The 110735-nt window shown below is 37.6% G+C and overlaps 8 protein-coding genes across 10 annotated transcripts; 4 read left to right on the forward strand and 4 right to left on the reverse strand.

The window, feature by feature from the left end:
• The first annotated feature begins 27615 nt into the window (after window positions 1–27615).
• Window positions 27616–28347, forward strand: LOC103428112 (agamous-like MADS-box protein AGL62). The gene has a single exon (XM_008366210.4). It carries the CDS (start codon window positions 27616–27618, stop codon window positions 28297–28299), a length of 684 nt encoding a protein of 227 aa, XP_008364432.2. The 3' UTR covers window positions 28300–28347.
• Window positions 28348–31637: 3290 nt separating this feature from the next.
• On the forward strand, window positions 31638–32351 carry LOC114827289 (agamous-like MADS-box protein AGL62). The gene has a single exon (XM_029108935.1). It carries the CDS (start codon window positions 31638–31640, stop codon window positions 32349–32351), a length of 714 nt encoding a protein of 237 aa, XP_028964768.1.
• Window positions 32352–50172: 17821 nt separating this feature from the next.
• LOC114827610 (uncharacterized) lies at window positions 50173–53200 on the reverse strand. Of its 3 annotated transcripts, none has more exons than XM_029109706.2 (2): window positions 52943–53200; window positions 50173–52204 (listed from the first exon to the last, which is right to left on the reverse strand). In XM_029109706.2, the coding sequence occupies exon 2, from the start codon at window positions 52160–52162 to the stop codon at window positions 50483–50485; it is 1680 nt and encodes a 559-aa protein (XP_028965539.1). In that variant the 5' UTR covers window positions 52163–52204; window positions 52943–53200; the 3' UTR covers window positions 50173–50482. The 3 variants fall into 3 exon arrangements, with proteins under 3 accessions (XP_028965539.1, XP_070662167.1, XP_028965540.1); XM_070806066.1 differs by having other exon boundaries at window positions 50173–52238; window positions 52943–53106; XM_029109707.2 differs by having other exon boundaries at window positions 50173–52242; window positions 52943–53106.
• Window positions 53201–65450: 12250 nt separating this feature from the next.
• On the forward strand, window positions 65451–66912 carry LOC114827611 (probable xyloglucan endotransglucosylase/hydrolase protein 10). Its single transcript, XM_029109708.2, has 4 exons — window positions 65451–65762; window positions 65845–65945; window positions 66067–66260; window positions 66377–66912. The coding sequence occupies exons 1-4, from the start codon at window positions 65573–65575 to the stop codon at window positions 66777–66779; spliced, it is 888 nt and encodes a 295-aa protein (XP_028965541.1). The 5' UTR covers window positions 65451–65572; the 3' UTR covers window positions 66780–66912.
• An 855-nt stretch (window positions 66913–67767) lies between these two features.
• Window positions 67768–70284, forward strand: LOC103427657 (uncharacterized). Its single transcript, XM_008365725.4, has 5 exons — window positions 67768–68081; window positions 68170–68262; window positions 69330–69400; window positions 69501–69563; window positions 69710–70284. The coding sequence occupies exons 1-5, from the start codon at window positions 68018–68020 to the stop codon at window positions 70079–70081; spliced, it is 663 nt and encodes a 220-aa protein (XP_008363947.2). The 5' UTR covers window positions 67768–68017; the 3' UTR covers window positions 70082–70284.
• Window positions 70285–71173: 889 nt separating this feature from the next.
• Window positions 71174–71802, reverse strand: LOC114827291 (pathogenesis-related leaf protein 6-like). The gene has a single exon (XM_029108937.2). It carries the CDS (start codon window positions 71789–71791, stop codon window positions 71303–71305), a length of 489 nt encoding a protein of 162 aa, XP_028964770.1. The 5' UTR covers window positions 71792–71802; the 3' UTR covers window positions 71174–71302.
• Window positions 71803–101746: 29944 nt separating this feature from the next.
• LOC103449039 (basic form of pathogenesis-related protein 1-like) lies at window positions 101747–102229 on the reverse strand. Its single transcript, XM_008388313.3, has one exon. The coding sequence runs from the start codon at window positions 102227–102229 to the stop codon at window positions 101747–101749; it is 483 nt and encodes a 160-aa protein (XP_008386535.2).
• Window positions 102230–104677: 2448 nt separating this feature from the next.
• LOC114827612 (basic form of pathogenesis-related protein 1-like) lies at window positions 104678–105160 on the reverse strand. The gene has a single exon (XM_029109709.2). The coding sequence runs from the start codon at window positions 105158–105160 to the stop codon at window positions 104678–104680; it is 483 nt and encodes a 160-aa protein (XP_028965542.1).
• Between the last annotated feature and the right edge of the window lie 5575 nt (window positions 105161–110735).

The raw sequence follows: 110735 nt of genomic DNA on the forward strand, positions 1-110735 counted from the left end.
AGAAATACGAATTTGTGTTAGGGCTAGGGTATGATGGGGTTGAAACCGCGGAGGCACAGATATCGCAACCTACCAGCAAAGCAATCAAACTCAAACAAAAGGCCTGGAAAGCAACACGAAAAGATCCCAGAAATTGCTTCCCGCTAATATGCTGTCCGCTTTAGCTTTCTTACCAACGAATGGCAAAGTAGTACTGTTCTGCCTTGAATTCGTTCCCCGTTATGGATTTTGAGGAGAATGAGCCACGGGATGGCCACGACTACCATAAAAACTTCATCAACATAGAAAATTCTTGGGAAGTTGTATATTGCAATGTCAAATTGTTCACCTTAAAAACTATTAAGTACTTGTTTAGTACTGAGATGCTTTTATAAAAGGTGGGTATAAAAAAAAGTTGAGCTCAAAAATGTGTTTGGTAAACATTTAAAAACAACTTATTTTCACAGTTTTCGATGAAAAAGCTGAAAACGTGAAGCAAAAAAAATGAGCTTATTCTCACAGCACAGCATAAGCAGTTTTTTTTCAAAGCACAGTAATACCAAACCAACCCTAAGCCTACGTGGTAGGCATGCCGAGTCACTAAGAGCTAACTACGTTCTTATTGTGGTTAATGCATGCGTGCCAACTCACTGCTGTGGTGAATTGGGCGAGTGAGATGAATGTGGTGGTGATGTTGAATCAAGCTGCTGACTTCTAGACCGAGCAATTACCGTCGAGGAAGAAACACCCTCGGTTTAGGGTTCTACTAACCTGAAGACAAGGTTGCTACCTCGCTGCGAAGTTCAATAAATGATTCAGCTTTTGTTTTGCCGAACAAGGGGTAACCTGAGAATACCTCACTTCGCCGAAGGTGATGAGATGACCTCTTGAGACGAAATAGTAGATAATTCCTCATCTATCGAGACTTGGGTAGATAACCAACAAGGATATGAGAGTGCTGTTTAACAAAACTGAAAGTCTCTTAAGCAAGGTAGGTTTTATGGTCCAATGTTGTTTAACCAAATTGAAGGTGTAGCCGGTTGTGGCACATTGATGTTTAACCAAACCGAATATCTGCCAATGGGAAGTGTTAGTGATCAGTTAGTGTTTTTCTCAGGGTGTGAGATAATTTTGCGTAGAGCGTTAATTTGTGTGTTGAGTTGAAGATCCTTTTCTTGTTACACTATGCCTTGCATTTATAAGGACTAAATCCTTGAAGTCTTATGTCTGTTTGAACTGACGCACCTTTATTAAAGGACTTATTTGCCAATTTTATCATGATAAAGCTGACACACATGCCCATCACCTTGAGATACCATTCTTCCATCAAATACCATTTTTCTTTTCAAATTATATATACTAAAACTCAATTGAGGCAGACACTATTCATTAATAGTGAAAGGGCGGAAATGCCCTTGGTTTCTTCTATTCTTGTTGTGTTGTTTCCTATTTGTCTACAGTGAAATGTCGAGTATGCCCATGCTGGCCAGGTGTTTGCGAGTGCCCGAATTGCCTTTGCGTTCTTTTTGGTTTATGTTTGTTTTTTCTCATTGCTACAATGAAAAGGTCAGAATTGTCCATGCCATGTGTCGATCATCGTGGATTGCTCCTTTGGGGGTGTGTTTTTTCACTTTTCTTTCTATTTCTTATTTCTATAAGTCATTGTCTTTCACTCTCAAGCTTTGCTTTTTGTTCGTTCAAAAAAATTTGCTTCGGTTTATGGTGAATTTGTGTTTTGTCGTTCTCAACTGTTGTCTTCTACAGTTCGTAACTTTTTCCTTCCTCGGAGAACCTTGCATTTTGTGAGATTTTTCTTCTTTAAATTTTTATATTGGTTTTGAAAAAAAAAATTATTCTGTTGTATTTACAAATATTTAAGCTTGGTTCAACTAGATTTTAGGGTTTTAAACTGTTGAGAGAGTCAGAAATGTGGAAAGAGAGGTCTGGGTGTGTGATTTGTTGAAGCAGAGGTTGGAGAAATGGAGAAATGGGATATAAAGAGTGTGGTTACAGACGAACGTTTTAGACAGAAAGTTTGGTTCTTGGTGTTTAAAGGGTTTTCCTTTTAGCAATCTCATTCTTTTAATCAATTATGGTTTTAAATAAACTGTTATATGTCTATAGTTTTGAGAGTGTAGTTGTTTTCATAAAAGACCATTGACACTGATTAATAAATCAATTTTCTATTTATGGTTAAACTTTTGTATAATGTTATTGTGTGTGTGAAACCTTGTCCCTAATTTGTTGTATTTTCATATTGTTGGACATATGAAATTACCATTTTGCCCTTGAGTTGACTTTCGTTGACCGTCTCTTCGAAACACGCATTTCTAATTTTATTAATTTATTCTTATCGTACTCATAGAAATGAACGCGTAGGCGCGAACAGATTCGTATTATGCGTTGTTAAATTGCGAACCAAGGGGACCCACATGGGATTCTTGTCCCCTTATCTCTTTCCTTGTCTGGATTACCCCCCATTTTTCAGATTTTCTTATCTCTTTCTCTCCCCTCATTTTCTCTCATTCCCTTTTAACTTTCCCCGAGCTCTCTCTTCTCTGCAAACTCTCACTCTTCTTTCCGAGCTTCACAACAACAACCACAGCCCTCACCAATAGGCCATGGTGACCTCGAAACCTTAAGAAAACACCTTGGAACCCCAATAGTGATGAGGTCACTGTTCATGATCTCCCCCGACGAGTTTCGACGATTTTTGAGATTTTTCCGATGTTGGTAAGATCCTTGAAACCTTCGAGGTGTTTTTTAAGGTTAGATCGAGGATTGTTGTAAGTTGTTTAAGATTGTTGGACGCAGAAATAGCTCGAAGTGAGCTTTCCCCAGACTTCGACAAGAACTCGTGCATTCCAGGCTGTTTTTTGGCCAACTCTGGCCATGACACACCTCGAAATTGTTACGAACTTCTTCCTCTCATCCTAAGATTCATTTCTATAGCTTGTATGTTGAAAATGGTGAAGAAATGAGCTTGAACGGAGCTTTAGAAAGTTTGCCCAGTTTCCGACCAACTTACGGCCTGAAACCGGGTTGACTCGACTTGCTACCCTTAAACCGGATCCAAACCCATCTATGTAACCCGGCTTAACGCAGAACCTTTGCCCCATTAATCTAAGCCCAAACCCAAACCCAGATCCGACCCGACCCAATTGATTCCCAGATTCCAGTCAGCGCGTGGGTCTGGGCGTTGGCGCTTGCTATAACCAGCGCGTGAAGCACACGCGCTTCTGCTGGAGGTACTGTGCTCCACTATTGTCCACGGCTATGCCGACGACTTTTCAGGCTAACTTTCCAGTGACCCAACTCGGAGCCTGGCAGCCCGTGCGGAGGCGTGTGGGCTTCTGGGTCGCCGCCCCATGGCGACGCATGGAGGTACCCGAGGTTCCCCTTTAGGTTTTGCAACGTCCTGAATCCATTTATGACGTCCGTTTTCCCAAATTCAATCGTTTTAGTATAGTTTTATTAATTGGTCCCTTTATGTGCTTAAGTGCGTTTGTTAGTGGTGTTTCTGTCCACTGTAGTTCGCACGGCTCTTCGACGACAGAGTATCTATGAGTAGACCCATTCCAAAATGCATGATTTTATTATTAGAAATGCATACATGAAAAACATGATTTTATGACTATGTTTTATGAAACGTTTATGGGTAAATTGAATTTACGCTTTATGAGATATCATACTATATTGAATTTATGTTTTCTGAGATATTTATGAACATGGATTTATGATATGATGTTTTAGCTATTGAGCTCCGATGAGATATATTTTGGAAATATTATGTTCATGATTTTCTGTGCTTACTTAGTGGTCATTCATACCATGTGCCTACAGGCGAATGATATTTATAAATGGCTTCGGCCGGGCGATGTAGTGCCTTATAGTGGAAGAGATTTATATATGGCTTTGGCCGGGTGATGTAGTGCCTTTGGGTGGAAGATATTTATATTTGTCTTCAGCCGGGTGATGTAGTGCCTTCGGGTGAAATATATTTATATATGGCTTCGGTCAAGAGATGTAGTGCTTACCGGCGATTGTGATACCATTACTAAGCACACTATATGATATATGTTTTACGACAGTTTTATGGCATGCTAGGGTTTTCGGAAAACCTATTACTTATTATGCTATATGAGTTTTCATAAATTGGGGGTTAGTACATTGATGAATAACTGTTTTAGTATTACTTATATATACACTTGGTCCACTCATGTTTTGTTTTGTGCCCCCTCAGGACCTAAGAACTAGGCATACGATTCGAGCTACAAGGCATTCCCATATCAGTGAACTTATGTCTTCCTCTCCGCGTTGGACATCTCTTGTAGCAGCACCTTCTATTATAACTTTTGCTTGTATTCTGAATTAGTAGTATGCTCTGAACATGTCATGCATTATCACTATTATTTTGTTGGCAGTTGATTATTATTATATTATTTTGTAGGGTTTGTATTTGAATATTACATTGCGTAGTTACGTGAGAAATTTTTATGCATGTTTCACATGTTCTCGGCATATGTATTCATGAAATGGCTTACGTCACCCTCAGGTGTCGGCCAGCAAGTGTCCATCCTGTAGTCCTTCGGACACCGAGATCGGGGCATGTCAGATTAGTATAAGAGCATACTTAGGACTTCATTCTTCCACTTGGTAATCATAATCTTTCCTGTAGCTACAATCTTTTGTTCTTCTAAATCTTATTTGCCTCTTATCAAAATTATGGATCCTACTAGTAGGAATGTGCCTTGTTGGCCTTGTTCTGGATTGATGGGTGGAATCTAGCAGTTAACCTCAGCTCTACGACATGCTTTCCCTAGGAATAGTGGGCAAAGTTGTACTTACATAGAGATTGCTTGGAGTCATGGTGTTACTGACCTTAATGTAGTTGGAGCATGTGAGAAGGCAGATGATTCGCTAGAGAAGATGGAGGACACTCTGGAGGGTATGAATTGCCCAGCGGCTGAGTGAGCGAAGACCGCTGGTTACTTTCTCCAGGGTAATGCAAGATTTTGGTGGAAGTTAGTGAATGACTCTCGCCCACGTAACTCTATGATGACTTAGGTTGGGTTCATGAGACTTTTTAGCAAACACTTTTTAAGCCCCGAGTATAAGGTGAGGAAGAGACAGGAATTCCTAAATTTTCACCAGGGAAACTTGACTATTACAGAGTTTGATAACACATTTCGACGGTTGGCGAGACACCATTTCTCGGTCTATGGGAACCCTTAGGAGATGTTGGTATAGCTGGAGATTGCTCTAAACGATGATATATGCGAGCTTTTGGCATCACAGACTTATGCATCTTACAAGGAGATGATTAAGGCGTCTTTGAGAGTCGAGCAGTTGCGATGGAACAGACTTAATTCGGACCAGCACTGAAACCAGAACCAGCCTCGGAATCAGAATCAGTGGGGTCATGGCTTCTTATCCCGGGGTATGAGGGAGTCTTCCAATTCTTCTTCTTCCTTCGGCCCTAGACACTCTCAGTCGTTCAAACAATGTGGTCAAGGTTCAGGATCTTCCAGTGAGGGCTCAGGCAATGAGATAATAAAGCAGTCTTTTATCCATTTTAATCTAGCAGTCGCGGATTGTGTGCGTTGTGGTAGGCGTCATCGGGGTGAATGCATTGCAAATGCTGGCCCATGTTTCAAATGTGGTGGCACATGACTTTTCTGAGCGCCCATCAGAGAATTATGCTTCTGGTTCAGGTTACGGTGAGGGTAATAATCTGAGTACTCAAAGTTATGGTGGGAGTAGTAATCCGAGTACTCAGGTTTTAGCTCAGAGACAACCATAGTATTCTGGTGCAGCTTCAGGCAGTCATGCTCAGGGGAACCGAGCAGGCAGCAATAGCTAGGGTGCTAGGACTTATGGAGCCTATGACGAGGGTTCTGGATGTCAGTCCCATAGACGTATCAATGCCATGACTCAGTGGGAGACAGAGCAGAATCCCAGAGTTATCACTGGTACATTACTTGTTTTTGGTAATTGAGCTCATGTTCTGATTGATCCGGGTGCGATTTATTCATTCATATCTCCATAATTTGCACGGGTTGTGAACCCGGAACCTACATCACTCGGATTTGATATGTTCATACAATTGCCGCTGGAGATTTATTTTGTGCATAGTGGGAGTTTAGGGGTTGCCTGGTTATAGTTGAAGGGGAACTCATAGAGGCCAATTTGATTCCCTTCAAACTTGTGGAATTCGATATCATTATGGGAATGGATTGGCTATCTAAGCACAATGCTTATTTCGAATGTAGAAAGAAAATGGTGACATTTGATCGGCCTGGACGACTAGTGATCACGTTTCAGGGTGAGCGATGGATCTTTCAAAATAATATTATTTTCGCCATCCGGATGACGAAGTTATTACAGAAGGGTTGTGTGGGATTCTTAGCTCACGTGGTTATGCAGGGTGAACCTTCTCTGTATGCTGGAGATGTGCCAGTGGTGAATGAATTCACCGATGTATTTCCTGAGGATTTTCCGGGGTTATCATATACAAGGAAAGTTGAATTCACCATTGACTTTCTTCCAGGTACCAACTCTATTTCCCTGGCACCATACGGAATGGCACCAGTTAAGTTGAGGGAGTTGAAGATTCAACTTTAGGAGCTCATGGATAACGGCTATATCCAACCCAACATGTCTCCCTAGGGCACTCATGTACTATTTGTGAGAAAGAAGGATGGGTCGATAAGACTCTGCATCTACTACAGGTAACTTAATCGAGTGACAGTGAAGAACCGTTATCCCTTGCCTCAGATTGATGACTTGTTTGATTAACTGAAGGGTGCTCAGGTATTCTTTAAGATCGATCTTCGTTTAGGTTACCATCAACTGCTGATCTGGGACGAAGATGTACCGAAGACTACTTTTCGCACTAGGTATATACACTATGAATTCCATGTCATGCCTTTTGGGTTAATGAATGCATCTGTAGCTTTCATGGATTTGATGAATAGAGTTTTCAGACAGTATCTTGATCGATTTATGATTGTATTTATTGATGACATCTTGATCTACTCCAAGCGTAATGCTGAGCACATGAAACATTTGAGATTGGTGTCGGAGAGGTTGAGGAAGCATCAACTGTATGCGAGGTTTACTAAGTGTTAGTTTTGGTTGGACCATATTAGTTTCCTCGGGCATGTGGTTTTTGCTGAGGGAATTTATGTGGACCTTTAGAAGATTTATGCAGTGTTTATGTGGGAATAACCGAGGAATGTTTCTGAAGTAAGGAGTTTTTTAGGGCTGGTTGGTTATTACTGACGTTTTGTGCAGGACTTCTCGATGATCACCTTGCCTCTTACTAAATTGACCTGGAAAAGGGTCAAATTCGATTGGGATGAAAATTGTGAATGAAGTTTTCAGGAGCTTAAACATTGTCTTACTCATGCCCCCGTATTTGCTATTTCAGACAGTGGCGGGGAGTTTGAAATCTATAGTGATGCATCATTGTCGAGATTGGGTTGTGTTCTGGTGCAGCATGGGAAAGTCATCGCCTATGCTTCTAGACAACTCAAAATCCATGAAAGAAATTACCCCATTCATGATCTGGAGCTTAGAGCATTAGTTTTTGCTTTGAAGATCTGGCGACATTACTTATATGACGAGAAGTGTCGCATCTTTACAGATGAAGAGTTTGAAGTATGTTTTCACCCAAAAGGAGTTAATTTTAAGGCAGAGGAGGTGGTCACGCAAATGTTGTAGCGGACGTACTTAGCTGGAAATCCTATGGATAACTTGCCTCCATTCGAGCTATCTATGTTCCGCTATTGTTTTCTTATCGAAAAACCGGTATTGCAGTGACACTAGATTCATATGGATCATTGTTGGCGCACTTTCAGGTTAGGCCTGTTTTGGTGGATCTGGTTCGGGAAGCTCAGGAGCACGACCGACAGTGTATAAATCTGAAGGAACATGTGCAAAATGGTTCGAGGCAAGATTTGAGGATCTGGAGAGATGGAGCCTTGATGATGGGAAATAGGTTGTTTGTGCCCAAGGACAATGAAGTTGTGAAAAAAGGAAATTCTTGATGAAGCCCATATTTCGGCATATGCTATGCACCCGGGAAGTACAAAATTGTATCACACTATTCGTCCATTCTATTACTGGTATGGGATGAAACAGGATGTGGCGGAGTATGTGAAGAGACGTATAATTTGCCAGCAAGTGAAAATGGACATATAGAAACCTGAAGGGCTAATGCAAAATCTCCCTATACTAGCTTGGAAGTGGGATGATATCACCATGGATTTTGTGTATGGTTTGCCGAGCATGTTGTCAAAGTTTGATGGCATATGGGTGATTGTGGATAGACTCACTACGACTGCTCGTTTCTTACCGGTTCGACAGACTTACACATCGGAGAAGTTAGCACAGTTGTTCATTGATAATATTGTTAAGCTTCATGGTGTATCCGTCACCATTATTTCTGACAGAGATCTAAACTTCACCTCCAGATTTTGGAGAGCATTCCTTGACGACATGAATACTTAGCTGTTGTACATCATTGCTTATCACCTACAAACTGATGGTCAATCCGAGAGGACGATTTAGACTTTGGAGGACTGAAGGAAATATTTGTGAAAACTAGTTCATTTGAGCAACATCTATGCATGCAATTAACAATTAAAAGACGGAATCATGCTTGTATGCACTCAAAAACAAAACTTTACCCATGAAATTCAAGGTATAGTAGTTCTGGTGAGCCAAGACTCAACTCAAGAACAAAGTGAGTTGAGAAATATTATACCTTTGTTGATTCCTCTTTGCATAAGCATAGGCTAATCACCCAAGAGAGAGAGCCTTCATTCCTTACTTCTTAGCTCCATGGATTTCTTGGAGGAGGATGGATGAATGGATTTTCCAAGTTCCCAAGAAAGGGAACCTTTAAGTTTCCACACCAAGGAGGGACTTGAAGAAGAGGTGAGTGACCTTGGAGAACGATTTATACTAGTAAATCCCTCCAAGGGGGCCGGCCTCCTAAAGAGAAAAAGAGAGCTTTTGTTCTCTCCAATTTCCTCAAGAGAGAACCCTAATGACTTTTGGCTATAAAGTATATAGTCACTTCAATTAAGTGACAAAAGGAACAAAACCTGTCGTTCATAATATGGCCGGCCTTCTAAAGGCTTTGGGCTATTTGGGCCCTTTTAAGTCTTTAGTTATTAAGTAGTCATACAACTTAAGTTAATGGGCTTGAGGTCCAATAATTACTCAAAAGCTAAAACGAACTTATTTCGTTTGATTAACATATTAATTAATCGTAGCCATAAATAATTAAACCATTTAATTATCCTTACTCATCTCCGTTGTCTATTCAATCTCTACCTTACACGGTGTACGATCCATTAGGTTCCTTTTAGCGAGGCAATGAGCGATTAGAACTCTTCAAATCGATTGTGAATTGAAACAAACTTTCAATTCTCTCTTTAGTGATTATACACCTTTAGTGCTTCCACAAATCATGAGTGACACCTAGTAGTATGTCATGACTACCCAAGTAAATCAGAAGAGGTGGAGAACCTATTCAGTTTAGGATTACAATGCAATACGGTCTTTTTCTAATACAATACTCTTGACCACATTGTTTGGTTTGATAGTTTATTCATGTCTACCATCTAATGTGATTCTCTTACTTATATGATTACCTTGAACGTGATTTGGAATGACTTCCTAAATCTCATTCATACTTTGACCAGAGATTCTTAATCATATTATAAAGCATTATCCTTCAAACGGTTTGAAGGTTAGAGATCTCTTGTAGTGCATTCACTTGCCTCCATGGCTAAGTGGCTTAACCCCAACTATGCCGTGGATACCCTTTGACAGAGTGACTTTGATATAGTCAAAGATCAATGACCTAACCATAAGACAACTATGATGCCTCAGATCAAATGACTACTTTGCATTATCCCAACCATGAGTTCTCATGTGACATGAGTATGAGAACTCCTCGTTGATCGAGTTCAGTGGACTCATTCTCTATTAAGCACCTACATGTTTGTCTTGGTGTCAGCCACACCAATGACTCGAGACCAGTCACTCTCTCTAAAAGAAGACATAACACGTATTGATCTTAACTGACTGTCAATGCCTAATTGGCAATCCTATGATCAGGAACGTTTAGGGTATGTATACGAAAGAGAATTGTCTCATGAATCTAATTTCTTTAGATCACATTCTCCCAATTACATATTCCTTGGAATTATCGTTTAAGCGTATAACATTTATATGAGAATGCTTTAAACAATATTCTCATATAAATGCTTTAAACAATAATCTTTGCCCTTTATATTAAACTAGATTAGTTTAACATGTGAAATGTCCGTAAAGTATCATCATATGATTGGCTTTAGGGCATATTTCCAACAAGGACATGTTGAGGGTGTGTGTTCTCTAGTGAAAGGGTAGTTGGGATATCTATTTGCCTTTGATTGAGTTTGCCTACAATAACGGTTACCACTCCAGTATCGGCATGACACCGTTTGAGGTACTGTATAGGAAGGCGTGTCGGACACCATTGTGTTGGACTGAGGTCAGTGAGCGGGTGTTAGTGGGGCCAAAAATTGTTGACACCACTAATACTAACATCTAGTTGATAAAGAGAAAATTGAAGACGACACAAGATCAACAGAAAAGCATCACAGATTGACATTTCATGGATCGTGAGTATGAGATTGGTGATTTTGTCTTTCTGAAGTTATTGCCCTGGAAGATGTGGTTTGTTTTGGTAAGCGAGGGAAGTTGAGTCCTAGATATGTTGGCCCTTACAAAATCACAGAGAAGATTGGCGCGGTTGCTTATAGATTAGAGTTACCACCATAGCTGTTACAAATACACGACGTATTTCATGCTTCAATGCTTCAGAAGTATGTACCAAATCCCTCTCACGTTATTCAGCCGCAACCATTAGAATTGAGTTAGGACATGAATTATGTTGAAGAACCAGTGGCGATTATCGACTGACAGGATAAAACCCTGAGAACAAAGTCACCCCGTTGGTAAAGATGTTGTGGAGGAACCACGCAGTCAAGGAAGCGATGTGAGAAACAGAAGAACTGATGAAGAGTCAGTATCCGTACTTGTTTACTTGAGGTTGTAAATTTTGGGGATGAAATTCTTTTAAGGGGTAGATTGTGAAACCTCGTCCCTAATTTGTTGTATTTTCATATTGTCAAACTTATGAAATTACCATTTTTCCCTTGAGTTGACTTTCATTGACCGTTTCGTCGAAACGTGTATTTCTAATTTTATTAATTTATTCTTGTTATACTTATTGCCACGAACGTGTAAGCATGAACGGATTCAAAATTGGTTTTGCAACGAAGATTCTACGTTTGAAACGTCAAACGTTTTTGAATATTTTGTGTTTCGTATTATGCGTTCTTAAATTGCGAACCAAAGGGACCCACTTCGGATTTTGGTTCCTTTATCCTTTTCCCTATTTGGATTACCCCCCATTTTCAGTTTTTCTTATCTCTCTCCCTCTCCCCCTCACTTTCTCTCCTTCCCTTTTAACTCTCCCCGAGCTCTCTCTTATCTGCAAACTCTCACTCTCATCTCCGAGCTCCACAACAACAACCACATCCCTCACCAACAAGACGTGGTGACCTCAAAACCTCAGGCAAACACTGTGGAACCTCAACAGTGACGTGGTCACCATTCATTATCTCCCTCGACGAGCTCCGATGACTTTTGTAATTTTTCCAACTTTGATAAGATCCTTGAAACCCTCGGGGTGTGTTTTAAGGTTAAATTAAGGCTTGTTGTAAGTTGTTTAAGTTTGTTGGACGCAGAAATAGCTTAGAGTGAGCTTTCCCTAGATTTCGGTGAGAACCCGTGTATTCCAAGTGATTTTTCGGCTAATTCTGACCACGACACGTCTCGAAATTGGTATGAACTTCTTCCTCTCATCCTAAGCTTCATTTCCATAGATCGTATGTTGAAAATGGTGAAGAAATAAGCTCGAACAGAGCTTTAGAAGGTTTGCCCAGTTTTCTGCCGACCCACGTCCTGAAACCAGGTCAACTCGACCCGTTACCCTTAAACCAGATCCAAACCCATCTATGTAACCCGACCCAACCCAGAACCTTTGGCCGATTAATCCAAGCTCAAACCCAAACCTAGATCCGACCTAATCAGTTCCCAAATTCTAGTCAGCATGTTGGTCCGCGCATAGGCCTATGCATGGGTGCCTACTATGACCGGCGCGTGGAGCACACGTGCCTCTACCAGAGGTACTGTGCTCCACTGCCGTCCACGGTAGCGCCAACGACTTTTTTCGAGACCCAACTCGGCTTGTGCGGCACCGCGTGGGGGTACCCGAGGTTCCCCCTTAGGTTTTGCGACATCCTGAATCCGTTTATGATGTTTGTTTTCCCAAATTCAATCATTTTAATATACTTTTATTAATTAGTCCCTTTATGTGCTTAGATGCGTTTGTTAGTGGCGTTTCCGTCCACCCTAGTTCACAGGGCTCTTCAACGAAGGAGTATCTGTGAGTAGACCCTTTCCAAAATGCATTATTTTATTATTAGAAATGCATACATGAAAAGCATGATTTTATGACTGCGTTTTATAAAACATTTATGAGTAAATTGAATTTACGCTTTATGAGATATCATACTATATTGAATTTATGTTTTCTGAGATATTTATGAACATGGATTTATGATATGATATTTGAGCTATTAAGCTCCGATGAGATATATTTTGGAAATATTATGTTCATGATTTTCTGTGCTTAATTAGTGGTTATTCATACTATGTGCCTATGTGCGAATGATATTTATATATGGCTTTGGCCGGGCGATGTAGTGCCTATGGGCAGAAGAGATTTATATGGCTTCGACCAGGCGATGTAGTGCCTTCGGGCAAAAGATATTTATATATGACTTTGGTCGGGCGATGTAGCACCTTCGGACGGAAGATATTTATATATGGCTTTGGCTAGGAGAAGTAGTGCCTACGGGCGATTGTGATACCGTTACTAAGCACGCTATATGATATATGTTTTACAAAGGTTTTATGGCATGCTAGGGTTTTCAGAAAACCTATTACTTATTATGCTATATGAGTTTTCATAAAATGAGGGTTAGTACGTAGATGAACAACTGTTTTAGTATTACTTATATATAAATTTGGTCCACTTATGTTTTGTTTTGCACCCCCTCAGGACTTAGGAACAAGGCATATGATCCAAGCTACGAGGCATACGATCAAAGCTACGAGGCATTCCCATATCAGTGAGCTTGTGTCTTCCTCTCCGCGTTGGACATCTCTTGTAATAGCACCTTCTATTATACATTCCGCTTGTATTCTGAATTAGTAGTGTGCTTTGAACATGTCATGCATTATCACTATTACTTTGCTGGCAATTGATTATTATTATATTATTTTGTAGGGTTTGTATTTGAGTATTACATTGTGTAGTTACGTGCGAAATTTTTATGCATGTTTCACATGTTCTCGGCATATGCATTCATGAAATGACTTGTGTCACCCTCAGATGGCGGCCAACATGTGGCATTCCTGTTGTCCTTCGGACACAAGGATCGGGGCGTGTCAGTGTGAGATTATTGTTATCTTATCATTTGTTTAGGTTATGATTTTTAGGCTCATCATTTCTCTGTTCTAGCTATGAACATTTCCGGTATTGACTAAGGTATTAATCTCCTTGTCTCAAAATTTTGAAATCCTATTAGTTTTGCGAACTTTATATATTATTGGGCAATTTGGTTATGCTTTCGTTGTGTCTAGGAGACAAAGAGCACTGATTCAGTTGGTGATCAATTGCATTGAGGAGTTTTGATTTGTTGAGGGGTATACACAGTGTGTGGACAAAGATTGACCTCTGTGTTGGGCAAAAACAAGGGTGTGCTTGTTTGGGCGTTGTCTTTTTTGGAATTCCGTTGTTTTGATCAGTTATGGTCTTTCGATGTTTTGATTGTGTATTGCATTTGTTAATGCGTTACTTTCAATCAGAATTTTGCTTTTTTCCTTTTATGTTTGAGCAATCTTTGGTTTGTATGCTTGTTGGTAAAGTGAAAGAAAATGCAATAAGCTTTGTTTAGTTGATGGAAAAATCAAAGCAAAAATTTATGTTGTGAGGTGGTCATTTTGGGAGTATGGTTGTTTTCCTGTGAGAGTTTTTCTTTTGGGTCCAACTTTGGTCTCCCAAGGATGACAAGAGTTTGTATCTTTTTGAAAAAAAAGGTTTGGTTTTCTGTTATGCAACAAGATTCGCACTGATTAATAAATGGGTTTGGGTTTGATGTTTTTATGGTCCAATTTTTGTGTAATGTTATTTATTTGAGATTCTGTTCTGTCATAATTTGTTTTTCGTGTGACTTTTAGGTTTATTGTTTGCATCTCTTGGTGTTACTGAGCCTAACTCAGTGTTGATTTCTTGGTCTGAAAACTTGGATATCCATTTCTTTAATAAATTTTATATATTCTCGTACAATGTGATCACAAACATCTACAACCTATGTATTTCGTGTGGCATATTAAAGTTGTTGATGGAGACAGGATGCCTAACATTACTATTTAGCGTTGTTGTCAGCTTATTATTTGTTTTTGTTATAAGTTTAGATTAATTTTTTCTTATGTATTTAGTGAATTTATAAGAATGTTTTTAGTGAATTTATCTGCATTTTTCAAATGTTGGTCTTGAGGATTGTGATAACTCCATTGTGCAGATTTTGTTCGAATTCCCAAAATTTGTCAAACATATGACAAGTGCTTTTTGAATACATTTTTGAGTAAAAGAACGTCTAAGTGTGACAATTTCAGTGTTTAAAATTCATTGGAAATATGAAATAATAGTGTATAGTTTTTGATTAATGCGAAAAAATTGATACTTTTTTTTTAGCGATATATGCTTTTGGAGAAAATTGTAAAGTTTGATACTTTCCAATTTTAATCTATGTTTTCCGTTGTCTTAAGGTATAGATTCCCTCATCTAATTTCCTTTTTTTAGGAGCCGTTTGAAGGATTAAAATGTTGTCATTTGTGTAGATGATCATGGTTTAGCAAATTGATACCGAGATTGCACACTCCTCACTGCTTTGTAAGTTCGATTGACTCATCTTATAAGTAGTGCTTCATAATTGTAATATTCAAAACCAGATAGCTTATTCGATTATGGTTCGATCGATTATTATATATATTTTTTCAATTGTTATTCTTCATTTTTCCTTTGGTTACCGTCCGTGGTTTCCATTCAATATAATCCATACTCTCAGTTTGCTTTTCAAAATTCCTTTATTTTCCTTTTCCCAATGTTAATATTTTTCTCCATGATAAAAGTTTTAAGATCTATGATTTCATTTTTGTTGATGAAAGTAAATTAATAGCTATTAGTTTTTTATTTTATTTTATATATAAATTTAGATCCTACAAGTTCAAGGCATTGGTGATGAATTAAATTCAACATTACTCATTATTCCTTATTGTAGATAGTGTTGTCCAGGAGCAAGACGTAGCACCACACCACCGCGCGGGCAGTTTTGCTAGTAACATTTGCATTTCAAACACCATATGTCAGACTTTCTTGATAAAATAGGAGCACGTGCCCAAAAATAATCCAACTGGAACTTTATTTTCCCCCTGAATGTTAGCTATCCCAAACTCCAATCTCACCAACATTAATAATCCTCTTGTCTCATCCTCATCTCCCAGCTCATTTCAATATTTCTACAAGATAATTACTACGATAACTCAATAGTAGTATCTAGAAAGAACATTAAAATTCTTTTAACCAATTAGTTCATTCAACGGTCTCAATTGCACGGACTGATAATGTAATATTGGGTCCAAATACGAACATAATAATTATTCCCCGGTAATGTTGAGAGTTGTGTGTTGCGACAACTTAAACTATCTGAACATCCATATATACTCCACATTTGAGATTCATTTATTTGTATGAATCCGGTGACTATGGATGTCACAATCCATGCCCCAAATCCACAATCTTTTCATTTCGATGGTTATTTGAGGTGTAGCATTTCTATGAAAGCACCAAATTTGTCGAAGCTCGAAATCATGCTTGGGTGGGGAGACCTCGCCTTCAGTAGGCTATGGAAACATTTTCCTATGTTAAGAGATTTTCTTGAACAAGTTGGTAGCTGGACGATCTCTCCTTACACCTTTGCCAACAAGTTGAGGTACGTATTGTTGGATATAGTAGATGTTAAATTGCTATATGAATAAAGCAAAATTTAGAATATTAAATATAATCACGCACACAAATAAAGATGGGATTAGAAGAACCTCAAATTGAGCCGAGGCTCTGACTTTAAGACGATTTTCCCCACACTGGTGCTTGTTGTTTGCTATGGAGTCCGTCTTGTAGGATACAACGTCTCCCTCCTTGTGAAAGAAGCATTGCATTTCACAAGGCTCATTTGAGCCAAAGTAGGCTAGAGCCCTATCATATAACAGAAGAATGATAATCCTAAATTCTCTATTTTGCAAGGTTTTAGAAGATGCTAGTCGGACAACGGGTAGAGCCACAACGTCTAAGCATCTAATAGGGGCTAAGCAGAAGCCTAGGCGGTTTTTTAATTTTAGTTAAATTTATTATATAACATATAAATAAATATCTATTTATACTTAAAAAATACGTAATTATGCTAATTAGGACTTATTTTGGGGTTTAATTTCCTGATATCATTCTTCTTACCAAGGAGGAAAATATATAATGTACAAGAGTGATTTACTAGGAAAGAAACATCAAATAACCTAATTACAATCTGATTACAAGGACTCAAATAGGTAACTAAACTAATTACAAAAAGTCAACTCTCCAACACTCCCTCTTAAGTTGGTGCATAAATGTCGTTCATGCCTAACTTGACAAGAGAGTTGTAGAACGCTTGACTTGCAACAACCTTAGTTAAGATATTTGCCAATTGATCTTCTGACTTTATGAATGGGAATTGAATAATATTCCCATCCAACTTCTCCTTAATGAAGTGTTTGTCAACTTCCATGCGTTTTATGCGATCGTGTTGAATTGGGTTGTGTGAGATATCGATAGCTGCTTTATTATCACAAAATAAATCTGAGGATGAATTCAAAGGATATCCGAGTTCACCAAGTAACCTCCAAAGCCATAATAGTTCACATACTCTTTTTACCATACCCCTGTAATCCGCCTCTGCACTTGATAAAGCAACCACTTTCTGTTTCTTACTCTGCCAAGTCACTAAGTTTCCTCCCATAAATGTAAAGTAACCAGATGTGGACCGACGATCAGTAACGTTACCTGCCCAATCTGCATCAGTGTAACCCTCGCTTCAGCAATGATCATTCTTAGAAAACATGATGCCTCTACTTGGTGAGGACTGATGCGTAAAATAACTAAACACACAAATTAAACCCTCTTTTTATCAATTGTAGTAAAGTATGTAAGTAGGGATCGTTCTAGGCCGGGGATTAGGAGGGATTGCTAAATCACTTGGAAACTGACTTGAAAACGTGAAAACAAAGTTTAAAACACTAACTAGACTCAAAGAATGCAAAACTATACTTTAAAACACTAAAACAAACCAAAAGACTCAAAACAGCCCCTAAACACTCAAAACTACCTTAAAAACACAATCTGGGCAATTTTGGGACTCTCACACAAACTTGGACAAATTTTGGTTTTCTAATGAACTAAAACACTTAAAAACATAATCTAAGACAAGTTCTAATTAATATGACTCAAAGAAATAAGATGGGGTTGATTTTTGACGAAAATAATTAAATTAAGACAAGAACAAAGTAAACAAATTCTTAGACAAATTTGGGTGAATCAAAACACTCTAACACACAACCAAAACAGAAATTAAACACTTTGAAACAATAAAGTAAAAGGGGGATTTTGGTTTTAATGAATTTGAAAACAAAACAAACTTTGTAAAACAAAACAGATTGTAAGTGAATTTGAATGAAACTTATGGATGGAAGATTAGCTAGGAGGTTCTTCTCCACATATGTCACACTTGCATACAAAACGATTTCCAGTTGCTTTTCGATAAGCTATGAATACTCAACGCCCCAAATTAACCGTGAATTGCACTAATTAACCCTCAGTTTTTTCCACAAGTTATTAGGTTGGATGATTGCATACGACAACCCAAAACATTCCCTACAAGTTCCCTACATGAATTGCATAATAGAGATACAAGCAAGAATCATTAAGTTCTATGAAAAACATAAGCATTGACGAGGCACTCGTTACTATGATTTGCATGAAACTTATGCCAAGAGTTTACTTAACGTGATTGTGACTAGCAACCTTCACTACTTGTGAATATAAGTTTATAACGATTAGGTGAAACTCCCTTATATTCTAGCGTCAAATTCATGCATGAAAATTAAGCGTGCACTCTTAACCAACATACACAAATTAGTTTTTATATGAACGGATAAGTAAATTGAATTCACAACTTATGAATCACAACTGGATGTAATCAAATCATATTGCAAGTATGAACATAGTTTCGAATCACCCCCTAACTAAGAGGGGTTTAGTTCCTCATACTCACAAAGCAAAGATACATAAAATTAGACATTAAAATCAAAGGAAAGAAAACGCCTAAAATGCTCCAACTTGATAGCAAGTGCATCCAAGATTCCTCCTTTCCCTTGCTTGCGGCAGATTGGGTTATGGACAGATTTTGGGTAGTTTTATGATGTAGAATGGATGGGGAATGGTATGGAAGGGTTTAGGGTGAGTGTGGAGGAGTGTTTGATGGTTGGAGGGTGGTGGAGAACTAGGCAAAGAGGGTGGAAGAAGGTGGAGTGGCTGTTATGTTTTCTAGGCACTAGAATGGTGTTTTTGGGGTGTTTTGCTTCCTAGGGTGTGTATGGACGAATTTTTGTGATAAAATGATGAATATGGGGGATTGTCCTTTGGCCAAGGGGTGTAAACATGTATTTATAGGCCCCAAAAACCTTAGAAAATCAGGTTAGGTTAAGGATGAAATGCATGGCAATTTGTGTGGGTGGTGTGCAATGGTCCAAGGGTGAAAATGAAGTAATGATGCAAAGTGTGAAGGGTAAAATGGAGTGGTGTTGTAGCTAGGGAGCATGAATGATTGTGTACATTGCATAGAGATGGAAAGGGAGGTGAAATGTGTCAACAAATGGGTCAAAGGTGCAACAACATGTGTTGCACATGGCATTGGATTCCAAATGTGAATGATGGAGCATCAATTGGTGCATGTAATGGATGTAAATGTTGTCTAAAATCTAATGAGTGAAGGGAACAAGAGGTATCAAGCAATTGAGTGTAATAATTAAATGAATTGAAGCATGAAATTAGAAATTATGTAGGGGACAAGAGTGATCAAGCATGGCATGGAATCCAAAGGGAATTCTATGTGGTTTGCATGGCAAGGAATGCAAGTTGGGGTGACAGATTTTTGGGCTGTTTTCTTCATCTTTTGGACCATAATTCTTCATATTCTTGGCCTCTTTAGTTCTCAAATTCATTCATCCACTTGGCCCATGCATTTGCTATCCATTCCAAGCCCGAAACATGCTCCAAAGGCCTCCAAAATGCATCATCTTGCATACTTTGTACTTAGAGTCTGAAAACACACAAAAATAACTTTGAACAATAAAATAACTAAGGAAATACAACGTAAATGCACAAGAACAAGCTAACTAAGTCGCATAAATATGCTCCTATCAAGGACTTTAGGTATCGTAGGATGCGTTCAACCGCACCCATATGTGCTTCACTCGGAGAATGCATAAATTGACTAACAACACTTACTGCGTATGCAATATCAGGCCTGGTGTGAGATAAATAAATTAACCTTTCAACTAACCTTTGATAACGATCTCTGTTAGTGGGAACTTGATCAGGGTGCATGGCAAGATGGTGATTTTGGACTATAAGGGTGTTAGCCGGTTTACAATCAAGCATTCCGGTTTCAGCTAATAAGTCTAGAACATATTTCCTTTGAGATAGAACTATACCATGTTTAGATCGAGCTACTTCTATCCCCAAGAAATATTTCAAACCACCAAGATCTTTCATCTCGAACTCAATTGCTAGGTAATCTTTGAGCCTTGGAATTTCCTCTTTGTTGTCACCCGTAACAATCATATCGTCCACATAGATGATAAGTGCCGTCAATTTCCCTATTCGACGTTTCAAGAAAAGTGTATGATCGGAATTGCTCTGCCTGAACCCATATTTCCTCATAGCCGTTCGGAACCTACCAAACCATGCTCGAGGTGATTGTTTCAACCCATAAAATGCTTTATTCAACTTGCACACTACTCCAGGTTGTAAAATCGATGCATAACCAGGTGGAATATCCATATACACTTCTTTTTTAAGATTACCATGTAAGAAAGCAATTTTCACATCAAATTGCTGTAATGGTCAATCTAAGTTGGTTGCCAATGAAAGCAATACTCTTACCATATTAATCTTTGCTATCGGGGCCAATGTCTTTGTATAATCAACACCATACATCTGAGTGTATCCCTTGGCCACCAATCGTGTTTTGTATCATTCAACAGACCCATCAACTTTGTACTTGATGGTGTACACCCACTGACACCCAACTCTATTCTTTCTTCGGGGAAATGGAACTAAATCCCACGTTTGATTTTTCTGGAGTGTAGCCATTTCTTCCTTTATTGCCTTGGTCCATCAATCGTCGGATAGTGCCTCATTCAATGAACTTGGTGTGCTATCATTGGATATTTGTTGTACAAAAGCTTTACCGGGTTCTGATAACCTTTGTGACGACATATAATTGGCAATGGGGTATTTAGAGCCTTTCTTTGTGTCCGGTGAATATCGATTGGGTGGCTTTTCCCGGTTGTGCCTGAAAGGTAATTGATAATTTGGAACAACGATATCATCAACAGGGATAGTAGAGCTTACCTCAGGAATATTCTTAGGAGTATGGTCATCTGGTGGTACTATATTTGGAGACGAGAGGGAGTAGTATCAGTAGAAGTCTCAAAGTTGACAAGTGGCAACACTTGTGCCGTGGGCGAGAAAAGCATTGCTGTGCCTATCGTTGATTCTGTGGGCAGCACTACGGCTGTTGTTGGCTGGGCTGGCAGCGCAACCGTTATAGGCTCGGCTAGTGGCAACGAAAGATCAACAATATCACTCATGGTCTAATCCTTCTCGTTGTGCCGTGTCTCCCCCTGATGAGGAGGATTGGAAGAATCCGAAGGGTAATACATCTTAGACTCGGAAGTGACATCCATAGTAACATACATTCGACAGGAATGAGGGTGGTAACAACGGTACCCTTTCTGATGGAGTCCGTACCCCATAAAAATACAACGGAGAGCACACGGTTCAAGTTTTGTCCGTTGATTTTTATGAAGATGAACAAATGCAACACATCCAAAAACCCGAGGTGGAAGTACCAAAATCGACGGTAGATGCACGAAGGTAGCAAGGACTTGTAAGGGAGTAAGAAAATATAAAACTTTGGATGGCAGACGGTTGATAAGATAAGTGGCGGTCTGAAGAGCAACATCCCAAGAAGAGCGGGGAACAGACGCCACAATCAAGAGTGAGCGAGCCATTTCTAAGAGATGATGATTTTTGCACTCAGCCACCCTGTTCTGTTGAGGAGTCTGAGGACAGGTAGTTTCGTAAAGAATTCCGTGATTAGTTAAATAATGGGAAAAATCATTATTAACATATTCACCACCATTATCAGAACGCAAAATCCGTATTTTAGTAGAAAACTGTGTCTGAACCATGGCGTAGAAGGTCTTAAAAGCTGAAAAAACATCACGTTTATGCTTAAGAAGACATAACCATGTCATTCGTGTGCAATCATCTATGAACGTTACAAACCATCGAATACCAGATGAAGTAGTAATTGGAGATGGTCCTCAAACATTCGAATGAACAAGACCAAAAGGAATAACACTTTTATTAGAATTCAGTGGATAAGAAACACGATGACTCTTGGCGAGTAGCAAGTGTCACATTTAAAGTCTGAAACTGAACAACCAACAAATAAATCTGGAAACATATGATGCAAATAATTGAAAGATGGATGACCCAAACGGTGATGCCATAACCATATCTAACACTTATTGTGATCAACGACTCCTTGGGCGAGATTGACTTGTCTTGTACTGACATCATCCACAAAATAGAGATCCCCCCTCTTAGTACCACAACCAATTATCTCCTTCGTGAGAATAACCTGTATAAGAACATACTTTGGATACATTAGCACACAACAATTCAATTGTTCAGTAGCTTAGCCAGGAGACATCAATTTATGCTTTAGTGAAGGTACAAGTAATGTATGAGGCAAAGAGATAGTGGGCGTGAGGCGCACGGTGCCAGCGCCAGTTACCGATGAGGTGACTCCATTAGCATTAGTAATATTACGTCGAAGTGGAACAGTGTCACTAGCTAAATAAGTGGGATCATAAGTCATATGGTATGTGGCACCAGAGTCAATGATCCATCCGGATGGAGTATCATCACTATTCATATTAAAAACATAACCACAGTTACCTGAGGACTCCAGAGACATGTTGGAAGAACTCAAAACCGGAGGAGGATCATCTTGAGATGTCAAAGATAATTGGGACATGGAGGTGGCGAGATTGGCTTGCTTATCTCGTTCGTATTGTTTCTGAAGCTTCAATGGTTCCCACCAATTAGGATAGCCATGCAATTGGAAGCAATGATCACGGCCATGCTTCTCACTACCGCAGTAAGTACAACTACCAGCCAGGACAGGTGGTTTAGGATGAGGAGGATAAGGACCCATGGTGGGCCATGAGGCCGTCCTAGTAGCAAAGAGTGAGCCCTGTGCTGGGCTAGGGGCAGTAGCTTGGGGTTGCAGTCCTGGGCTCGGTGCAAGTGACTTATCAGGGGCGCGGGGACAAGGTGAAGCTACGGTTCGTGTGGCAGGCCAAGCCACCATGGTTGCCCTACTTGGCAACTGTCCTCCAGTATTCATCACAGCTTGGCGCATTCCTTCCTGGTGAACATAGGTAAAAGTTTGTTTGACAGAAGGAAGGGGCTCAATTCATAGAATATCACTACGAATTTTATCAAACATCTCATCCAATCCTGTAAGCAAAGTGTACACACGATCCGTTTGAACAATTTTATTAAAAACTTCAACATCAGTATTGCACTTCATCTGATTAGGTCAACAATAATCAATCTCCTACCACAAAGATTGAAGATCACTATAGTATGTCTCCATCGGTTGTCCATCTTGCCTCATGCAAGAGGCCTTGTAGGTAAGATCATAAACTTGAGATATATCGAAGCTGTCATAATACGTGCAAGCAACCGCGTCCCACACTTTATTTGCCATCGGTAGTCAAAGAAAGTACCTAATCAAATTGGGTTCCATAGAGTTGATGAGCCAACCCTTCACAATAGCGTTCTTCGTATGTCATTTGGTGAAGACCGGATCGTCGATAGGTGGTTAGGGATTACTCCTAAACAAGTAGCCCAACTTGTCTTTTCCAGCAACAAAAATCTCAACAATCTGAGTCCAAACTCCATAATTGGCACTGTTGAGTTTGATTCCAATCGAAGCAGTAGATGAATCATGATGGACAATCTGTGTAACAACTTGCGGTATAGGTAGGGTAGGATTCATGGTAGGGTCGGTTAGGGTAGTAGTGTTTAGTGTAGAAGTAGAATCAGTTAGGATGGGGTTGTTTCCACCATGGAGTGGGGGTAGGTTCTCCATGGGAGGGCCAAGTTTGCTTAAGGGAATGGGCAGAGTAGAAATCCTAGGATCTCTGCTCTGATACCATGCTAATTAGGACTTATTTTGGGGTTTCATTTCCTGATATCATTCTTCTTGCTAAGGAGGAAAATATATAACGTACAAGAGTGATTTACAAGGAAAGAAACATCAAATAACCTAATTACAATCTAATTACAAGGACTCAAATAGGTAACTAAACTAATTACAAAAAATCTCTCCAACAAATTGTATTGGGATATATAAATTACAAAATAGAATGACATATAAATTATAAAGTACTACAACATATTGAAAACATGGGAAACAAACATATAACGAATGTTCATTCAAGTATCCAATAAGTCATTTTTAATTTATTTAAAAAATAAAATGTAAAATGGAAGTTATGCGGGTGGTGACCTAGCGGATGCCTAAGCGGGTCTTGGCTAGCTAGGCATACTCCTAGACAGGACTAGGCGCACTTTCTTATTTTTAAATGCCTAAAGATTAATTGTGGCGGTGGTCAGCCGCCGGTGGTAGGCAAAGACTTTTAGAACACTGTTATTTTGTAGTATGCAGTGGGGAAAATTCGAACAAATGAATGCAGGGGAGTCTGGCTTATTTATAGATGTTGTCGAGCCTCTTTCCAAAGCGAGTGTCTCATTCTGAAAAGTCAACAATGGAGGAGACACTTCCATGTACCAATACGCGAGAAAAACATGTACAATACGCGAGAAAATTGTAAGACAGACTCATATGGAGGGGATACTAATATTATTTGATTTTGAATGTGGGGAGGAACGTCTTCAGTAGCAAATTCAGCCTTGTCGATCGATCGGCCTGTCTAGGACTCTTATTGTGTTTTTAATTTTTTGTTTCAATTTCAAAATAGTTTTGTGTTTAATTAGTATTTAGAAATGTTCTACAATAATTGAGGTTTAGGGATTTTATGTTTTCCATTTAAGCAAACTAATAAACTTTGGGAGTTTTTCATCTTGTGTTCTAAGGCCATATCTAATGCAAGACTTATGGTAGTCTTAAATCACTCTCGAAACCTTTGCTGCAGGTTTGGTTCAGCGGAGTTTAGGACATGGTTCAGCGGAGTTTAGGACATAATTTGGGGTTGAGAACCCTAAACCCTGTTAAAACCGAGACCTTGAAGTTAGAGTTAAAGGCCTTGAATCCCTCTTGAACATGCTAGAGGCGTCCAAGTAGTCAAAATTTTAGAACTGCAAAAACAGCGTTATTAGAAGTTCAAAAAAAAAAAATCCAAAATTTTGCTACTTCCCTACGTTTTCAGTTACTTCTTTCTATTTCTTCTCGATCTACTCTCCCAACAATAACTTACTAGCATACACAACTCATTGTGAGACTAAAATTGACCTATAAATAACATGTAAGTCATGACTATAATAATTTATAGTTGACATAATTCAAGACAAATGTGGCACGAACGTAAGAAAAATATATGAAAGCCAGTAGGCGAAGGTTTTCAAGGTGAAAGCCATGCGTCCTTCACATTCTCCGAGACAACAGAGGTGCCTGGAAACAAAAAAGCCGGCCTGCACCCACCATTTCTCCTTAGCCATCTCACTCTCCTTATTAAGGTATGAAAGGCCACATCTAACACATTTTACAAAACTGGAATACGAATGAGATCCACAATGTCTTCACCGTGTGGCCGATGTTAGTACATGCATGACTTGACATTTTCCTATTTTTCTCTTCCTCCTTTGATTTAAGCAATTTAACTCTCGGGTTGACCTCCTGGATCCAGCCGCAACCGGTCTAACAACAGTACTGAAATCATCTCGAGTTACTATATCCCTAGACCTAACCCTTCGACTTCGAGCAAGTGCGTTATGTCCAACCAGGCGTATCACTAATGTGAAAGGGAATCCTTGAAATATGACTTACCTTTGATCGAAGATGTTAAAGATCAATGTTTTGGGATTAATAAAGTTCAATTCAAGTTTAGGTTGTATATAATAAGCTTCAATTTATGACCATGTCCTCAAATTGCAAGTAATTACCTAGTCATTCAGTTCTGAACTTTCGTGCTATCTTAATACTGAAGATTCATTACCTAAATCATAACCCCATTTTATGAAAAGCAAGAAGCTTCTAACTAAGCGGTTTAATACATTTTTTACCCCTTAAGTCCCGTGTTCAATTCTTCCTTTTTGAAATATCCTTTATATGAAAAGCCATTGCCATGGCAAAAGATCTTGAAGCATGGTGCCGATTTAGTACAAATCTATAAATATCCAAACTGATGCACTTTTCTATGTAAATACGTGAACTTGCCTTTTCTAATAATAGCAAGATTCAAATGACGATCTCTTCAAAAACCTTAATCTTCATGCATAAATTTGGATACCATAACTGTATGTATCGGTTAAACATAATTTACTCCCTACAGTAATTATATGTTTACATGTATCGGTTATATACAAAAATATACTTGAATATATATTCAGGATACCACTTATTTTGGGAAATGAATTATATAGAACTAGCTTTTACCATCGTTTTCTTGTTTTTCGTCCTTTTCCCGATGCCCATATAATTCATTAACTTCTAATTCAGAAAACCTGGGAACGTGATATATAGAAGCATACTGACATGCATAATTGATCTAGAAACTGGCTATCGATATATCTGGAGGAACCAGGATTTTATAATAATGGGATCTTGATTTCGACAAAGAAAAAAAAATCATTGATTGCACCATTTCGTCGAACTTTAGGGGGGTACTTATCAAAATCTACCAACATTGGCCGAAAGTTTGTGATGACATCTATCTATATCTGTTGTGTTCTCTAGCATCTGCATCTTTCAAGTTGTGTTCAGGCTAGCAGATTGTCAAAATTTGCCTTCCATGACTTTTTGAGTGAAGCATTACGTCGAGCATGAGGTGCGCACCATTGGGTTGGACACAAGAAAAAGGAGGAAGACACGGGAAAGAAACAAGAAAATTGGAGAAGGAAGAAACATCAATAGGTTGTAATTTAACGTTGTTTACTCTCTTCTTAATTGGGAGTAAAGATAAATTTACCAACAAGTATACATGGGATGGGATTAGGAAGTTGTTGGGGCCATGACATTGAGCCAGCTTTTGAGGTCAATAGCTGCTCATCATGACCCGAAGCATGCAATTTACAGTTTCATTTTCCAGATTTTGTTGGTGCCCTAGCATTATTACTGATACTACATGTTTGGAAATTCCAAGTAATCCAGCCAATAACATTCTCAGCACAATTAAAAGCAAAAGGGATAAGGATTGGTGGGTTCTTAGATTGTCAATATGTATCGCAAAGTTAAAAATAAGTTCATATTTCATCCATGAATCAGATATTTGATAGTTTAGCATAATAAAACACACTCTGGCGAATTCTTATCACCTTTCTCATGTGCATGCACGTATCCAAGAGCGGTTAAAAATCATGAAGTCTAAACCATGTATGCCAAGAGGAAAAGATTCTAAATTGTCCCAAACTAGTATATTAGTAACTACATTCAAAGGTGTAAAATATGGACAGCAAGGGATAATTTGGGACATCTCTAACCATAAAAATTTCCATGTAATGCAATTAGATGACTACCTTATTAGACCAAATGCAATTTTAAATGACATAAGGTTACAGATGAGGTCCACTAAATTGGAAATTGACAGTACACATATGACACATATTGTGGTTCACTAAGAAAAATCCAGAAACATGATTTTTTACCCAAAAATTAGAGTGAATTTCTATCTAGAAAGGCCAATATATACCCCCTCCTCCCCTCCTTAAATCACACAAAATACAATACCATTTCTTTCACTCTCTCCACTCCTTTGATCTGGTGATTAGGTTCTAATCATCATCAGAGATTTTTTGTTTAGGGTTTAGCCATGGCGAGGAAGAGCAAGGGAAGGCAAAAGGTGGAGATGGTCAAGATGGCCAATGAGAGCAATCTCCAAGTGACCTTCTCGAAGCGAAGGTCTGGCCTTTTCAAGAAGGCCAGTGAACTTTGCACTCTCTGTGGTGCTGAGGTGGGCATCATCGTCTTCTCGCCTGGCAGAAAGGTCTTTTCCTTTGGCCACCCGAGTGTAGAGGCGGTCGTGGACCGATTCCTCTCCCGAAACCCATCTAATCACCACCTTCACCCAACCTCTGGCACTATGCAGCTCATTGAGGCTCACCGCAATGCTACTGTGCGCGAGCTCAATACCGAACTGACCCAGGTCATGAACCAACTGGAGGCGGAGAAGAAGCGCTGCGATCAGCTGAACCAGATGAAGAGGGTGAGCCAGGCTCAGTGCTGGTGGGAGGGTCCGGTGGATGAGATGGAGATGCCACAGTTGGACCAGCTGAAGAATTCCCTTGAGGATCTGAAGAAGAACGTGTCGAAACAGGCTGATAGGGTTTTGATCCTGAACACCACAAACCCTAGCAGCCAGTATTTTGTGGGAAGCTCAAGTCACCAGCCTGTGATTCCAAATGTTGGGTTCAACGGGAATCATCATGTTATGCCTCCCCATCCTCTTCCCCATCCCCATGGATGGAACCACCCAGCTTATGGACGCTTTTTCTGAAGGCGTGATGATTATGTTGCTCTTTAGGCACTGCGATACAGACTATTTCTCTCTGCACTGTGTGTTATTTATTGTGTGCTGCTTGTTATTGTGTTTATTTTCTGTTGTTTGTTTGGTATATGGGTATGACCCATTTGTGTTGTTTTCGTTTGTTTGTTTGGTATATGGGTATGACCCATATGTGTTGTGTTCGTTTGTTTGGTTCATAATTTCATAGATGAACTATAAGAATTTTTACTGAGAGTGATGTTGTAAAATAAGGCCGTTTTGGTGGTCACAAATAAAATTGTTATATTGATTTGAATATTTCTGGTGGACTCAATTTGATCATGCGATATGCATATTCAGTTTAACATTCTGTCTGTATTCAAATCTGCAGATTTTGCCCTAATTTGGTCATAGGCCAAATTGTGGTTTTTTATTAAATTTATCAAATAAAACCTGATATGATAGAGTTTGATGGGATATTTCTATATGAACTAAGAAAAGTTTGATGGGATATTTCTATATGAACTAAGAAAAGTACAGTATCCATTGATATGAGTTAAACAGGTAAGTAGTCAGAATTGGAATTTTAGCCATAATAGTGCTCGATCTTACAATTTTAGCTAGTTGCACACGGAGATAGATTGTCGCTCAAGTTAGGGTTTCTTACTCCTATATAAAGAAGCCTATGCGCATTAACGAAAGACTATATATGTATACCAATCATATCAAGCCTGTATTGGTACTTTTGCGTTCTTGCCCATTTTCCTTCTGTAGTTTTGATTTTCGTGACTTGAAGGATTGCTCTGCTAGACTTTGCTCTAATATATATACATAGATTTCTTTTCATCAGTTTTTTTCTTTGTAATCGCTTTTCTTATACTCATTCGACTAGTTTTAAAGCAATCCAATTGTTTTTCGCATGTTTGATTAAGCTCTCCCCAAATAGCTTTTACATTCAAGACCTAGAAAGAAGCAAAATAGAGCTTTCAGTAGATGTACCAAGAGTACCTATATCTATTCCAGTTAAAAATGCAATCGTTTGATTGAAAGTAAAAAAAATGCAAAGAACTCATATAATTTTGTCTACTAAGAGTACCTAGTACCTGTTCCAGTTGCCAGGAAATTTGGGGTAAGCACACTCTCTCAGAGTGTGCAACTAATTATATCGGGTTCAATATTCTTTGGAGGAATAATGCTTTACAAGTCAACCAATATATATAAGTTCCAAAATCTTGGATACCGAATGATTGACAAATATTTCAATTATTTGTGTACATTCATCACATTCTTCACATCATTAATTTCTCACAAATGAAATATTGATATATCATCTATTGGATTATCTATGATGTATTATGTAAGAAAATAATCTGACATGTTATGTTATCAAATGATGGATGTAAAGAGTTAACAAGTAGAGACTTGTTTCAATGTGTGACACAAATTAGTCTCGAAAATATGCCATATATAATGTACAAAGGGAACATTACGTATTCTTTTGGAGTAGAACTGGGATGAGGTCGGGCTAGATTGCCGGATTATGATATAGTACATCCCAAGTATAATCTGTTGCTAGAAAGTTTGAAGTTTGAACTGAATTTGGCCCATTGATAGGAAGAACTTTTTCAATGCATGATCTGAATTACAGTCTTACAATATAATATTTCGCATGAAAATATTACCTATTTTGCATGAGAATTACTCGTTATATATGAATGTTAGCATAACACGATTGGGTTAAGTTGCATGACTGTAATATTATAAGCAATTTTTTTTCTTTTCCAAACATTCACTTGTTATGAGATCAAATTGTTAATATAGAGTATTGATAGTCTTGTATGAGTCGTATTCATAATCCAGAAATATGATGCTAGATATCTCTCGATCTATGATTGAACAGTGTGTGGCTGAATTTACCTTTCAACCCTACCCTAATATCTACATAGGGAGAGATTTTCTTTTGCAACTAAGTTTTAGTCTAAGTGGTGTCACGGTTTAATAAACACTAACTAGATGTGCTCAAAAAGTTCACTTTTTATCTGATATGGACAATTGTTACGTGGTTAAATTGTGACATGAAAGGATGTCTCCTATATAGAGCAACAAACTATATATGTGTGGGTAGATTTGCCCTCCCATATCCCTACCCTAATACCTACTTTGGGCACAAATTCTCGGTATTTGCTCCATCTTGTAAATTGGGCAGGTTTTCCTTTTCCATATATCTACCATGATACCTACTTAGAGGCAGGCCGGCCCTGGGAATTTAGGGGCTATGTGCAAGATTTAGATGGGGGTCTTTCATTTTTTAATATTGTATTTTCTTTGTTATTTTATTTTTCAATTTGTATCTATAAAATTTAAATACTACAAATTAGAGTATCACTTTGAGTGGACAAGAGTGTTTCCTGTATTGAAAGGTCTTCAGTTCGAAATATGTTGCATGATTTTTTGTGTAAAACTTATTAAGTTTTTAAGTTAATAAATTTGCAAAACTTAAAAATAGTAAAATAGTTCTACAAGGACTCAAACCTGGGCCATGTACAAGGGGATTGAAGGCCTACACCACTAGCGCTTGTGTGATGATTATTATTATCTTGCACATTTAAGTATATAATAGGTATCTATTTACATGTAAAGAAACTTTGGGGCCCTTCTGAATCGGGTGCCTTGTGCGGTAACACCTGTTGCACACCCTTAGGGCCGGCTCTGCTTAGAGGGCATATTTTACTTGTCAATATCCCGTATAATAAATTGGATATCGATCGCTACTCTGCTCATCTTATTTGTTTAGTTCTTTGAGTTTTCTGGAAGTAAAGCTGGAAAATGAAGAGAGCTATTATTTTCACTTCGAGTCATATAGCACTTCTTAAAAATCAGTTTTATCGGGTGACGTTTTGCGGTTACCCTAATAGAAAATGTTATTTTCATTTTGTAAATGTAAATGATTATTTATTATTTACTCATGGATGTGCTTCACGCTGACTTACCAAAAGTCATATAGTTTTCTATATTATGTCAATGATTTTTTTAATATATGTCAATGAGCAATAGGTTATCATCAGTTTCATAGTAACTGTGCATTAAGTGAGTAGAGATTCATAACTTCCAAAAAGATATTGAATTAATAATTTTACGGTACTAATGTTAATATTGCATTAAGACCTCATTGGACAATACAATAATACGCCCAACATAAGTGCCATTTAATAGAAATAATGAGTAAATAACCCTATAAATACATGTCTTGTCCCTCCCCCCCCCTCACACGTCTTTGCACAAGAAAACCAAGCAAACATTAGGTAATCATCATCTAATTATCTTCTTGACTCTTTTATCATCCTCCAGATATGGTGATGAAGATCAAGAAACCTAGCCAAGGTCGCCAAAAGATTGCCATTGCCAAAATACCAAAGAGAAATAATTTACAAGTCACATTCTCAAAACGTCGTTCAGGGCTCTTCAAGAAGGCCAGTGAACTATGCACACTTTGTGGGGTTGAGATTGCAATCATAGTCTTCTCTCCTGCAAACAAGCCGTTCTCCTTTGGCCACCCAGAGGTTGATTCCATCGTCGACCGCTTCGTTGCTCGAAACCCTTACCCTAATTTCCAAGCAGGGTCCACAGGTTCTACTCAACAGCTTGTTGAGGTTCACAGGAATGCTAGTGTCCATGAGCTTAACATGCAGCTGACCCAGGTTGTGAACCAGTTGGAGGCTGAGAAAAAATGTGGAGAAGCACTTGATAAAATAAGCAAAGCTAGTGAAAAGCAGTGTTGGTGGGAAAGGTCTGTGGAGGAACTAGGGTTTCATGAGCTTCAGATATTGAAGGCTTCATTGGAGGAGCTCAAGAAAAATATGACTAAACAAGCCAATGGGATTTTGATGGAGTCTAGCGCTGCTGCTGTTGCTAATTGTTCTTCATCATCATCACCATTTTTCATGATGAACATTAATGGTGTTGTTCAAGGTGACGATCTTCGTTGTTTCGAAAGCAAAATTAAACCGACAAATCAACTTGGATCTGCATATAGTTTCGGTTATGCTGGGCATAGTCTTTTCTGAGTTTTTGATGTTGTTTAATTTCTTTTGAAGGGAGTTACATGCAAGCTAGCTAGCACCTCGCTACAAATTATTATTGTCATTATATTAATTACTTGTTCTTCTCTCTTTCAGTTATGGTTTGATTGTTTTTTATTTTATTTTAATTTATTATGTCTAGAGGAGGATTTGAACTATTTACAATAATTTAGTGAATACGGAATTTCGAATCCGGAATGCATGAATGGAACCCAACATGCAGTTATGGTTTGTAATTGTAAATGTTCAATATTATATTAATGGATTTTCTCTTATCATGGACATTGTTTATCTAAATATTGATTGTCGTTGAAGCCCTTAATTAATGAAAAAGAAACAAGTTTGTTACAGTTTAGTAAGCGCATGATCAATGTAACAATTCTTCATCTGGGGATGGCGCAAATACTTCTTCGACTAGTATTGGAGGGGAAAAGCTATGGAAGAAATTATGGAATGCCTGTGTTCCCGGGAAGGTAAAATTTGTGCATGGTGTGCATGTTTGGACTCTCATCCCACAATATCGAATCTCGCAAAGAGGAAAGTTGTTGTGGAAGATTCATGGGTTTTGTGGTTCACATGGTGAGTCGACAGAACATGTACTAAGGGATTGTAGTATGGTGAAGGCGGTCTGGTTTGGTAGTCTGGGACTAAGGGTTGATGGTGGCAACACACAGCACCTAATGCAATGGTTATTACAAATTGCTATGCAATTTCTATCCTCGGATTTTGAACTATATGCTTGGTGACTTGATGGACACTGTGGAAGAATAGAAATGATGCTTTATGGAATGGTAATTTCTTGCCGCCGCAGGAGGTGGTATTTCGAGCTGAGGGTTGGCTGCATGAGTTCTAAAAATAGCATAAATCTGCTGAGGAAGACAAATCGTGTCTCACAAAAGTGGAGAAAACTTGATGTGGATTCAACAAGGACTACAGGGTGGTTTTGGTGTAGTTCTTTGGGACCTTGATGAGTCAATTTCATATTATAGATTTTACCCTATTTTTAGTATGATTTGGTAATTATTTTGGTAAACTCCGCCTATGTAAGTTTATCTTACATTGCCGGTCCCAAGCCCGGGTAAAGGAGGAGGGGGAGGGCGTCAGGTAGTCGACAGCCGGCACTCCACAGTTACGTCGAATCCTTATGAAAATGAATTCAGAACGAAATCGCGCTAAAGCTAGGGCGTCACCCGTAAGTGGCGCGCTGTGTGGCCCAATTACAGTGATAAGTGAGCAAGGGTCGCTGTATCTCCATAGGCACCCGGATGCAGTGTTAAATGAGCAAGGGGGCCATAGAAACTTCTTTTCGAACGACTCCACTCAAAGTTGTTTGGGAGCATATGCACCTATCAACTTTACACGGGACACACAAAAGAAGTACTTTGATTCCATTGGACGGGGGAGGGTGAAGAAGCTAGGACAGAAGGGTAGAGTTCAGGAGAGTAGAATGCGTTTAGGAACGTGGAATATAGGAACCTTAACGGGAAAATCTATGGAAGTAGTGGAAGTTATGGTGAGGAGAAGGATAAATATTATGTGCCTACAAGAAACTAAGTGGGTTCGTCTTAAGGCAAAGGATCTAGAAAACTCAGGGTTTAAACTTTGGTACTCGGGCACAAATAGAACAAGAAACGGTGTTGGCATCATCGTGGACAAGACCTTGACACAAGATGTTGTAGATGTCAAGAGGGTAGGAGATAGAATCATGGCAATCAAGATTGTAATAGGACAAGAACTTATCAATGTGATTAGTGTGTACGCACCTCAAGTAGGGTTGGATATGAGTTCGAAGGAGAAATTTTGGGAAGACCTTGGAGACTTGGTGCAAGGAATTGCTCAGACGGAGAAGTTATTTATAGGAGGAGATTTAAATGGACACGTGGGCAGGGAGACAGGCAACTATGGAGGTTTTCATGGTGGCCATGGTTTTGGGGAGAGAAACGAGGATGGGGAAGCTATCTTGGATTTTGCAATGGCATATGATCTCTTCTTAGCCAACACCTTCTTTAAGAAGAGAGAAGAACATGTGATCACCTACAAGAGTGGGTCGTAAAAAACACAAATAGATTTTCTTCTAATGAGGAAAGGGGATCGTATAACTTGTAAGGATTGCAAAGTTATACCAGGAGAGAGCGTGGCTAATCAACATCGCTTGTTGGTGATGGATGTACATATCAAAAGAGTGAGAAAAAAGAACAAGACTTGGAAGTGCCCAAGGACTAGATGGTGGAATCTAAAAGAAGAAAAACAAGTCATTTTCAAAGAGAAAGTAATCACCCAGTGTGTGTGGGATAGAGAGGGGGAAGCTAGCCAAATGTGGGATTCCATGGCTAGTTGTATCCGAAAAGTAGCAAAAGAGGTATTAGGAGAGTCCAAGGGCTTTGCCACACACCAAAAGGAATCTTGGTGGTGGAATGAGGAGGTACAAACAAAGGTGAAGGCTAAGAAGGAATGTTGTAAAGCCTTATACAAGGATATGACCGATGAAAATGGTGAAAGGTATAGAAAAGCGAAGCAAGAGGCGAAGAAAGCTGTGAGAGAAGCTAAGTTAGTGGCTTATGACGATATGTATAAGCGACTAGATACCAAAGAAGGAGAGTTGGATATCTATAAACTAGCTAGAGCAAGGGAAAAGAAGACAAGGGACCTAAACTAAGTGAGGTGCATCAAGGATGAGGATGGAAAGGTTCTTGCTACAGAGAACGCGGTTAAAGATAGATGGATAGGTTATTTTCATAATCTTTTCAATGAAGGACATGAAAGGAGTGCTTCTTTAGGGGAGTTGAGTAACTCAGAAGAATGTAGAAACTACTATTTTTATCGTCAAATCCGGAAGGACGAAGTGGTTGTAGCTTTGAAGAAGATGAAGCATAGAAAAGCAGTAGGCCCAGACGATATACCAATCGAAGTGTGGAAAGTTTTGGGAGAGACAGGTATAACATGGCTCACTGACCTTTTCAATAGGATTTTGAAAATGAAGAAGATGCCAAATGAGTGGCGAACGAGCACTTTGGTGCCTATCTACAAGAATAAGGGCGACGTACAAAATTGCATGAACTATAGGGGTATTAAGCTAATGAGTCATACAATGAAGCTCTGGGAGAGAGTCATTGAGCATAGATTGAAGCAAGAGACACGGGTTTCAGACAACCAATTCGGGTTCATGCCAGGGCGCTCAACCATGGAGGCAATCTATCTCTTACGAAGATTGATGGAAAGATATAGAGATGGGAAAAAGGATTTACACATGGTCTTTATAGATTTGGAAAAAGCGTATGATAGGGTCCCAAGAGACATTCTTTGGAGGATTTTAGAGAAGAAAGGAGTACGAGTAGCATATATCCAAGCTATAAAGGATATGTATGAAGGAGCAAAGACTGCCGTAAGAACTCATGAAGGACAAACCGAAAGCTTTCCCATAACTGTAGGATTACATCAAGGCTCATCCTTAAGTCCTTACCTTTTTGCGTTGGTAATGGATGAGTTAACATGACATATTCAAGATGATATTCCTTGGTGTATGCTTTTCGCAGACGATATAGTGTTGATAGATGAAACTCAGGAATGGGTAAATGCAAAGCTTAACCTTTGGAGAGAAGTGTTGGAATCTAAAGGTCTTCGCCTAAGCCGATCAAAGACAGAATATATGGAGTGCAAGTTCAGTGCAAATGGAAGCCAAAACGAGTTAGGGGTGAGGATCGGAGATCAAGAAATACCAAAGAGCGATCGTTTTCGTTACCTAGGATCTATCTTGCAAAAGAACGGAGAATTAGATGGAGATCTCAACCATAGAATACAAGCTGGATGGATGAAGTGGAAGAGTGCATCCGGCGTGTTGTGTGACCGCCGTATGCCACTGAAGCTCAAGGGAAAATTTTATAGGACGGCAATAAGGCCGGCGATGCTGTATGGCACAGAATGTTGGGCGGTGAAGCATCAACACGTACACAAAATGGGTGTAGCGGAGATGAGGATGCTTCGTTGGATGTGTGGGCACACAAGAAAGGATAAGATTAGGAATGAGGATATCCAGGGTAAAGTAGGAGTAGCCGAAATTGAAGGAAAGATGAGAGAAAATCGGTTACGGTGGTTTGGACATGTGCAAAGAAGGCCTACTGACGCTCCGATTAGAAGATGCGACTATGGCACAGATGTTCAGGGCCGAAGGGGTAGAGGAAGACCTAGGAAAACTTTGGAAGAGACTCTAAGAAAAGACTTAGAGTACTTGGATCTAACGGAGGACATGACACAGGACCGAGCACAATGGTGTTCAAAGATTCATATAGCCGATCCTACTCAGTGACTTGGATTTTCCAAGTCTCCAACCGAGAAGTTTTCCTCACTCGGGAAATTAAGGGAATACTACCTCAACCTACATGCTCTACTCACAAAGCTTCAACATACAAGCTTCAACAAAAGAAAATTCAGAGAACTTAGCGAAGAAGGCTTTGGTGTATTTAACACAATACGTTGAAATGAAGGAAAGCTATTTATTGATATCCCCGATAAGTCACAAATATGTACATATACATGAGTCAAAATAAACAAACAAGAGGGAGCCTTCACAAAGGTTGCTTAGGAGAAGTCTCAGCAGTCGGTAGAGCCCCAGAAAGAGCAGGCACTGGAGGGGGATCATTTGGAGCCTCAGTACTTGACAGAACCCTAGAAGGAGGAGGCAGCAGAGGTTGATCATTTGGAGCTTCATTACGCGGTACAGCCCCAGAAGACGAAGTCAATAAATGCCTTTGGAACAAACCCACAAATCTCTGATGATCAAGTAAAACCTGACCATCAGATTCCTTCATCTGGTCAAGCTTCCTCTTCATGTTTGTAGCATAGTTATGTGCGAGCTGGTGCAACTGTTTATTCTCATACTTGAGCCCTCTAATCTCCTGTTTGAGACTCATCACTTCAGCCGCCAATGATTCAACTTGGCGGGTTCGAGCAAATAGGCGTTGGGCCATGTTAGACACAGAACCTGCACACTGAACACAGAGAGCCAGAGAATCCTTAACAGCCAACTCATCAGACCGTTTGGAAAGTAGTCTGTTATCTTTGGGAGTGAGAAGGTTCCTGGCCACTACCGCAGCGGTCATATCATTCTTCATCACGGAATCCCCAACGGTAAGAGGACCAGTAGGGGAGACGAAGGATGGGCGCCATATGTTGTCTGGAGAAGGCGTGGCTGCCTCTTCAACAAGGTTCAAGTCAAAACGACAGTCGGAGGGGCCAGACATTTTCAAAGGTGTTGAAGAGAGAAGAGGTCGGACAAATCAAGATCTTAGAAGTGCAAGAATGGAGCTTCTACTGGTGGAGATTCAAGTGTGCTTTGGAACTTAATGCCAGCCTCTATAAAAATCTGCACTCGACGGAGGCACCGCCCTCCGAATCTCGAGAGCCAGACTCCCAACATGATTACTTTCTCAAAAATCGAAGAGACACCGCTCTCCGAATCTCGAGAGCCAGACCCCTAGCAGGATTGCTTTCTCAAAAATCGAAAAGGCATCGTTCTCCGAATCTCGAGAGCCAGATCTCCGATAGGATTGCTTGTTCGAAAACCGAAGAGGCACCACTTTCCCAACTTCAAGAGCCGGATCTCCTTGGATAAAGCTTGTCTGTAATCTTTACACGCAACATCAGCTTTCCAGATACCACATACCACTTTTTCAAAGTGCTCTGACAGAGTTAAAACATGTGAAGCTGGCAGCTCCCTCTACCGTGTTATGACCAAGCAAGGTAAAAGAATAGCATTACTACTTGTTGTTAGGGAGACTCCTATATATGTTGACCTCCATCCCCAATAGACAGGCAGACCTGCAAAAATGCTCAACCCTTTCTCATATCTGAGAGGGCACTCCCAAAGAAGCCTTTCGAAATATTCAGCTTTCTTTCCCCCCGATAATACCTCTGCAAACAAGCTATAATAGAGCAAGAATATCTCATATCATCAGGGTTAAAAGCAAGAGTATCCCATATCATGTTTTTTCCCTGTCTTTTCCTTTGGTCTTGTTCTTACCTGCAAGACAAGGAGAAGTAGATCAATCAGTCAACACTTGGAATCAAGCTTCCAGTCAGGAACTGACTGCCTGAAACCCCTTACTTGATTACTTACCTGGCATTGCTCTCGAGTACTCATCTTCAACATCTTATGCTTCCAGGGAAGATACCGCATCTGCCTGAGGAACATATAGGGCAAGTGAGAAGGATACAAGGAAGCATGTGGAGACAAGCGTAACAGCACACGTGCCGATACATCCACTACTCTGTCAAAAGCAAAAGTATCCCATATTAGCAGGGTCGAACGTACTATAGATTTGATGGACTTGTTTTGACCCTCAAATTCTTCAGTTGGCCTTATACTCTGGAGGAAACCAGAAAACCCTCCAGCCCAGTTCAAGAATAAGCCTGTGGAATGTTACTTCTTCAAAAGCAAAAGTATCCCATATCATCTCTTCTCATTTTTCTTCTTTTTATCCTTCATGCTGCCTGCAAGATAGGGAGAATGTGAACAATCAGCCGGAACTCGAAATCAAAGTTCTGATCTGGGACTGATTGCTTAGAGCTCTGATTGCTTACCTTGTCTGTCACCTCTTTCAGCAGATCCCCTAGCTCGGCGACTTGGAGGACTCCTACTACATGGTTTGTATCGCGCTTGACCAAGCCTGAAACTACAAGTAAGCTTCAAGTGAAATTGATACATTACCTTGTGCATCTCCACCAGTTAAAGATACCACCCCTGGATGGAGGAAGAGTATTTCCAGAGAAGATGCCACATCTACCTACGAGACAGATAAGGCAAGTCAAGACGATACCACACTCCGGAACTTAGAAGTTTCATGATTACGAGATCATTCTCCCACAATATTTCGTAATGTCATTTGTATTAAATCATTCACTTGTACTCACTAAAAGAGAGCTTGAACCTATGTACTTGCGTAAACCCTTCACAATTAATGAGAACTCCTCTATTTCGTGGACGTAGCCAATATGGGTGAACCACGTACATCTGGTGTTTGCTTTCCTATCTCTATCCATTTATATACTTATCCACACTAATGACCGGAGCAATCTAGCGAAGATCACAAAAAGCGACCTTTTTCGCTACCTAGGATCTATCTTGCAAAAGAACGGAGAATTAGATGGAGATCTCAACCATAGAATACAAGCTGGATGGATGAAGTGTAAGAGTGCATCCGGCGTGTTGTGTGACCGTCGTAGGTCACTGAAGCTCAAGGGAAAATTTTATAGGACGACAATAAGGCCAGCGATGTTGTATGGCACAGAATGTTGGGCGGTGAAGCATCAACACGTACACAAAATGGGTGTAGCGGAGATAAGGATGCTTCGTTGGATGTGTGGGCACACGAGAAAGGATAAGATTGTGAATAAGGATATCCGAGGTAAAGTAGGAGTAGCCGAAGTTGAAGGAAAGATGAGAGAAAATCGGTTACGGTGGTTTGGACATGTGCAAAGAAGGCCTACTGACGCTCCGGTTCGAAGATGTGACTACGGAACAGAGGTTCGGGGCCGAAGGGGTAGAGAAAGACCTAGGAAAACTTTGGAAGAGACCCTAAGAAAAGACTTAGAGTACTTAGATCTAACGGAGGACATGACACAAAACCGAGCGCAATGGCGTTCTAGGATTCATATAGCCAACCCCACTTAATGGGAAAAGGCTTTGTTGTTGTTGTTGTTGTTGGTAATTATTTTGGTAGAAGTTTGATACTTTGAATTATATTTCCAATGTAGGACATTCGACTTTTTTTGGAGTAAAATATGGTGAAACGAACGAATTTCGGAGTGATTCCAGTTGAAGGATGTTTATGTCTCTTTCAACTTGTTCGTATCAAAGTTTTAGATTTTTATACCAAGCAGTTTATTTATGGCAATGAAATAAAGGAGCAGCGTGCAGTGCTGTCAAAGTGACGTTTTGGGCTTATTTGGACTTTTTGGCGTCCAAGATGATGTCTTTTGGGTTAGAAGTCTTCTGCAATTATGTTCGGGACATCTCAAGTTTTAATTTCAGTCATTTGGAGCCTATTTTAGAGCCCTGAAAGTAAAAAAAAAAAAAAAAAAAAAAAAAAAAGAGGCTGATTTGTGGCTGGGTTGATTTCCCATAATTGATTAGGATTATGTTTCCTAATTTATTTTATGTTATTATGTTTCCTAGTTTTTAGAAGACCTTTTCTAGTAAGGATTTTATTTTTTAGTAGTATAAATAAGGCTTATTAGCCATTAGGGCTTTAGAGAGGAGAGAACACATTACTTTAGAGGAACACATTACTTCAGGGATAACGCACTACTTATTGTGTTGTCAAAATCGCAGAAACGTCACCACCAAAGAATAGACTGTATGGCTCACCGACAAGCAGCCCAGGCTACCCCAGCTACCAAATGGCAACCAAAAGAGACGGTGGGTAACGAAGATGACCGACAACCTCCAGTAATCATGACTGAGCTGCTTCAAGGAAAGAAGGCAATCGATCGCGATTTTGAAACCATAATTGAAGAATCCGATGAGCGAATCAAACTCATTCTTCGGCCTCGAGCACTTCTGGAAGGAAGCCGAAAGCAAGCTTCCTCCACTACCCCCACATGAGCCATTAATTAAAGTCAGACGAAATAGCCACCAGTCATTTCTCAGTGAGGCTTTGGAATACATACAGGAGTTTCACAAGAAGCATTTGGCTAATAACTTGTACTGCCTGCCAAAAGCATGCCAAGAGTTTCTTGATCTACCGTTAACTTGCCCTGATGTCGAACAAATCATCCAAAAGTGGTCGGATCTGGGAATGAAGGCTAGATTCCAACATATACGCGAGGCTTGAGTTTTCAGCTTTGAGGTAGAACCACATATTGATGTTGATACTACCGATCTTCCTTTCTCTCTCGAGGACCTCCAATATCTGCGGTACCATTTTGAAATTTTCTCATCCGTTTCCTTCTTCGGCCTTACGACCAATGAAAAAGAGCACGTGGTGCATTTAGATGCTCACATGGACACATGAGACGCTCGTATCACATATCAGGAGCGGACTTGCAAGGCTTTACAAGCGCAAAACCAAGTCCTAACACCGAGAAAGCCAGTGGTCAAAATTCAAAACAAAACAGCTCCGACAAACATGCCGCATGAACGTGTTTTCGCTGTAACTGAAGATGGCCAAGCGAGTAATGCCCATGAATAAGACATCTCACCCAAAAATCCAAATGACGAAGATCATGAGCTGATGGGCCCTTCAGTCCTCGACAACATGGAAATTAACATGGTCCATGTCTTACCAACATAATTCTAACTAACCACATCCTAACCAAATTTCTTGGACGATGACGTGATTGCCAAAGGGGCCACGCAAGTTGATTCTATGGTCATCAAAGAAACTAAGCAAATAAGCAAAGAGGAGAAATTTAAAGCAGCTCTCGCCGAACTGTTTCCCCGTTCTTCATCTGTTAATCTTCATCCCTTGAAGCCGTTGTATCTCACGGCCCATATTGAAGGATACCCGTTTCCCATTTCTTTCATGAAAGCATTATATCGCTCAAAAAATGAACTCATTCCATTAGGGGTAACCATGAGCAGCTCTTTCGACGATAAATATTAGACTAAGGGAGTGCTTCCTTTATAGGTGAATATCGTGGGTCAAAATCACATGATCACATTTTTTTAGAGTCGATTCAAAGACCGAGTATAATGCATTACTTGCTTGTGACTAGATCCACCAAACTAGTTGTATCCCCTCATCATTATATCAAGTTCTCATCTTCTGGGACGAAAAATCGATTGTAGTTCATTTGGCTGACAATCAATCGTTCGAAGCTAATATGAATCAAGCTCGCTTTTATGATGATCAAGTCGGCTACATCACCCTGCAAGGTTTCAACAAAGAATGACGGTCGACTCGGATCATAATTTAGAAAGACATCGAGGTTAAAGCCGAGACTGTTCAGCAGTATTCAGCGAGGCTCAGGTTGGCTAACCTAATTGACAATCCTGATGCCTGATACCAAACAGGATAGACGTCGGGCCGCGATTTCATCTATCATGGAATGCCTGTTGGCCCATTGGACTATTTCCAAGCAACCGAATTCTGGCATGAACTTAGTAGAGTTCCTCGCCGTAAGAGACAACGGTCCAATCCTGTCATTTGATAAAGTCCAAGCTGCCCCAGCCAAGCTTAAAGGCAGTCGGCCCCAATTCAAAGATCCATTAGACGAAATAAACGTTGGAACAACCGATGACCCTCAACCTTTATTTATTAGTTCTTTGTTGCTCCAACTTATGAAACCTGAGCTTTGTAAACTTCTCGAAGAATTTAAAGACTGTTTCGCTTAGAGTTACCATGAAATGCCTGGCCTGGATCGAACACTCATCGAGCATGAATTACGCATCAAGGTTAGTTGTAAACCTTTCCGCTAACCCCCATCCCCGACGATTCTCGACCGAAGTTTAGCTCGGCATAAAAGATGAACTCGTTCGACTTTTAAAAATCTATTTTATTCATACAGCTCGATACGTCGAATGGTTGGCGAATATTGTCCCAGTTTTAAAGAAAAGTGGTGCTTTACGAATTTGCATTGATTTTCATAATTTGAACTTGGCAACCCCTAAAGACGAATATACAATGCCAATTTTGGACTTGTTAATCGACACCGCAGTAAACCACAAGATGTTATCTTTCATGGATGGCCATGCTGGTTACAACCAAATTTTCATTACTGAGGTTGATGTCTACAAAACTATTTTTTGTTGCCCTAAGGCAATCGAGACCTACAAATGGGTCGTCATGGCTTTCAGACTTAAAAATGCCGGTGCCACATATTAACGAGTTATGAATACCATTTTTCATGACCTGATTGACATAGTCGTTTAGGTATACATCGATCATGTTATGGTCAAATCGAAGCACTACAGAACACATTTAGATGATCTTCCGCAAACTTTCCTTCGTATGCACCAACATAATTTTAAAATGAACCCTACCAAATGCGCACTTGGTATATCAACATGCAACTTCTTGTGTTTCCTTGTACATGGCATCGAGGTAGATGAAAATAAAGCTTGAGTTATCATTGATGCTCCACCCTTGACAACCAAGAAGCAATTTTAATCCTTACTCGGCAAAATCAATTTCCTCCACCATTTCATTTTTAACTCGGTGGGGAAAATGAAGGTTTTTTCCACGCTTTTGAAACTTAAGGATTCTGACAAATTTGAATGGCGCAAAGAACATTAAGATGCTTTCACGCAAATAAGTTCTCCCTTACTACCCCACATGTCCTCGTGCCACCTAGACGCGGTAAACCTCTTAAGTTGTATATCTCGGCTGCCGAGGAATCCATTGGTTGTCTTCTTGCGCAAGACAATGACACTGGGCAGGAGCAGGCCATTTGAATCTTAACTCAGCTGAGATAAATTATTTAGCCATCGAGAAACTCTGTTTGGCTTTGTTCTTCGATGCGTCTAAACTCAGGCATTACATGCTCCCTTCTGTTACTTAGGTCATTGCCCAGACAAATGTTATTTGCTATTTGCTTACTCGGCCGATAGTAAAAGGCCGAATTGAGAAATGGACAATGGCTTTGTCTGAATTTAGTTTGCAATATGTGCCCCAAAAAGCTATCAAAGTATAGGTGCTAACCGATTTCTTAGCTTAACATCCTTCTCAATACGGTTTTGAAGGCAACGATGTCGAAATTGGCATGGTAGAAACATGTGATAATTATTGGACGATGTATTTTGACAGCTCTAGTACCTCGACCTCAGCTAGCATTGGAATCGTTATCCAGTCCCTTGATCACTACAGATGATATTTTTCTTTCAAGTTGGATTTTGACTATACAAACAATCAGGCCAAATATGAAGCCCTCGTCATCGGCCTTAATGTACCATCCTCGGTGATTCAGAACTTGTAATTAACCAACTCAATGGGACTTTTCGTTGCATGAGTTGTACTCTAGCGCCCTATCATATGGTTGCCAACTATTTAGCCGAATCATTTGTAGGCATTACGTTTAAGCACATATCACAAGTTCGAAATATTGACGCAGACGAGTTGGCTCAAATAGCATTCGGAGCACAACTCATGGAGCTGTAGAATTAGCTGACCGAGGAGCACCTCAGTTTGGATATACATCACTGCTTCGAGACCGACTGGTTATTTATCCAGGTCTCGATCAACAAGGATTTCCGAGTCCTTGTTGGTAGAGGTCATCTCATCAGCCTTCTCAACAAAGTGAGGTGTTGCTAGGTTACTAGGCTTGGCATATTGAAAGCCAAGTTTTATTTTATGATTGGATATTTGCAAGTACATTTTAGAATTCGGCATTCCGACGGCCGAACCACATTTACAATCAAGACATTTATCTCTTTCGAGTATTTGTGTCTGTACAGCCAGGTACCAGTTCGGCGTACTTATACTCTCACGAATATAATTATCGAGACTGAACCCGACGTTGACGATTTGTGAACTTTGAAGAAAGTAGCAGCCTTGTCTTCAGGCTCTAGAACCCGAAGGTCGAGGCGTGTTCCTTCCTCGGCCGCAGTCACAAGATCAAGAAGATAGCAGTGCGCCCAACACCACATCAACAAGTAAACACCAATGTGCACTAGCATACATTTGACCAAGCAAAAAGCAAGCAAGCATGTCCTGTATCGTCGTGGTGGGGTTAAGTTTCATCCTCCATCATTTGATCCGGATCTTTGAACGTAGGAAGTTCTGTTCGTTGTGGTTTCCGAATTTCGTGTCGTTGTATTTTTTCCTCACATCTATTCAAAGAATTAAAAAAAAATTCTAGGAATAAGAAAGTATGAAAAATTTACGAACGAACGAGAAACGAGAAACTTTGAATGCGAAAGTCTTCTTCGAGTGTGTGAATCAAACTCTCAATGAAAGCACCAATTTGTGGATGCAAATTTCCGTTGTCTTCTCCTTTGACGAAAATGCACCTGCAAAATAATAACACCTAAGATTAAGGCCAAAAGCCTCACGCGCCCTTGATGAATTTTGGGGGGGGGGGGGGGAGGGGCTTTGGCCGAAGAATCTTCTATGCCAAAGTTAGAAATTGAGAGAGAAATTGTTTAGGAATTTTTAGGTAGAGAATGACCTAGCATTTTAGCGGGAAAACATGGCTATTTATAGGGGAGTGACCGGCCCTATTTAAAGAATAGGGGCCAGCCACATATGGCCAAATTATGAGTGTAATTGCAAGATATTATGTGAAATAATATCTTGCAATTAACTTGGCAATTAATCCCAAATTGAATAGGAAAATTGGGAGTTACATTTTGAGTGAGGATTTGATGAGGAATGATGAGAATGTTTTGAATAAATACCATTTTGATCACCTTGAACTCTTCCTTGATCCGTTATTGTCAGTTGCATGTACGTGGGAATCCTGACGTGCCTCGAGGATAATTTTGTCCCTTTCACCCAAAAGTATAAGTGTTGCCTCTATAATTTTCTTGATTATTTTTTGCTCCACAGAAACCTTAGAAAATATCAAATACTGATTTAGATGAAATATAAAAATTTCTCCGATAGTTAAAATATTGTCCATTATTTTCTTTTATTTTAAAAAGAAATGCAAACTTAAAACTTATATAGTGACTTCGAGATGCAAAACCCTTTGCACTATCCATAACTTTTGGAAAAAGCCACATTGTGCACAATTATTAAATCTTTTGTAAACTATTTTAGTCCATCTAATTTAATGTATGGATGTAAAAAAGGTGGCATTATTAATCACTCCTAAACTGCTCACTGCTTTCCTTTACCATCTTCCTCTAAACTTTTTTTTAATTAAAAAAAAAGTCGTATTATTCAATCCACCCGCTAATAACCTGCTTTTAAATAAATTTTTATTTGCAAGTGACTCTTTATTATAATAGTATAAAAAATTTGAGTCTTTGCGTGACAGTAGAAGTTTAAATTCAGTTAATAGCTAATTTATTGTTTGATAAAAAAATAAGAAATAAAAAAAACTTTTATTGTATTATAAAATAAAAGAATGAAAAGGGGGTGTGAGAATCGAACACACAATCTCTTCTACCCAAAGCAATAACCATACCACTGAATCAAATACCAAGTATGACCGGTTAAACTCACTCCTTAATGCTAGAACAACTCTTCTCCGCCACTATAGTTTCTGATTCATTTGCTTTGTTTTTGCACTGCCACGAGCGGTTTGAAGCTCTCTCGCAATGAAGGTGCTGAGCTGGTGGCTGATGGTGGTGGGCTCGCTCCGGCTGGTCTCCGTTTGGTTCGGGTTCTTCCACATTTGGGCCCTCCGCCTCGCCATCTTCTCCAAATCCCCCAGTACACTTCTCTCTCTTTCTCTCACTTAAATGTCACTTCCAATACTTTTCCTCTTTGGTCGCCGAGAAATTTTTTTGGGTTTACTCTTTGGTGTTGGAGTTTGAATGAAATTTCAACTCAAATGTGGGGTATTGTTGGAAATTTGAGTAGTTTGAGTAGAAATTTCTTTGTCCCACATTGGCCATTCCCAAAAGATTTATCACTTTATAAGGCTTTGTCCTTTATAGAAAGTGATTGGAGTAATAGACCTGGAGACTAAAATTGGGCTCACCCTTGGGGTTGGGCTTTGGGGTGTACTAATTAATTGGTAATTAATATATAATTAATATATATTTAATTGTCAAAAGATGGGCCTTGAGCCTCTTGGGCTCTAATAATTAAATTAATTATTTATTTTCAGAATTAATTAATTATTTTTAATTTCGAATTTAAATTAATTAATTAATTATTTTTACCAACAAACTCATCTTTTCAGATGAAGTCTGAAGTGTGAAAACGCAGAAACAAAAACACCCTTTTAAGCAGATGTCTCCCAACAGATGCATCCCTTCCTCAAACCTGTTGCGAACAGGTATAATCACATTATATATACATCCATCTGCATGACATTTAAGACATAAAAAAAATCATAAATCTTCTCCTGCAATCATAAACATCCTTTCTGAGAGAACCACATTAAAATTTGCCAGAAGTCAATTTTTGTTTCAAGGACATTGCGGTACACAAGCCTCGATCTTCGAGTTGTCTGTTTTATAATTCGTATTCTAGTTTATATTCTGTTAATTCCTATTGCATTTATTATTTATTAGCATATATAAATTATCACAGATTGTTGACTTATATCCAACTAATTAATATATAATTAATTGTCAATTAATTAGTACACCCCAAAGCCCAACCCCAAGGGTGAGCCCAATTTTAGTCTCCAGGCCTATTACTCCAATCACTTTCTAGAAAGGACAAAGCCTTATAAAGTGATAAAATCTTTTGGGAATGGCCAATGTGGGACAAAGAAATTTCTACTCAAACTACTCAAATTTCCACCATTTGGTACTTAGAAGGTTGAGAAAAACAACCCATTTGTCATTTTTTTGTGTTATATTTCACTGCGTTTGGTAAGTAGAGAGCTAATGTTGATTAACGTGGGAGTTTGATTGGATATGCATTTGGAAATCTTGTGTTCTTAATTGTTTGAGGATGTTAAGGAAGTTCTCAACTATTTGATTTTATGGATTTTGGTGGATATGGAGAGATCCAAAAGAGCTGAAATTGTTCTCACATTTCATCCATAAGTAGCAAAGTTTGTGTTGCGAGTCGTGTCCTTCGATGAGAATGCGTAGCAGGATGGTTTTTCCTCGAATATGTCCTCGTGGGATGAAGGCTTTGTGTGGATGTTCGGATTGTTTGAGATTTTAGATATGTTAAAATGCCTCAGATCACTAGCTTTCACTAGTTCATGGGAGGACATTTGGTGTCTGAAGTTCATGGGAGGACATTTGGTGTCTGGACTCTTTTAACTTGCACACTCTGCTATCTCTGCGCCGTTAACCTTGAAAACAAGGCTCTCTACCTATCTACGTTTCCGTCGTTTGTCTATGCACTCGGTCATTTCCTGTCCGAGTACCTAACATATCAGACGATGGCCATTGCAAATCTTTCTACTGTCAGCTTTTTTGCAGGTATCAGTTCACTTGGCTATATTACATCATTTTACTCTGCATCCTTTGTTGTTCTGATTTGAAGTGATGTGCAGCAATTTTGGTGTTTGTGTCAAAAGACCTCTAGTCTACGGTCTCATCTGTTACTTGTGAATGCTTACATGTTTTAAAGCATACAAATGTGACGGTTGCTTTTAAGCATCATAAATCATGCTAGAATTCGGGGTTCATATGCACTAGTCGGGGCTAGAAACACGTGTTTGCGTATACGATGATTCTTATCAGAAAGAAGAAGAGAGAATTCCAGGATGTATACTCAGTATGACAATGCTCGCTTGCTCTGAAGTAAGTTGTTTGGAAGGGAAAAAAAAAAAAAAAAAAAAAAAAGCTTGATCTGCGAGCACTTTTTAAGAGAGAGCAGGATTAGAATCTTGCGTTCTCATTCACAGGCTATCTCAGATGAATATTTCAATTGGAAATAAAGTCTATATTCGCCTTTCAACTGTTGGCAAACTATTTATACGCTATGATATTTTGTGAAAAATAGCGTTTGGATTTCCCAGAAAGACTTGGTTGATGGTTGATTTACTGTCTTATGGTAACATCGTATAGTTGTGATTGCTTATTTCATGTTGAACTGAATTACAAAGCAATGCCCGATGAATTTTGTTCTGGTCCTGATCAGGCACGGCGATAATCTGGATGCTGCTGCAATGGAATGCACATCAAGCGCAACCTGTGTTGAAATCAGAAAGAAGTGTCTGATTCCTGCTTCGGCTTTCTCCGCATAAGTTGATTAAGTGTCTTCTCAATCATGCTTGACTTAAAGCGCTTCAAGAAAGGTCTTCAGCCTCATGTTTCGACTTTGTAAGAAAGCTGACATCGTTGACAGCTAAAGATCATCTCCAGAGATGTCAAATTTTAAAGATAAAATTTAATTTGGCAACTTATATGGCACTTGGACATCTTTTAAAGTTTTGCTTTCCACCTGATATGTTAAATTTTAAACATAAAATTAAATTTCGGGCTTATTTTCTTTGTATTGGTAATGAAAGAAAATGAATTAAAAGGTACAAAAATGTTTATACATTGATTAAAAGGCAAGACTTTAGACCAATAAAAAAATTAGTAAAAAGTATTTAATAATTAATTAAAAAAATATTTGACGCTGCTGTCAAAATTGGCAACATAGAGAGATGTCATTTTACGTCATTCCACATCAACTTTAGCTTCTCAATTGAAAAATATTGTTGCTGCTTATTTTTATTGTTATTGCTTATTTGGACATTTTGACGTCTTTAGAAATGTTGCAGTCGAAATCAGACTAAGATACAGGACATGCTTGCTTTTTGCTTGGTCAAATGTATCGGTGGTGCACATTGGCGTACAAATTGACATTAGAGTTGAATACTTTTGCCATACAACTCGCAATCTCATCCCATGAATTTGGTGCAGCAGGCTCACATGCCACATCATCATTTTATAAGCCGAAGCGAAAGTAAACTGAAGGAGCTATTATTGACACTCTAAAAAAGTGATTGCCGTCAAACCAAAACTTAATTATACACCAATACGCACCACCAAGTATACAACAGACCAAGAAGTTTTTGTTTCATAGCGTCCGGCGAAAAAACCAGCGTCTGGTAAAAGGAAACTGCTTCCAAAACAAAGGCTTAACAGAAGGAATAACAGAAGAATGCTTTAGCATTACCAAACACGACAGAGTTGCTTAAGAGATTAAACATTTTTCTTCAGCATCATCAACAAAACACAAACCATTCGACAAAACTCTAGCAAACAATTTACGTATTTTTTCCGATTCAAATGACATCCAAATTTTCAACTTGGATTAACAATTCATTTCATTTTTAAGCATCACAAGCTTTGTCCCAGGAGCTTACAACTTACAAGAACAGCGAATAAAAAGAATAAATGAAAAGAAAGACAAAGGTGCAAATAAACAGCACAGCAGACGGTTGGATTTAGTTTTACAGATTAAACCTGCGGGTGATATAAACTAGCCAACGTTTTAACAGCTATATTGATTTTCTAGCCGTAGATTAAAATTCACAATAACTAACCTAGTTGCTTTGCAAAGGCAAGCATGAAAACATCAAGCGCCAGAAGAAACCAAAGACAACGATCATCATTCTGCTGCAGCCTCTCCATTCTCATCCCCCTCGGTTGTTATCTCCGGCAGTGTAGTTAGATCCGTGCGATCCTCCTTCTTGTCTTGGGTGATATGGGAATCAGAAGAATCAATTGGATCACGCTGAGTTGCGTCCTGTGTCCCATTTGTGGAGTCTGAACCTTCATCTGTCCTGTCCGATTCACTTGTACCATTGGACTCTTCATTCTGAACAGCATCTGTGGCCTCCTTTAACGATGAAGATCTAGAACCACCCTCTGTTTCAGCTGTTCCATCAGATCTTAAGATATTCTCTGACACGTTAGTCGCTACCGTATTAGAGAAGGAAGATGATTCTCCCAATGCCCCATCTGCATTCTCAATTTTAGTGGATATTGTTGAATTTGAGTCAGATTCATTGTTCTGAGAAGCTGTGTTGTTAGCCTGTTCCATAACCATGGTTAGTATGGTCACGCTTTCTCCAGTACCCATACCATCCACCGTCGCATTTTCAGAGTGAGCTGACTCAGATACGATCTCTGTACCGTTCTGCTGGTATGAACCACTTGCCTGGTTGGTTTCTGTAGGGTTATTGCTTGCTTCTGTACTCACTATTGTTGAATTATCGTTAGCTTCGGCACTCACCATTGTTGAGTTATTCCATGCTTCTGGTTCATCATTAGATTGTGTTTTCACTTTTTCATGTAAAAGTGAGCTCTCCGCAGGATTGGCCATATTACCATTAGCCTTCTCTTCACTTGCACCTACATTTAAAATAGTACCATTTTCAGCCATTCTATCTTCCACCATTGTTGAATTGTCTTTTTCTAGCACAGTAGTTTCTGGGTTCTCATTTAAGTTTTCCGAACTTACTTTCTCAGTTTCAGTGCTTGTAACTTCATGGGCCACTGCACTAGAAGCATCATCCCCTTTGTAATTCTCCTCTCGTGCTTCATGAGCATTCTTATCATGGGTTTCATTATCTTGATCATCTGATGAACTGTCATGTTCTTCTTGATCCTCTCTCTCTTCACCGTCATTCTTTTCACCATCCTTCTCATTCCCATCATCTTCTCTTTCTTTCTCTTCATCTACAAAATCCTCATCGTGCTCCACTTCCCCTTCATTTCCCTCTTGCTCATTTTCATCTATCTCATCATCTCCAGCTCCTCTTCCCTCATCCTCTGTCTCTTCATTCTTGTTTTCTTCCTCCTCTTGCTCTTCCGCCTCATGCTTCAGATCCTCTTCTTCTTGCTTACCCTTTGGATCCTCTTCTTCTTGCTCTCCTACTTCATGCTTCTGATCCTCTTCTTCTCGCTCTTCCCCTTCATGTTTCTGATCCTCTTCTTCATGTGCTTCTACTTCATGTTTTGAATCCTCTTCTTCATGCACATCTACTTGATGTTTCTCGTCTTCCTCTCCTGCTGCTTCAACTTCATCCTCTTCCTCTTGTTTCTCATTTTTAGGGACTTCAAGTTTCGGAAGGTCCTTCCTCCCAAGTTTCAGAAGCTCACCTTCACTCAGGCTTCTGGTTGGGGTTTTTTTATCTTTCTTATCTAATGCCACTTTCTTATCATGGGAATGCTTGACCTGATAGATTAACCAAAAGCACACCCCAAGCAGCAGACAGATCTGCAGAACATGCTTCACCTTGATTCCTTTGGTTCTCTGGTTCCTACTTGGCGCCCGCTTGATCATGACGTATGCCCCCTAGTACCCTACCCGTATCTCTACTTCTCCCTATTTTCAAATGTTGCAAATATCGATCAGAAACCTGCCTATATCCAAACTTTAAACTAATAAACTTAAAAAAGATTACTCAACCTATGCAAATCAATCAAATTAAAAGTCTAGAACGCAATCTAGGCTTCATTTCACACAAATTTAACGCCAATTCTCGAAATAAAAGCAAATATTGTCGAAACAGATCCCTTGTGTGCCCAATTTATATTCCGAAAGCGTAATTAAGCCAGAACCAATTTTTAGAATTTCATCTACCTTTCGAAACACTTTGACACAAAACACAATATGCATACACCAAAAACACTAATTTCATAACACAAACGAAAAGGGGAATTCAAAATAAAAACTAACCCATTTTCTTCCTCGTAGAAAAGCAGCAAACTTGACTGAAAGAAACTAAATCCATCACCAGAAACTTGGTGGAAAATTGATACCAAATTTGCAAGTTAGCATTCAAATTCTAACTGGATAACGAATTAAACCCACAAGCAAACCCTATAACACTCCATCAATCACAAAGATTTGAATAAACAAATAAAGGGGATAGACTTAAATTACTTAACACCCCCAAATCCAATCTTATTCATTCACAAGCAAAACCCATTTCCAAAATAGTAAATTGTGAGCAAAATGAGCTATTCAACACCCATAGGCACCAAGAATGGGAAATTACTGATTAATTACTAAAAGTAAACTTACTGGAGAAATTACGGAGGAAGAAGAGGAGGAGAGTACCTGAGAAGCACGCAGTTGTTGTCAAATGTTGAGTGGGGAAGTAAAAGGCAGGGCTTGTGGATGGCAAAGCAGTTCTCTGTCAGACTGAGAGGAAGAGAGAGAGTGTGTTTGCGCCTTCTACACTTCAGTAGAGAATGACCGGATCTAATGTCAACACTAATTCCGAAGAAGCAACAAGCAAACGGGAATATTGTAAATGGTGATTTTTTTTTTTTGGTAACTTGGCCATGTCCGTCTAGTCTTTTACGGATCGGGAAGACTCACGCTTCATTTCAAATTCTTTTAACTACCATCGTGTTTATTAGCGTCCAAAGTCGAATTTAGGACGTGACATATGAACAACGGGCTTGGAATTCATCCCCAACCATTAAAGCCATCCCGTTGTGGTTTATAAATGGTGATGCTCACCACCCTATTTATCGTCATTTTCAATAAAAGTAAGAGAGGCTTTAAAAAAAAAAAAAAAAAGAGTAAGATATTTTATTTATTAAAAAAATATTACAAATATATATCATAAAGAACTACCCCCAAAATGGTTCTTGCACCCTAAAATGGTTCTTGCAAGATTTGATCTAAAAAGATTACAATAAAACTTTACTAATCGCAAAATAATGAGTAGACTTCAAGTTCGTTGTCGAGCTCATCAGAAAACGTAAGATTACATAGATCAATAAAACCGTTAAACCTTATGTTACAAGGGGATCATGTGTGAAATTTTATCCCCTAATTTCACTATATAATTAAGTATTTCGTATTTGCACAATTTTATTGTAATTTTTTAGCTTCATTAATTTAGAGTTTTAGTTACTTAGTTAAAAAAACTTGAATTTTCATAAACGTTCAATTAAAATCCATGGACCTTTGGGGTCATACTTAGTGCTTTCGAATAAAACTTGATTCCATAAGAGTGTAAGCGAAAACTGTTTGCGAAACAGAGCTATAATGAAAAAATTACGAGCAACGTAAGTTGGGTCCAAATAGTAAATTTGACTTCCTACAAATAGCAAGCCCAATAATGTGGGAAAGCAAACCAATCTCACTTTGGGAAGTGAACAGACGACTCGGATCGTGACCCATTCATACCCCATACCAAAATACATCCAAGGTCAACACGTGACGTCAAAAATACTTGTTCATCTATCATGCCCTATTTACGAGTCATGATGACTAAAACCAATCCAATAGTTCAATAACATAGTAACCTTTTTACATATTTCTTGGATGCATCTAACCTCTGTGTTAGACTTCCTACGTACCATAAGACATGTTCAAGCCATTCGTAGTTCACTATTTGATAAATTCTGACATTTCTATAGTATTTTCTAGCAGAAAGATATAGAGCTCCAAAATCACTCAATGAAACTTCAGTAGCATGAATCACTAAATTCCAATCTACATAATGAAACTATATGCCAACCAAGATTGTCATTTCGTCATTCACACATATAACATGTTTTTCAATACAACTCCACAATCACAGTAATCAATTCCATTAATCCAAGCTGCACAATATTAACATTCAACAACATTGATCAACCAACAAGATCAAATATCACTTTACTAATTTTTAATAAAGTCAACCCTTATAAGGTTTACTATATTTTTTCTACTAAAATCCAAACATCAAGCATTGTAACTCTAAGTTACAACCACAAACGTAAACTTGAGTAACTTCGATGTACAAGAATCTAGGATTTCAAACTAACTCAATGGAACCGAACATGAAATGGGATTTCGGACCAACTCAACGAAATCCAACTAGGAAGTTGTCGCCATCGTGGATTTACCAACAACTATAGGCATAGTCAAATAATGTAGGCAGTTATCATCCATCGCCGATATAGCAAGCATGATCACCCCTAAAATACGTATGGTCCCCCATCGTGGATATACCAAGCATGACCGTATCCTAAGGTACTAGGTACGATCACCCATCGCTGATATACTAAGCATGATCACTCCCAGATGGGTATGGTCCCCTATCGCAAATATACCAAGCAAAACAATATGCATAGTCTAATAGTGTAGGCAGTGATCACCCATTGCATATGTACCAAGCATGATCATCCCTAAAATAATATGGTCCCTCATCACAAATATACCAAGTATGACTGTATATGTACCACACTGCTACATGGTGCAGTCACATTATCATACATCATATAACATACACCATACATCCTACATCAACACCCATGATATGCATTAGAGCACATACACTAGTATCAATTCCAAATGACAACCAAATATCTAATCATATAGACTTACAAGTTCTACATTAAAGCTCTAAAATTAACAAAAATAATATAAAATTCCGTAAATACAAAATACGTAAATTACAATAGTGAAATCAATGAATGGGATTTCACACTTTTACACTCCTACAATCGCTTCCTAACACGACTTATGCAACTAAATTCCCACACTGATTCACTCATTTTTCTAGCAAATCGAAGTCACCCACCACCATCAAATGACTTAACAACACTCCAAGATTGTTTTTCACCCAAACTCGACCTAGTTTGGTTAATGTTTCCCAATGAACAATGCTCGTCATTTTTCGAGCTCACAGCCGATGATCTCACCATTTCTAGGCATCCTGACATCGACCACCACCACTAATCGACTCATCTTGACCCCATGAGAAAAATCCAACCAAGGTTTAAGGCATTACAACATCAATGACGTTGAATCGGCGATCACCCTTTTAGGGTTTTTCGGCCCTTTCTTGCGGTTTTCCAGCGGAAGTAAGGTATAACTCTTACTCCACTCTCATGATCTTCATGTTGGTATAATTTGAGCCATTGTAGCATTTAGGTGGAAATTTCAGCGAGTCGTGACCGCCAGCTGACGCGTGTGGTGGTGGCTCGTGACCAAAGAACCCACTTAGTCCTTCTATGCTAAATTCGATACTCTGATTTCATCTTTGACATTCATGTGTTGTAATTTAGTTGTTTGAGCCTAGTTTCGTAATTGTCCGCCACTTGGGCGAATAAAGCAAAGGAGATTTGTGGTTGTGGGATTCAGTCAATATCATAGTACAATGCTTAAATGGAAACATTGATATAATCAATGTTCTAAAAACGGCTGAGGCGAGGCGTTTTCTTGCAAATCGGTTGGAAAAATCAGATGGGCTCTAGGCGGGCTAGGCGGCGTTGGACGGTTTTTTTTTAATGAAATTAAAAAATAAAATAAAAAATCATATCTAAGTAGTGGTTTAAAATTGTGAATTTGTTGTACATATGTCATCCTACAATACTCCTCACTATGGTTATATGGCATATATGCTTAATGTGTTTTTAAATTTTGGACTTGTTAGATACTCTTTTTGCATTTTATCATTTTTTATTATCTTATCCATGGATTTCATACAAGTATAATTTTTTGTATGTGTCAATATGCACTTATTCACAAGATATACAAGAAATTTACCTAAATCTTCCTAGCCCACCTAGGCGCCTGCCTAGCCACCTAGGCGCTAGGCGCCAGCCTGCCGCTCGACTAGCGCCTAACGTTTTTTAGAACCTTGGATATAACCATATTTTATACCCTTGAGTTTAGATTCTTATTATATTTTTTGAGTGAGTTTAGTTCACTTTCACATAGTTTTATGTTTTCGTAGGTTTGAAGAAAAAATATGAAGAAAGAAGAAAAAGGAGCACTTTTGCAATTGAAATGAGTTTGGCATGCTTAAAGCAGAAGCTGTCTGTGCAGATCAACCAAATTTATGGATTAAAATCTACTACCTCAGATGGAACCAGCTGTTGATCCATATACCATTGGAAAGATATGGAAGTTAGCTTTCAAAGGAATATTACGGTTCGTGATTTCAGGTTTTCTAGAAGACGTTATAGCGATTTTCATACAGGACATCAGTCAACAAAGTCTACGCGGAGATTGCAAAATCTGTTGGGTTTTTAAGTCATAATTCAACTGAAGTCCATTGCCCAAGAGAGAACGTGTACATATGACTTTATTTCTATTTCAAAGGAGTCTGAAGTAATTTACTTGGGAAGTTTACTCGCCACATCATCAGTTGTGGAATACAAATGAGGAAAGGATTGCAAAAGACCTAATTATTATAGGATTTTGATCAATATATAAAGGAGAGATTGTAGGAAGTCTAGGAGGAGGTTTTGGGGAGACACTTTATCGTTTGCATGATTTTATCGTTCCCTTATACGTAATGAGTTCTACTTAACATGCCTTAACATGCCTTAACCGGATAAAATGCATGTTAGGATATATGACCTTTGCCCTAACCGGAGAGAATCATATACTTAAGGAGAATTATGGTCTATAGTTCCTTAACCGGACTTAGATACGAGAATAGTCATCTAAGAGACGAAATATTCCATTGAATGCATTGAAACCTAAGCATGATTGCTTGTGGTTGATTCTCCTTAGACCTTCATCCTTGCCTTAAAACCCAACATTTTATTCTCTTTAATTTTCTGTTCTATTTTTATTTGCTTATAAAATCATTACAACAAATTCTTCACATCTTTGTTTGAATTGTTAATTATGGTTGAGTCCAAGGAAGAAAATATCGGTAATATCAGAAATATCGGTAGTCCGAAAACATGGAAATATCGGTAAAATATCGATATCGATAAAAATTACATGGAAACCACGAAAATTGTAAGAAAAACTTGGAAATTTTTATTGAAACTTTGCAGGATGTTTATTTAGTCAATTATCTATTAGTTTATCACAAAAAATTGGAAGGAAATGCATTGCATGATGGATTTAACATTATCAAGTTGATTATATAGCGAGCTGACAAACATTGTGAGTGTAGAAAATATGTAGTAATTAATGAAAGAAGTCTAAACACACCATAATCATTTATATATAATGAATTAGTACAATATTTTACACTTTAGTACCACATAGAGTTTCTATGAGGTTCAAATTTTTCACTATCTTCATCATTTCTACGTGTAGAATGAGTGTATTGTGAAGAGTAGTTATCAAATGATAAATCCCCAAAATAGTTTTGCATGTAATTGTTAACATGCCACCCATATGGATCCGAGATTGGTTGAGGTTGTCCATAAGAAAAATCATTTGAAGATTGAGTCTGGGATTGTTTCCATGAGTCGCTCGATTCCATCCCAACAGGAATGGGATGTGAAGGGTAGGGAAATGGTTAGTTATGAGTATAACCATAGTTACTACTTCCCAATCCAACAGAGTCTGAAGTTCTAGATAACGAGTCATCTTCTTGACTTGACAAAATCCCCTTGCCTCTTTCTCTGCGAGTATAGTCATTCCCTATGGCACCAATTCCTGGTCCTGCCCGCCTACTGCCATGGTCATCATCCTGTGTTGCATGCGTGAAGTTTGCCTCACCAGTGAAGGGGCTCATATATCCGGGAGGTGGTGGTCCATAATAGTTTCCATATCCACCACCACTACCTCCAGCTCCACTACCTCCAGCTCCACTATGTCCTTCATCATTCCCACCTTCGGTGGTAGGTGAGTCTCCTGATCTTGTACTAGAGCTATCATTAGTATCAGCACGATGTTGTGGTTGTGTAGGATTGGAAGAAGGTGGAATTCCAGTGTTTCTTGGTCTTGGGCGCAAAAGTTCTTCCAAAGAGTCAGCGCTACTAGATCCCACCTCCTCCTCTAATACTCTTTCTACATTTATCCCTTCATTACGTGCTTCTTCAGCAACTCTGGGAGCTGGGTTGCCTTCATCATTATCTAAATGAAGAGGTCTAATCCATTGAAAAAGTTGGTTACCCTCTGTATCATCATCTTCACCAACAATATCAAACACATCTAGTGGGTCCCCACGGTCGACATGATCTATTTCTGCTTCCTTATCTCGAATTTGAAGCTTCATGTTGTAGTAGCAATAAACTAATTTTTCCAAGCTACTATGAGCCAACTTATTTCTTTGCTTTGTGTGTATGAGTGCAAATGTGCTACAATTTCTTTCACAAGCAGATGAGGAAGCTGTTTGTGATAATACTTTGATTGCTAACTTTCTCACAGTTGGTGCATCGGTCCCATACATGATCCACCATTCAGCTACAATGAAAAACAATGTTGATAAGCCTAATAACTCCAACAAATTCTATTATAAACTTATAGTGAAATATGTTTATACTCACTAGGAGACATATTTGTTCGAGCAGCAACTGATGTTGGTTCTCCAAAAGTTCTTCTTGCATCTTTAAACCATGTTAGCTGAATTCAATAAATCGTGTTAGTTTAATCCAACAAAGTAATTATTATAATTTAAGTAATTGTCTACCTCATTTCCAAATTGGCCAACTGCTGGTGATGCAGGGTCTAATTTAGAGTATACATTATGTACATCACGTATAAGGTTACCATCATCTCCAACACCGGGTCTGTATTGGTATCGGGGATTCAAATAATATGCTGTTCAAAGAAACACATACCCTAATAAGAGAAATAATACTTATGCAACTAAAGAAACGAATTGCAAATTATGACATAATTTATACCTGCTGCATGCAAATCGTGGTATAATGTTTTATACCATCGGTCTTCAATTATCTTTATGACCCACCTTGCACCATGTTTTCTTTCCAATTCATCCTTCACTACACGCATCAACTCATATACTGCCCCCATAGTAGGATACACCTCTGTGTCAACGATCCGTAAAACTTTGTAAAGAGGTTCAAACACTTGGCACACATGTTCTGATTGAGTCCAAAAAGCATGATCAAGCACTATACTTTCCACCATACGACCTGTATTTGAGCGGCTCAAATTGTGGTTGGCCCAATCGTCATTAGTGAATAGTTGCTTCAACCCTGCTTTCTTCTTGAGTATGCTGTCTAATGCAATATAGTTGGTGGCGAATCGAGTGGTAGCTGGATGAATAATTTCTCCTTTGCAAAATTCACGCATATTTGCCAACAACCAACCGTGATTGTAAATATAATTTGTGATCGTTCTAGCTCTTTTGACCACAGTAACAACATTCTCTCTCTTCCCCATTGCCTCAAACATGAGATCAATACAATGTGCTGCACATGATGTCCAAAACACATTATAATGCTTCATTAATTTTTTTCCAGCTTTGACAAATGCAGAACCGTTGTCGGTCACGACTTGGACAACATTATGCTCTCCCACCTCCATGATTACATCCCTCAATAATTTGTAAATATACTTGTAATTCTTTATATGGTCTGAAGCATCAACAGACTTCAAAAAAATTGTCTTTCCTTTGGAGTATACCATGAAGTTGATGATAGACAATCTGGTCGGGCCGGTCCATCCGTCACACATGATTGTACAACCATTAGTTTCCCACTTTGACCTCAACTTGTTAACATACTCGCCAATGTCTTTATACTCCATATCCAAATATTTGTTTCTTATCTCATAGGGAGTGGGAGGTTGTACTCCAACACCGGCCTGTTGACATCCCACTACCATATTTTTGAAATGATGTGATGATGCCTTCGCAGCAGGGACATTTTCATAGATAAAGAACTTGCTAATTAGACGCCCCATTCCCTCCTTCACATTACCTCCAGTGAAATAACTCCAAACACTCTTTTGACGTGCTTTGGATGACTTATATAAACTTGGGGCTATTGGTGGTGTTGGTTGTGATTCTCTAAGACTGCCTCCCCATCTCATTTGTGCACCACCACTTGTCCCGGAACCTTGTGCTCTATTAGGAATTTTATGAAGGTGTTATCTTTCCCATGCTGACTGTTTGGAGGCACGTAATGCTTGTTTCAAACTGCGTCGTTCTTCAGGTCCCATGTCATCATCACATTCGTCCTCATCGTCATCATCATCACTGTCAAGCTCTTGGCCATAGACTTCTCTCTGTAGCCCAGCTCGAATATTTTCCATTCCCTGTGTTATCTTTTCCTTCTGCTGTTTTTTATTTTTTAATAATGTGCAGATGAATGCCTTCACTTCTGGGGGGACATTATCGCATCGTTGAACATTTTTTGCTGGATCTAATTCACTAAGATGGTACTTAAGTCGTGTCACTCTGCCACTCTTCATTACCGGACCACAATATTTGCAAATTGTGCCATGTTTGTTTCCGTCTATTGGGTATCCATGTTCCCAAGCTGGATCACGTTTAGTAGCTCCACTGGACATCGTAAATGTACCTACATTTATTTTTCATAAAAATTAGACAAATATTTTTTGGCCAAAAAATATAGTAGTGATGACGGTTATATGAAGTAAAGAAAATGATTGTAAAATTTTAAGTAATTAAAAAAATAATATGGAATAATAAAACCTAATATTAATGAATAATAATCCAATTTGATAAAAAAATAATCCTAATATAAATGATGAATAATATTCCTTTTTGATAATAATCCTAATATAAATAATCCTACTATAAATGATGATAATTATGTTTCATGAAAATAATCCTAATATAAAACATAGTGATGAATAATATTCCTTTTTGATAATAATCCAATTTAATAATAATCCACTTTAATAATAATCCAATTTAATGAATAATCCAATTTCATAATAAAAAAAACCTAATATTAATGAATAAAAATCCTATTTGATAAAAAAATAATCCTAATATAAAACATAGTGATGAATAATAATCCAATTTGATAATAATCCAATTTAATAATAATCCAATTTAATGAATAGTCCAATTTGATAATAAGCCAATTTAATGAATAATCCAATTTAATGAATAATAATCCAATTTGATAATAATCTAATTTAATGAATAATAATCCAATTTGATAATAAAAAAACCTAATATTAATGAATAATTATCCTATTTGATAATAAAACCTAATATTAATAAAATAATAAATAACATTAAACATATTAAAATTATCCTAGGGAATAATTATACAACATTACTTAATTACTTAAAAAAATTAACATGTAATTGTTAACATTACTTAACTGCTTACAAAAATTAACATGCAAGTATTAATTACTTAAAAAAATTAACATACGAGTCCACACAAATTTATTTGTTGTTGTATAAATTATAATAATATAAATATAAGTTTGTAAACTTACCTTAAATATGGAACCCTTTGTGTTCAAGCTTTGGAATGGAGCTGGAATGGCTTTGAAAATGGTAAGGGAAATAAAATAATAAATAACATTAAACATATTAAAATTATCCTAGGGAATAATTATACAACATTATTTAATTACTTAAAAAAATTAACATGTAATTGTTAACATTACTTAATTACTTACAAAAATTAACATGCAAGTATTAATTACTTAAAAAATTAACATACGAGTCCACACAAATTTATTTGTTGTTGTATAAATTACAATAATATAAATATAAGTTTGTAAACTTACCTTAAATATGGAACCCTTTGTGTTCAAGCTTTGGAATGGATCTGGAATGGCTTTGAAAATGGTAAGGGAAATAAAATAATAAATAACATTAAACATATTAAAATTATCCTAGGGAATAATTATACAACATTACTTAATTACTTAAAAAAAATTAACATGTAATTGTTAACATTACTTAATTACTTACAAAAACTAACATGCAAGTATTAATTACTTAAAAAAATTAACATGTAATTGTTAACATTACTTAATTACTTACAAAAACTAACATGCAAGTATTAATTACTTAAAAAAATTAACATGTAATTGTTAACATTACTTAATTACTTACAAAAACTAACATGCAAGTATTAATTACTTAAAAAAATTAACATATGAGTTCACACAAATTTTTTTGTTGTTGTATAAATTATAAGAATATAAATATAAGTTTGTAAATTTACTTTAAATATGGAACCCTTTGTGTTCAAGCTCTGGAATGGATCTGGAATGACTTTGAAAGGGGCAAGGGAAATAAAATAATCGAAAAGGCTCTGAATGGCTATGATACTCGACCTCTTGAAAGAATATCACAATGGCAGCTTTGAAAGAATATCACAATGGCTCTGATACTCCACCTTTTAAAACAATATCGGCACACGGTTTTGAATGAAACCACCATCCATGGTCTGAAAAGAATACAAATTATAATTGTAAAAGTGGTCTGAAATTGTCAAAATAATTGTAAAACTTGTCGGGAATACTGAGTGAGTCATGTGTCAAATTGTCAAAATAATTGTAAAACTTGTCGGGAATACTGAGTGAGTCATGTGTCCTCCTGACAGGAGGAACCCACACACACACACACAAATGACACAACGCATGCAACCACACACGCACACAACGCACGCACACAAACATCACACACACAGACCACGACCTCAGTCTCTCTCTCTCTCTCGATCCTTCTCGATCTTTCTTCTCCCTTCTCCCACACACACACACACACACAGATCTCCGATCTCTCTTCTCCCTTCTCCCAAACACACACACACACACAGATATCTCTCGATCTCTCTTCTCCATTCTCCGATCTCTCTTCTCCCTTCTCCCCCCCCCCCCACACACACAGATCTCTCGATCTCTCTTCTCCCTTCCCCTACACACACACCACGGCCTTCTGCTCCTCAGTCCGACAATCTCGAATCCTTCTCGATATATGGGTGTCGCCGCCGTTGATCGTGGCTCTGGCGAAGTCGGAGTTGGCTCAGTCGTCTGTGGCGGTGCGCCGCTGAGCAAGGAGTTGGCTCAGTCATCTAGTTCGTCTTCGACTCGAAGAAAACAAGATGAGATTCCATTGAAACCCTAAACCCTAAACCGACATCACATATGTTGAATCGTTTATTATCCTTGCATGCGTGAAATTTGAAGTTTATATGTGAAATTGAAGTTAAAAATCGTGTTTTTGCAAGGTTTTTGGGACGAAATCGGCTCGGAAATAGGCACACCATCTCCGGCGTTCTTCTCCGACGTTTGGCTCGGAGTCCGATTGCACCGTTCAAAAAAATATCGCGATATTTGGACGAAAACCATTCGGATACCAATTAAAATATCCATTCCCCGAAAAACCGATAATATCGGCGATATTTCGCCGATATTATTGGCATTTTCTTCCATGGTTGAGTCTAGTTCATTGTTTATGTTTATATTTTCATGTTTTTGTATCTTTAATATAATTAGATTTGGTTTAGTTTATCAAATTGGAGATTGAATTAGAATCCTTCCAGGAACAATATTTGGACTTGCGAAATGCTATACTACGACTATCATGTGCACTTGCAAATTAACACCAAACGTACAGGGCACGATATTGTGATGTTTGAAGACATACATAAGTTGGATATATTAACATGAATGTTTTGTAGGAAATGTGTGTACGGATGAGGATAAAACTGAAGAATGAAATTTGGAGTGTTAGCAACGATAGTAATGATTTTTGTGTAAAAAGCCATAGCAGTAATTGGTAAGTTATGTGGTAGATTAATAATTAATAATTTAGTTAGTTCAACAGTAATCATTTGGAGTTGGATTAACGCTACTGTCAACTTTAAAATTAATCAGAATTTCCTTGTATCTTTTGGGGGTTTCTGGCTTACTGCAAAACCGAGACTAATAATAATGATTAAAGAATGTTCTTCTTGTTGAGAGATTTTTCAATGTGCCCGGATACGGGGCGATACGCCACATGTTATCATATAATTGGTGGAAAGTTTTTTTTTTCTTTCTATTTTTTCAAGTGTCCCTCTAATTGTATAATTACATGTAGTGTATCACTATGAGTTTCCAGCACATTGAAAAACCTCTTATTCTTGTCAAAGATCGTTGTCCCATATGTCTTTGTTCTTTTACACAAACAATAGAACAATTTTATTTGAATTTTTTTATATATTTTATTTAAAAGTATAGGAAATTCAAATTTGAGACTTCTTCCGACATAACATGTTATTAATCTGAAGAATTAGTTCTCAACAATATATTCGAAGTTTATAACTATGTTGATAAGTTGGATTATACTAATGAAATTTGTGCAATATATGGATGACTTGGGGGATCTGCTGGCTGTTCAAAAATTGGGTCAAAAAGGAAATCCAACTCATGCACAACCCTACAAGGGGAGGGAAGGAATAACCTTAAAGACCTCATGGAGTATAGAAGGGATGCTTGAGTAACCAAGTTATCCTAGAAAGCCAAAATGAAAACAAAACAGTCAATTTTTCTCTTTCTTCAACTTTCTGCTAACCTAACAGATAACTAAGCTCTTATTTAGAAAGCCTAGGGGCATGCACTATGCTAGTTAAAGTTATTATTGAGCTTAACTTGCTCAATTGTTTCTGTCAAATGAAAAAAATGCAATGTGTCCAGATTTTATAATTTTTTCATTCGACGTTATTTGAATTAATCTAATCTAAATTCTGAGAGGCGGAGATTCAAACTTGAGTGCAAAAGGAGGAGCACGCTGTTATAGTCAACTTAACTAACTCAAGTTTGCAATGATCAAAGTTTTAATGACATCCTAATAGGAACCACAAAACACCCATAATTATATTTCATAAGATGCTAACAACCAAAACATTTCTTTGCTTCCCCCTAAAGATATTCCTGCTTAAACAAAACCTTCCTTCTATCACACATTTTCTGTCGTCTTTTTACGATTCAATGTTCTTTGTTCCCATTTTCTGCCTCCCCTTCCATGCAATCAATACCTATATATATAGCTTCTTCAAACATCTTGCTATCATTTTCTTCCGAGAAACCTGAATCAAAACCATGACTGAGAATAACAGGATTATCATCTTTATTGGGCTTTTTCTTACTTTGATATCGACTCGAACCGTAGATGCCTCCGTTGTTTCAACAGGTGACTTCAACAAAGATTTCTTTGTCACATGGTCTCCTGGCCATGTAAACACTTCAGCTGATGGCAAGACAATGAGTTTGAAGCTCGACCAAGAATCCGGTACATGATCAAAATTCATAAACTCTTTTAATTAGTCGTAGCATTTCCGAATTCTGATGATGTTGTTTTTCGTTTCCCCTAGGTGCTGGTTTTGCTTCAAACCAGATGTTTTTATTTGGACAAATTGACATGCAGATTAAACTAGTACCAGGCCATTCAGCAGGCACAGTTGTGGCTTATTATGTAAGCAAAAAGAACAACCATTTCCCTCTTCTTCTTCTCCTTCTTCTTCTTCTTCCGCATTTTTGCTAATGACTGAGTATTAATGGATTGTATATGATCAACTGGAAATTAATCAATGCAGTTAACATCTGATCAACCTAACCGTGATGAGGTAGACTATGAGTTCCTTGGCAATGTTGAAGGCAAACCATATATCCTTCAAACAAACATTTTCGCTGACGGGTTGGATGACCGTGAAGAGAGGATCAATCTATGGTTTGATCCAACAAAGGACTTCCATACCTATTCCATATTATGGAACCTTCACCAAATTGTGTAAGCCATCTATCAAATCTGATCAGTACTACATTTTAATCTTTCTTTTACATATTTAAGTTAAGTATACACAATAAATTTATGGGACAAATTTGGTGTACTTTTGCTGCCTATAGATTTATGGTGGATTGGGTTCCAATTAGAGTATACAGAAACCATGCAGACAAGGGTGTAGCATTTCCAAGGTGGCAGCCAATGAGCATCAAAGCCAGCCTATGGAACGGCGACAGCTGGGCAACAGGAGGCGGGCGCGACAAAATCGATTGGTCGAAAGGCCCCTTCATAGCTTCATTCAGAAACCACACGATTGATGCCTGTGTTTGGAAGGGAAATGCTAGATTTTGTAGGGCAGAGAGCCCTACAAACTGGTGGAACGAGGAGAGGTTTAGTACCCTATCAAATGCACAGAGAAGGTTGTTCAAGTGGGTTAGGAAGTACCACATGATTTATGACTATTGCGAAGATAAGGAGAGGTTCCAAGGCAACCTTCCAAAGGAGTGTTCTCTACCTAAATACTGATATAAAAAAAAAAAATACCAAAAATATTAATTTCTCTTTTATTATTTGTTTTCCTGTATTTTTTTTCTCTCTGTTTATCTTGTAGCTGATTTATTTGTGAGATAGAAATTACATAGAGGTTTTTTTGGGATGAGACTTGGAAGTAAAGTAACCTTTTCTTTTGGATTTCCTTTGCAAGATGCCAAAATGTTTCTTCACTTTTGTTATATTTGGAAGAATTAGTGATTCGATCAAGTATATTCTTATGGGAGTTTTAACGAAACATTCTTGGTAGTATTCATTTTTAAAGAAAAGCCACATGCTACTCACTATACTTTTATTTGTCATTTTTCAATAAAACTAAAGTTTTTTTTTTTTCATTAGTTTTCCTTTTATTATACATCATTAATCAACAATTGTTGTTCATAAGATTTGAAATCAAGATTCAACAAAGTGAAGCTAGATGCTACTAAACCAATTCATCATTGGGCTGCGAATGAGATTTTGTTCTCTCTAAGTGATGATTTGAATTATCATTAATGATCATTGCAATCCGGTATTGTGCATAACAAGCAAAGGATGTTTCTACCAAGACATGACGATAATACACCACAATTTTGCACGAAAACAAAGGGTTTGAGTCGAGCCTTATAAAGTCGTTATGTAACGGCGACGTGATATGAACACATTTCTTCTTAATGGGTCGGATTATTGTTTGTTCAAGAAACACGTTTAACACTATAGTACACATGTTCATATTTGTTGCGTAATACAATATATTTAAAATTTAATACAATTGAAATATACCGAACGGATTTGATTTTATATATTTGAACACGATAAGTTTATGGGTCGGGTTTTGGTTTTTTGTTTTTATTTTTTTATTTTAAAGGGACAATTGGTGGCAAGTCATGGTTATCCGCCTCTTCCGGGGGCTGGAAAAACTCAAAGAAGTATTTCAACCTCCCTTATAAGTCGGGTTTGTGCTTGAAATATTTTTGCCCGACAAGAGTAACGATAAAAACACGAAAAGTTGCCAAACGGCCCAATGAAGGGCCCATATTCGACCATCAAAGAAGGGCCATAGTGATTAAATGAACTGAAGGGCCAATTAATTCTGATTGATCAAGCCCATTACACGATCTGAAATTCTAATGAAACAAAATTAGAATCAACGAAAAAAAAACACTAGAAAATTGCTGCCGTTTAGTCCAAAACCCTAAACCCTTTGGTCGAGTACAGTTGAGAGAAAGAGGAAGATGGGAAATACAAGCAAAGACCTTCTGCAATTGGAGCACAAAAAGGCTTCAACTTCACCCTTAGGTCTCTCTCTATCTCTCTCTCTCTCTCTCTCTCTCTCCTCTCTCTCTATGCAAATTCATGTAGCTTACTTTCTGTATATTTCTTGCAGAAAGCACGCTACTTGTTTGTAAAAATGCCTCAACGAAGAAAGCTCAACCCGAAGGGAAACTCATCCCTGCTCTTCCTCTTCCCAAAAGCCAAGGTACTCGATTCTCCCCATTTAAATTTTGGGTTTTTCTTTCAATTGTGAAAACTTCAATTTAAAGGAATTTGAATTATGGGTTCTTGGTAAGAGATTAAATATGAGATCCATTTGATGTGATGCGCACATATGTGAAAGATTTTATTTTCCGGCCAGTAATTTTCTATGTTGGTTTCTACTTGGCCAACTAAATAATGTTTAATTCTCAAATGGATCTATAATTTTGGTGATGGATGCTTAATTTCTTTTATACGGGGTCTCGATCCCAGCATAGTGCCTGTGCTTCTTGTTTCCTATATTTTATATTTTGTTTTTGAACTTCCTAAGTTACTAAGTTGTAGTGGTTTGAATTATAACTTTGAAGGGTGTGACTCAAAGTCCCCTGTTATTGGATTTGTCTCATTCTTCATATTCCTGCGCTGAAATTTCATCGTTTAATTTGACGAGATAGGATTATTTTATGTGCTGTTTACTTTTTCTTTGCTCCTGGTGTTATTGTTTTCTTCCTCTTTTGGTTTATTGGTAAGCATCTTGCTTGAGATAGAGGGTAGGAAGTTCTTCATTGTCTGCTTGTGATTGGCTTGAATCTCTGTTCATGTCGATCCACTACAGTCAGTTAATTGCTTTACCACGGAATATTGTTGCTCATACACTGTTTCCCTATTCATATTTTTCCTTTTCAGTAGTGAGAACTTGCATTACTTGCATAGTTCTAGCTGAATTTTCACAAATTTTTAGTGTTAGATGTGATGCTTTATACATTAGCTGATGATTGTGTATATAATGTCATGGGGAGGTTGTAAGGATGGTTTAGCCTACGCCCCAAGCTTTATTTGTTTTAGGCAAATGAAAACTTCATTGATGATCGGAAAATGTGACAAATTTGAAATAGATTAGAGAATGTTGTAGCATCAAATTTGTAGCCTATGCCCCTTTTTGTTTGCTCAAACAGTAGTTTTCAATTTATCATGCATTTGAGATTCTCTGATTCTGTTTTATTTCTAGTGTTGTTTTGTTGGAAGTACCATGCAAAATATTGTTCATATTACTTGCTTACTTGGCCGCAGTTTTGGGACAAGTAAGGGACTTTTTGGGAGTCATATCAGAAGCTAACGAACGACTATACCGGGATGCAAAGGTTGGCACATTGATCTTGCAACCAAATCTAGATTGTTTATCCCACAATTCTAACATCTGTTTCAACACATAACTGTGTTTGCTCATTTACTGACACGTAGGATAATCCAGAAAACTATGATATTGAAGTGCTCACGGGCAATGAATCTGAAGTCATTAATATGGTCTCTCTCTCTCTCTCTCTCTCTCTCTCTCTCTCTCTCCCTCTCCCTCTCTCTCTCTCTCTCGGATGCACACACATACACACATGCACGCTCACAGATTGTTGATGCCTTTAATAATTGATTTGTGGGTGGATCTGAATTGACAGGAGTTGATGCTGGGCGTTGCTGATCTTCAAACTCCTGAGGCTGTGACTGCTGCTGAATCTGCAATTTCTGGTTGTCAGCCTGTTATACCATTAGCCGTCAACAGTAGCGGAGAGGAATCAGAGGATAGCAGTGATGATGACAGTAGCAGCAAGGATGGTGATGACGAAGATAGTTCCGACGACAGTAGCAGCGAAGATAGTTTCGATGAAGATAGTGATGATATCAAAGATGATACAAGTGATAAAGATGATAAGGAAACATGCTTTCATGCGAAACTCAAAACACGCGAGCCTGATCAAGATAATGCTTTGAGTGAAGATGTTGGTAACAATCGGTCCAAAAAACGACCAAGAATTGTTGAGCTCTCATGAAAGTCGTGTAAGATCTAGTTATATATAGAGTTAATGTTTCCACATAGTGAGAAGGGCATATGATGAATGATTCTGGGAGAGTCTGGAAGAGATGATGAGTAGTATGAAGAGTTAACATTTATGTTATATCGTTTGTGTGTATTTCGTATGTAATTTCACCCGAATCCTTCTAAATACGATGTTTGTGGATGAATTTTATGAAATTCTTGACTAATTACATGTATTGTGGTGAAAGGTAATTCTACTGCAAATCTATCGGGTTTGAGAAGTTATTTTACCACTAGAACAAAAAATAGAAAAAGCCACAAAGACTAAGTATCATATACGGTTCGAGGTAAATCCATGCATTGCAATTCTTCCAACATCGAATGAAATTGTAGAAGAAAATGCTTTGGCAACATTGTGTGGTGTATGCATTTTATTTTTTGGTTGAAAACGGGGCTTATAACCCAAACAAAGTAAATAATAATAAATTTAGGCCTGTACATCCCAAGCGGATCTTCTGAATAAGGCTACTTGAACAAGAAAGAGGATTATCAAAATAATGATTTCCGAGGCTTAGAGCAACAACTAAACTTAAAATTCAAGGTACAAAGGCCGTTACATAGAGATTTCTAGAGATGACAATACATTCAACCTGAGTCAGATTTGTCATCCCATCTTCGACCTCACAAAAATTTTCCTTCCCTATCCCTCTCTCCACAAACAAAGGGATTTGAGTTGTAATTATAGAAGTTATTTAATACTACGGTCTAGTAGTATTCATTTTCATTTGTACGTGAGAAGTCATAGGTTCGATTATTGCCAAAAATGCAAATTTGAACAACATTATTGCTAGTCCATTGTAAGGCCAAGCTCACCCCCCTCCTCATTGTTGTAGATAATATTGTTTGTAAAAAAAAAAATTGTAATTATAGAAGAAAGCTAGTGTAAAATCACTGTAGTGGAACCCCGCAATATTAGTCAGAAATATTGCTTAACTACAAGAGCAAGCATGATCTATATGAACAATATCAAGGCACTAGACATGCTAGGAAACGAAACAAATTTACATAAATACCCTTGGTGACCAAAAGCAAAGAGTCCACCGTCTCTTATTTTATTTCATCAAAAGCTTCAAGGGATCAATCCTCATTATTTTTATGGTTTGATCATAATTAGTTAAAATTACCAATTAATTGGCAGCCATGCATGCCATAATTTGGATTAAGCTTTCCTTAATCAATAAGGACGTTGCCCAACGTAGTTTCCAGGTGGGGAATAGTTGCAAGTCACAAACCACCACCCATTGGTACACTGAACCCTAGCACACCCCAACTTAACCGAGTTCTTCCAAATCACTTGCGTGTAATGCAAGCATTGCTGCCCACCAACACAAGAATTAGAGTTGTAATCGTAGTTAGGCTTCTCCGCCACCCACAAGTTCACAGCCGCCACGCCCGTGAACGAGCCACTCCCTTTAGCCAAGTTCTCGCCGTAAGTCCCATTGGAATTCGAATGCACCAAATTGCAGTCACCAATTCTCGAGTTGGCGTAGTTTTGAGCATACGCCGCTACGGCGTTGTCCCACACGATATCCGGCACGTTGACTTGCGCTCGCGCCGCGTTGTGTGCGTTGAGGAAGTCTTGCTGTGAGTTTTGAGCATGAGAGGGATGAACTTGACTTAGTGCCATGACCACGATACAAAGAACTGCAACCCACAACGCCATTGTTGATTTTTTATTTTCTGCTACAAATAATTGAGAACTTATAAGGATTAATTGTGTGAATGTGTGACATCTTATTAGGATTTTTATAGGAAAAAAAATCTAATTGCGTGAAATTTTTTTATGAGCAATATGTTGGGAAATTGAAATATAATATGGCAATTTTAAGCAACCAATTGGCAAAAAAAGGTCCCCCTTGGTCTTGTATTAGCTTTATTATGGTAAAAATTAGCAAGTGGTGCAATGATCAGTACAAGTTACATGTTTCTTTTTCTAAAAGAAGTAAAGTAAGTTGATATAAAAAATAGAAAGAATTGATGTGTTACTTCAAGTTTAATTTTCATAAAACTCAAATACATTGTATCGCTGTGTAGGTTTCTTAATTCTTTTTATTCTTCAAATGTCTTGAGCATCTTATTAGTATTGTAAATTGTTTTTTCGAGATTGATTTCACATAAATCTTTTCATTGATCATTAGTCAGTGCTACAAGGGCATCATATTTAATATTATAATCTTAATTTGGCTAACCAGCCATAAGTTGAAAAAGCAATTTGCATGGAACAAATTCATCCGCTGCGTGGTGTTTTGATCTTAGTCCAACAATACAATATCGTGTGAACATCAAAAAACTTACACATAACATTGTATTAGGCACCACGATGACAGTTGAACTCGTTTGATATGTAACTCATTCTCCATAAATTTGCATAATTTTGATTTTTTGTAACCATGATCTCTGCCACACACGGATGATTATTGTTTGCTTAGGTTTGATAATGTCGGTGCATTTTTATTGTGAATTCCCGAGCAGATGACTTGCAAACAAATGATTCAAGAAATACGACATATTAAGGAATTGATTTTTTGCAACAGAAAAAGAAAAGAAAAAAGAAAGTGATTCTGAATGGGAAATGATTTTCAACTTACAGAAAAAAAGATAAACGGGTATGCGGTTATAATTAAATGGGTATGTGATTATGGTTACCATTACCTGTTTATAAACGGTTATGGGTATGAGTATACTCGTTTATACAATTACCTAAGGGTAAACGATTATACAGGTAAGGGCTTACACATTTATGGGTAAATAACCGCGATTATCCGGCCACTAAAACTATAACCCATCCCTTCTTACGAGGAAGCCTCACGTAAGAATTTCTCCTTATTGACATGGTATGTCTTTGCCTTTTTAGGACTTTCTTTCACTAGGGAACTTAATTAATTAGGTGAGCCGAACTTGTAATTAAGAATTAGTTATAAGTTGACATTATCTAATTATGATGTGATATAGTTACATTGGAAGTACGTGGTGTTGTGCTGCCCTCAGCGTCCGGGCTCGGAGATAAAATGAAGCGTCGTCCTGTGACTAAGTCTAGATTGACTTCTGAAAGGCTCAGTACTATGAGAAGTGGGGAGGAAAGTTCGTCACTTGGGAAAGTGAAATTTGCTGCTTAAGAGACATCAATGCTTACTCATTTTGTTGCTGTCGCACCAGTGCTGGTTGCCTAGAAGAAGGAAACTACTCGAGTTTGATTTCTCAGATGTTGTAGATAGAGCAGTTGAGGATGAAGTTGCAGAGATTGGAGCTACTAAAGATAAAGCGGTGGAAGTGCAACCCGCTCAAGGTGAGGTGGCTGCTGAAAAGCCAGAGATCATCCAAGAGTAGCCTACTTTCAAACTTAGGGGGGTGTATTCAATTGAGAATGTGAGAGATTTTAATGGATTTATAAATCCATAAATTTTTATGGAGTTTAATTGATTTGTAGAGATTCCATATAAAATTTTGATTCAATTCCCTCGAAATCTCATGGGAAGAGGTGAGATTTGTGGATGTTTAAAATACACTATGAAATCTCTCAAATTCCCTCTAATTCCTCAACTTTCTCAAATTCTTTAAAATAAATTTCTAATTGAATACACCTGGAATGTTATAAACTTCTTTAAAATCTTAATTGAATACACCTGGATTTCTAAGGATTTTAATAAACTATTTTAAAATGCTAATTGAATACACCTAGAATTTCAGAGAATCACTTAAAATCCTGATTGAATACCCCTAGATTCATTAAAAGAATTAAAATCCCTTAGAATCCCAATTGAATACACCCCCCTTAGAGAATTTTTAGACTTTGTTTCTCTTTGTTTGCTTTAGCTTATGTTAGATTTTTATCAATTTACTAGAAATTTAATAAACTGCTTTCTTTGCTTTACTCCATCTTCATTCTTCGATTGCCTTGAATGTTTTTGAAACTTTTCTTGCTTGAAGCGCTTGCAAAACTCTAGCCATTGAAGTGCAATGCGGCTTTGATCAAAGCAGGCGCTCTTAGAAGGCGTGTCTAGGCTGCGAGTTTTGTTTTATGGGGCGTTAAGCTGCCGCATTCATCGTGCGTTACTACCCCTTGATCGGGTGATGTTGTCGCTGCCAAGCTGGTAGTTTACTTCATTGCTTGAACGAAAGTCGTATGAAATGAGAACCTGTTTGTGTGACTAAGGCGAGATTCCATGGGCAATGTACTTAAGCTTATAAGATCTTGTACTTCACAAGGGCGAAGTGCGTGACACGATGAAGTCTCTCATAAGTTGCCTGAAAATTGTACTACACTTGTAATTTGAGGTCACTAATCCTTGAGTTATGTAGCCCGTAGCGCAATATGATAAAAATCTGTATAGAGACGAAAATTGCTAACTAGTCACATAAAATGTGTACAATTATATAGAAATTCGTGGTCAACGATTTGAGGAATGCACTGCACTATATGTCACCAATCCCTTAAACTGCATAGCCCATAACACAACATGATAGAGTTCAGTGTGGACACAAAATTCGCTAACTTGTTGCAGCAACGTGTGCAGTTTTATGAAAATTCGTGGGCAACAATTCAGGGAATGTGCTGCACTTTTTTTTATCATGGATCCCTTGAGTCGCATAGCCTGTGAACATAAAATCACTAACTTGTCACAGTAGATGTGTGTAGTTGTGTGGAAATTCATGGGCAGCAATTCAAGGAATATATTGCACTTTTGGGGGCACAAATCCTTTGAGTTGCATAGTATCTAGCACATCATGATAGAGTTCCGTGTGAACATGAAAATTACTAACTTGTCACATCAAACGTATGCAGTTGTATTGAAGTTCGTGGGCAGCAGTTCAGGGAATGTATTGCACTTTATGCTTGTTCTGGCAAAGAAGCCTGGGTCTTCACAGAGTGGGCCAAGGGCCAAAATCCTTCGGTTAATTAAGTCTTGATAAAGACTATGGTGGCTATTTCTAGGAAATGCTGGCAAGGTTGTCGAGTGTCCAGTTATACTGGGGCAGCTGAATCCGTCCAAGTATGTATATCCGAGCAATTTACCCTCTCAGAGGAGAGCATACCTATGTGGTGGTTTGGTGGTCAGATTTGTTGGAGAGTAGCCGGGGTGTCGTTGCTACTCTCTGGATTGCAGTGAGAGTAAGAGAGAGAATGTGAGAGAGAGTGAACCGAGGGAAAAGGGAGAGGAGAGAGAATGAGGGAGAGAGTGTTAGTGGTAACCTTAGAGGAAAAGTTTCCTCAAATAAATAACTACCCAAAATAAACTGCAAAGTTCACGTGCAAACTAGAAGGTTCCACTCAGTGTGGTTGGTACCAAAATTACCAATATACCCTCAATGTTAATGTTTCATAGAATCTTTGTTTTAACTCTAAATTTTGTTCTGCTTGTGCTCACATGTTTGTAGTGACAAGTATTACAAGAAAATGACAAGAAAATTGACAAAATATGAAATGACCTTAAATATCCACGTAAGATTTCTACTTAGCCTTTTAGGAACGTTTTCGGGATTTCACAACTTTGAGAATAAATTACACTAAAATTAGGGACGAGTCGTAATAAGGTGACTTAAATGATAATCAGTTAGATAAAAAAATAAGTAATTATTCACTTCTGATTTTGCTAATGTGTTTTTCATAAAAAAATTCTCCAAAAAAAAATTTCTATGTAGCGGGATATATTTATGCTCTATCTTTCTTACGTATTGAATGACTTATCACACCATGAGTTAGAGTATGAATTCACCATAAATCAATGACAATATGAAATTCCTAACTTCAACTATTACAACAATATTATATGCGTTTAAGTCACTATCTTATTTGATTAGCATAACACAACATTTAACAGTTCCAAAGAGTTCAAAGTGAATTCATCCAATTGGTCACGCTTATAACAATATGCTGATCATGTGAATTCGTCACTTAATATCTTAATAAGGGCCAAAAGTTGCTTAAACAATACCTTTTAAGTGGTCATTTTGGGACCACATTTCACAGATCCGGCAGTGGCTTATTTGTTCGGTGTAGCTCATACATATGCCTTAGTTTTTGTTTCCTTTTTCTTTTTTTAACCAACACAATAAGACTTCTAAAATTTGACATATAGGAATTCAAAACTATACATATTCTTCAAATATCGATTAAGTCAGTTTGCTAATTTAGTGTAATCGTCCTTGTACTGTAAGCGTCTAACTTCAAATTTCATTTCTCATAAAAGCAAATCTTAACATCCATTTGATATCGCATTTGTTCGCGATCGGTTTCTTCAAGTAAAAAGATTGGATATGAAGAGGAAGCAAATAAAAGAGAATGATGAAGAAAAATAAAAGAATGTTGACTCAAGTTCAGACCTAAAGTCAAAATGTTTGATTGGTTGTTGTTACAAGATACACACTGCTCACAAAGCAACAAAAAATTTAAACAAACATTAATATGTTCGACCTAGAAAAAAAAAACATCAATATGATTAATTAAATTGTTCTTTCTTTTGGATTGGAAGAGGAAACATTGAATCACCTCTTTCTTAAATCATTGTAAAACACTCGTATGTTCGATAGTTACTCAATTTATCATTGATATTCCTTCTCTACATTCAGACCTCATTTCTTGGTTACAACATAAATGGCATAATGCTCAACCCTTCACTACAACAGAATTGGTGTCACGTCCCGATCCCGACATACGTCTAGGATCGACACGTGACATCACCAATTACATGTATATCTAACATACCCCGCCTCCGGGATATGGCAAAACATAACTTGAGAATCGAATCACATAGTTTCGTATATTTTATGACTGCATCTAACCTTCTCGTTAGACGTACATACCCTAAAAAGGGATCAAGCCATTCGTAGTTCACCATTCGCTACAATTTGACATATATCACAGTCCGTTCAAGCCGAAAGGCATAACATTCCTCAATCAATCATTTGGACTTGACAAGAATGAATTATTCGATTCAAGCTACTTAATGAACCCATATGACAATCAAGGTTTCTATTTCATCCATTATATAAATCACTATGTTTCAACATAAAATCGCAATTCATAGCATGTAATAAATATCAAAGAATCAACAAAGCACAATAGTATCCTCTAGTCACATTGATCAACTAATCTAATCATATTAATAACAATCATATCCAACATCATTCCACAATCCCTTCAAGTAACCAATTCCATGAATCAAGGAGGCACGATATTAACATTTAATTATGTTAATCAGTCAACAAGATCACATATCAATGCATGAAATTTAATAAAGGAATTCTACATAATTCCCTGCCTGGATCCCAAGTAATAACATTATAATTCTAATTTATAAACATAACGTCTACTGTGAGCAATTCCTACTCACTCGAATCTAGGGTCGAACTAACTTTATGGAAATGAGCAAGAGTAGGGATTCTGGACCACTCAACGGAATCCAACCCAAAATATAATCGCCTATCGGAATGTACCAAGTACAACTAATCCTCATCGTGCAGGTAGTGATCACCCAACGTGGATATACCAAGCATGATTACCCCTGAAATACGTATGGTCCCCCAACACGGATATACCAAGCAGGACCACATCCTAACTCTAGGTAGTGATCACCCAACGCGGATATACCAAGCATGATCACTCCTAGAATGCGTATGGTCCCCCAACGTGGATATACCATGTAGAACCATATGCATAATCTAATAACGTGGGTAATGATCACCCAATGCGGATATACCAAGCATGCATGATCACCCCTAACAGTCCCCCAACGCGAATATACCAAGTAGGACTGTATTCTATAGCTCTAGGTAGTGATCACCCAACGCGGATATACCAAGCATGATCACTCTTAGAACGCGTATGGTCCCCCAACGCGGATATACCAAGTGGAACCATAGCATAATCTCATCGTGTAGGTAGTGATCACCCAACGCGGATATACCAAACATGATCACCCCTCAAATACGTATGGTCCCCCAACGTGGATATACCAAACAGGACCATCCATGTACCACTGCTACATGGTGCAGTAAATTCAACACACAACCTACCCACAACTCAACCCCTATGAGTTACAACGTAGTCACCTACACCATTAACTCCTCATGGCCACCAACTAATATGTCACACAAACATATATGTTTTACAGTATACATCTAATAAGATTCTAGGATCACATTGTCATAACATTTATCATACTTATCATTCACATTATTAAGAAGATGAATGAACACATATATATCACAATATGACGTCCCATACATGAAAATCGAGGTATACATTAACTGGGATAACTCACTAACCAATATAGGCCCACTAAGCCCTACATAGTCTCTAGTAATACTTATATTAATATTTAAGATCAATTCGTAACATATTGACCCAAGATCAACTCTCCGTCTATGATGGGTCCACAACCCTATGCAAGTCAATTTGGAACATCTGCCTATGGATTTCCAATCCATAACTCCCAAGGGTCTCACTACTATTCTAGAACAACATACTAAAATTTCATTACAATCCATGGGTTGGATCTCCGCCAATTGCAAATTCAAGTGGCGGTCAACGTTTGATTTTACGAACTTAGAAATCCCATTTGGGAAGATCTGTACGTCGGATTCCCGATCCGTAAGTTCCAAATGGTGCCGATCCAACGGTCGGATCATCAATTCATATAATGACCTCGTGGCGGCCAACTAGGTGGTCAACTACAAAACTATATTAAAACCTCGGAATTTCACTAAACGAATGTCAAATATGGAATCGGAGCATCAAAATTAGCCTAGGATGGTTAGGTGGGATCTCGGCCCATGCACCGTTGCCATGCGCTGCCGCATGCGGCGGCTGGCCGCCCCGACTTGCTGGAAAATTTAACTATTTCCAAAAATTACCAAATTTTACCAAAATGAAGATCTCAATGTGTAGACCAAGTTTTATAACTGTGACCAAGGCCAATTTGGCCGGGAAAATCCTCAATTTCATTTAAACCTGTTGGAAACCCTAGAAAGGGTAGCCTTCGATTCGACCTCCATACTAACTCCAACGCCTCCTCCACTGCTTGGGCTTTGTTCCTGAGGTTCAGTGGAGTAGATTGGTGGTGGTAATCGATGGAGTGGGCTTCGAAAATGGCAGATTGCTGTAGAGACACCATCGCACCCACCGATGCATTTCCCGTGAATCCAAGGCCAAATTGTATGAATTTTGGGGTGGAATTGGTAGAGGGAAGGCTAGGGAGTTGTTTCCAAGTGATGGATGGTGGAGATTCACCGTGAACGGCATTGGGAAACATGGCGCCGCCACCGGGTTGGGTCAGATAGGACGATACACCGGTTCCCCCGCTTTTCCCTTTCTCTCATTTCCCTCCTTTCTTTCCTTTCTGATTCATCCTCACCCTCCCTCCTTTCTTCTCTTCCACATCTCTCATTTCCCTCTCTCTTGCTGCCATCTGGCAGCTTCTAATTGTTTGTTTAGTTGTTTTGTTTTTTTTTTTTTTTTTTTGTTTTTAAATCACTTACTTAATTTCAAACTTTGTAACTAGTTTAATAAAAATCTAAATTCAAATAAATTAATATAAAATTTCAATAATACAAATACGAAGATTATAACAGTGAAATCTAGGAACATGATTTCACAATTGGTCATTTATAGCGCACAAAGATCTTTTACTACATGTTCAAAAATAGAAAACCAAAGACACAAAGCTCTTTTTGAACAGAAGATATACCTCATGCAATTAATGGAAACATTTAAACATATTAGAAATTATTTAGTCAAATTGTGGACAACTAATAATATTTGGATGAAGGAAATAAATTTGGAATTTGAGTAAAGGTCAGAATTTATAAATTGACATTCACCAATTCTCTTATTTGGATTCATAAACACAGAAATTTAGAATTTCTGCGTAGAAAAAAAAAGCTTGGAATTTGGGACCTCCAATTCCCAAGTTCAAATTTCATGTAAATAGAAGTCATTTATCAATTTCTATGATTGAGAGTTTTAAAATAAAAAATTCCATATCCGATTCTATTGTTCTTTTACATTGGATGAGGAAAACAAACTTGGAATTTGAATAAAAGTCTGAATTTATAAATTGACATGCACCAATTCTCTTGTTTGGATTCATAAACATAGAAATTTAGAATTTCCGTGTGGAAAAGAAACTTGGAATTTGGGACCTCCAATTCCCAAGTTTAAATTCCATGTAAATATGTGTCATTTTCTAATTTCTATGATTGAGAGTTTAAAAATAACAAATTCCGTATCCAATTTCATTGTTCTTTTAGGTTAACCAAACAAGAAAATTCACAAATTCTAGAAAATAAAATCCCATCATTTTAATTTCCGTCATTCTAATTCTCACAATAATCTTAAATTTCTTCATCCAAACATAGTGTAATGGTTATGTCAAACCCAATGGTTTAGCATCCGCAGGATTTGTTATGCCAAATATGTACGATCAAAGCATAGCCTTATGTAAGATATTATGAAATTTGCAAGCCGAAGCTGCATGCCTTAAACCAGCTGGTCTTATTTGGGCATCAAGGTTCGATCGTGTTCAAGTGGAATTAGATTCATACATTCTCATTAACATATTTAACGTTAAAGCACAATTTTTTTGAAGAATTATGTATGTCATCCAAAATAACAATTTCCTCATGTTTTGACAACTATCATTCACACATGTCTTCTGAAAAGTGAATGTGGTAACTGGTGCAATGGCGGCAATAAAACAACATTATCATCATAATTGTACTTGGTTCTCACAGTTTTCTAGTGACGTTAAAGATAGATGTACTATGATTACATGTTTATAAAGATCCATAAAGGATCCTCGATGTAACTTCAATTTGTTATATAAAAAAAAAAAAGATTCTTTAGATATAGATCTTTGCAACTCTTATTTCCTAAACAAAAATCCACATAGGTATAAACATCCAAATAAAACCCAAATTTAAAAATAACTGCCAAGTATAGAAGTAATTGACCTATTATTACAAAATATTTACAATTTCTACCACAATATTCAAAATAAAATCAATAAATGTTATTACTCACCTTAATGAAAATATAATTGTTGCACATATTATTACCCCTAACACACGCATATATACGTTCAAATGTATACATTACTACCATAAGCTCAATATATATATATATATATATATATATATATATATATATATATATATATATATACACACTTATATAGTTTACCTATATATATATATATATACACATGCCCTTTAAGGGAAGGGATCCCCATTTTTCAAAAAAAAAAAAAAAAGGGGACACCCTCTTGACCGTTAGATTTGGCTTTAATGAAATTCTATGGTTGAGATTAAATCATAGGCCACAAAATCTAAACTACAGAATTTCATTAAAGCTAAATCTAACGGTCAAGAGGATGTCCCCTTTTTTTTTGAAAAATGGGGATCCCTTCCCTTAAAGGGAACGTTTACACACACGCACACACACGCGCGCGCGCGCACACACACACACACACACATATATATATATATATATATATACATACATATACATGCATTGTAACATCCCACATCGCCCAGGGGTAGGCCTGACAAACGGGTCGTGTCAGTCGTGTTCGTGTCGTTTTTGTGTAACACCTGTTATCTTAACGGGTCGTGTCGTGTCACACCTGTTATCTTAACGGGTCCTTAACAGGTCAGGTCACTTTACCCAACGGGTAAAATGACCCGACCCGTTATGACCCGTTAAGAAAAATATTTTTTTTCTTAAATTTGCACATACCACACATTGTCACATAAATATTACTTCAAAACATTAAAACACATTTGTTGTTTAAGTATTACATCTACACTAAAAAATAAGAGCCTCATAAAAAATACATTCATACACTACTAATCTATTACAAATATTAAATGTGCAAGGATATGCAAAATGAAAGCGTTTTTGTTTTCAAGGTTGTGAAGTTTTTCTCAAAAGTTTAAACCTTGCCAATGGAACTCAAAGCTTAAAGAAAGTGACCCACTAGAGTGTTTATTCGTACTTTCATTAAGTATAACATAAGATTTTGTGGTATCCACTAGTGTAAATATTTTAAATTGAAGATCGAATTCATTCATTGTATTCATATAGGGTCAAGGAGTGTAGTTGTAAAAAATCATCAAAATCGGAGTTAAAATAACCGTTAAATTGTGATTTTTCGTTTATAACCGTCGAAAAGTTTTATCCTTTTACTTAATCTTTAAATGTTTGTTTTTTGCAATTTTTGGCGTATGCGATCTCGAAGCATATACAAACAAGTATGATGGTTAGATCGTTGAAACTAGTTTCATAGAATGCGTATCTCATCAAAACAATAGATTCACTAACACTTAAAAGTTTATTCTTACTTTCATTAAGTATAACATAAGATTTTGTGGTATCCACTAGTGTAAATATTTTAAATTGAAGATCAAATTCATTCATTGTATTCATATAGGGTGAAGGAGTGTAGCTGTAAAAAATCATCAAAATCGGAGTTAAAATAACCGTTAGATCGTGATTTTTCGTTTATAACCGTCGAAAAGTTTTGTCTCGTTACTTGATCTCTGAATGTTTGTTTTTTTTCAATTTTTGGCATATGCAATCTCGAAGTATATACAAACATGTTTGACGGTTGGATCGTTGAAACTAGTTTCGTAGAATGTGTATCCCATCAAAACAATAGATTCACTAACACTTCAAGATTTTATTCATACTATCATCAAGTATAACATAAGATTTTGTGGTATCCACTAGTGTAAATATTTTAAATTGAAGATCGAATTCATTCATTGTATTTATATAGGGTCAAGGAGTGTAGCTGTAAAAAATCATCAAAATCGGAGTTAAAATAACCGTTAAATCGTGATTTTTCATTTATAACCGTCGAAAAGTTTTGTCCCGTTACTTGACCTCTGAATGTTTTTTTTTTGCAATTTTTGGCATATGCGATCTCGAACCATATACAAACAAGTTTGACAGTTGGATCGTTGAAACTAGTTTCACAAAATGCGTATCTCATCAAAACAATATATTCACTAACACTTAAGAGTTTATTAATATTTTCATTAAGTATAACATAAGATTTTGTGGTATCCACTAGTGTAAATATTTTAAATTGAAGATCGAATTCATTCATTGTATTCATATAGGGTCAAGGAGTGTAGCTGTAAAAAATTATCAAAATCGGAGTTAAAATAACCGTTAAATCGTGATTTTTCGTTTATAACCGTCGAAAATTTTTGTCCTGTTACTTGATCTCTGAATGTTTGTTTTTTTCAATTTTTGGCGTATGCGATCTCGAAGTATATACAAACATGTTTGACGGTTGGATCATTGAAACTAGTTTCGTAGAATGCGTATCCCATCAAAACAATAGATTCACTAACACTTAAGAATTTATTCATACTTTCATCAAGTATAACATAAGATTTTGTGGTATCCCCTAGTGTAAATATTTTAAATTGAAGATCGAATTCATTCATTGTATTCATATAGGGTCATGGAGTGTAGATGTAAAAAATCATCAAAATCAGAGTTAAAATAACCGTTAAATCGTGATTTTTCGTTTATAACCGTCGAAAAGTTTTGTCTCGTTACTTGATCTCTGAATGTTTGCTTTTTGCAATTTTTGGTGTATACGATCTCGAAGCATATACAAACAAGTTTGACGGTTGGATCATTGAAACTAGTTTTGCAAAATGCGTATCTCATCAAAACAATAAATTCACTAACACTTAAAGAGTTTATTCATATTTTCATTAAGTATAACATAAGATTTGTGGTATCCACTAGTGTAAATATTTTAAATTGAAGATTGAATTCATTCATTGTATTCATACAGGGTCAAGGAGTGTAGCTGTAAAAAATTATCAAAATTGGAGTTAAAATAACCGTTAAATCGTGATTTTTCGTTTATAACCGTTGAAAGGTTTTGGCTCGTTACTTGATCTCTGATTGTTTGTTTTTTTCAATTTTTGGCATATGCGATCTCGAAGTATATACAAACACGTTTGACGGTTGGATCGTTGAAATTAGTTTCGTAGAATGCGTATCCCATCAAAACAATAGATTCACTAACACTTAAGAGTTTATTCATACTTTCATCAAGTATAACATAAGATTTTATGGTATCCCCTGGTGTAAATATTTTAAATTGAAGATCGAATTCATTCATTGTATTCACATATGGTCAAGGAGTGTAGCTGTAAAAAATCATCAAAATCGGAGTTAAAATAACCGTTAAATCGTGATTTTTCGTTTATAACCGTCGAAAGGTTTTGTCCCGTTACTTGATCTGTGAATGTTTTTTTTTTTGTAATTTTTTGCTGATGCAATCTCGAAGCATATACAAATAAGTTTGACGGTTTGATCGTTGAAATTAGTTTCTTATAATTCGTATCCTATGAAGTTCAATGGTGTGTGTGTGTATATATATATTTATTTATTTATTAAGTAGATTTAAATCTATTTATCTTGTATGTATAATTATTATAGTTTTTAGGGGTATAAAATTTAATATATATATATATAAATATAACTATTATAGTTAATATTTTGGGAGTATAATTATTATAGTATATATAATTATTATAATTATTATAGTTAATTTAATATATATATATAATTATTATAGTATTTTTTTAGGGTTATAAAATTATTAAATTAATATTCTGCTTATCGTGTATCGTGTTACCCACGTGTATACCCGAACCAACCCGTTATCTTAACAGGTGTTTATCGGGTTACCCGATAACGACCCGTTTCGTTATCGTGTCGACCCGAACACCTATTAATTTCGTGTCGTGTCGTGTCTGGTTATCGGGTCGTGTCAGGAATTGCCAGGCCTACCCAGGGGTGTGGATCTTGTAAGCCTTATATGTATATTCCCATCTCTACCTAGCACGAGACCTTTTGGGAGCTCACTGGCTTCGGGTTCCATCAGAACTCCGAAGTTAAGTGAGTTCGCGCGAAAGCAATCCCATTATGGGTGACCCACTGGGAAGTTCTCATGTGAGTTCCCAGAAACAAAATCGTGAGGGCGTGGTCGGGGCCCAAAGTGGACAATATCGTGCTACGATGGAGTCGAGCCTAGGATGTGGTGGGGGCCCGGGCCGGGATGTGACAATTTGGTATTAGAGCTAATCCCTGGCCGAATGTGTGCCGACGAGGACGTCGGGTTCCTAAGAGGGATGGATTGTAACATCCCACATTGTCCAGAGGTGTGGATCTTGTAAGCCTTATATGTATATTCCCATTTATACCTAGCACGAGGCCTTTTGGGAGCTCATTGGCTTCGGGTTCCATCGGAACTTCGAAGTTAAGCGAGTTCGCACGAGAGAAATCCCATGATGGGTGACCCACTGGGAAGTTCTCGTGTGAGTTCCCAGAAACAAAACCGTGATGACGTGGTCGGGGCCCAAAGCGGACAATATCGTGTTACGGTGGAGTCGAGCTCGGGATATGGTAGGGGCCCGGGCCAGGATGTGACATGCATAGTACTACATATATGATCAAACATATTAAACTAATTAATCTACCTATATTTAAATTTATGATGAGCAAATAACATATATTTTGTAGGTAAATTAATATTGAATCAAATAACGTTCTTTTATTTTGTAGGTATTTATTTTCCATGTATTATTACATATATTTGGCACATTTTATTATTATAAGATATATGTACTAATAATAGGTAAATTAATCTTTAATAAAATACAATTGCTTTATTTTGTAAGTAAATTAATTTTGAATCAAATAACATTTCTTCATTATGTAGGTATTTTATTTTGTATGTATCATCATATATATTAGGCACATTTTATTATTACATGTACAAATAATAGGTAAACTAGTATTGAATAAAATAATAACATTTTTTTATGTAGGTATATTATTTTGCATATATTTGGGTTTGCTTTATTATGTAGGTAAATTATTTTGCATGAATTTTTATGTATATCAGGTATGTTTTTTTTGTTGTTGTTATATATGACACACCCCGACCCAAGATGTCCACTAGGACTCCGAATCGAGATGTGATGGCTGACACCTTGAAGGTAACGAAGCCATAAAGCGTAGTGATGTGGAAAATGTGAATGAATTTAAATCTAAAAGTGCCTAAGTACAAGAGTGCGCGATGAGCGGGTATGAACCCATTTCACACGTGATGACAGAGCATAAGTATAGTACAGTAAAATATGGTGAGAATTATACCATCGATGGTAATCGTCTACACCAAGTTTTGCCAATAATCATCGTCGATACGCAATCACTGCTAATATACTTGGAGGGGCGAAAAATAAGGGTGAGTGGGCCTAAAAATAAAGTTTTAATAAAAACCTTTTGAAAACGTTATAACCCCTTACCGTAAAACCTGTATATTTTCTAGAAAATAATAATACTACGTAGGTATGAAAACTAATGCACAAGACCAACGAAAGCTGAGATGTGCCATGTCATAATATTTCAGCACTAAAAGATGTAAACCAGATCTGCAACTAATATAAAATAGTATGCCAGTCGGAGTCACCTTGCGTGACTTGTACGACTGGATCTATAGCTCATCAATCTAGGCTAGCACACGAGTCGGAGTCACCTAGTGTGACTTGTACGATAGGCTAGGTATAAATATGTACGCTCAAGTGCTACAATCACGTGAAGACTGTGCGTTAAATCGCGGGTCACCTACAAGTCGGAACCACCTATTGTGGTCTGTACGACAGGCTGGCACCAGACTTAGATCCAAGGTGAGCGTGTTGTGCGGGATGTGAACAATCACGTGAAGGCTGACCTTGGCCCCGGGCGGGAGCACTAATATCGAGGTGCAGCCATGATGAGCTCTAAATGAATATATACATGCTCAGATAATTCAACCATTTCAATCACATAATAACTCACCTGAACTTACCCACGCCCCTGTATGATCATTTGGCATAATCACAAATCTCATCATAATGCAATATTTAAATATAGCACCCTTAAATCTTGGCATGCTATGCATAACTCAGTTCAAAGCATTTGTGGAAACTATAATATATATATATATATATATATATATATATATATATATATATATACACTATAAAAAGGAAAAAGATCCACACACCTGAGGTAAGATCTGCATAACAGATTTCTAATCCGTAACTTCCAAAGATCCACATTATGCTTCTAAAACATCATACTAAAGTTTCATTAGGATCCAACGGTTGGATCTCCGCCAATTGTAAATTCAAGTAACGGTTAACGTTTTATTTTATGAACTTACAAATTCAATTCGGGAATATCTGTACATCGGATTCCCAATCCGTAAGTTCCTATGATCCTCAAATATTACGTACTATAATGTATTAAGGTTAAGTGACAATCCAATGGTCGGCTCGTCGATTGCTATACTATTCAAGTGGCGGACCTTAATGGAACTAAGTTCAAACGACAGAAATTTCATCAATCGGACTTCACATATGAAATTGAAGTATCAAATTTAGCCTAGGAAGGTCAGGGGATAACTTGGCCCATGTGCTGTTGCCACGCGTTGTCGTATACGGCGGTCGGCCGCCCCGACTTGCCGGAAAAATCAACTATTTCTAAACATTCTCAAATTTCATGAAAATGAAGATCTCAATGAGTAGAGAAAATTTTATACTTGTGGCCAAGTTCAATTTGGCCGGGAAATGCTTCAATTCGTCTTGAACCGACCGGAACCCTAAAATTTGGGGTAGCTTCGATTCGCCAAATTTGCTACTTCGCTGTCCCCAAACTTGACACACCCCATCCCAAAATGTCCACTAGGACTTCGAATCAAGTTGTGTTAGCCGACACCTAGTAGGTGATGAAGCTATAAACTATAGAGATGTGGAAAATGTGTATAAATTTAAACCTAAAAGTGCCTAAAGACAAGAGTGCACTGTGAGCGACAATGAACCCATTTCACACGCGACTTCAGAGCATAGGTAAAGTACAGATCATACCCTCAGAGGTAGCCACATATACTGAGATTCGCCAAGAATCCTCGTCGATACAAACTTGCAGCAGCTAAAACCTAGAGGGGCAAAAAACAGAAGGGTGAGTGGGCAAAAACAAAACGTTTGAAAACACATTTCTCTTTTCTGAACATAATAACCCCTCATTGTAAAACCCGTATAATTTCCCAGAAAATAATAATACATACATATATAGAAATCAAGCTTGAGAGCAATGAAAAACCAAAGTATGTGCCATGTCAAGTATCTCAGTAATAAATATGTAAGCCAGGTGCTGTGAATCAATATAAAATGATATGTCAGCCGGAGTCACCTAACCATGACTTGTACGGTTGAATCTATAGCTCATAAATCAATTCCTGCACACGAGTCGGAACCACCTATTGTGGTATGTACGACAAGCTGGGTGTAAATAAATACGCTCAAGTGCTAAGATCACGTGAAGGCTGTGCGAAGTATCGCAAGTCACATACGAGTCGGAACCACCTAATGTGGTATGTAAGACAGGCTGGCACCTGCCTTGGATTCAAGGTGAGCGTGTGGTGCGGGAGGTGAACAATCATGTGAAGGCTATGCCCTGGCCTTGGGCAGAGCACTAACACCGGGGTGCTAGATAATGAGCACTAAATGCATCTACACATAACCATACACACTACAATTACTATCATCAATATGCACTCACCTGAAGCTTACCTGGGCGTCTACAGCGTCATGCAATAATATGCATATCTATACTAATTAGACCTGACAATTTCTTACACGACTTGTTAACACGACACGTAAACGACACTAAAATAACAGGTTTCGAGTCAACATGATAACTAATCGGGTCATTATCAGGTCACTCGATAATAACCCGTTACTAATGGGTCCTTAACAGGTTTACACGAGAGTGACACGCGAGTAACCTATTTCGACACGTTTATTTTGATGATTCTAATTTTTCAAACTACTAAAAAAAATTACTATAAAATACAATAGATATAATGAATATGTATATATTGTTTATTAATTATTATTCTATATAAATTTTAAAATTTAAGTTTTATTTATTTATTTATTTTTATAGGATATTATAGGCAAATATTGAGATTAAAAATCATAAAACACATTAAAAATAAAAATATCAAGTAATTTAAAAATACCAAACACATTAAAAAATTATAATAATTAATTTACATGTGCAAAAAATATGAAAAAAATATGCAAACGCTCGTATTCGCATCATCTACGCTTTGAGGATGGGTATATGATCATTTGAATTTTTAAAACCTTACAAACCTTACAAACTGTCATGAATAGTAATTTTTAAAACCTTACGATAGTTACATGGTCGTTTAGATTTTTAAAACCCTCCAAATCTCATTAACAATGTTTTTTATTTGAGTGCAAAATGAATAAAATGAATAATAATTATTGTAGAAGTGTGAAAAATGTAATCACTCGTAATGAAAAGCTTTACAACTTTCATGAAGGGGTCAACTCCGAAATTTAGTATGTATATACTAATTTAGTATTATGTTTTACATTTTTTGGGTCAAATTATGTTTCTCATTTTCATTTTTATTGATTTAAAATATATTTTTCTTAACGGGTAACGGGTCGGGTCATATTACCCGATAATATTAACGGGTTGATTTCGGGTCGGGTCATATTACCCGTTTACTTTAACGGGTATTACACGACACGACCCGTTAAGCTATCGGGTATAACACGAACACGAGAAACACGACACGAATGCCAGGTCTAATACTAATGCATATACTAAAATGTAATGCAATTGACATGGCATTTAAAAACGTATATCCATTTAAAACCATTTCTGGGAAAATAAAAAACATATATACTTATTTATAGAAAACCAAAAGCCCACTCACCTGGAGTCCGCACTACAACTCCCTAGCACAAACATCGAGGCGTCACGAACGATCGGCGCCTAAAATAATTATCAAACCACATCTTAGAATCCTTATCAATAGAACACATAACTTACATAAAACACATCCCCAAGGACGTTCTAGAATGATTTGAGACCCATTGACCAAAAGTCAACCGTCGGTCAAAGATCGACGGTAGGGTCTACAACCCTACGTAACTCGATCTGGAACATCTGCACCTTGGATTTCAGATCCGTAACTTCCAATTATCCAAATTATGCTTCTAAAACATCATACTAAACTTTCATTACGATCCCACGGTTGGATCTCCCCCAATTACAATTTCAAGTGTCGGTTAACGTTTTATTTTATGAACTTACAAATCCAATTCGGGAAGATCCGTACATTAGATCTCCAATCCGTAAGTTCCAATGGTCCTAAAATATAACGTACAATAACGTATTAAAGTTTGGTGATGATCCAACGGTCGGATCATCGATTAATATTCTAAATAAGTGGCAGACCTTAATGGAACTAGGTTCAAACGACATAAATTCGTCAATCAGACTTCACAAATGGAATCAGGGTATTAAAATTTAGCCTAGGAAGGTCAGGGGACGTCTCGGCCCACGTGCCGCCGCATGCGCCATCGCAAGTGGCGGCTGGTCGCCCCAACTCGCTGGAAAAATCAACTATTTCCAAAAATTACCAAATTTTATAGACAAGTAGATCTTAGTACGGGGAACAATTTTCATATCTATGGACAAGCCCAATTTGGCCGGGAAACACCTGAAATCCACCTCGATCCGCCAGAAACCCTTAAAATGGGTGTTCATGATTCGACTCCAAACAAGCTTCGACGCCTCAACCATTGCTTGGGCTTTGTTCCTGGGGTTGAGGGGAGTCTATTGGTGGTGGTGGTCAACAGGATTAGCTTCAAATTTTGGTGATTCGAACCCAAAACCGCCGCACCCCACCGTGCGGGTTATCCCAATTTCATGGCCAAATCCTTTGATTTTTGGGGTGAAATAGGAAGGGGGAAGGTCATGAAGGTTTTTCCAAGTGGTGGTTTGATGAAATTCGCCGAAAAAATGGACGATTCACCGTTGGAAAATCTCCCAGAAACGGGTCAGGTCACGGGTTAAGGGGAGGGTCCGATTCTCTCTTTCTTTTTCCCCTCATTTCCCGTCATTTCCTTTCTTTTTGCCGGTTCCCTCCCTCATTTCTCTCCTTTCTCTTTTCTCCTTCTCATCCCAGCCATACACGTGGCATTTCACATGGCTTCAGATTTTCTGGAGCCTTCTAAAGAAGGTTAAAATTACCAAAATATCCCTGACTTTAAACGTTAATATCTCCTTTGTTATAACTCCAAATTACGTTCTGGTTGCGCCCACGCGTTCGTAACGACAAATACTATGAGGATATTTCAAGAAAATAGATCTTACATGACACGACAAGGCGGTCAAACAAATCAACGCATTTTCCTCGGAGGGCATTTTAGTACATTCACTTATTAAAATTAAAAAAACCGTAAAATTGGAAACGGGTCATTACAAAACTTGTTTGGGCTTTGTTCCTGACCTCTAAAGGAGTGCTTTGATGGTGAAGATCGAGTGTATTTCATTCAGAATTGGCGGATTGCCACCAAGAGTCCCACGACACTGTTGCCGGTGTACACCATGAAAAAGACCTCATTTACTTCGAATGTTTGGGTGATCAACTAAGGAAGAAGGGCGTGATGATGTTTGTAGGTGAGGGGGGGTCCTAATTTGCTGGAAAAAATGGTGGGAATGCGTCGGAATTCACTCGGGGTGACCGGGTTTTGAAACGGGTCACTGGTCAAGGGGATAAGGACTGGGTTCCTCTCCTTCTCTCTTCCCTCATTTCCTTACTTTTTTCTCCTCTTGATTGGTCACTCCTCACATCCTTCTTCTTGGTTAGGCAAAAACCCTTTTTTTTTCTCTCATCCAATTGGGCAGCAGCCCTCATTTTCCTTTGTTCCATTTTTCTTCTTCCTCCTCGATTCCCTTCTTTTCCCCTCTCAGCCATACACATGTGGCATAATGAATTAGTAATATAAAATAGTATAATATAATTAAAATAGTGATCCCCTTAAAATACTTTCAGATTCGTAGCTCCGTAAAACTTTAACCGTAGCTCCAAATTCACTTCTGCTTGTGCCTACTCGTCTGTATCGTCGAGGACTTCAGGAATACACTAAAAGAATATTTTGTACATCTCACTATACGTTCGTCGACGAAAGTCAATACCTTCACCTCTAAGGGCATTTTCGTAAAATCACACTTTTAAACTTTATAAAAACGTAAAATTAGGGAAGGGTCGTCACAGTCTACCCACCTTAAAAAAAATTTTGTCCCTGAAATTTGAAATTATTTGCTAAACAAGAAATCAAGTTAGAGCGGTAACATAAAAGAGAATGTCATTCCGTTGCGATTGGAGTGCAGTGATTCCTCTTTCATGCCCCCAAACTCATACTTTCCTTCTCCTTCAGTACAATACTATAATATAAAATCCTTTACGAAAACATCAAGTCAAAAATAGACATATAGCAACATACCATTATCTCTATTTTAGTTGCTTGTAACTATGGTTACAATTTTGGTTTAGCTATGGTACCATTGGAGCCGACATATAGGGATTTTACGCCGGTACAATTATGTGTAATTGCGGTTACATTCTTGGTTATGACTATAGCATCATTTGATATATGGTATAAACATTTTATGCGCAGTATGTGATTTACAAATGAGAATTGCGAGCAGGTATTTGAATGATCGAGCTTGTGATATAGATAATTTTATGATATTGACGATGTTGCCTGAGAAGGTAGTGCGTGAGCACGATCGAGGCTTTGTTCAGACGATGTATGTGTATTTCCCAATGAGGGGCAAGATGGTAATATTGCACCCTCGAAAATTATTTACTTGTTTATCGTGACAACGGTGAGTTGTCGGTATTGCGGGCTACAGATCGTAATATTGATAACTTATTCTGTTACATCCCAGTCTTGACTTCGCCGTAGCACGATATTATCTGCTTTGGACCCGGTCATGCCTTCACGGTTTTGTTTCTAGAACTCACATGAGAACTTCCAAGTGGATCACCTATCCTAGGATTGCTCTCGCCCAAACTCGTTTAACTTCGGAGTTTCGATGGAATCTGAAGCTAGTGAGTTCTCAAAAGGTCTCGTGCTATATGGAGGTGGACATGTACATATAAGGCACATCACCCCTTCTCCATTGGTCGATGTGGGATGTTATAATCCACCCTTCTTAGGGGCCCGACGTCCTCATCGGCACACTCGCACCACACGGCAGAGTGGCTCTGATACCATTTTGTCACATCCCAGTCTCGACTCCGCCATAGCACAATATTGTCCGCTTTGGGCCTCGGCCTCTCCCTCATGGTTTTGTTTATGGGAACTCACACGAGAACTTCCCATTGGGTCACCTATCCTAAGATTGCTCTCGCCCGAATTCGCTTAACTTCGGAGTTTTGATGGAATTCGAAGTCAGTGAGTTCCCAAAAGGCCTTGTGCTATATGGAAATGGGCATGTATATATAAGGCACATCACCCCTTCTCCGTTGGTCGATGTGGGATGTTACAATATATATGTGTGTGTGAAATAATTTACCTACATTTATATGTAAAATATAATTTTATTGACTTAACTAAGCATGTATTACTACATTTATTAGGCATGTTTTATTGTTATTATATATTATGCAATGAATTAATTATTTTTTTTATTTTTCTAAAATCATTAATTCCGCCTTACAATTTGTATGGAATTAATTGTTTATATCAAACATTCAAATAGGGGTGTTTTGGGCATCAAAAATTTTTAAATGTGTAAAGTCAAATATAATTAATGAATTTGCTAATATGGAATCTAGTCAATGAGTTTTATTTCAATAAAAAACTTATGTTGGGTTTTATATGGAGAAAATTAAGTTTTAGGAACTAAAGTCATATTTTCAGTAAAAAAAATATCAAAAAAGAAAATGGTTAATCATTATTTTTTAATTATTTTTCTGTCACCTCTCACCATATACAGCAACATGAATGTATTCGTATACAACAACAGAAAACATCATCTGTCACCATCCCCCTCTTATGACCAAAAAAAGGGTGTGCATGCATGACATTATTTATATACAACATAAGTAATGACATAGTAGCATCTAGTAGGGGCGCTCGTCGTCCTGGTAAGAAGGATCGTAGCTGCAAATGGCATAGTTTTGTCCATTCTTGCATTTTGAAATGCCACATCCAACATAAGTAGTTTTGCCCTATATCACACCAAGACAGTGGCCACATTCATCTCGGACACATTTGTTTTGCTGGTAGTCATAAAATTCCTTCTCGGTGACCTAGTATTTGGTAGCGGCTGCACTGGTCATGCCATCACCGGAGGCCAAGTTCTCGCCGTAAGGCCCCATTGAGTGCTCCATTTGGAAGTCCTCGATTCATTTGTCGGCATAAGCTTGAGCGTACTCGGCTATGGTCTCGTTCCATTTAAGCGGTCCATTGCCAACCTTGGCACGAGCTATGTTATGTTCATTGATGAAGCCGTCGATCTCTTCCTTGGGTAGGATTGCGGCGACATGCGTCATGATGATTGCGATGGTGCAGATGCTCAAAATAAGCTTGACGTTGAACGCCATTTTGTATCTCAATATGGGGTCTCGGTTTTGTTGTACAATAGAGAACGTTGATTTGATGGATGTTGGTTTGAGAGGAGGAATGCACATAGGGTAATATTTATAGAGACAAAATAAGAGTAGGGTGTCTAAAATGGACAAGGATTGTCTGCCCTTCTGTTTTGTGTGGTCACGGTTAAGCCACGTTAACATTTTATATATTTTTTTATAGAGATAATAAGACAAAAATGAATAGTAATATAAAATGTTGACGTGACTTAACCGTGACCACACAAACAGGAGGGCACGGGAGGGCACCGGAAGTGGGAGGGCAGACAATCCTTGTCCGTCTAAAGTAGGCCTTAAGAAATGGGAGGTTGCATATATTTCGATTCTATTTATAGATATAGCCATAGAGGACGGGAAAAGAGAGAGAAAGAATAGATTGACTTACATTAATTAAGAATTAAAAAGTTACTTAATAACACGGTCTAGTGATATTTATTGTCATTTGTAATTGAGAGATTTTAGGTTTGATTTTTACTAAAAGCGAATTCGAACCAAATTAATATGGTACCCATCCCCCACACTGAGTGTAGATAATATCCAATGTATTAAATTATTTTTTAAGAGATTGACAAAAAAAAAAAGTTATGGGATTGGAAAAAAAAACAGAATTTGGTTTGGGTAACTAAAATTTTGTTATCTTGCATGTTTTTTGGATTCCTTTTCGTTGTCCGGAGTTTTTTTTCAAGTGGTTTACCTAGTTAAGGATTTTTCTGATACCTTATCTACAAAAAATTGTTCTGCTCATATTCTTAGTCTTTCGATTCTTGAATAAAATCCATTTTTTTTCCAAAAAAACGATTACTTTTATTTTGCGGCAGTCCTAATTCTTTCAAAAGTGTGATTGTGTAAATCTTAGTAGATTGTGTGTAGGATTCTATGAGATATTTTAGATTTCGATAATGTACTTGTGTTACTTGGAGAGCAAGATTATCCCTTCCTTATCACATTAAATAAAGGCACAAAGAAGTGAGAAATCAAACAACACAATTCTCAAAGTCTCTCCACTCTCTCTGCCACCGGCCCTCTCCCTCTCTTTTCCCTCAGTAGAATAGGCTTACAATATGTTATCAACACACTCCCGTTACTGCGCCAAGAAACTAAAGAATTTTGGACAAGGATCTTCTACATCATTCAAAGGCTTTCATCGTTTCCATCTAATCCAAGTTCTTATAAAACACATAATCGATATTTTATAAACCCTGATAGCATGAAAACATTCCCCATGAATTCGTGATGCATGAACACCAAATTTGTAAGGGTACTATGTACATACAACAAGATTTTATTTCACTCTCTAAGTACAAAGGCTCATTTATCTAATTGTACGTAAAAAGAAAAAAAAAGATTAAGCCCTTGTGCAACGGAAATTAATTTCATCTATTAAGTAATATGTATCCGACGGAATGCAATTTCGTCTCTTATTGTACATATTAAAAAACAAAAAAAAAAAAATTTGTCTTGCGCAATGGAAAGAAATTTCGTCTATTAAGATAACTTGCCCAATGGAAGTCTGCAAGACTCCGGCGCCTAAAGTAGTTAGGGTTCAAGGTATTCGTCGGGCAAGATTACCTTGGTCCGTTGGACAAGTATATTGGCATATCTTCACCGAGGATTTTTGGAGTGGGGAAAACTAATTTCCACAATCCAACCATCAATACAGTTGATATAAGGCTTGTTTAGATGTGCTTTTAAAATAAATGAAAGCACTTTTAGAAAAAATATTTTTGGGTTTTAAAAGCACTGTAAGTGTTTTCTGCAAGAAGCACCAGTTATGTGCTTCTTCCAGGAAGCACTTTAAGACCTTTTCCAGAATTTACTTGCATCTTTACTAATGATTGGTTCTAAAAATATTTTCACCAAAAGCGCTTTCAGTCATTTCAAAAGCACATCCAAACGAGCTCCATAATATGAGATTTTATACGCCAAAATTCACTAAAATAAACATTTGAGCATTAGGTAATGAGACGAATTCCTTCAATGGTTGGAAACTAAAATTAAATATTTTAGCTCTGAATTTTCCGAATTTTTACAACTACACTTACCGACTCTAGAATAAGACAATGAACAGACCCGATCATGATTTAAAAATACTTACAAACAAAATGGTACAATACACCTAATAGGGCTAAGGATTAAAACACTAAGTGTTGGTTGAATTGAATGCATTGTGGGGATTCGAACTCTACGAAATTATTTTTAATGATCCAACTATCAAACTTGTTTGAATGTAATAAAAGATCGCATACGTAAAAAATCATCAAAAATAAACTTGCACAGCTAGAGATTGGTCTTAAAGGTTGGACAATTACAAACTTAGTATCACGATTTAACGGCTATATTACTTTTTGATTCTGTTATTTTGAATTGTTTTATAATTTTTACTTATTGCCCGACGAAATGGTTGTTTCCTAGGGCGGGAGGCAAAGCAGTCGTTGGGTAAGGTTGGAACTGTCGACGGGCAAAGTTTCGAGTTTTCCCCCATTTTTTTTCACAAAAATCAAAATTCCCTCCAAAAATTGGATTTGCTCGACAGTCTGCGTGGTACAATACGTCGGATTAAGGTGTTTCCCCACCCTTTTTTCTGCAAAAACTTTTCACTTTGCAGTATTTTTTATCTAAATCCTTACTCGATGGAATGTGTCATCGAGCAATCCCCGAAATCTGACACGTGTAAAAAATTTAAATCCTTGCCCGACGAATGGTTCCATCAGGCAAAGGCCTTTTCTCCTAAATCCATTTGCTGCAATTCATCATCTCCCTGCATCTCTCACTCTCTCTCCAAAATTCCTGCATTGCTAAAATTAAAGGAAAACTAATGAAAAATGTTTGAAAACTTTGAGTTTTAAAGATAAGAACAAAATAAAGGGTAAAGTGAATAGTACCAGGTTTGATTTTTTAGTGTAAAAATGTGGTTTTTCGTTAAAATGAACAGTACCGTGGGCTTTTCGTTAAAACTCCCTAAAATTAATGGCTCCACTTTAGCTTTCACCTACAATCAAGGAAGAAAATATCGGTAATATCGGAAATATCGGTAGTCCGAAAACACAGAAATATCGATGGAAATATCGGGATAATATCGATATCGATAAAAATTACATGGAAACCACGGAAATTGTAAGAAAAACTTGGAAATTTTTAATGAAACTTTGCAGGATGTTTATTTAGTCAATTATCTATTAGTTTATCACAAAAAATTGGAAGGAAATGTATTGCATGATGGATTTAACTGATTTAAGTTGATTATATAGCGAGCTGGCAAACATTGTGAGTGTAGAAAATATGTAGTAATTAATGAAAGAAGTTTAAACACACCATAATCATTTATATATAATGAATTAGTACAATATTTTACACTTTATACATTGCATGGTAAGATACATGAGTGACTTAGTACCACATAGAGTTCATATGAGGTTCAAAATTTTCATTATCTTCGTCATCTCTATGTGTAGAGTAAGTGTATTTTAGCATATTTTCACAAAAACATAAGTGATATGGTGGTCAAGGTGTTGAAGGAGTAAAATGGGAGGGGTTCGAATCCCCTTGGTGTTTTTTTAAATATAGAAATTTATCCTAGATAATAAATATTAGCTTGCAAGCCTTGCAGATATCTTAACAACCATATAAATATTACAGGCTGAATATGTAATTACAAACACATCTATAGCGAGTTGGATAAGGTCTAGGTGTGTGGTTGACAAAGGGAGGGGTTTGAATCCCCCTGGTGTTTTTTTTTTCTTTCTTATTTTCTTTTCCTTTTCCTTTTCTTCTTTTGTTTTCTCCTACCTTTCAACTAAATAATTCATAATTTAAATTTATATAACCTTTATATATATATATAAAATATATCTCAAACTTTTAAAATTATAAAACATGCACGTAGTGTGGGTGGATCTCAAACTTGGACAACTTTTTAAAATACAAAGAACCCACTACGTGGGTTTTCATAATTAAAACATGACCACAACTTTTTAAAATACAAAAACCCAACCCACTACGTGGGTTTCTCCCCTACCCTGAGACCCCATTTCCTTCTCTCTCTCTCTTCTCTGCACTGTCTCTCTCTCTCAAAAGTTCGAAACCCTCTTACCTCTCTCCCTCTCTTGCCGTGACCACACACACACACGCAGCAACACCATCTGCTCGACTCGAGCAGATCGAGGGCACCACCATCATCACACATCATCAGTCTTCTATCTCCCGCCTCTGCGAGAATGGCGGAGCCCATAACTCTCCGGCGAGTCTTCTTTGATTTTCCGGTTAGGTAAGTCTCGGATCTCTCTCTCCGTGTTAGTGCGAAGCTCAAATTAGTTTGATTTGCTGCACTGCCCTTCGTTCACCACCGCAGAAAGAACAGACAGGGAGCTTGTACTGCTCTAGGGGACTATGGCGAAGGTAGCGCATTCGTCGTCGCCGTCATCGCCATCGTCACCATCACCGTCGGTGGTCAGGTCAACTCCCTGTCCCTCACCTTCTTACCTCTTCGATTGATTCATGCATATGAATTGTGGTTGTGTTTTCAATCGCTCTATAGCTTAGATCTTGATCTTAATCGTGTTTTTGCAAGGTTTTTGGGACGAAATCGGCTCGGGAATCGGCACACCCATTTCCGGCGTTCTTCTCCGAGTAGCCCAATTCCAAAATATCACGATAATTTCGGAAATATCGCGATATTATCGATATTATCGATAATATCGCGGTATTTGGACGAAAACCCTTTGGATACCTATTAAAATATCGGTCCGGCGAAAAACCGATAATATCGGCGATATATCGCCAATATTATCGGCATTTTCTTCCATGCCTACAATATCTCTTCCCAAGTTTCTCCATCTCTCATAGTCCCATAAAGGTATTACATTTATTTTCAATAATTTTAAAGTTGTGAAATCCGTAATGAAAAAATTAGATATAGTTATTGTGAATGTGTTTTTTATTAGTATGTTTTAATATTTGAGATAATTTTGCTTGAAAAAATTGGGGATATTGTTAAGGAATGATATTGGGATTTTGGGGGGATTATTTTAGGGGTTGAAGAATGGGTGGGACGGCCAGCTTGGGGGAGGGAGATGGGTGGCGAGAGAGACATGTTTGGATACGTTATTAACATTTTCATTAAAATTAATGGCTCCCATTATTATATGTATATTTTTTAAAATATTAGATATAGTTAGAAAAGTAGGGAAATTTGAGAAATTTTTTACATAAATGCCTAGGTGCTGCATAACCGTCACCATTTCCCTTGCCCAACGAGTAAGGGTTGAATATTGCCCTATAACTACCCATAAATGGAGTCTCCCCCGAAGTAAAGCAATCCCTAATGGTAGACTCTCGGTAAGTGTTTTTTTAATTTCATATTATTATTAATTTTAATTATTATAGATATTTACTAAATTATTGTATTTTGATAACTACACTTGTTTTTTGTCTAGTCTAGACCAATTTCTATATCAACTTGGAAGACTTGGGTACGGTGGAATGCGTTAAGTGGTTGTGGACTACGAGATTCAGAGAGTAGATGTTTGAGCTGCGCACCCAGTACAAGACTTTTGCAAGTCATGAAGAAGCTCTGACCTATCCGCCCCATGAATTTGCGAATAGAATGGACTAGTGGAAGTGGCTCTGTGATTATTTTCAGAATTTATAAATTCTGAAACGAGTGAAGCTATTTTTGTCATCCGGAATGATTTTTTATTTTATCTTCAACAATATTGTACGAATTGTGGAAACCTTTAAGGGAAGGGATCCCTACTTTTTTTTTTTTTTTTTATAAAAATGGGATTAGTTGTAGGGTCCACACCACATCAAACTTTAACGATTCGAACCGTTTATTTTTCAAGTTACACCTCATATATCATCCTTGCAAAATATTAGTCAAATCGGAAATGTTTAAGACATTTAATTGAGTTCAAAGAAATTAACGAATACTTTGTTATATAAGAAACAATGAAATTTTATCTTGATAATTAAATAGGCAAATGATTTCAGATTGAATTAAATTTTTGCAAGGATGATTTATAAATCGAGACTTACAAAATAGATGGTTCGAATCGTTAAAATTCGACTTGGAGTGGACCCCACATCTAATCCCTATTTTTTGAAAAAAAAATAGAGATTCATTTGCATAAAGGGCATGAATTGTTATTAATTAAATAAACTTGTTTAATATTATGCTATTAATATAACAATACTTAGTTAATTATTAAATTAAGTTTTTTTTTTCATTTATTAGTTATCTTGCCCAACAACGCTCTCCGTCGGCCAACGAGATAAAATAATTATTTTTCTTCTGATAAGGGGTTACTAACCATACGAGTAAAGCGATGTCTATCGGGCATCTGCAGTCAACACAAACTTACATGATGGAGGTTTGTCGCTTTGTCCACTAGACAAGACCTTGTTGCCCTGACAAAAATTTGTATCCGCCGACAAAAATGTCTTACGACGGTTCTTGGGCGACGATTACTTCCCGATGGAGTTCCGTTGCCTTATCTTTTGCTTGACGAACGTTGTCCTTAAGAGACGAATTTTGTTCGTCTCCTAAGTTTTTTTTGTTTTTTTTGGGTAGTGGTTGGGTCTCGATCGTGTTCAGCTGGATTTAGATTCATACGTTCCTATTAACATAATTAATGTCAAAGCACAACCTTCTTGGAGAATTATGCATGTCAACCAAGATATCAATTTCCTCAAGTTTTTACAACTATCGTTCACACGTCTTCCGAAAAGTGAATATGGTAAATGGTGCAATGGCGGCAATAAAGCAACATTATCATCATAATTGTACTTGGTTCTAACAATTTTCTAGTAATAACGTTAAAAGATAGATATACTATGATTATATGTTTGTAAAGGTCCATAGAAAATCCTGGCTGTAACTTCAGCTTGTTAAAAAACATTACCCAAAAAAAAAAATGGTTAATCATTTTTTTATTATTTTTCTGTCACCTCTCACCATATACAGCAACATGAATGTATTCGTATACAGCAATAGAAACCAACATCTGTCGCCATCCCCCCTTAAGACCAAAGGCATTATTTATATACAATAGTTTCTAGTAGGGGCGCTCGTCGTCCTGGTAAGAAGGATCGTAGTTGCAAATGACATAGTTTTGTCCATTCTTGCACTTTGAAATGCCACATCCAACATAAGTAGTTTTGCCCCATATCACACCAAGGTAGTGGCCACATTCATCTCGGACACATTTGTTTTGCTGGTAGTCATAGAATTCCTTCTCGGTGACCCAGTATTTGGTAGCGGCTGCACCGGTCATGCCATCACCAGAGGCCAAGTTCTCGCCGTAAGGCCCCATTGAGTGCTCCATTTGGCAGTCCTCGATTCTTTTGTCGGCATAAGCTTGAGCGTACTCGGCTATGGTCTCGTTCCATTTGAGTGGTCCATTGCCAACCTCGGCACGAGCTATGTTGTGTTCCCTGATGAAGCCATCAATCTCTTCTTTGGGTAGGATTGCGGCGACATGGGTCATGATGATTGCAATGGTGAAGATGCCCAAAATAAGCTTGACGTTGAACGCCATTTTGTATCTCGATATGGGGTCGGTTTTGTTGTATGGTAGAGGACGTTGAATTGATAGCTGTTGGTTTGAAAGGAGGAATGCAGATAGGGTTATATTTATAGAGACAAAATAATAGTAGGGTGTCAAAAATAGTCCTTAAGAGATGGGAGGTTGCATACATTTCGATTCTATATATAGATATAGCGGTAGAGGACGGGTAAAAAAAGAGAGAATAGAATAGACTGACTTACACTAATTAAGAATTGACAAACTACTTAATATTACAGTCTAGTGATATTGATCTTTATTTGTAATTGAGAGATTTTAGGTTTGATTCTCGCTAAAGACAAATCCAAACTAAATTAATATGATACCCATCCTCACTCTTGAGTGTAGATAATATCCAATGTATTAATTTTTTTATGAGATTAACAAAAAAAAAAAAAGTTATGAGATTGGCAAACAATAGAAAAAATAGAATTTGGTTTGGCTCACTAAATTTTTTTATCTGGCATGTTTTTTGGTTTCCTTTTGCCTGTCTGGAGTATTTTTCAAGTGGTTTACCTAGTTAAGGATTTTTCTGATACCTTCCCTTATAAAAATGTTCTGCTAATGTACTTATTCTGTTGGATAAAAACCCACCTATGTATAAACATCCAATAAAAACCCAAAATTTAAATAAATTGCCACATAAAAAAAAAGTAACATATTAATATAAGATTTTTACAATTTATGCCACAACATTCTATAATTGTTTTTGACACACCCCGACCGACAACAATCTTACTTAAAACCTGGAGGGGCGCAAAACAGAAAACGTGAGTGGGCAAAAACAAACGTTTTACAAAATCATTTCATTTATCAACATACTAACCCCTCGCTGTAAAACATATATTAATTTCCCAGAATCAAGATGTAAGCATATACATATATAACTGAAATCATATTAAATCAGTTCATGCTTCACATAATCATATTCATATGCATGTCATGCCAAAGTATAACAAAGTAAGCTATCCAGGTAAGTTTAATTTCATAGAAATATGATATGTTAGCCGGAACTCCTGTCGTAGTCTGTACGGCTGAATTCATAGCTCAAACTCAATCTAGCCGGAATCACTACTATGACCTATACGGCAATATACTGCACATAAGTCGGAACCGCTGGAAAGGGTCTGTACGACAAGGTTGGGTGTAATACAGTTATGCTCAATTCTACTTTCTCAATACTAGTTGTGCGATAATACGTTAGTCACCTATGAGTCGGAACCATCTATAGTGGTCTGTACAACAAGACTGTGCACCTAAATTGGATCCAATGTGAGCATATGGTGCGGGAGGTGACATAATATAAGAAACAATGAAATTTTATCTTGATAATTAAATAGGCAAATGATTTCGGATTGAATTAAATTTTTGCAAGGATGATTTATAAATCGAGACTTACAAAATAGATGGTTCGGATCGTTAAAATTCGACGTGGAGTGGACCCCACATCTAATCCCTATTTTTTGAAAAAAAAATAGAAATTCATTTGCATAAAGGGCATGAATTGTTATTAATTAAATAAACTTGTTTAATATTATGCTATTAATATAACAATACTTAGTTAATTATTAAATTAAATTTTTTTTTTCATTTATTAGTTATCTTGCCCAACGACGCTCTCCGTCGGCCAACGAGATAAAATAATTATTTTTCTTCTGATAAGGGGTTACTAACCATACTAGTAAAGCGATGTCTATCGGGCATCTGCAGTCAACACAAACTTACATGATGGAGGTTTGTCGCTTTGTCCACTAGACAAGACCTTGTTGCCCTGACTAAAAATTTGTATCCGCCGACAAAAATGTCTTACGACGGCTCTTGGGCGACGATTTCTTCCCGATGGAGTTCCGTTGCCTTATCTTTTGCTTGACGAACGTTGTCCTTAAGAGACGAATTTTGTTCGTCTCCTAAGTTTTTTTTTTTTTTTTTTTGGGTAGTGGTTGGGTCTCGATCGTGTTCAGGTGGATTTAGATTCATACGTTCCTATTAACATAATTAATGTCAAAGCACAACCTTCTTGGAGAATTATGCATGTCAACCAAGATATCAATTTCCTCAAGTTTTTACAACTATCGTTCACACGTCTTCCGAAAAGTGAATATGGTAAATGGTGCAATGGCGGCAATAAAGCAACATTATCATCATAATTGTACTTGGTTCTAACAATTTTCTAGTAATAACGTTAAAAGATAGATGTACTATGATTATATGTTTGTAAAGGTCCATAGAGAATCCTCGCTGTAACTTCAGCTTGTTAAAAAACATTACCCAAAAAAAAAATGGTTAATCATTTTTTTTTTATTTTTCTGTCACCTCTCACCATATACAGCAACATGAATGTATTCGTATATAGCAATAGAAACCAACATCTGTCGCCATCCCCCCCTTAAGACCAAAGGCATTATTTATATACAATAGTTTCTAGTAGGGGCGCTCGTCGTCCTGGTAAGAAGGATCGTAGTTGCAAATGACATAGTTTTGTCCATTCTTGCACTTTGAAATGCCACATCCAACATAAGTAGTTTTGCCCCATATCACACCAAGGTAGTGGCCACATTCATCTCGGACACATTTGTTTTGCTGGTAGTCATAGAATTCCTTCTCGGTGACCCAGTATTTGGTAGCGGCTGCACCGGTCATGCCATCACCGGAGGCCAAGTTCTCGCCGTAAGGCCCCATTGAGTGCTCCATTTGGCAGTCCTCGATTCTTTTGTCGGCATAAGCTTGAGCGTACTCGGCTATGGTCTCGTTCCATTTGAGCGGTCCATTGCCAACCTCGGCACGAGCTATGTTGTGTTCCTTGATGAAGCCATCGATCTCTTCTTTGGGTAGGATTGCGGCGACATGCGTCATGATGATTGCAATGGTGAAGATGCCCAAAATAAGCTTGACGTTGAACGCCATTTTGTATCTCGATATGGGGTCGGTTTTGTTGTATGGTAGAGGACGTTGAATTGATAGCTGTTGGTTTGAAAGGAGGAAAGCAGATAGGGTTATATTTATAGAGACAAAATAATAGTAGGGTGTCAACAATAGGCCTTAAGAAATGGGAGGTTGCATACATTTCGATTCTATATATAGATATAGCGGTAGAGGACGGGTAAAAAAAAAAGAGAATAGAATAGATTGACTTACACTAATTAAGAATTGACAAACTACTTAATATTACCGTCTAGTGATATTTATCTTTATTTGTAATTGAGAGATTTTAGGTTTGATTCTCGCTAAAGACAAATCCAAACTAAATTAATAAGCTACCCATCCTCACTCCTGAGTGTAGATAATATCGAATGTATTAATTTTTTTATGAGATTAACAAAAAAAAAAAAAGAAGTTATGAGATTGGCAAACAATAGAAAAAATAGAATTTGGTTTGGCTCACTAAATTTTTTTTATCTTGCATGTTTTTTGGTTTCCTTTTGCCTGTCCGGAGTATTTTTCAAGTGGTTTACCTAGTTAAGGATTTTTCTGATACCTTCCCTTATAAAAATGTTCTGCTAATGTACTTATTCTGTTGGATAAAAACCCACCTATGTATAAACATCCAATAAAAACCCAAAATTTAAATAAATTGCCACTTAAAAAAATAAGTAACATATTAATATAAGATTTTTACAATTTATGCCACAACATTCTATAACTGTTTTCATACACCCATTCTTAGCCAACCATTATGGTTAATGTTTTTAACAATTTCTTTTCTCTGTTTAATCTAAACTGCATATTTGTAACATCCCACATTGTCCAGGGTAGTGGATCCTGTAAGCCTTATATGTATATTATCGTCTATACCTAGCACGAGGCCTTTTGGGAGCTTACTGGCTCCGGGTTCCATCGGAACTCCGAAGTTAAGTGAGTTCGCGCAAGAGCATTCCCAGGATGGGTGACCCACTGGGAAGTTCTCGCGTGATGACACACCCCGACCTGGGAAGGTCGAAGCATGCTGGCCATCACCGTGAGGTGACGTAATCATAAGGGTAAGTGATGTAAGAAGTGAATAAATTTAAAACTAATTAGAACTAATTATACTAAACAGTGAAAGAGTGCGCAATCGTGGGATGAACCCACTATAATTATTCAAAGGGTAATAGACAGTGAGACTACAGAAGAGTAGTCAAAGTAACTAAAGTACACTTATTACACAACAGTGATAAGTTCGTACGTATAAACATAAGAGAATGTCAGAACTGCCGAGATTCCTCGAGTGCCACAAAGAGTACAGCTATCTAGGTCCTGGATGGGCGAAAAATAAAGTTGAGTGGGTCAGCAAAACAATACTTATACGAAATCCTTTATTTTCGAATATACTAACCCCTCGCCGTAAAACAAGTATAGTTTCCTTAGAACATATTATGTAAGTATGTAAATGATAAATCATCAACATTACGATAGTATTATAACTAGAAATATGCCAAGTCATGATGTATCAAATGCCACAATAATATAATCATGTGATAATCAAGTATAGCTAAGTGCTCATCCATCTAGGCTGACACACGAGTTCGAACAGATAATTTCTAACACGAACAGGACTGGGTGTAATCAATATGCTCTAGTACTACGATCACGTGACGACTGGTGTAGAAGCACGGTCACATACAAGTCGGATTGCCTAATGCAATCTACCCGACAGGACTGGCACCTAACTTGGATCCAAGGAGAGCGAATGTTGCGATGTGAACATACACGTGAAGGACTGGCCCTGGCCCTGGGGCGAGTACTAACACCGGTACAGCAAGAACAGCATGTACAAATATGTATGAATGTCATGACAGTAATATCTCAACCACATAGCAGCATTTATCACAATTATATCATAGTTATCAATTATTTGGCAATATGTATGTAAAGTGAAGTAAATACACATTTATGGAAACTATATTTATGTATAGGTATTAAAACAAACTACCCACTCACAAGTACGTCGCTGGGTCGTAGCCCCCGAGCCTAGCCTGGTCCCGTAATTCCTCGGGATACGTTTCCCCTATATGTGAAATAACTAAAATAGAATTAATTAAAGCACATATACGGAAACCTAAATAAAACCCCCATAGTTTGCTCAAACCTAGGGTTTAAATATACCATCGTGACCTACTCGGCATCACGAACATCCCCAAATTTTTAAAATAATTTTTGGATGGTTCACGCACCCCTACGCGTCGTCAAGGGCACGGCCAAACGTGCCCCTACGCGCAGGCCAGTGCCTGACGTCCGTCAGGAATATTCCATCAGTTTGAAGGAATATTTCATTAACTTTAACTGACAGAGTTGACGCCGTTACCTGACGCGGTCAGAATATTTTGTCACTTTGACGGAATATTCAGTCTCCTTCTCCGGCGAGCCTCGCTGTCGCCGCCGTTTGCAACTTAACTTCGTAGGATTTCTGGAAAAATTTCAAACTCACTATTCTCTTTCATTTCTCAACCATTTTTTACGTACTTTATATGGATTTGAAGCTAATGAAGTGTAGAATGGCGTTATACCTATTTGGAGTCCAAAAAGTGGATAGAGGTCATTGGAAAAAGCCTCGAAAGTTCAAGCCAAAAGTGAACTCCTTGAAACTCAATCGTTTCACGTCGACCTTCTTCCAAAACAAGCTTAAGACCCTTAGAATGTCGTGTAGAAGCCTTCCTAAGCTTAAAAACATCCTAACTCGTTCGAAAACACGTCGAACTCAATTTGCCCGAGTTCGGACCTTCCAAGTTAACGAGTCAAAACTCATCTAAACTAGGTTTCAAGAACATGGTTGTGATCGTGAAGATGAAAGGAGTATAATGGAGTGGTGTTTGGGTTCGATCTGCGAGCTTTGAAGCTCGTTTGAGAGGTTTGCAGAGAAAGAGAGTATACGGGAGAAAGAAAGAGAAGGAAGAGAGAGAGAATCATTTTTTCTCTTTTCTGATTGGTGGACAGAAATGAGGGAATGGAAGGGATTGGTGGAGTGCACGGGATGGGCTAAATAGAAGGCTAGGGATAGAGTTTAGATTTTGTACAGAAAAGGGTATCGAAAATCTATCCGAAATAGTGTTTTCACATTGATAAAAATTTATGTACACTCGTGACAACGTGTACAATTTAAAAGCGATAGCGAGAAATAAAATAAAAGCGATATGAATACGTCCACGTCACTTGCCAATAAGGGCATAATAGTCAATACACATACTCGGGGAGAAATTATATAGGAAAATTAGGACGGGTCGTCACACGTGAGTTCCTAGAAACAAAACTGTAAGGGTGTGGTCGGGGCCTAAAGCGGACAATATCGTGCTACGGCGGAGTCGAGTCCGGGATGTGACAATATTAATAAAACATTTGTTAACCAAAAACTAATAAAATTACTATTATACCAATGTGGGCATTAAAGTAATTTTGTACAAACAAGTTTTTTCTCTTTTTTTTTTCTTTACCTCACAGCTATGTCATTTTATCAATACCTTCTATACTCATTCTCTCATTCTCTCTCTCTTTCATAATTGCCAACCCCTATTTTTCCGGGATGCCTACCAACCAGTTAAAAACAAATAACTCCTCTCACAAATAAATTAAAAAACAAATATTTAAAAATATAAAAAATATATTTCTCAACACACAGAGTATGTGACCTTTGCTAGTAATGAATTAATATAATGCATTACCATATCTCTTAACTATATAACTTTAGATAAATTATTTTGCGAACATATAAACACCTATATAATAGTAAAACATAAAATAGAAGATACATTTTTTGAAAAGTTAAATTGTAGGTAAATTATATTCGTACAAAAATAAAACTGTAGAAACATTATTGTTGTAAAAAAGATAAATTTTTTATATAAAATTGTAGATACATTATTGTAGCACAGTAGGTAAATTATTTTCATATAAAATAAAAAACTAGGTAAATTATGACACACCTGGACCTGGAATGTCCACTTGAACTCTGAATCGAGCTATGTTGGCCAACACCCGGAAGATGATGATGCCATAAACTGTAGTGAGGTGGAAAATGTGAATAAATTTAAATCTAAAAGTGACTAAATGCAAGAGCGCATAAGTAAAGTACAGTAAAAGGAGAATGAGAATTATACCATTGAAAGTAATCTCCTATACCAAGATTTGCCAAGAATCCTCGTTGACACGAAAGCTCTGCCACTAAAACCTGGATGGACGAAAAACAAGGGTGAGTGGGCCTGAAAATAAAGTTTGTAAAACCTTTTCAAAAAAGTAATAACCCCTCGCCGTAAAACAAATATAGTTTCCAAATATATATACATATAGCATGCAAACACTTACCGTAAACATAAATACTTCAGAAATACAAAAAGTCACAATATTTCACATATAAAACATATAATATAACTAATCACACTATCTCGCGTAAACGAACATATAATATTAGGTGCTCATTGACATATGTTAACACACGAGCTCATGCAGAGATATTCATGAACATGACTGGGTGTAATAAGGATTTACGCTTTAGTACTACAATCACGTGAAGACTGGCGCTATGCGCATCACATACAAGTCCTAATTTCCTATAGCAATCTAGGACATCACTGACACCTACAATGGATCCAAAGTGAGCGTACGGTGCGATGTGGACATACATGTGAAGCCTGGCCTTGGCTCGGGTGAGTACAAACACTAGTGTAGCACATAATGAACAGATAATATAAATATGATCATGTAACAACAATTTGATAATTCTAATCATTGAAATATTATTCATGACCGTAAATACAATTAAGGCATCCATAATAATACGCATACATGTGCATCTTGTAGGACGTAGCATAATTCATGAATTCCGTCAATACACTAATTCGTATAAACGTTAATCTAATATAGTAAAGTAGAAAATTCTTTATCAAATATATAAATGGAAACTAAATAAATATATAATATTTTAAAAGTAAAGACCCACTCACAAATCATGTTGTCAAGTCAAACCCACCTCACGGGCATCGAAAGTCCTTATGATGCGTTTCACCTAGAAACAAAACCATTTACATAAATATATACATACTAATACAAATACGCATTTTCGTACAAAGTACGGCTAATAAAAGAACTACTTTAAAACGGTCGAATTTCAACAAAAGGACAGTGGATTCGGATTCGGCACGTTGAGAAAGCTAAGGCGGGACCTCAGATTCCTCCACACGCCACACTCACCACTCACAGTGGCTCCCCCATGCTCCTAAGAGTAACTTGGTACTCACTTTCTTCGCGAATGCCTACAAATTGCAGGTTACAAAGGCAACTTTCAGAGCTCTAATTGAGCTCATTTCTCAACCAAAATAAATGAATTATGAACCTAAATGAAGTTAGAAATGTAGGGAATCGATCTATACCCATTTAAGGCCATGAAATGGACGGAGTTGGCCGGAAAAATGGGGCCACAGTTTAGTTTTTTTCCAGAAATCTAGGGAAAGTTTTCCCTCGTCCCATCAGCCTCCAAATCCTACTAAAACAAGTTTAAACCTTAAAATCCTTC

This window comes from Malus domestica, chromosome 10 (genome assembly GCF_042453785.1).
Source record: "Malus domestica chromosome 10, GDT2T_hap1".
Lineage (NCBI taxonomy): Eukaryota > Viridiplantae > Streptophyta > Magnoliopsida > Rosales > Rosaceae > Malus > Malus domestica.

What these genes read in the sequence shown, in the direction of transcription:
- LOC114827289 (XM_029108935.1), top strand. Translation starts at nt 31,638, where the DNA reads ATGGTGATGAAGATCAAGAAACCTAGCCAAGGTCGCCAAAAGATTGCC.
- LOC103427657 (XM_008365725.4), top strand. Translation starts at nt 68,018, where the DNA reads ATGGGAAATACAAGCAAAGACCTTCTGCAATTGGAGCACAAAAAGGCT. An exon ending in GGCTTCAACTTCACCCTTAG is followed by an intron (nt 68,082 to 68,169) that starts GTCTCTCTCTAT and finishes TATTTCTTGCAG; the next exon opens with AAAGCACGCTACTTGTTTGT. An exon ending in TCCTCTTCCCAAAAGCCAAG is followed by an intron (nt 68,263 to 69,329) that starts GTACTCGATTCT and finishes ACTTGGCCGCAG; the next exon opens with TTTTGGGACAAGTAAGGGAC.
- LOC114827291 (XM_029108937.2), bottom strand. Translation starts at nt 71,791, where the DNA reads ATGGCGTTGTGGGTTGCAGTTCTTTGTATCGTGGTCATGGCACTAAGT.
- LOC114827611 (XM_029109708.2), top strand. Translation starts at nt 65,573, where the DNA reads ATGACTGAGAATAACAGGATTATCATCTTTATTGGGCTTTTTCTTACT. An exon ending in GAAGCTCGACCAAGAATCCG is followed by an intron (nt 65,763 to 65,844) that starts GTACATGATCAA and finishes CGTTTCCCCTAG; the next exon opens with GTGCTGGTTTTGCTTCAAAC. An exon ending in GCACAGTTGTGGCTTATTAT is followed by an intron (nt 65,946 to 66,066) that starts GTAAGCAAAAAG and finishes TAATCAATGCAG; the next exon opens with TTAACATCTGATCAACCTAA.
- LOC114827610 (XM_029109706.2), bottom strand. Translation starts at nt 52,162, where the DNA reads ATGATCAAGCGGGCGCCAAGTAGGAACCAGAGAACCAAAGGAATCAAG.
- LOC103428112 (XM_008366210.4), top strand. Translation starts at nt 27,616, where the DNA reads ATGGCGAGGAAGAGCAAGGGAAGGCAAAAGGTGGAGATGGTCAAGATG.
- LOC103449039 (XM_008388313.3), bottom strand. Translation starts at nt 102,229, where the DNA reads ATGGCGTTCAACGTCAAGCTTATTTTGGGCATCTTCACCATTGCAATC.
- LOC114827612 (XM_029109709.2), bottom strand. Translation starts at nt 105,160, where the DNA reads ATGGCGTTCAACGTCAAGCTTATTTTGGGCATCTTCACCATTGCAATC.